The sequence below is a fragment of the Taudactylus pleione genome, unplaced genomic scaffold (assembly GCF_031769625.1).
Source record: "Taudactylus pleione unplaced genomic scaffold, aTauple2 ptg000571l, whole genome shotgun sequence".
Taxonomy (NCBI): Eukaryota; Metazoa; Chordata; class Amphibia; order Anura; family Myobatrachidae; genus Taudactylus; species Taudactylus pleione.
Window position 1 is genome coordinate 7,401,042 of NW_028284973.1, and position 144,179 is coordinate 7,545,220.

The following is a 144,179-nucleotide window of genomic DNA, read 5'->3' on the forward strand; positions in this document are numbered from 1 at the left end:
GGCCAGCTTTACTGTTTGAATGCAGCACAAAGAAAATCTGCACCTGAACATTCACCAGATCCCCAACTAGATGATGAATTGCCAGGTAATTGTGTTTGCAAACATTTAATGACTATTCAAAATCACATAACTCTCCTTTGTTATGAAGTTAAGATATTACCAATGTTTTAATTTACTATTATTAATTAATGAAACAGTGCCTGTCATTGTTTCGCATTATCAATATTTATTTGTCATGTTTTATTTTTAATCAGAAAAAGTTTAAAATTATTTTTACAATGTCAAAATTAAGTTTATGGGCCACACTTAATTTTGTCAAGTGTTGCTGTTTTTGCCAATATGTAGCCAAGTGTGTTTACATGAAAGTAACAAATTGTTTTCAAAATAAATGAAGGGCATCTTCAGAATGGACTCTACTGATGCTGTTCTTGAAAATTATCCAGCTGATGTTGTTCAGAGTCCCACACCTCTTTTGGAAACATCTGAGGATCCTGGCCTTGATTGTGGTATGGATCATTAAACCTATAAATGTTTAAAAAACAATTAGATTTTGTTTTGGTTTTTAGTTAATCACTGTTTTTTTTTGTTGGATAAAACAGTTTAATGTCGCATTTTCGCCAGTGTGTGGTTGATTTATTTTATTTTATATTTACTCTAAAGTTTGATCCTACACTTTTGAAAAAATGCCCCCGGGCCCAGCCAAGTGGCGAAGATCCAAATTTGGCGATGTTTACGCTTGCTTTGCAGGCAATATCACCCACTACACCATTTGCAGAATCCCAAATCTCACAACCCGAGCAACCAACACTACCCCTGGAAAACCAAATGGGCAGAGATTTCCTATCAGCCATTTCTGCATTTGAACAAACCCAAGTTGAATTTATGTCCACTCAAATGAGGCAAAATGCTGTAAATAAGCTCATTGCAAGGTAATGAATGCATTAACCAATATTAATGGTACTCTACAGAACATTAATTCGAATATGCACATTATAGCCTCATCCCTTCAAAATCTAAATGAAGCAAACATCACTCAACAATAAGCATTATTGAGTGGTTTACACACCACACAACAAACCATAATTAGTAATATTACTACCATACAACAGGCAGACACAAATGCTATTGTTGATTTAAGTAACAGTATAAGTACAGTAGCTGACCGAATGTTAGCTAGATTTGCAGAAACATTACCTGCCCCATGCAGCAGCATTACCCCAAACACAAGGCAAGAAACAATTGCAGAAACTCGATCAATCCGCAGAACCTGAGGAGGGTTAACTAGCAGGAATGAGGATATTCCACCAGCTGGGAAAAATCCTAAAAGAAAGCATTACATGTCATGGGGGGTATCCACTAAGTGATTTAAACAAGCGATTGCACGATAACTATATCGTTATCGTGCAATCGCTTACAAATCGCGCATGCATCGGGCATGTTTTGGACTGAAGCGACCCGTGGAGCGCGTGCCCGCGGGTCGCTTCCGACATCGCCCGTACATGCAGGTCAACCTGACGATCTTGTCAGGTTCTGCATGTGCGGGGATGAGGGATGTGTCGGGACTGAACGAGTGAACGTTCAGTCTAGCTATACAAACGACAGCATGATTGCAATGTCGCAATCGTGCTGTCTTTTGTATATAGCTAAGTGGATACCCCCCATTATTAGTTTTGGGGTTGTATGACTGTTTGTGTGTTCATTTGTGCTTTGTGGCAGGGTACAGTATTTGTGCATAAAGACTATGGTCCTCATTCAGACCCGGTCGCAAGCGCTGAGCGCTCGCAACCGGGTCGATGTTTAGACCCTGCGCACGTGCAGAGGCCGCACTGCACGTGCGCAAGCCCCTAAGTGAGAGAGACACTCTCTCGCTCCGGAGCTCACTACAAAAGGGCCTGCTGCCGATGTTGATCGACAGCTCGGCCCGGTTTGTAGGCGGGGTGGGAGGTGGTTTCGCAAACGGAGGCCTTCCTTGAGGAACGCCTGCCGTTTTGTGGGTGGCCACACTGACATCGATCAGAGCAGGAAGCTCCCTGGGGCTTGTGTTTGCCGAGACCCAACCTTAGGGTCTCGTCGCAAGGTCTTGACCATCGAGACCATCAACATGGTCGGTCACTAAAGCTGTGGGTTACCAGGGGGCCGCACTTAAAAATAGAAGCGGCCGCCCTCATTCAGAACGAGCGCTCGCTTCTTGCGAGCACCTCTGAATGAGGGCCTATATTTTTTGCATGGAGACATTTCATTTATTAGTAAATGCTGAATCAAAGATATTTGAAACATTTTTGAACAAAATCAGAACTGCAAAGTGTTAAAATCTGTTTGGGAAACCTATTATTGTGTAAGGAAGTTGTTTGTGTTTGTTTAATAAAGTTTAAATAAATTTGTTGCTCCTTTTTTCTTCCTAAAACTAACAATAAAGAATTAGTTTATTATATTGGTTTGAATTAGTATACAAATGGTATTGTGTGTATTGGTCAAATGTAAATATCAAAAAAACCTTAATGTGCTGTTACTTTAAGTGTAGGCGAAAAAGTATCGCGTGTTTACTCTTTTCGCCTAGGCGGAAACATGTGTAGTAAGTTTAATTGTAGGCGTAAAAGTATCGCAGCTTTACTGTTTTCACCTAGGCAGAAACATAAAACAAAGTAAGTGGATACAATGTTACAATGTCTTGTGTGCTTCTATTTTGCAAAACAAACAGTATCCACCACATGTCTGCAAGTTACATTTACATATGGTTCAACAAAAAACTAGAAAGTTTAAAGGTTTTGAGTGTACAAAAAAAATAAGTTTATAAGCTTAAGAAAAATAAACACAATAAGACTTGGTTAGTTAAGACAAGACATGTGATCATGTTAAATGTGGATAAGTGTCTACAAAGTAAGGAAATTAAAACCACAAATGAGTGATCCAAAACACTTATATTAATGATTATAGGCTATGTATCATTAGCTAAAAATTAAGCAGAAAAAAAAACCTACGCCTGAAATAGCTTGCAATTAGGGAAGCCCTAATCTGCCTTCCACTTCCTGAACTCACAGAGTCATTCGAGGGTAACAACACACCTGCTTGCTCACCTGTCTATTGCATAATCAGGGGGTAGTGGCTGATTTAAAGCCAAATCATGCAATAGGCAGCAGCAGAGCACGATATCTGACACCTTAACTGGATTATATAATAAAATGCCTCCAGATTTATCAAGACACCTGAACCTAGTTTTTACTAGTCCAAAGGTGCGTTCTATCACGGATGGAGTGGATATATGTGCCTCATTATACTTATGCTCAGCAGGAGTATGCGGATACAATTGTGGAGTCAGAAGCCATAAAGTACAGGAATAGCCTAAATCACCTGAAATTAAAATAAAAACAAAAAAGGTAAAAAACAAAACAAAACACAGTTTTGAAGAGTGTCTAAATTTTAAACAAAACAACATAACAACTTACCCAGCAACCATCCATCGGACATTTCACCATACTCAAATTTGGCATTGAGGGATGACATTCTGAGGATGTAGGCATCATGATAGGAACCAGGCTAGCCAGTTACAACACTCATGATTGCATCACAGACCACCTGCACATTCATAGAATAATTGTGATGGCGATTTATTTACAGGTGTGCAGTATTCCTGGGTGGTCTCAGCCCAATGTGTGTGCAATCTATAGCTCCAAGGACATTAGGCATGCCTGCAAGACTATAGAAGGATACCCTAAGTTCATGCCACTATGCTTCATGGCTAGGAAAACAGATGTAGGTGGAACAGAGGGGGGTCATTGCAGCCATGACTTGCCCAAGGTGCCTACTAAATGTAGGCTGCGAAATACCAAGAACTCGCCCAGACACTGACTGAAAGTAGCCAGTAGCAAAAAAAAAGCAGAGCACACAGCAGCTTGTGCAGGCCTGATACGGCACGAGACCGTGCAGTGTCTTGACGAGGTCATACAGCATCATAATGTTTGAACGTGTCAGGCGAAACATCTTTATAACCTCGCCAGCAGACAATGCATTGAGATTTAACCACCCATGGAAGAACCTAGGCCCGCGTAGGCTCTGCAATACCTCACTAAGCTGCTGTTGTTCTTCTACTTCAGGCTCCTGGGTCCTCTGAGTCAGGTGGTGATTGGCATACCGCAGGTAAGCTCCCAACATTGCATAGCCAGGATTCGCCATTATAAGAACTGGCACAGTGCAGCAGATGCTTGTGTACACTTTTATAATGAGACCAATTTGAAAACGACCAATACAATGAGGTTTGCAAACTCAAATCGACACTATGGAGTGAGACTATTATTTGGGTGGTTTGTAATTCGATTTCATATTCGATTTGGTGTGTGATTTGAAATCGAATCATAGTAAATAAGGTTGCTCAGTGTTGTTTAATGTAAAAGTACCAATGTTTTGTCGATGTTCGATCTAGAGTCGGTTTTGTGGTGAAATTCGGTTTGGGGTGCGAATTACCATTCGATTTAGGCTTTGGTAAATACTCAAATGCAAAATCGAATGTAAATCGCACCTCAAATCACTCAAAATGCCAAATCGACCGTTAGTAAATTTACCCCTATACCTGTTAACAGAATGGGGTCTCCAGGTCATATTGTAGTTCACTTGAGACAGCTCTTTAAAATATACATTTTTCATATACCTCATTGCCTGTAAAACCAGGCCAACATTGCACAAAGTGCACCCACACAGTTTGGCCTAGCTCAGTGGTTCCCAAACTGTGTGCCGTGGCACCCTGGGGTGCCTCAGTGCACTCACAAGGGTGCCTTGGGTTGGTGCTCCAGTACCAAATAAAATGATTTTTAGTCAGTGTGATAGGCAAAACCAGTGGTAATGGCTGCCAATCAAAGAATATATGGACAAAAAGAAACGCAGCCCTGTCAATCGGCCTGTAACTGAACCTAAGGGTGACATATAAGCACAATTTTCTTCATTTAATTTTTTTCAGAATTTCTCAATAAGAATCTTTGTTCCAGGGGTGCCATGGAAAAAATACTGATACTCTAGGGTGCCGTGATTTGAAAAAGTTTGGGAGCCACTGGCCTAGCTCATTTTCAAACACCCCACCCCCTTCCTTTTTTTTATTTTCTCGTGTCTGATCATTTCTCAAATTGAGATTTCTGATGGTAAATATAAAGACTTCAAAGGATGTTTTGTGCCCACATGAATTGTTAAAACAAAACAAAAAAATCCACCAAATGAAATATATTTTACTGTATCCTAATATTTAATTTTCTATTCATTGAGGAAAATCACTAGTGACAGTTTAATTTAATAATTACACTGTGATCCGTGCACACAAAGCAAAGATCGGAAACATCAAGCAATTAAAGAAAATATAAAACACTTAGGGCCTGATTCAGACTCGGTCGCAAGCGCTGAGCGCTCACAACCGGGTTGATGGTGGCCCACAGCGCATGCGCACAATGGAGCCGGCTCCGTCATGTGCATGAGCGAGACCCGGCTAGTGACGGGCACTCCGTTGCTCCGGGTCTCACACCAAAGGGGGCAAGCTGTCAATGTTGAGTGACAGCTCGCCCCCTTTGGTGGGTGGGCAGGGGGGGTGGCTGCCCAAACGGAGGCGTTCCCATGAGAACGCTTGCCGTTTGGGGACGGCCCCACTGACATCACAAGTGATGTCAGTGGAGAGCTTCCGGCTCTGCTAGAGCCAAAAGGTCTCTGGGGCTTGCAATGGGCGAGACCCTACCACAAGGGTCTCGTCGCAAGCCCGATGGTCGCGATGGTTGTGACCATCGCGACCATCATCCTGGCCGCTCGCAATAGCTGTGGGTGGTCACCAACAGCTATGCGAACAGCCAAGAGGCCGCACCAAAAAAAAAAAAGCCCGGCCCTGATTCAGAGCGAGCGCTCTGTCAGAGCGAGTGGCTCTGAATCAGGCCCACATTTCACACTTACAGACGATTGAGCCATTTGATGCGGACCCACATTTAACATATGTCCGACTACTAACAATGAACATTTAAATTAGCTGGTCATTTATAATTCTTACACAGCTCTCTCCCTAATTCGGGCGTCTCCTGACATTGAGGGAAAATCGGCACCATGGGCGTTTGTTTTTTTTGCCGCAGTCACGTCTGCGACTTTATGCAATTGTCACTACAAAGCCCTTCCCTGGTATACATCCGTGCGTCCGTATGTGCAAGGACTTTGAAAGGGAAGTGGTTAAAATGCAGACAGAGGGGATTCCGGCGGTCAGAATGCCGGTGCCGAAATCCCGACACCTGTCAGAATCCCGGCACCGAAATCCCAAAGGTAAGTAGCAGGGTTAGGGGGAGTGGGATAGTGTTAGGGTAAGGCACGAGGGGGAGGGTTAGGGGTAGGCACTAAGGGGGGTTAGGTTTAGGGTGCAGGGAGGGGGAGAGGTTAGGTTTAGTTTGCAGGGAGGGGGAGGTTAGGTTTAGGTACTAGGGGGAGAGGTTTGGTTTAGTTTGCAGGGAGGGGGAGGTCAGGTTTAGGTACTAGGGGAGGAGGTTAGGTTTAGTTTGCAGGGAGGGGGAGGTTAGATTTAGGTACTAGGGGGAGAGGTTAGATTTAGTTTGCAGGGAGGGGGAGGTTAGGTTTAGGTACTAGGGGGAGAGGTTAGGTTTAGTTTGCAGAGAGGGGGAGGTTAGGTTTAGGTACTAGGGGGAGAGGTTAGGGTTAGGCACTGGGGAGGGAGGGTCAGGGTAAGGAGAGGGGGAGGGTTAGGATACGACCGAGAAAGTGTCGGTATTCTAACTCTTTCGGCATGCTAGTGTCAGGATTCTGATCACCGGGATCCCAAATGCCGGCATCCCGTACCCATCCCCTATGAGATACCACTTGGTGTGTCAGTTTAGACACCACCACCGGTCGTACCATAGAAACCTGCATCAGTCCTAAGGCAGGTGCAGAACGAATCTGTGTCTCTGTATGGAACCACTATCAGCAACACACCCGCAGCACTCATCAAATCATAGCAACATCTCCCTGCACCATGGGCGTAACTACCATAGGGGCAGGGGGTGCAGCTGCTATGGGGCCCAGAGCTTTGTGGGGGCCCATCCTATTTGTCAAAGTTACATGTGTTATATACATTTTTCACCAGGTACATGGGGCCTTGAAATACCTAGTTACACCCCTGCCCCTGTACGTCTGGTTAGCCACCTCCGTGTTATCTCCCAGGCACCGCCCAGGAACGCCCCATTACATCTCCAATACACTTTTGCTACAGTGCTTCCTAACTCGTACTGCAACTCTTCACGTATAAAATCGGGACACATGCGCACATAGAAAAACATCCCTCAGCTGCATTTAATAGCGCCGCTGCGTCCGACTCAGAATCAAGCCCTTTTTTTTTTTTATCAACATACTGATTGGTTAAGCTTCATTTATATGCCTCCATACTGAGCCCAAAATTCCACCCTCCCAGTATTTATATTTGGGCATGGTGACAGTATTATACTTATAGCTGGTAACTCTCATGTAATATCCTTCATATCTGAGACGCGTTGTGATACTGCAAAACGCGTCACTGCCTAGAGATGGAGGACTGCACACTGTATAATCACACCCTATCCACTTACTCATTCACTCAAGGCTTTTAATGAGTCATTAGTCAATCAATTGGCCCAGAGATCAGACTGCAGCCACACCCCCAGTCGCCATGCGATTGATCAACTGTGTGACATTCACTTTGCAGATTTAAGCTCAGGACAGGTCATAGGGTAATTCGGCTTTCTGTTGTTTCAAACTGTAGGGAGTGCTAGTGTTTTATTATGACGATTCGTGACATATTGACCTTATAATCCGATCGCTCAGTCTGATCATTTTATACCTTATAGTCCGATCGCTCAGTCTGATCATTTTATACTGAATTGTTAAAGAATCGACACAATGGATCAAATAAATGTAAATGGGCAGACTGATGATCTGAGCATCTTGACAAAAGAGTCATCTAGGGCCTCATTTAGAGATGAACGTACAACCAACATTTAGCTGCAAAATGCGCTTTGTTTTACTGTGTGGGAAGATGGGGCATAGTTATTAAAGTTAAATTGTGGGAAATCCCCTACACAATCTAAGCTTCCGCAGGATGTTACAAGGTGAGACGACAGCAGATAGAGAGGTAAGTAATACTAGACATATGAAAAATGAGAGACAAAGGAAGGTGAAGAGGGAGGGGTAGAGTTAGATGTGGGTGTCATAAGTGTAAGGGTGATGCTGGAGACCAGAGATCTGACTGAGAGCCGCACGCAATCCGCATCCAATGCCGATGTTGTCGCAGTTGAGCAATTGTTTGCAACTGCTCATGCGCGAAAAGTTCTGAAGGCCCCTACAACGCATGCGTTACATTCACAGAATATACGCACAAACCTGCGATCGGTACAGACAGTAACAGAAATGTGGCGGGTAAGGGCTGGGTGGTGACTTGGAGGAGCCTAATAGCGCACACAAAATGGTCCATTCAGTGGGCGTGTTATGAGAGTGTCACCGACGTGACAATGAAACCGGCTGTGCACAGCGCAGGCACAGGAGGATGTGGCTAGACGATAAGAACGGCACCTGCCATAGGGCTGGTACAAGTTTCGATGTTCCTACCAATAGCGGTGTATACGGAAGCACCAATCGGTATTACAGCGTTCACGGGCGCTAAAAATGGGGGTCTCAGTCCAGAGCACATTTGCACATTCAGCCGCACATATGTCATACTTGCCTACCATTTCGATTCGTCCAGGAGCCTCCCAAATATCAAGTACCACTCCTGGCCCCTTGGAAAGGCAGGCAAGCCTCCCGGCGGCCGCCAACCCCTCCGGCCCTCCCCCCAACGCCATTATAGTGGGAAGATCAGAAGGCCAAGGAGAGAGCCTTTATAAATTCTTCATCGAGACATTTTACCATTCTGCATTGATATCCGGAGTTCCATCTCGGTCATCTTTTTTCCTATGGATTGATAGAGGAACCAGCATGTTCTTTTCCTTTGAACTAAAACTATTACAGTGATGCAGATGTATTATGGTCCTCCAAGTGTAGTAACTCCTTAACTCGCCCCGTTTCCAGAAAGCAATTATATCACTAGAAGTACAACTGTGTGTTTCATCCCAGGATCACAAAAATAAACACTCTTTTCATATGCATACATGACTGAGAACTGAGCCAATATCAATAAAAATAATTGCGCTTAAAAAACCCTGGAGGTGGAAACCCCCCACGCATTACTACATGGATATTTCTCTAGTTACCGGTAAACATAAAACAAAAAGCAATCAACTTCATTTATTAACTCCGAAGGCCAGCTGTACTAAGCTCTGGAAAGTGATAAATTGGAGAGCGATAAACCTCCAACCAATCAGCTCCTAACTGTCATTTTTCAAACACAGGGCCTGATTCAGGGCCGCTCGTAAGCGGCCGCTCGTTCGTTCCGAGCGATGTTTGCCCAACTGCACATGCGTACGGATTTTAATACGCATGCGCGAACCAGTCAGTGCGGCCGAAAATCGTTTGTTCGCTAAATAGCGAATGCCTGCTATTTTGAGTGACAGGAGGAGGTGTTTGTGGGTGGTAACAGGGGAAGGTGCTTGAAAACGGGGAGTGGAGATCCGAACGCAGGCGTGCTTAAAGGTCAAAACGGGCGTTTTATGGGTGTGCATAATTAATACAGCAGCGTCATTGACCACGTCATTGGGTTATTTTATAGTCAGAACTGCTCGCAAGATTGTGGTAGGAAAAACCAACCACAAGAATAGCGAGCAGTTCATACGCTGGTCGATGTACTCGATTAATCTAATAAATAGCGGACATGACGTAGGATGCGAGCGGCCAGGGGGCGTAGTTATCCAAAAAACGACCGCAAGTTTTGTTCGCTCGTTCAGACATGGATGCGTCAAAAGTCCGCAAAGAGCGAACGGTTCATTTGAATAGCCACCCCCTTTTCCTGAACGACCGTCCGCAAATAGCGTCCGGCTCTGAATCAGGTCCACAGTCTGTAACATGACAGTTAGGAGCTGAATGGCTGGTAGTTTATCACTCTCCAATTTATCACTTTCCAGAGCTTAGTGCTTCTCCCCCAGGGCCTGAATTCAGAGATGTATGTAAAATCGATGTTTACATACATGTCCGATGTTTTCAGATATGCGGATGTGCAGACCCGGGGTTCTGATGTCGCTCGCAGTGTCCCAAACGCCGCAGTGTGACTGACATGCTGCTGGCGTTTGGGGGCGACGAAGGCAGCGTTACAGAAAATGGGGGCATGTCGGCCCTCGTTTTCCGGGCTTGGTAAAGCCAGCGGCTGCCAGATGGTCATGCAGATGATCCAGTGCTGTGTCCTGGGATGCAGAAGCAGATCACAGAAGCCGGCAGAGGAGGCGACTATTTTCACCAGACGTCTCCTGCGACATTAGCATAGTATCGCACGGCCGCTGCGTACAAAGACGAATCAGGTCCTTAATCCTTCTTCATATTTGCTTTCCTGAACTGTAACTCTGAGCATGTGACTGGTTCATCTAACAATAACTAAGACATAATATTTTGTCATTTACTGATAAGACTTCCGCCACTACTAGAACTACGTGAAGAAGCTAATTAGATTATAACAAGTTACTCATTAATCTGGGTCATCTCATAAAACTGATCTCTACAGACAAGTCACCCAACAACTGCTCCTACATTACAGGGACCAACATGGGCAATTTTCATGTAAGCTTTCCAAGAATTGTATTTCAGTTATGTTATTTTAGTCATTTCCATTTTATGACTTATTCCGTTTATTACTTGATGATCATGAATATTGGAATATAAAACATTTGTTTTCACTACGTTAAACATTTGTATATCGTGTTTCTTATTTACAATATCCTGCATAGGGATTTTTTTTATACGTTGTATGTGTTTTGTACCTATTTTCAAATATCCGTAATATAGATGAGGTGATTACTTCTATGTGGTATTTATTTATCTATTGCATATAATAATTTTGTAACTCAGATAAAAGATTGTCTTTAAATGTAACAGGTTATTAATTATGCTGAATATAGATTCCAAATATATCTGGTGTTGAGGATTTGCTTAGACGGTAGTTGTTATATTTTGTATAAAGTAAACTATCACATAATAATTTATAATCGCTTTTCATAAAAGGCACAGCTCAGTAACTGTAATGGGCAATCATTAAAGCACTTTATAAATATGTAAATATTTTTTTAATTTGCAAAATATTATTCTCTGTTAGTCTCTGGTGCATTATCGGTAACAGGCAGTTTTATAGAGGGCGAAGCCTAATATAATGTTAGTTTGCACCATGAGCAGTATCGGAATCGTTGATTTGTGGAGTATCAGAAACTTTGAAAAATGGATTTTACGAAACCCAGAGACCCTAAGGAACAATTCTGAAATTAACTTCTTACAGGAGCTCTGGGCCTGATACATCAGTGGAAGCTAATGCAATCGCATAAAGACGCCCAGTGCTGCCTTCTCATATCTGTCCAATGTCGCTCTCCTGCGTAAACATCGGAAGCATTGACGCACATAGGGCAGTCACACAGCATATACGTAAGTCTGACCAGCCAGAAGCACTGAGGCTTACTCAGCTGCCCCTATGAGCCAGATAGGGCTGCCATTATAGCAGGGGAGTGACCTCCATGGGAAGCCTCCTCCGCTATTGCAGGGCGGACTGGCAGTCTCAGGGGGAGAACCCCGGTTGCAGTGCTGGGATCGCAGATGCAGCCGGGGGTGTCAGATGCCTCCTGCTGCATTCGCATATTTGCAAAGACAGAATCGCAGCTACCTGCGTACGGGCTTTGCAATTCCGTCCTCTGCTGAATCAGCCCGTGCTAAACGATTTTGTTATTTTAACGTAAATTAAATGGAAAAAAAATAGAGAAAAAGTAGAAGTTATACATAGTTGCCTACCTTTGCTGTCTCTTCCACGGGAGAAGCCCTGGGAGGAGAGGCAGGTGGGTGGCGACGGGGGCGGGGCCTGACATATCGCGTCGTTAAGCCATGCCACCCCACGGTAAAATGCCCGCGATTGGCTTAAATTTAAATAGGGGGTGGATCCAGATGGGGTATATCGCATATTTAAGCCCCGCCCCCTGCACCCGCATTCGCCGCGGAAATTCTCCTAATTCTGCCCACTTCACTAGGAAGTGGGCAGAATGCTGGAGAAATGCCTACCCTTCCGGGGGTGCGGGGGGGTTACCCGAAAATTCGGGAGCCTCCCGCTAAAACCGGGCGGGTAGGCATGTATGAGTTATAGAAATCTATTATTATATTACAGAATTCAAATTAAAATAAAACCATATCTCTATTCAGGGTGCCCGGCGCAGTACCTGCTTTATAGTGCTGATATGATAAGGGGGATTTCCATAATGCAATAAAAGGAAAAGAAACCATAACGATTACCACACATTATCTAATCATATATTATTGACATATATCACAGGTTAGAAATCAGGAATTTTGGGTATGGTTACAATAAAGTCTTATCAAACTTGCTTAAAGGCATAGAATGTAATTTCTAGCAGCTCTGATAGAAACTCAATGACTGAGAACAAGTTGGATGACTGAGTTTTGTTTAATGTAGTAAATGTGTATATGTGTATAATATTGATTATGTCAGTAGTGATGATGTCAATGTAATGTGATCACCTGCAAAATGTCAACATTGACAGAATGCCGACATTGAAATGTTGACATAATGACGATATTCCAATATCGTTAGGGTTAGGTTTAGGGACAAAATAGAAAACCAACTTGCGAACATTCTAACAATGTCGACATAACATCTGTGTTGACATATTGAATGTCGACATGGTAAATGTCAACATTGTGACATGTTGATTGTCTAGCATATAAACCAAACCCCAATTTTCTAGACTTTCGTCAACACTACTTTGTGTTTTTGGGGGACTTTGCTACTTCTAAATGGCCCGGGCCACTTCTGAGCTGCCTGGGGAGAGCTCATCGCTGCCCATGCCCACAGTTAACACTGACGATCCTCCCGGCAGCTGGCACTGTGGTTGCCACCAGACTAGCCAGTCTTGAATGGTCTCAGGCCGTGGAGTTGGCCACACTGCACCCCCTGTGGGGTGGCGCCCCCGTGCGGTCACTCTGCTGTAGCGGCCCTGGAGTCGGCCCCGTTCCCACGGCAAACCAGCCCCCTGGGGAGTAGCAATGAGGCTTGTCCTGGTAACCCAGGGATGTTAGGTGCTGAGATAATAATGGAAGACATAAAATCATTAAATAATTGTAAAATCCTTCGCTACAAGTCCAAGCAAGGCCTGTCAGTCATGAGTGCTTGGAGATGATGACATCTGTAGACCATCGAGGCCTTGCTCCTATTTTTTTTAGGATTGGTGCTGTATTAATTGTTGACCTTACAGGAATCTTTTTCAGAGGACTGGCAAGGAATCGCTCATCAAGGAGCAGATATGGATTCCATTACAATCCAAAACCTATCTGAGCGCTCGTTTTTCAGCTGCCCATAATTCTAGTCATATTTTGCTAAAAACTATGGGTGAGATTTAGCAAATCTAGGTGAAAGACAAAGTTGAGAGGTTGCCCATAGCAACCAATCAGCTCCTGGCTGTCATTTTATAGGCTGTTCTAGAAAAATGACAGTTAAGTTGGGTACACTACACACTGACAGATATAGTGGATGATCAACTGATCGGCCAATATATCTGGTGCCCGTTGGCCAGTGTGTACCAGTGATATGTCTGTGTCTGCTGCACAGCCGATGGACAGATATATCTGCAGATATATCTGTTCATCGGCAGCCAATCGCCCATATATATGCAGCGGCAGCCGTGGGGAGGGGGTCGCGGCGCGCCCCCCAGCCTGTGGGACTCGCGGTTGCCTTTAAGATGATGGTCATTCAGTGTATATGAACGACCATCATCTACAGATATATCTGCAGATCACTCGATCTGCAGATATATCTTTGCAGTGTGTACACATCTTTAGAAGCTGATTGGTTGATATAAGTAACTTCCCCTCTTAACCTCTATCCAATATTTCATTAATCTCCCCCTATATACACAGTTTATTTTGTGCTCCTGAGTGCATTTAGGACTATTTGCAATCCACCCACATAGAATACCAACACTGTGCACAGGGATTGATCTATGCACGAGTTTCCGTTGCTCCCGCCAATCGCTGAGTATCAATAGGTCATCAACCAGGTTCACTATCCGAGGATTTCTGGCACGCCTGGCTGGGCAAGGTCTAAGCATAGATTGATGATAATAGAGGAAAGCTACAAATTAATTTCCTGTACTATTAGATAGCCAAGCACAATATAATTAGGTGACTCCCCGATGGATAAAATCTGAGGAGATATGGTTTATGATTCATGTGATATATTTAGTAACTGGAGTTTGCCCTTTCTAGGATAAACTGAGGCAGCTGTCTTGGGCATTAGTTTTTAGGGAGCAACAAAATTAAGAGGACATATTTGAAAACATGAAAATTTTAAAGCGAATCCACCTAAACCTATACATTTAGTGGCCTAAAATAAAATTCCCTCCTGGACCTCAACAACTAAAAATGTAAAATTAATTGAAAAATGTAAAACTACAAATGTAGCTATATATGACAAATCACTGAAAGATGCCAATACTAATAAAGTTTGGACATTTGAAATTGATCATTTACTCTGTAAAAAATACATAAAACCACATATTGTAGCAAAATACTTTAAAAAATGGAATTGTGTTTGGAAGTAATAAATAGTAAAATAATTTAATTAAATAATAAAAAAAACAGATAAATATAAATTACTTCAAAATAGTAAATGTCAATAATATATGAAGAACAGTAATATATGTGCTACCAAAAGTTCATAAAGATCCAGTTAAGCCCCCTGGGAGATCCACTGTCTCTGGTGTAAATTCCGTACCAGCTAACCTGTGAGAATCTATTGATTGCTATCTGCAACTGCTGGTGACAAACAATGGGTCACATACAATGGATGTGTTTAATCTTCCAAACACTATAGAATTACAGCAAGAGTGCATTTTAGTTATTAGCTCATATTATACATGCAGGAGGCCTGCAAGCTGCTTCTTTTTTTTATTTATAATGACCTTGAGTCACATAGGAGAAAATTTATAATAAATGGCAGTATTTTTGTTCTCTTCCAAAAATATTTTTTATTTTAAGGAATTTTTTTATGTTTCGAAGGTTGGCCATGGGCACTAGGTGTGCCCCAATGTCCTGGTCCAGATATATCAAGAATATTAAATTTTTGTGGAAGAGTAGCCAGAAAGAGCTTAATTTATTTTGTTATTTTTTTAAAACAATAATGGTTTTAATGTCAAATTAGGTTTTCAAATTTGTGATCCAGTATATCTGTGATTTGTTTTTTTTGTTTGTTAAGTTCCGGTGACACTATCTGTCATCCAATCTAGACTGCTTCTGGTTCACAGATTTTAGTCACGTTTATTCTGTCAATGTAGTCTTGATATTTACCATTTCTTTCATAAGTTTGTTTCTTCAGGCTGCTATTAATATTTTATAATTTTGCATAGTGTAATTTCCATGGCAACCACAGTCACAAGGCATAAGGTATAGTGAGCAGAGAGACTTTGGAACATCCTTCTGCATTCTGTGTGCTCAACGTACTGTAAAATCCCCCAAGCTCTGCTTCTACCCCTTCTGCCATCACTTGAAATGCTGAAATCTGTGAATCTGTGTGTGATTGCCAGCCACATCATGTAACTTCCAGAGAGACTTTGAAAAGGAGATAATGTTTTGTAGAGTGACAGCTAAGAAAAATGACAATCAAGCTTAAAAGGTACCTAACTTGATATTTAATGGAAAGAAAACTTTTATGAGGGATTGCTGCATTAAACAGATAAGGATCCATACGGAGGGGAAACTTTATATTTGAAAATTTCATTTTGTTTCATCAAGTGATCTGCTTGTTTGCTTAGAATTCCCTCTGTGATTTCATTGGGCACTTTATTTTATATTTTTCTTGCCCTCTTAACAATTTGAGCAGGTCATCTCTTGCCACATTTGGATATAATATTTGTATCGCCCCCTCGGATGTCCAGATCTGGGCTCCTCTCTGTTTCAATGCCCAAAAGTCTTCAGAGTCCCTTTGAGGAAAATTTCTCCTGATTCCTCGTTATTTCCTATGTTTATTTAGAGAATTCAAATTGAAACTGATTCTCCAATATGAATTCCAATACTGATAAATAGAAATGTCAAAAACATCAGAACCCTTCATTCCACATGTACGGTAAGCCTTCTTGCTGGACTGTCCTAACTAAATCAGTTTTATCATTGAAACATATGGTTCTATTTTCAAAACAAGCTTCTAAAACAGACAAGTGGTGGTGTTGCCCAAACCAACCAATCAGATTCTGTTCAGTGGCGTCTTTAGGGTTGACGTCATCCATTCAGAAAATGGATCTCGCTTGCACAGAAGTCACATGTGGCTTCGTACGGAAGGGGGCATGGCCTCGGGGCACGCCCCTGTTTTCATCACTCTGGGAGCATGCCCGGTACTCCCGGAGATGCCAGGCTGCCCACAGAGACTCTCCCTGCGTTGCCAGCTCCTCCTCAGTGACCAGGAAGCAGCCCCTTTAGTGATGCCACTGATTCTGTCTATAATTTTCTAGAATACAATAGAGAAATTATAGCTACAATCTGATTGGTTGCTAAAGTTAACACCACCACTTGTCTGTTTTAGAAGCTTTAGTAAATCCACCCTTTAGATTTATCTCTACTTAATGGCAGAGAGGTATCCTTCAAAGTACACGGTTATAAACCTCAGGGCCGGCTTGGGGCATTTTTGACCAGTGCGGTCGTACAGGGGCGCCACCCCATAGAGGGCAGGAGTCCCATTTTTGAGGGCACTGCCCCGCTGTTCCTCCCACAGGCCGAAGGGTCCCGGCGGTGATTGTGAGGTTGAATACCCCCACCGCCGCAGCTGTGCGGTTGTGCCGGCCCGGAGAGGAATGGATACCGCGCGCATGCGTTTGGCATCCATTCATGCCGGGCAAGGGCTGGGGGCAGCCCAGCTACTGCAGGAGTGGGAGGGCGTCAGAGTCCCTCTCCACACAGGGCTCGGCAACACCTGGAGCCAGCCCTGATAAACCTGCTCAAAAATGACCTTTTCAAATTTCTTTATTTATTTTTGTTAGTAGCAATGTAAGTAATAGTGCGGTAATAGAAATATATCTAAGATATAAACATCATTATTTTATGTGAGGGAAATGAACCTTCTGGCGCTATCTAGTGATAGATTAATAATTATCTGCTGCTGGCCTCTGTAAGGTTCACATATAAAATTTAGACCAGAAATACCCGAGGCCACGCTGATCTCAATCATATTAATATTAAATAGAGTGAGATTAAGGATCATAGGGCCTGATTCAGAGCCGGACGCTATTTGCGGACGGTCGTTCCTAAAAAAGGGGCCGGCTATTTAAATTGAGCGCTCGCTCATTGCGGTTTGTTGACGCCTCTATGTCTGAGCGAGCGAACGAAAAATGCGCTCGCTATTATGTAAAGACGCCCCTTTGCCGTTCGCATCACACGTCATCTCTGGTATTTATTAGATTAATCGGGTACATCGAAAGGCATCTAAACTGCTCGCAGTGCTTGTGGTAGGTTTATCCTATCGCTATCACTGCGAGCAGTTCAGGCCAAAAGACAACCAAGTGACGTGGTCAGTGACGCTCCTTTACTAATTATGCACTCCCATGAAACGCCCTTTTTACCATTAGACACGCCTGCGTTCGGATCTCCATTCCCCCGTTTTCGAGCACCTTCCCGTTACCACCCACAAGCGGTACACTCTGTCAATCAAATTAGCAGCCCCTTGATGTTTTGTGAGCGCACGATTTCCGACCACAATGACTGGTTTACGCATGCGCATTACGACCCATACGCATGCGCAGTTGTGCGAACATCGCTCACAGCGAACGAGCGGCCACTTACGAGCGGCTCTGAATCAGGCCCATACTTTAATATCTATATAAAATCGGTTATTTGTTAATGTTTAAAACAACATTAATTCATATTACATTTTCATATATTAAGAGCAAACTGTTTATACATACACCTATCCCGCAACACTTTTACCTTTATAGTTACAGGAATAATAGTTGGTTAGTAGCAAAAATTAGATAAATAAAAATTAACTCTTTTTAGACACACACTTACCTGTTCCCTTTCAGATCAATACTTTCATAAATTAGTAATTTGGCTGTAACGTGGAGGATATTACTCATTCATGCCTGAGGACTGACACATACTATAAAAACTAATGTTAATTATTAATTATAGTGACCATCCCGTTTATGACTCTAGTTATCAGATGTTTGATAAGCCAATACTTTGATGAAGGAGGGACCAGCCCATAACTGAACAGACAGGCGATGTGCTTTTATCTGGAGTTTAGATAGTTGGCATACCTAATCTGACCGATTATTAATAGTATAATAGTAAGTGATGCAACTACAAGTTAGATGATATATAATATTCCCAAATTAGAGGGCCCCATTTAACAATGATTCTAAACACCAGTGGCATATTTTGTTTAGTATTTCAGTAACACAAACGAATATGCCACTGGTATTCATCATTACTTACCCCTCCGACGAGGTCCATCGACGTCCTCCTCAGACGCGGGGTCCTCCGATCACTTGTTGGCAACCTAACTCAGCAACAGGCTACTCAGTCATGCAGCGGGGACCCGGCAGTGCCTACAAGGGTTCGCTGAAGCCGGAATGGCTGCTGCTGGGTCCCCGCATCATTAGTTTTTAGTCTATATGTCAGTCTTCAGACATGAATGAGTAATGTTCTCCACGTTACAGCCAAATGACTAATTAGTGAAAGTATTGATCTGAAAAGGAACAGGTAAGTGTGTTTTTTATTTATCTAATATTTGCTACTAACCAACTATCTTTCCCTGTAACTATAAAGGGAAAAGTGGTGGCCACTATGTCTTGGCGTGCGATCACTTAGTGTATGCCGACGCCCACCAGCCATTCATAAGATACCCACTTGCGCACGTGATCTCCTGGAAGTGCATGAAACCATCGGTATATCGAGCACCATCGGATGCGATTGCAGCGCTTGAGGTTGACTATACCCTTCCGCAAGCACTGCAATCACTTCAGTATGAATTACAACCAGGTGACGTGTACTATGATGCTGCTGTTAATTATGTACGCGTCTGAAATGGCGTTAAGACGCTCAGGCACGCCTGCGTTCGCACCTCCACTCCCCCCTTTCTAGTGGCCAGCCCCTGTCACCACCCACAAACGGCTTCTCCTGTCACTCACACTACAGGGCTTTCTATGCTAGGCGAGTGAACGCTTCCCGATCTTTTGCAGTGGTTTGCGCACAATGCGAACCATCGGCAGCTACGAGCGAACGCTTCTTAGCGAGCGAGTCTGAATCAGCTCCACAATACAATACATACTGTACTGACACCTCCTATAGTATTAGGACAAAACCAACTTAAATGTGCAGCTATTTATACTGTATCCTACTGAAATCTTTTTTTTTTTTTAAATAACATTTTTGTTGGGTTTTGGTCATTATAATTTATTTTTATTTATTAACAGTTTCTTATATAGCGCAGCATATTCCATTGCGCTTTACAATTGGAAACATTTGTAGAACAAAACAGGGTAATAACAGACAGACATAGAGGTCAGAGGGCCCTGCTTGCAAGCTTACAATCTATAGGGAAATAGGCATTGATACACAAGGATAGGTGCTACAGTATATATTGCAATTTGGTCCAGCCAGAATGCAGAGTTTTTTAGTTGGCTGCATGAAGCATTCACACAGGAATGTCGGCCAAATGTCAGGAGTATGTGAAAGAAAGACAATGTGTGAGGTTATATGTGGACTGTGAGAGGGGATGTAATAAGACATGGAAGCTATGATGGTTATGTGGTCGGTTCTGGAATCTGATAAGCTTGTCCGAAGGGGTGAGTTTTCAGGGAACGCTTTAAGGATTGAAGACTAGAGGTAAGTCTTATTGTGCGTGGTAAGGCATTCCATAGAGTGGGTGCAGCCCGAAGAAGGTCCTCTAACCGTGAATGGGAGCAAGTTATGCGTGGGCATGAGAGACGCAGATCTTGTGCTGAGCGGAGAGGTCGGGTTGGGAGATATTTTGAGATGAGTGAAGAGATGTATGTTGGCGTGGTTTGGTTAATAGCCTTATGTGTAAGTAACAGTATTTTGTATCGAATACGGTAGAAAACCGGCAATCAATGGAGGGACTGACAGAGCAGGGCAGTAGACGATGAACGTTTGGCAAGGAAGATAAGCCTCGCAGCTGCATTCATAATGGATTGTAGTGGCGATAGCCTGTTTTTGGGAAGACCAGTAAGGAGACTATTGCAATAGTAAATGCGGGAAATAATAAGTGCATGGATTAGAGTTTTTACAGTGTCTTCTATTAGATACAGTCGAATTTTGGATATGTAAGGATATGATAAGTGTGAGCATGTCTACTCTTCTGGGTGTAACCAGCCCAGCATAGTATAGTGTAGTGGTGCCTGAGAGTAATTCCCAAGTGTGGCATGGATGTAATGCGTACTGTACCTATTGTGCTAAACTTACTGATTATTAGTTGTTGCATGAATTGCTGCATTAGAGGCAGGGCTGCCATCAGAAATTGTTGGGCCCAGGACTGACAAAACCGGCGCCCCACCCCCACCGGTGTTTCTACAACTCCAGTCCCGCAGCATCTCTCCAGTACCAGCCAGTCCCCCTTCTGTCTCCGCCAGCCAGCCCCCCCTTGTCTCTGCCAGCCAGCCCCCCAATTATGTCTCTGCCAGCCAGCCCCCCCCTTATGTCTCTGCCAGCCAGCCCCCCTTATGTCTCTGCCAGCCAGCCCCCCCTTATGTCTCTGCCAGCCAGCCCCCCCCTTATGTCTCTGCCAGCCAGCCCCCCCCTTATGTCTCTGCCAGCCAGCCCCCCCTTATGTCTCTGCCAGCCAGCCACCCTTATGTCTCTGACAGCCAGCCCCCCCTTATGTATCTGACAGCCAGCCCTCCCCCTTATGTCTCTGACAGCCAGCCCCCCCTTATATCTGACAGCCAGCCCTCCCCCTTATGTCTCTGCCAGCGAGAACCCCCCTCTCTATTGTCTCTGCCAGCCAGCCCCCCCTTACGTCTCTGACAGCCAGCCCCTGCAGGACATGACACTTACCTTGTCTTCTGGCTGGCATGGATGCTCCTCACACGCTGCGGGCCGCGGCTCCTCCTCTCCCTTTTAGCAGCATGATATGAGCGCGCCGACCAAGTTCGCAAAAAAAAACCTTTATTCCACAGCGGCGGCCATGGCAGTACCCTGTCACTGCAATTGCACGGGGGTACAAGTGGTTGGTGAGTGGGTGGTAGGGACAGGAAGGAGGGTGGGCATTAGGAACAGGCGGGCTCCTCTTCTCTGTCTGAGTGTCTGGGCCGGGTACTAGATGGCGGCCCTGATTTAAGGGATAGGGAGTCCCTTTGTCTGTATTTGGGTGGAGTCTGATGTTGTAGTTACTCTATATGCATGGACATGTCTGTACTGTACATAGAGCGGCCCGATAGAGCAAAGTTTCCAGCGGTACATACAGTATGTATATTTAATATTTGTTTTTCAGCTTTGAATTTTTAGATTTTGTTTATACCTACAGAGTATTTTCAGTGGTGTGTGTATAATACAAGGAATAACAGGGTGCATCCTATTAAGTGTGAGTAGGGTCCTGCGAGTCGTTCTCACATTGCATGATGGCCTCTGTAGTCCTAGGGTGAGGTTCAGTACTCTGTAGCGATAAGCTCCTAAGCCTATGCCAAGCTACAACTCCCGGCAGCACGCGGGTAACCGTCCTCCTCCTCTCCTGGTGCTGGTTGGATAAATTGTTTGTACAGGGAGGCACTTTTGGCTTCAGGTGCTCCTGGAGCTGTGAAGTAGCTCTGTGTCAGTATTGTGCTGGGAGTGAGGAGACTGGGAGAGAGCAGAGATGTCTGCATACAGAGGACACAACAGCAAAGACAAAGACCCCTCAGACCACCATATAGGTGGTATGCCGGGTTATTCCAGCTGCCACTGAGGGGGTGACATTCAGTGATTTAGGGGAACCAAAAATATCTTATATCTCGCCCCCCCCCAACCTAAATATGTTGTGGACCCCTGTTCTAGTCTATTATATAAGTGCAGGCCACTGGCAGGACAAGGACCAAAAGAAAGTTCAGGACCCAGTGTAGCAAATTCTTAGGCCCATCTACTGCCCCCAAGCTGTAGGCCTCACCTGCCCCAATTATAATCCACAACATGTGCGACACCAAGGAGCTTGTGGGCCCAGGTCCTGCCACCCAGAATCCTCCCTGACACACTGTAACTGGGAGTAAAATACGATCACATGACATATCTGATAATTGTTATATACTATACGCTTATATCACCTGCATCTTCTGTAATGTCATTTTCCTATTTAATAAAACTATATAGAAAACAACTCCCCAGAAATGGTGCAAAATACTCAGATAGCTCATAAGTCAATAATACATAATAAAGTTCTAATCTGTATGTTTTGTTTTTCCAGCCAACGATCCGGCATCACCATGACTTCGATGCGGACCGAGATGCAAAGAAGCTGCACAAGGCGTGTAAAGGGATGGGTAGGTGTACAATGCAAACATACATTTCGCTGATACTGTGGGGTATATTTACTAAAGTGCGGGTTTATAGAAGTGGAGGTTTTGAACATAGCAACCAATCTGAATTGGGCTATTATCTTCTAGAAGATGCTAGATAAATGAGAAGTAGAATCTGATTGGTTGCTATGGGTAAGGAGAGGAGAGGCGGCTTGGACCCAGGCCCCCGCTGGGCCTCTCCAACAAGCTTGGGCCTGGGTAATACCCAGTAGTAGTACCCGCTCACCCCCCTCAGGGCAACCCTGCCTGCACTTTAGTAAATATACCCCCTGGAGAGCAAAATACAATGGTTCAAATGTATTAATAATTGTGATATGCCCGCAAAAATATCATATCGCCACAATAAGGAATTGTTTTTCGGGGGATATGTATCATGTTTTAGTTGCCGGGACATGGACTCGGATAAGATCCTGTCCCAGCGATGAACAAGTAGTAAAGTGAACACTTACGCAACCACTTGATTTCCAGGTTCGGACCTTGCCGAGCATGTGTAATACTCAGGGCCGCCGATAGCCACGCCGTGACCAGGTGACGGGGCGTGGCCTAATCGCAGGAGGTGTGGTCACGCCCCCTTAGAAAAAAAGAAAGAGCTGGGGAGGGGGGAGCTGTGTGCCCCTCAGTGTGATCGCCCCCCCCATAGGCATAGTAGACTGCTCCGGCTGCTGCTTCAGCAGTCTCGAGCAGTCTCCCAGTGCAGCCCAGCACACAGCAGCATGACGTATGAGGGAGGGGGATCGGAGCCAGACCCGGGCCCCCCTATGATGAACACAATCAAAGGCAAGATGGAAGGAGGAGGTAATTGGATACAGGGGTACTTAAACCCCCTCTAGGCAAAGCAGGATATCCATTCCTGAAGAAGGTTTAACTACCGAAATGCGTTGTACGGGCATCCTGATGCTAGAAGCACAGAGGACAAGCTGCAGGAGGATTTTCCATTTGGTCTGACAAAACTTTTTGCGATGGTTCCTAGCTGGAAGGCCCGGGAGCTCATTGCTTTAGATAAGCTAGCCCACCGCAACACCTATATTCGGAGAGAAAGATATGGAGTATATGGTTTCTCCTTACAATCTTGCCTTTGGTTGTGTCCATCATTGTATATGCACTTTATATACACACCTCTTTTTATGTGTTTTTTATGTTTTATGTCCACAAATTTGTGGGGTTTTTTAACTAGTGGAATAAATATTTGTCCATTTTTACCAATACACCTTGAGAGATATGTGTATGAAGTTTATTGAAGTACACATGCAGGTATAACTTAGCGCCGTTCACTATACAGAATTTTGATGTATGCAATCAGAGCCGTAACTAGACTTTTTGGTACCCTGTGCCAGAAAGAGCATTGGCGCCCCTCTCATTTTTCAAAGGGACATAATGCCACCAAAAAAGGGGAATGGTCTTATGGGAAAGAGATAGGGTTGGCCAGGAGATGCTGGGGATGAAATAAGAGGAAGCTACAAGTGAGAATGATAATAAACAGAAATATGACAGGCCCAAACAGCACCCCCTGACCTGTGGTGCCCTGTGCGATGGCACCGGCCGCACTACCCTAGCTACGGCCCTGTATGCAATCATCTTGGCACCACCCTTTATGGTCCTGCGAATTGTGGCATTATGCCATGGGGGAATGGGGACTAATGACTAGAAGCACCCATCCGCATCCAACACAGTTATCAGCTGCATCACCCTTCCCGGAACTGCACTGTAGATATGAGCTACAACTGAGTGTTGCTCTTCAGCCCTGATTGCTGTTTTCAGCAGCTGTTTATGGTGTGTGCAGTGCGGCATTGGTTCCTTGCAGTGCAGTGCTGCCACCTACCAAGTATAGCTGGTACTGTATATACCTTTCAGAAACATGGAAATTAGTTTATTCTGAAATAAAAAAAAAAGTTAATAAACTACTTTTTTTTCTGTATAACAGTAAACTTTATTTTAGCTAGACATATCGGTATGTCCTAGCTGCAAACACACCTTTTTTTCCTTTAACCTACTCCCTGATGAGTCGAATATTAAATACTAAGTAAGTATAAGTACAGTGAACCAAAAGTTCCAAACTGAAATTTAATTTTAGCTTCTTCCAAGAGCATCCCACCATTTACTGTTGTCTGTCTTTTTCCATAGGGACCAATGAACAGGCAATCATTGAAATTCTGGCAAACAGGTCTTCTGACCAGCGGCAAGAAGTGAAGAAAAAGTTCAAGACACTGTATGGAAAGGTGCGTGTACAGTACTGGCCTCATCTACTGGTTGTTCTTCAACTGACATCTAGCAGGGAGTTATCATATATTAAAGTGCAAATGGCTTTTTACACACAGAAGAGGCAGAATCGATATCGTGAGCTGAATCAATATTCATAACAATGCAACATACGCTTCATTGGGAAATAAAGCTGATGACTCGCGGCAGCCAAACCCTGACACTGAGCCCAAGCTCGTACCGGCAGGAGACTAGTCAGAAGTCCCAAAATAGACGTGGGTGGCCTACACAGAAATGGGCATGGTGTGGGTATAATATGCTTGAAGTGTGTTCTTGAATATCCAAATAGAAAACGTTGACAGGTAGGCAGCAGGATCACCGTTCTTTTTGCCCACACGGATAGATGGCCAAAATGGACATGTATTTGCCTATTGGTGATTGCATACCTTGCAACTATCACGGTTTATCTCATCAGCGGCAAACACAGGATTTGCAAGGGGGGGGGTTCTCTCTTTCTCTCTCTCTCTCTATATATATTGTTGCAAGATCACGTTAAGGAGTGCTGTTTTGGGGGTTAATTGGCCACGGCAGCTTTCCTCCTATGCTATAGCCATCTCAGGAAAACAGAAGATAATACTTTATAATTTAAACATGAAAAAAAACAATTCTTGAATAATAATCATATACATTTATATTTATCAAGTTTATTTTGTATACATATTTTGATGAATCTGCATCTGTAAGCTAGAGACTGGCAATCCGGGAGCAGGCCCATGAGTGACCCACAATGCCAGCTCACACATGTGTCAGGAACGTTACCACCAGGTCCCGATGCAAAGCCCAGCCAGCTGCGCTACGTACCTCTGGTCTCTGGTTCATGGAGCTGAGTGGCCATCTGTCATCTTCGTGGCAATGCTCCAGGTGCTGGGCGCAGATCTCTCCTTCTCAGGTCTCTTCTAAGCTGGCTGGCGTTTCTCGTACAGTGTGAAGTCATCCTCCTATACTACCAGCAGGGTCTTCGGTTCATGGGCGTGGCCATCTTGCTTTAGCCACATGATTCAGGGTCCTCCAGTCAGATCAGGTTCTCAGGTCAGCTGGAAGTCAGTCGCCAATCAGCAACAGGCACTGCATATATAAACTCTTCATGGACGCTCATTCAGTGCCTGTACAACATCTCTTCAAGTCTAAGTATTTGGCTCCCGTTTCTTCTGAGTATTTGGATTTTCTACGCATTGCTCTTTGATTATACAACGCATCTCGGTGTACTACACCAAGAGTTACGACGCACCTTTGTGTACTTAACGCAACCATTTCAAGCCAGTATCATTGCACAGTCTATCTGGATACTCCACACTATCATTGACCAAGGCTCTCCATCTCGTTTAGCTGGGTATACCCCAGTGTTTATGACCCAGGATTCCTTCTCCTGTCTAACTGAGGATTATTCAGTGTCATCTGACTAGTGTTCTGCTTGTTGCTGAGTTCCTGCATCGGTACCACCACCTTCTGATCATAGTCTCTCAGGATTGGTGTGCAAAAGCCATTCTCTCTATCTGGACTTTAGTTTAGCTTCTACAACTCATCTTTCCAATCAGTCCTGTGTAACTCAATAAAGCCTCGTATTCTTTATCATCAAGTTTTGCAATCATTGTATACATCTATGAGGAAGAGCCAGCAGAGCCTGGTCCATCACACGAGGCCAGTTCCCATAGAATTCTGACAGTTTGTACAGGCCTGATGAATCCTGAACAGGATCAGGCTTCCGGGGCTCAAGCCTTGCATAACCTTGCGGCTCGACTAGAGCCACAGGAGAATACACAAGCACGAGTGCTTCAATGCTTACAGGAACTTTCAGTTCATCTAGATCTTTTCCAAGTTGCCGCACCATCTACAGTGACCATTCTATCAGTCACCCAAACAGGTACTATAAGGTCCACTGAGTCTCAGTTGCGCCTTCCAACCCCACGTCGCTTCGATGGTAACCCCAAGAATTGCCATGGGTTCCTTAACCAGTGTGAAGTGCACTTTGAACTCCTCCCACAGAACTTTCCTTCCCCCAGAGCTAAAGTAGCATATATTATTTCTCTTTTGTCAGAAACAGCATTAGATTGGGTATCTCCACTGTGGGAGAGGAATGACTCGCTGATTTCTAACTACCAAAATTTAATTCAGTCAAGATGATTTTCGATGAACCGGGTAGGTCGGTCGCAGCCTCAGTTGACATTCTTCATCTGAAACAAGGGTCTTGTCCTGTGGGGCAGTATGTTGTCCAGTTCCAGACAGTAGCGGTCGAGTTACAGTGGAATGACAAAGCCTTGAAAGCCGCCTAATGGAATGGCCACTGAGCTAGGCTCAAGGACGAATTAGTCACACGGGATCTACCAGACAAATTAGAAGATTTGATATCTCTTAGTATCAAAATTGATCTCTGAATGTGAGAACGTGGTATTGAAAAGAACCGTGGTGATCATCTCAGAAATCGTCCATTACCTCAGTCCCGCACTACTACCTTCATCAATGATGAACCAATGCAAGTGAATCATTCCAAATTAATGGAAGAAGAAAAACTCAAGGCTATTTAGGACTGGGTGTTACCCACCTCATTGAAAGCAATTCAAAGATTCCTGGGCTTTGCAAATTATTACAGAAAGTTTATCAAGTCTTTTTTCACCACTGTGGCACCCATCACGGCTATGACCTGGAAGGGAGCCAATCCTGCTGAATGGACTCCAGGGGCTCTTTCAGCTTTTTGTGTGCTCAAGCCAGCCTTCTCCTCTGCACCCATTCTCCTACAACCTGACCTTGAAAAGTCATTCATCCTGGAGGTAGATGCATCGATTCACGGAGTGGGGGCAGTCTTGTCTCAGACGTATTTGGATGGGAAGCTCGTATCCTCTGTTGTTTTTTTTTCCCATAGATTCTCTCCTGCCAAGAAAATGTACTCCATCGGAGATCAAGAACTATTGTTCATCAAGTTGACCCTAGAAGAATGGAGATATTTGTTGAAAGGCGTGAAACATACAATAACCATTTATACTGACCATAAGAGCCTCTTATACCTAAAATCAGCCCATTGATTAATTCCTTGCCAGGCTCACTGTGCACTCTTTTTTCCCATTTTGACTTTGTTTTAAAATATCGCCCAGGATCTTTAAATGTCAAAGCCGATGACCTTTCCAGGTCCATGTTGGAAAATGATGAACAAATCTCCATGCAGGAGTACCCTATTGTCAAACCTCTGGCCTTTTGAGACCACGGATGTGTCTTTTAGTCCTCCTTGGGGATAACTTTTGTTGCTCCAGAATTACGGAACAAGTTACTATCTTGGGCTCATGATTCTCGTTTTTCCGGCCACTCTTGTGTTCGTAAAACATACTCCTTTCTACAACTAAATTATTGGTGGCCTTCCATGAAAGTTGATGTGCAAGAATTTATACGATCCTGTTCTAAATGTCTGCAACATAAAACTTCATGATGGTCTCCTGCAGGGTTGCTCCATCCCCTATCGATTCCAGTCAGACCATGGTCACATCTGTCGATGGACTTTATTACCGATCTACTAGAGTCTAAAAGATATACTGTCATCTGGGTGGTAGTGGATCATTTTACTAAAATGGTCTGCCATGTCTACCTATAGCTCCCACTTTGGCACGGATATTCATTCAGTAAATTTTTTGTTTGCACGGACTGCCTGAAGAGATTGTGTCAAATCGTAGAATCTAGTTCATGACCCGGTTCTGGAAAGCTTTGTGTTCGGCTATGCAGATTAAATTGCACTTTTCTTCTGCTTACCACCCACAGTCGAATGGTCAAATTGAGAGGGTGAATCAAGATCTAGAAACATTCCTCAGGATTTCTTTATCCTCTTCTCAAGATGACTGGGCAGACTTGTTACTATGGGCAGAGTTCACTCACAACTTCCACTATCATTCATCTTCGGAAGTGAGTCCTTTCTTTGCCAACTATGGGTTACATCCACGCATTCCTGAGTTCCAGTCTTCACCTATAGTGGAGGTTCCCGCTGCCAGTTCTGCTTTACAACATTTTGCGCAAATTCGGAGACAAGTTCATCTGTCCCTTAAAAAGGCTTCACATAATTATAAAGTCTTCGCAGACAGGAAATGCTCTGCTGTGCCTAAGTTTATCCCAGGCGATCGTGTGTGGCTCTCTACGAAGAACTTGAGACTCAAGGTGCCTACCATGAAATTCGCTCCTCGGTTCATTGGCCCATTTCGGATCGAGCAGGTCATTAATCCTGTGGCATGTAAATTACATCCTCCTCCTAATCTCTGAATTCCTAACACGTTTCATCTCTCTTTGCTCAAACCATTAATACTTAATCGTTTTCATACCAAGATTTCCATGACTACACCTGTGCAGACTTCCCGAGGAGTGGAGTTTGAGATTGTGAAGATTTTAGATTCCCATGGGTAACAAGGTCAATTGCAGTATCTCGTGGATTGGAAGGGGTATGGTCCTGCAGAGAGGTCCTGGATCAAAGCGGCAGATGTACATGCTTCTAGACTGGTGCACAACTTCCATTTGAGATTTCCACAGAAGCCTAAGGGGCATTTGGAGGCCACCCATTAAAGGGGGGGTACTGTCAGGAATGTTACCACCAGGTCCCGATGCAAAGCCCAGCCAGCTGCGCTATGTACCTCTGGTATCTGGTTCATGGAGCTGAGTGGCCATCTGTCATCTTCGTGGCAATGCTCCAGGTGTTTTGTGCAGATCTCTCCTTCTCAGGTCTCTTTTACGCTGGCTGGCATGTCTCATACAGTGTGAAGTCATCCGCCTATACTACCAGCGGGGTCTTCGGTTCATGGGTGTGGCCATCTTGCTTTAGCCACATGATTCAGGATCCTCCAGTCAGATCAGGTTCTCAGGTCAGCTGGGAGTCAGTCGCCAATCAGCAACAGGCACTGCGTATATAAACTCTTCATGGACGCTCATTCAGTGCCTGTACAAGGTCTCTTCAAGTCTAAGTATTTGGCTCCTGTTTCTTCGGAGTATTTGGATTTTCTATGCATTGCTCTTTGATTATACAACGCATCTCGGTGTATTACACCAGGAGTTACGATGCACCTTTTGTGTACTTAAGTTCACGCAACCATTTTAAGCCAGTATCATCGCACAGTCTATCTGGATACTCCACAGTATCATTGACCAAGGATCTCCATCTTGTCTAGCTGGGTATACCCCAGTGTTTATGACCCAGGGTTCCTTCTCCTGTCTAACTCAGGTTTATTCAGTGTCATCTGACTAGTGTTCTGCTTTTTGCTGAGTTCGTGCATTGGTACCAGTCTTTCTACTCCATTTACAGTTCCACCTTCTGATCATAGTCTCTCAGGATTGGTGTGCAAAAGCCATTCTCTCTATCTGGACTTTAGTTTAGCTTCTACGACTCGTCATTCCAATCAGTCCTGTGTAACTCAATAAAGCCTCGTATTCTTTATCATCAAGTTTTGCCATCATTGTATTCTTCTATGAGGAAGAGCTATCTGAAACCTCCTAAGTTTCTGCTGCCAGTTTCCCAGCCAGCAGAGTCTGGTCCATCGCAGGAGGCCAGTTCCCCTAGAGTTCTGCATTAATTTTACTGCTGCCAGTATGGCCAAAGGGCCGAGTATCACTCAACTATCGCAGCCATTTCCTTTTTTGGCAAATAGACCCCAAAAAATATTTTATGGTGATAGAAAATTGAGCTTTTAAGGGCTCATTCTCTTTGATAAATAGACCCCCATGTGACCCATAGCAATCAATCAGAATAAGGCTGGATAGGTTAGTGAAAGCAAGCCTCTTATTATGCATGTCTGCAGCTGTACTAGTAAAGTTATACGATGTGTGTACCCAGCGACGGTGCGATGCGAAGTAACGATACATCGCACACGCCGTACACACTGCACGATCCGGTGTATGATGTTGCAATATATTGTTACAGCTGCATGTAGCAGCATGGCGTCCTTCATTGCATCGTCCCATCTGCCGTGCAGATCAGCAAGTGGGACAATGCGATGAATGACCATCGGGAACGATGGATCGGGTGTGCACATTGCCCCATCCATATGATAAATCGCTCCGATCCGCAACGGATCAATATGTCATGCAATGGATCATATACATTATATTATAGCTTAAGTAATGCTTTATAACCCTTTGTGTTATGCCCTGCATTTACAATGTTTTTTGTTTACTTAGGACCTAGAGGGAGTATTAAAAAGTGAACTGAGCGGTAACTTTGAGAAGACCGCCATTGCCTTGCTTTACCGGCCTTGTGAGTTTGACGCCCAAGAGCTCAGAAAAGCCATGAAGGGAGCGGGAACCAATGAATCTCTGCTTATACAAATCCTATGTACAAGGGCCAACCAGGTATGGCATGAACAGGGCTGTCTGACAAATTATCTACTGCCTTAAAAATATGTCATAGCTTATTCAGTTAGTAAGGGCTTATTCGGACTTCACTGATGCATAATATTGATGAGAATGCTCCTGAATAGTGGCATCAATGGGGTCAATTCAATTAGGTGCTAGTCGGCTTGTGCGAGCCGTTTTCAGGGCAAACTCGCACTGCGAAGTTCAGGCCAAACTCGCATTTATTTTTCTTAGAGAAAACTCACTTTTTTTTATGCGCACCCCCCTGAGAGTGTGAAATGGGAGGGAAAATCTTTAGTTTAAGGTAAAAATGTCGGGACACAGTCCGGAACCCCTTCGACAGCCCCCCTGATTACTCTTTAGGCATTAAGAAGTTTTCAATTAGCTTAACTGGCCTAATAATTACACGTAAAAAAAATGGCCTCAAATTACCACCAAATCAACTTTTTCGTTAGTTTAGGCACCCCAAATCTAATTACAGTATTATTACTTTAAAAAAAAAAAGTTAATGTGACCTCAAATTACCACAAAATCACTTTAAATTTTTTTTTTTCATTTAATGTGTTTCAGATTAAACAAAAAAGAGTTTGCTTTTTTATATTTTTTTTAGAAAGCACAAATCAGCCATTTGACACCATTTAAAAACCTCCAGTACTTTCCTTATGCCCACTAACAACCTTCTGTATGATTCTGCTAACTAAATTGGCATTTTTTTGTTGGACCAGGATGGTTTCCCACTTTTTCATGCCCTTCTCGCATGCTATAGAAAAATTCGCACATCCTCCCCACCAATAGCGCAAGATGGCATATCTAATTGTATTGAGCGTATCTCGGGAGCGAGCATTTGTGCGAAGTGTGGGAGTTTCATGAAACAAACACGCACCTAATTGGATTGACCCCAATGTCTCCAGTGAATTTAAAATCTGCATCCTTAAAATGTTTACCTAAACTGCGTTCAGGCAAACGATGAGCTACACACATCCCCACCAACTTGAAACTAATTATAATATATTGGTTGCTATGCCCACCCACTCTTTGCATATCTACATGATGACAAAGGACCCTTTAAAGCAGACTTTCACCTATACACAGTGAAAGTGAACTTTCACCTTTACTGAAGAAGGTGCTTGCTGTCGCAAGCAAACTCCGAAAACTTTTAGTTTTGGAAGTCTGTCTAATATCAGGGGGTCCATTTGGGACCCCTGATGACAAATAGCCCTGTAACCTAAATATGAGGAAACTAGAGTTTCTGCATGGTTACCAGGCCATTTATCAGTTGATGAATAGGCCCCTCAGTGACGTCACTAGCTCCCAATGAATTTAAAGGTCACAAAATGGCCGCCCCCATTTTGCGCACATGACGGCCTCCACTTTAAAGGTGTTCTTAAAATGTTTGACTGACTTTACATTCTTTCGAAAAGGAAAGAGGAGACAGCTGGCTTTCTAGTTAGTACCCATCACCACAGAGAGGCAGCCATGTTGAATGATGAACTAATATTTGCCAGAATGCAGACAGCTAATTTCTTCATGAGCTCAGCTATCGTTCCAACAAGGACAAGGGCTTTGATAAAAGGTTAATACATTCCCCTTCTTTCTTCTAAAGAAGCAAAATACTGTATCTGAAGGCAGCCACACACCTTGCAATATCACAGGTGGGTTTTGTCAGAGCTATGTGCCTGCTGCAAAAACTAGGGGGATCACTGATAATAATGATCCTCACAAAACTCTGCAAAACTTAGACAGAAAATATATGCTGATGACTTTTTTCAGGGTGTGTGCGGCCATCTTCTGACTGCACTAAAGTTCTATAATACAGCCAAAAACTGGCCAAACACCTATATCAGGGCCGATATAGCCTGACTGAACAATAGTCCTAATGATAAGCGCTTAAGTTAAACAGCGGGATTGGCCACTATGAGATCAGCTTAAATCATCGGTATCATCAACATTTCCAACTTTATTTATCTTTCAGCAAATACGAAACATAAAAGAGTCATACAAGAGACGTAAGTGCATTTAGAATTTTTCAACTTCATTAATATATACGTTCATTATAGTACGATGTGTTGGTTCACATTAATAGGTAAATATCTGTCCATTTTTCTCAGTGTTTGACAGAGATCTGGAGAAGGACGTGAGCAGTGAAATCAGTAGCAACTTCAAGAAGTTACTCATCTCTCTGCTACAGGTGAGTGGTGTCTGCACTAAGCCCCTGCTTTATGAAATCTGCAGACTTAAAGAAGAGTCACTATAGTCTACTCTGCACCACTTGTGTTTGATTCACCAGGTCCAGGTATAGGTCGCATTTCAAAAAACTTGCTTATCGCTGTAAAAGAGTAATTTATGAACGTGCAAAACATTTACCTTCCTCACTGAAATATATGCTGTCAGACGCCACTTAGATGCTCGTATTCGTAAAAAGCCACTCCCTCACATAAAATAGCTGCACTCCTTGGTGTAATAAATACACTCAAACACACAAATGTGACACAGTAAATAAAAACTTTCATTTTTTTATTAAATATTTTTATTGGAAATGGAGCAAATAGACATACGCATAGTTTCATTGAAGATTTAGGGCTACATTTACTAAGCGGCGGTTTTGGAGTCATTTGGAAACCGCCGTCAATTGACAGCATTTACTAAAGGTCGGTTTTGATGTGTAAACTGTTGATCCTCGGCGGTTTCGAAATGAGAATCCGCCACAGCGTGTTCTATTTCATGGCAGTTTCTATTGAAATCACGGTGTTTTAGATGGCATTCAATTGTGATTCACAGGGGCGTTTCTAGAGAGGAGGGGGCCCGTGTGCAGTCTCCGACACGGGCCCCCTCCTCTCCGCCAGGCGCCCGGCAGCGCACTGAGCTGTGTGCGGCCAGCGCCGGAGTTATAGACTCTGAGCACTAGAGTGTGCCCAGAGTCTATAATTAATGCACAGGTCACCGGGAAAATGGCCGCGGTGGCCATTTTCCCTGTACTGCGCATGTGCAAACAACAGGAAAATGGCCACCACGGCCATTTTCCCGTCGTTTTACAGTGCCGGACCCCGTGCCGACGTGGGACTCTGGAGAGCTAAGTAATACTATGGCTGCAGGGTGTGTGGTGCGGGGCCCCCCTGGACCCAGGAGCCCGTGTTCCCACACCCATTATATGGTGATTCATTTCCTGGGGCTTTTCAATTGATGTGTGGAAACCAATTAACATTAGCACAAAATGCATAAATAGACTATCCACTTCCACTTTGAGGTTTGTGAGGAGATTCAGAGGAGAGACAGTTTTTTTAACTATTAAAATATTTTTTCAAAAATGTTCCCAAAATTGTAAATTTTTTTAATCAAGTGTTTTTATTGTTTTTCTTGTACAAAAAATAGAAATTGTCCGAATATGTAACGTATTTGTTCAAAGAAAGAGTGACATGTTCCTTCAATGTCAAGATCTTGGCAATTTGGTTCTGCCTCTCTCTCTCAATAAAAATTCTGCTTTAAATATAGCAGCTACATCGTCCAGAGATTAGTAAGATTCCACTGTCCTTATACAGAACAATTTCTAGTATTCCCCACAGTTTAGTCATAATACCTCAAATAGCTGTGGCTTAGACTGACCCATGTGTCATTGCTTTTCTTAAGGGCCACGGACAATACGCAAAGCTGAATGTATGATCTTAGTGATTTACTGTAAATAGAATGGGAGTTTTTTCTGTCCTGGCAGTGGCTGGCACTAAAATTACAACGGACTCGCTGATCTCTCATACAGTTTCACACACCTGCAATATAAAGTGACTTCAGGCAGTATACAGTACCAGAGAACCATACACAGTGGGCAGAATGCAAAATCATAGAACTGTAGTGTATACCCTGACACTGGACACTATATAGTATCACAGAACTGTAGTGTATACCCTGACACTGGACACTATATAGTATCACAGAACTGTATACCCTGGCACTGGACACTATATAGTATCACAGAACTGTATACCCTGACACTGGAGACTATATAGTAGGGGCGTGCACCGGCCACTTTTCGTGTTTTGTGTTTGGATCTGGATCTTTCTTCGTGTTTTGGATCTGGATTGGTTTTGCCAAAACCACCCTTCGGTGTTTTGGGTTCTGGGTTTTGTGTTTTGGATCTGTATTTTTTTTTTAAAAAGCATAAAAACAGCTAAAATCACAGAATGTGTTGATTTTTCTACTCCTATGCTATTATTAACCTCAAAAACCTTAATTTCCACTCATTTCCAGTTTATTCTGAACACCTCACAATAGTGTTTTTATGTCCAAAAGGTTGCACCGAGGTAGATGGATGACTATGCTAAGCGACACGAGTGGGCGGCACAAACACGTGGCCCATCTAGGAGTGACACTGCAGTGGCAGACAGGATGGCAGTATGAAAAACTAGGCCCCAAACAGTGTATAATGCAAAGAAAAAAAAGAGGTGCAAGATGGAATTGTCCTTGGGCCCTCCCACCCACCCACCCTTATGTTGTATAAACAGGACATGCACACTTTAACAAACCAATCATTTCAGCACCAGAGTCTGCCACACGACTGTGGCTGAAATGATTGGTTCGTTTGGGCCCCCACAAAACAATCTGGCAATTAATCTGGCCCTGCACAAACTGGCTCTACGGAGGCAAGATGTCGTCCTCATCCTCCTCATTCACCGATTCCTCACCCTCTTCAGTGTTGTGTACATCCTCATCCTCACAGAGTATTAATTCATCCCCGCTGGAATCCACCACCACAGGTCCCTCTGTACGTTCTGGAGGCTGGTCTCCCTGGAAAAGTTGATAATTCATTTTTATGAACATCATCTTCTCCACATTTTGTGGAAGCAACCTCCTACGCCTTTTGCTGACAAGGTTCCCGGCTGCACTAAACACTCTTTCGGAGTGCACACTGGAGGGGGGCAACTCAGGTAAAATAGAGCCAGTTTGTACAGGGGCCTCCAAATTGCCTCTTTTTCCTGCCAGTACATGTACGGACTGTCTGACATGCCTATTTGGATGCTGTCACCGATGTAATCCTTTAACAGACAGACGCACGCTTGTCGCTGCTGCATTCAGAATGCAGGTGCGGCTACAGCCCACACATTTCACAAAGACAGGAAAAAAAAGAAGAATTTTTTTATTGTTTGTGGAGCGCACTTTGAGGGTTACACCACCCTTTAACAGACAGACGCACGCTTGTCGCTGCTGCTTTGAGGATGCAGGTGGAATCTAGACGGGATTTGGAACCGGGGACACACTACCTCCATCAATTGTCTAAATCCCACTGCACTAATGGCGGATACCGGACGCACGTCTAACACCAACATAGCAGTCAAGGCCTCAGTTATACGTTTTGCTTCAGGATGACTGCTGTCGTACTTCATCCTCCTCGCTAAGGACTGTTGGAGGGTTCGTTGTTTAGTAAAAGTAGTGGTGTTCCTACTTCCTCTCTGGGATGATGAACAACTCCCAGCAGCAGCAACAGCACTAGGAGGAAGTGGTTCTTGATCTTTCCCTATTTTATTTTTATTGGAGACAGTTTGGTCCTCCATTTATGTTATATTGATATATACGTGCGGCTAAGGCGCACACAAACACAGAAAATATTTTTTTATTTTTGCTGGAGAGTAGTGCACTTTGTGGGTTACACCACCCTTTAAGAAATGAGCCAGCCGGCTCTTTACTTATGGAACACAGCGCACGCTTGGTGCTGCTCCTTTGTTGATGCACGTGCGGCTACAGTGCACACAATTCACAAACACAGAAAATATTTTTTTTATTTTGTTTGGAGTGCCCTTTGGGGGTTACAGCACTCTTTAGCGGTCAATCCAGCCGGCCCTTTATTTATGGGACACGGGCGCACGCTTGGCACTACTTTGTTGATGCACGTGCGGCTACTGCGCACACAATTCACAAACACAGAAAATATTTTTTTATTTTGTTTGGAGTGTACTTTGGGGGTTACAGCACCCTTTAACGGTCAAGCCAGCCGGCCCTTTACTTATGACACAGGCGCACGCTTGGCACTACTTTGTTGATGCACGTGCGGCTACTGCGCACACAATTCACAAACAGGAAAAAATATATTTTTTTATTTTGTTTGGAGTGCCCTTTGAAGGGTTACAGCACCCTTTAACGGACAAGCCAGCCGGCCTTTTACTTATGGGACAAAGGCGCACGCTTGGCGCTGCTCCTTTCGTTGATGGACGTGCAGCCACAGTGCACACAATTCACAAACACAGAAAAAAAATTCTATTTTGTTTGGAGTGCCCTTTGGGGGTTACAGCACCCGTTAGCGGTCAATCCAGCCGGCCCTTCAGCTGGCACTGGGCCCTATATAGTATCATAGAACTGTATACCCTGGCACTGGACACTATATAGTATCATAGAACTGTGTACCCTGGCACTGGGAACTATATAGTATCATAGAACTGTATACCCTGGCACTGGACACTATATAGTATCATACAAATGTATACCCTGGCACTGGACACTGTATAGTATCATAGAACTGTAACCCTGACACTGGACAGTATATAGTATCATAGAACTGTATTCCCTGGCACTGGACACTATATAGTATCATAGAACGGTAACACTGGCACAGGACACTATATATAGTATCATAGAACTTTATACCCTGACACTGGACACTATATAGTATCACAGAACTGTATACACTGGCACTGGACACTATTATATAGTATCATACCCTGTCACTGGACACTATATAGTATCATACCCTGACACTGGAGACTATATAGTATCATACCCTGGCACTGGACACTATATAGTATCACAGAACTGTATACCCTGACACTGGACACTATATAGTATCATAGAACTGTATACCCTGACACTGGAGACTATATAGTATCATAGAACTGTATACCCTGGCACTGGGCACTATATGGTATCATAGAACTGTATTCCCTGGCACTGGGCACTATATAGTATCATAGAACTGTTTACCCTGGCACTGGACACTATATAGTATCATACAAATGTATACCCTGTCACTGGACACTATATAGTATCATAGAACTGTATACCCTGGCACTGGACACTATATAGTATCATAGAACTGTATACCCTGGCACTGGGCACTATGTGGTCTATTTACTAAGCAGTGTTAGGAGACAGAGTGAAAAGTGATAAGGTGCCAGCTAATCAGCTCCTAACTGTCATCTCACAGGCTGTGTTTGAAAAATGACAGTTAGGAGCTGATTGGCTTGCACCTTATCACTTTCTTATCACTTTTCACTGTCTCCTAACACTGCTTAGTAAATAGACTCCTATATAGTATCATAGAACTCTATACCCTGACACTGGACACTATATAGTATCATAGAACTGTATACCCTGGCACTGGGCACTATATAGTATCATAGAACTATGTACCATGACACTAGACACTATAAGGTATCGTAGAACTGTATACCCTGGCACTGGGCACTATATAGTTTCATAGAACTGTATACCCTGGTACTGGGCCCAATATAGTATCATAGAACTGTATACCCTGGCACTGGACACTATATAGTATCATAGAACTGTATACCCTGGCACTGGGCCCTATATAGTATCATAGAACTATATACCCTGGCACTGGACACTATATAGTATCATAGAACTGTGTACCCTGGCACTGGGAACTATATAGTATCTCAGAACTATAACCCTGGCACTGGACACTATATAGTATCATAGAACTGTATACCCTGGCACTGGACACTATATAGTATCATAGAACTGTAACCCTGGCACTGGACACTATATAGTATCATAGAACTGTATACCCTGACACTGGACAGTATATAGTATCACAGAACTGTATACCCTGGCACTGGACAGTATATAGTATCACAGAACTGTATACCCTGGCCATACTTGCCTACTTTTGAAAACTGGTTTCAGGGAGACATAAGATTGTAGTAGAATGTGCCACGTGTAGCACGGCATTGAGGTGGGGGGGCCATCTCTGCCCAAAAGGGCATGTCTATCCACCTGGGGGGATACCCATCTACACCCCTATTGTATGGTATACAATACATGTATTGGTATCTACACTGGACTGCATATATTTATATACATATATATATATATATATATATATATATATATGTGTGTATATACAGTATGTAGTTGGCTTGACCTTATTGAATAGCAGCTTGCCGTACTGAAATATATATATATATATATATATATATATATATATATATAGCAGACAGGGACACTAGTACTGACAATGTGGGCTCACCTTTTCCATGCTCCAGTCCTGGTGCAAACCGTCCTCAGCTCACTCCGCACTGCAAACACAGTGGGGGGAAGCAGGCTGGTCCAACGCTGATCAAAAGCCCCACACTGGTGTCCAAGGGACATTGGATGAGCTTGGGCCGGCAGCCTGGGGGAGAAGAGGATACAGCTGCTGCCGCCAGTCAATGCCATTGGGCGTGTAGGCAATGCAGTCAGTGCGACTGCGTGATGGGTAGGCGACCACCGCTATCCACAACCCCGCGGTGGCCGGCCTATAGTATTAACGGGATGTAGTCAGGACTTCCTCGAGCCCTGGCCCCGCACCTGCTACATCCGGTCTCGCGCATGCGCAGTCCATATTTCAATGGGACAGTGGGGAAACCGGGGGATTCTCTGTACTTTCCAGGGCAGCGGGAGCTCCCACCTTAAAGCGGGAGGCTCCCGCTGAATTCGGGAGGGTAGGCAGGTATGACCCTGGCACTGGACACTATATAGTATCATAGAACTGTATACCCTGACACTGGACAGTATATAGTATCATAGAACTGTATACCCTGGCACTGGGCACTATATAGTATCATAGAACTATATACCCTGGCACTGGACACTATATAGTATCATAGAACTGTATACCCTGGTACTGGGCCCTATATAGTATCATAGAACTGTATACCCTGGCACTGGGCACTATATAGTTTCATAGTACTGTATACCCTGGCACTGGGCCCTATGTAGTATCATAGAACTATATACCCTGGCACTGGACACTATATAGTATCATAGAACTGTGTACCCTGGCACAGGGAACTATTAAGATCTACATTGGTTTACTGCTTCAACATATCTTACCACCTTGATAGCTTACTTAACTTAGGCTATAAAATCAATAAAGACACGGACACCAGAGCTTGGCTAAAAGGTCACAGCTTTTATTTATAGATTAATCAATCAACCTAACCAGGGTGGCCAAGAGACGCTGCAAACTCAGTTCTAGCTTTCAACCTTGATCAAATACTCGGAGGACGACTTAAACGTCCTCCCTCTAGACGTACTAACGATGTGAGAGTCTCACTTCCCTCTTGGGCCAATCCGAGGTGCTTCCGTACAGCCAGCACCTGGGTCCCCCCGTACAGAGAAGGACAAATTCGCCAGGGGCAACGAGGGTCAGTGCCCCCACAAAGTTGTCTTACGCCACCTAAAGCCACTGAGTTGCAGCGTACTCCCGCCGTGCTGTGCCTACCCTAAACAGGGAAAAGAAAGGTTATTATACACAACGTAACAAAATGGGTGGGATGGTGGGTTAAGAAGATCCACTACAAAGAGACTGGGCTGAGCTCTAGCAGCCCTTTAAATAGTCCCAACCTAACTCCTCCTTTCAACAAATCCCATAGGATAATCCAACCATCTGACATACTCACTTTTACCCAGCAACAAGGCTGTCATAAACACCAACACCCAGCAGAAAACCAGCAATCTTATCTATCCTCAATTCTATACAAATTTCGTCTTCCTTAAGATCTACATTGGTTTACTGCTTCAACATATCTTACCACCTTGATAGCTTACTTAACTTAGGCTATAAAATCAATAAAGACAAGGACACCAGAGCTTGGCTAAAAGGTCACAGCTTTTATTTATAGATTAATCAATCAACCTAACCAGGGTGGCCAAGAGACGCTGCAAACTCAGTTCTAGCTTTCAACCTTGATCAAATACTCGGAGGACGACTTAAACGTCCTCCCTCTAGACGTACTAACGATGTGAGAGTCTCACTTCCCTCTTGGGCCAATCCGAGGTGCTTCCGTACAGCCAGCACCTCGTACAGAGAAGGACAAATTCGCCAGGGGCAACGAGGGTCAGTGCCCCCACAAAGTTGTCTTACGCCACCTAAAGCCACTGAGTTGCAGCGTACTCCCGCCAAAGCCAGGCCCTAAGAGAGACTGGCCCGCCACCCAAAACGAAAAACTAGCCTTTCACAAACAAAGCTGTACCCAAAGCATTCAGATGCACACCATCATTCCGAAATAAAACTTCCCAAGCTCACCCACCAGAAAAACCATGACTAAATCCCACTCCATCGATGGACTAAACATGCCTTGTAAACGCGCCATTCACTTTCTTACGAGCCCTCTCCAATGCACCATGCTTATGCACCTCACTCCACTTCAAATGAGTCATCATTTCAGACCACACCATCGGAACAGTCAGCCATCGCAAACGCATCTCATCCAAAACTTCACGAAGCCTCTCAATTAACTCGACACTTTTCAACTGACCCACATCGTTGCCTCCAACATGCAACACTAAAAATTTTGGGATTCCCCACTCCGACACTGATGACACAATCAAAGTCAACACCGACTCAACGCGCAATCCTATCAAACCAATCCATCGAATACTAAAACCACTAGGCCATCAGGCCTGACTCTGGGCCAACACATGTTTTTCCGCCCAAAAGATATAAGAGTGGCCCACAAGCCACACCTGTCCATCCTCCTTTCCAAAATCTGTGGAAAAGAGAAAACCTTAACCATGAGAACCACACCAAACCCAAGACCAACAACACAACTTAATCAAACACATAGCAACTGACTAGCAGGGATGCATGTAAGTGGGGAAAACAGGAACCCGAGTGAAGAAGAAAAACTAAAAAACCTACCCGTGAACCAAATTGGGCCAGATCATGGCTAACGGGAGGAAAAATTAAAAAATCCCTTCACACCCCCAGTTGTTGAACGCTAGCCGTTCAACGATTGGCGGGTAAGCAACGTTTTCGGGTTAAAGCAAGGTGCGCATCTATAACTTCCCGCAACACACTTATTCCTAAAAGCAGCCGATTTCCAGCGCCCTACCTGCTGAATAAACTCTGCAGACGCCCCGTATAGAGCAGCGCAAGTAGCAGCACCAATACGAAATGAATGGGTACCATAATCTGAAGGATTTACCCTTGACTCCATTAAACCCGTCCTAAAGCCCCCTGTGAAGTGGTACTCAGTGAGGGGTGTGTGGTATGCATGCAGTAACCATTGAGGCGGGCGTAACATGTACTGTGAAGCTAAATGAACCGGACAAATAATCACGTCCCGATGCTGATTTAAGTAACCCACTTACCCCTTCCGGTTTGATCGTTTCAGAGAATCGAAGCTTGCAAGGCACAGCCGAATCTCTAAAAGCGATATCCTAACAAAAACCCAAAGGAACTAAATGCGTTATTGAAAGCTAACAACTCACTAACCCTGAAAAAGCTCCAAAAAATGTAGCTGCAAAAGCAAGGCGAAACGGAGAAGCCTAAACCTATCAGAATAAATCTTCCCCATAACTGTAACAAATCGGACAAAAGCTGCAATTCAAACCGGTACACGGGAGTAGCGCGAGGGTGCCCCCTTCACCCAACCCCTCCCAGCCTTCACTAGTACAAAAGACCTGGTGGGATAGTGAAAAACCTTTAGCCTGCAACAGAAGGAGACCCCCGCAAGAGCAGACCCAGTAGAAGCCCTGGATCTACCTTGTTGATATCTAACCCAAACAAAGGAAGAAATCAAATCTTCCGGCTACTAACCCTCCATCTCCAGAAGTGCACAATGTGTGTGCACCAAGTACGCCAAGCGTCCGAGTAAGCCCTGAAAGTAAATGGGGTGAGCGATTGCAACGCCAAACCCTCTAAGCTGGCCTGATGATCTGCCACACAAACGAGGGGCACACCAAACCAACGTCAGAAGCCGATGGGACAAGCGCTCGGAAGCATGCAAATTGAAAATGAGACAAAGCATCAGCAATCTCATTAAATATACCTGGTACGTGCCTAGCTCTAAATCTGATATTAGCCTTGAGGCAGCGCAAAACTAAATGTCAAAGCAAACGAAAACACAAAAGGTGAGGATGAACGCTGGTTGCTGCTGGCGTGAACCACATCCAGATTGTCGCACCAAAATATTACATGACAGTTGCTAAGTCGCGCGGACCAGAGTTCAACTGAAATGACATTTGAGAACAGTTCCAACAGCAGCAAGTTACTTGTCCAGCCCTCCTCGCGACAATCAAACGGCCACGGGGCAGCACACCCTACACCATTGAAAAAGATCCCAAAAACCGGACGACCCAGCCGCATCAGTAAAAAGTTGCAATATGCTGTTCGCCACAGGAGGTGATGACCAAATACGTTTGCCATTAAATTGTAACAAAAACCTGTTTCGATGTAGAAGATCCTCCTTTATCTCAGCCGACAGGCAACATGCTGATGCGGCCATGCCGACCCGGCTATGGCCCTCTCCAATTTTCTGAAAAATACTCTACCCATGGGAATGATCTGGCAAGCAAAATTAAGGAACCTAGAAGTGATTGAACTCTACGTAACCTAACTGAGTTTGCTGCTGAGCAAACTGCCATAAGTTCCAGCAATTTTTCTACTTTGTCACGCGGTAGCCTACAACAACCCGCCGCTGTATCTATCTCGATTCCTAAAAATGATAAGCAAAACACCAGACCCTCCATCTTCTCCTGAGCCCTAGGAACCCCATAAACTTGGAACAACGCCTGCGCAGAAAAAAGGAGATCAGAACAAACGTCACTATCTCCTGGACTTATGAAGAGAAAATCATCCAGATAGTGTGCTATGCCCGACTGACCTGTACCGGCATGAAGACCCCATTGAAGAAAGGAGCTGAATTTCTCGAAATAAGCCCAGGAAACCCGCTAATCCATAGGCAAACATTTATCTACAAAATAACCAGAATCCAACCGAAAACCCCTGAATTGCATGGCTTCGGGATGCATAGGCAACAAACGAAATGCAGCTTCTATGTCTAACTTCGCCATCAAAGCGCCATGAGCAAAAATGCGCTCTAAGCCTAAAGTATCATCGAAAGATTGATACACAACCCTGAACAACTCTCAGGTATGGCATCGTTTACGGAACAGCCCTGAGGATATAAGATGTTGTATAAAACGGAAATTACCTGGCACTTACAGGGACCACACCCACAGGGGATATATAGAGGTTATGCAAAGGAGGACAGGGAAAGAAACCCTCCATCCTCCCCTTCAAAACCTCCGCACCCACTTTATCCCTCAACTCCCCCGGAAAATCCCTGGCGGAGCGAAAGTTCTGTGATGCCTAAATACCAACGGCCCTATTATAGGTAAACGAAAACCATATGAAAAAACCTTCTAACAAAACAAAGCATCTTCCCTACATGGATATAACCTTACCCATCTAGTAAGAGAAGCCAAACATATTAGATATCTAGCTTTGACCAATTCCCTTGTGGCCTATGCCCGCCATACCTCTACGTCCTTAAACCCAAACGGAATGACGAGAGCACCGTCATGTTTCTTCCTAAATTGAGAGTCATATTCGCGCCACGCCAAATCGCGAGACCGGACGAACATGCACAGCATCATAAATAAAAATCTGATAGTGTCTACATGCTCTTCCGCCCTGGTCTCTAAGTAACACGCCGCGAAATGAGCATGCCCTTAAACATGTGTTAAAGAAGCAAAAGGCATCCTACCAAAGCCCCCCGTCCTATTAGCCTTAGTGAAAACCTTTTTCATTACAACCGTGAGCGACCAAAGGTCCGCGAATGTTCCTCTACGAATCCTGCCTTTGACACTTTTACGCAAACCCCGGAGTACCGCAGTATTTGCACATTGGACTGTGACCGCACCTGCTTCCTGCGCCTTAGCCCCTGTCTCATCATCCTCCCTAGCACGCAACCTGACTTTTTAGCCAAAACGCCGCGCTACCATTCTAGCAATCTTACGGGGGCATGCAGGGGAACCAGAAGAGTGTAATAAGGATGAAGAAGAATCAGAAAAAGACATATCAGTTTCATAATCACCAGAACCGGATGGCCCAGGAACCGCCTCGCCAGCTTTACCTCTTGACGCCTCCCCTGTCTCGGTCACCGGGGTCGACTCGTCTTGACCTGGAACGTGCAACAAAGGACCAAACATACACCACTCCGGATAGACCGCTCACAACATCGGAACCTAAAACTGATGAAGACGGGTGAGGCACCGGCAACTTGGACAAAGTAGCAGTTACAGGTGGATGCGACAGGACCAAAACAGGAGGGGGAATGTGTGGGCCACGATTAGGAGATAACTGACTGGGCCTGTACATATACGGGGGGCAATGGCACTGTGTGTGGGATGGGAGGTGGAAGTGGTGGCTGAAGAGGTGGTGCGGCAGGGGGGGGGTAAAATTGCAGAGGAGGCAAGCAGAGGCAAAGAAATTGGGGTTGCTGCAAAGCTTAAGGATAGTATATGGAAGATGCCGCAAATTGTGACGCATAACGGGAGGTGGGAGGGGCTACTGCAGAGGAAGCTAAAATGAGAGGAGCTACGCCTGAGCTCCAGGATGCCTGACACCAAGAAGGGCTGGCCATGGTAATGGCCGTAGATGTAGTGAACACAGTTGCCTGACTACTCGCTGCAGTGTACCAAGGGGGCTGAAAAGGGAGCCTGTGACACAAAACTAAAAGGCACCCCAACACTATGCGTGGGGAGCCAATAGGCGGTGGTAAGTGCATGGGCACACCGCCGGGCACCTGACTGGCAGTGCCAGCAAAGTAGGGGGAGCTTCTACCTAAAATGGCCGCCGGCTGAAAGATGGCCGCCGGGCCCGCCGCATGAGCCAGACCGGAGGGACCACCTGTGAACAGCAATGCAAGGGATAAAATGCGGAGATTAAAACCCGGCACCCGCACCAGCATAGGGCCAAGTGAAGTTGCCGGCATGTGACTGATGAGAACTGAGGTAGAAGCAGGCGCCGGGTGGCGCGCATGAGCGGCCCCCGCGATGGAAGGGGAAATATGGTGGTGAACCGGAGGTGGCGCCTTGGCTGCGAACAGCGAAGCTGACGGAGGAGCGGCAGTGATAGCGGCGGGGGATGAGAAGGTAAGAGGCGCGAGGTTGGTACTGCGGGCAGGGGGGGACTGTTCTGGTGCCAAAATAATGGCATGGATTGGAGAAGGAGGGAGGGGTGAGGGGGAAGCCGGGCTTGCAGCAGGCCCGCTTGAAGAGGGAGAGTATGTCAGATGGTTGGATTATCCTATGGGATTTGTTGAAAGGAGGAGTTAGGTTGGGGCAGAGGCAGCGGCTGCTGGGGGATTGCCTGTGGGGATTGCCTGTGGAAATAGTGAATCCGTCCGGGGACGCCATGAGGAGGGCTGCCGATGAAATGGGCGTTGACACACGGGAGGGAGCCGCGCGCAGCGGGCATGAAAAATATGCAAACTGGATGGGAGGGGGAGCAGAGCGACGGGGCTGGGACCTGATGAAACTAACAGAGGGACAGCTGGCTAGCAGATGGGCTCACTGATGTAAAATAGGACAGATGAACATAGTACTATCAAATGCACCAAAATATACTCAGCTTTTAAGAAGATCCACTACAAAGAGACTGGGCTGAGCTCTAGCAGCCCTTTAAATAGTCCCAACCTAACTCCTCCTTTCAACAAATCCCATAGGATAATCCAACCATCTGACATACTCACTTTTACCCAGCAACAAGGCTGTCATAAACACCAACACCCAGCAGAAAACCAGCAATCTTATCTATCCTCAATTCTATACAAATTTCGTCTTCCTATAGTATCTCAGAACTGTATACCCTGACACTGGACACTATATAGTATCATAGAACTGTATACCCTGGCACTGGACACTATATAGTATCATAGAACTGTATACCCTGGCACAGGACAGTATATAGTATCATAGAACTGTATACCCTGACACTGGACAGTATATAGTATCATAGAACTGTATTCCCTGGCACTGGACACTATATAGTATCATAGAACTGTATACCCTGACACTGGACACTATATAGTATCATAGAACTGTATACCCTGGCACTGGACACTATATAGTTTCATAAAACGGTAACCCTGGCACTGGACACTATATATAGTATCATAGAACTGTATACCCTGACACTGGAGACTATATAGTATCATAGAACTGTATACCCTGGCACTGGACACTATATAGTATCATACAAATGTATACCCTGGCACTGGACACTATATAGTATCATAGAACTGTAACCCTGGCACTGGACACTATATAGTATCATAGAACTGTATACCCTGGCACTTGACACTATATAGTATCATAGAACTGTATACCCTGGCACTGGACACTATATAGTATCATAGAACTGTATACCCTGGCACTGGACACTATATAGTATCATAGAATGGTAACCCTGACACTGGACACTATATAGTATCATAGAACTGTATACCCTGGCACTGGACACTATATAGTATCATAGAACTGTATACCCTGGCACTGGACACTATATAGTATCATAGAACGGTAACCCTGGCACTGGACACTATATAGTATCATAGAACTGTATACCCTGGCCATGGACACTATATAGTATCATAGGGCCTGATTCAGAGCCGAACGCTCTGACCAGAGCGCTCGCTCTGAATCAGGGCCCTCCTCCATGAAAGTGGAGCGGCCACCTGGCTGCTCGCATAGCTGTGGGTGACCACCCACAGCATATGCGAGCGTCCATGATGATGGTCGCGATGGTCTTGACCATCGCAACCATCGGGCTTGCGACGGAGACCCTGCGGTAGGGTCTCGCTGCCGCAAGCCCTGGAGTGATTTTGGCTCTATCAGAGCCAAAATCACTCCCACTGACATCACTATTGATGTCAGTGGGGCCGGCTTCAGATGGTAGGCATTCCCATGGTAACGCCTCCGTCTGGCAGGCACGCCCCTGGCATGCCCACCAAAGGGGGAGTGCTGTCAATCAACATCAACAGCACGCCCCCTTTGGTGCGAGACCCGGACCGATGGAGAGCCCGTCGCTCGCCGAGTCTCACGCATGCGCACGACGGAGCTCCCTCCGTCGTGCGCATGCGCAGTGGGGGACCATCGACCTGCTTGCGAGCGTCCTGCGCTCGCAAGCGGGTCTGAATGACCCCCATAGAACGGTAACCCTGGCACTGGACACTATATAGTATCATAGAACGGTAACCCAGGCACTGGACACTATATAGTATCATAGAACTGTATATCCTGACACTGGACAGTGTATAGTATCATAGAACTGTATACCCTGGCACTGGACAGTATATAGTATCATAGAACTGTATTCCCTGACACTGGACACTATATAGTATCATAGAACTGTATTCCCTGGCACTGGATACTATATAGTATCATAGAACTGTATACCCTGGCACTGGACACTATATAGTATCATAGAACTGTATTCCCTGGCACTGGACACTATATAGTATCATAGAACTGTATACCCTGACACTGGACACTATATAGTATCATAGAACTGTATACCCTGGCACTGAACACTATATAGTATCATAAAACTGTATACCCTGGCACTGGACACTATATAGTATCATAAAACGGTAACCCTGGCACTGGACACTATATATAGTATCATAGAACTGTAACCCTGACACTGGAGACTATATAGTATCACAGAACTGTATACCCTGGCACTGGACAGTATATAGTATCATAGAACTGTATACCCTGGCACTGGACACTATATAGTATCATAGAACTGTATACCCTGACACTGGAGACTATATAGTATCATAGAACTGTATACCCTGGCACTGGACACTATATAGTATCATACAAATGTATACCCTGTCACTGGACACTATATAGTATCATAGAACTGTAACCCTGGCACTGGACACTATATAGTATCATAGAACTGTATACCCTGGCACTGGACACTATATAGTATCATAGAACGGTAACCCTGACACTGGACACTATATAGTATCATAGAACTGTATACCCTGGCACTGGACACTATATAGTATCATAGAACTGTATACCCTGGCACTGGACACTATATAGTATCATAGAACGGTAACCCAGACACTGGACACTATATAGTATCATAGAACTGTATACCCTGGCATTGGACACTATATAGTATCATACAAATGTATACCCTGGCACTGGACACTATATAGTATCATAGAACTGTAACCCAGGCACTGGACACTATATAGTATCATAGAACGGTAACCCAGGCACTGGACACTATATAGTATCATAGAACTGTATACCCTGGCACTGGACACTATATAGTATCATAGAACTGTATACCCTGGCACTGGACACTATATAGTATCATAGAACTGTATACCCTGGCACTGGGCACTATATAGTATCATAGAACGGTAACCCTGGCACTGGACACTATATAGTATCATAGAACTGTATACCCTGGCCGTGGACACTATATAGTATCATAGGGCCTGATTCAGAGCCGAACGCTCTGAATCAGGGCCCTCCTCCATGAAAGTGGAGCGGCCACCTGGCTGCTCGCATAGCTGTGGGTGACCACCCACAGCATATGCGAGCGTCCATGATGATGGTCGCGATGGTCTTGACCATCGCGACCATCGGGCTTGCGACGGAGACCCTGCGGTAGCAGAGACCCTGCTCGCTGCCGCAAGCCCTGGAGTGATTTTGGCTCTATCAGAGCCAAAATCACTCCCACTGACATCACTAGTGATGTCAGTGGGGCCAGCTTCAGACGGTAGGCGTTCCCATGGTAACGCCTCCGTCTGGCAGGCACGCCCCTGGCATGCCCACCAAAGGGGGCGTACTGTCAATCAACATCGACAGCACGCCCCCTTTGGTGCGAGACCCGGACCGATGGAGAGCCCGTCGCTCGCCGGGTCTCGCGCATTCGCACGACTGAGCTCCCTCCGTCATGCGCAGTGGGGGACCATCGACCTGCTTGCGAGCGTCCAGCGCTCGCAAGCGGGTCTGAATGACCCCCATAGAACGGTAACCCAGGCACTGGACACTATATAGTATCATAGAACGGTAACCCAGGCACTGGACACTATATAGTATCATAGAACTGTATACCCTGACACTGGACAGTATATAGTATCATAGAACTGTATTCCCTGGCACTGGACAGAGGGCCTGAGTCAGTATGGACTGCGATCGCAATAGCGATTATGCACGCAGTCTCACTGCGATAGTATGTTAATCCTCTGCAATCGCTATGCCGTCTCAGCACAACATAAAGATGCCCACCTTACCTTACACACTTCCGTAATACTAATACTGTAACTAAACCATCTGTAACATCGAGTAGCATCGCAGCCTCACGCACTCTTGCACAAGCTCTGACCTTACTCAGAACTTGTGCAAGTTACTTCATCGCACGCAGTGAGTACACAAACTGCATAGGGTATCGCAGTGGCTAATTTATGCACAACCTTGCAACGGCATCAAACACACTGGCACACCTGCGTTTCGCCGTCCACAACCCGTCACCTTCCACACACGACATTTCCTGTCAATCACTCTGGGTCTGCGTAGTCACTGTGATCGCAGTGGAGTGTTCGAACACGCGCATTGTGATCCATACACATGCACAGAACGCAACAATTGGCCAATTGCGTGCGTAATCGCAGTTGCGATCTCTGCTGAATCAGGCGCAGAGTGCAGTATCACAGTACAGTATCCCATGCAGGATTTGCAGTCCCGCGCACTTTTCAAACCCACAGGATTCCAGCGGGACTGAGATTGATCCTGCGTGGATCAGGCAAACAAAAGTGAAAAGACCATTTTTTTTCCTGCCGCTGTCCGTTGTTCATTGCTGGGGTGGAGCTACACAGGAGGGGTGGAGCTACACAGGAGGGGCGGAGCTACACAGGAGGCGAGGACAGGAAGACTATGCACTTCTCTGCTTTCCTCCATATTACTGTTATCCTGGGATGATGTTACAATATTTTTATAGACTGCGGCAAATTGAGTTTACCATAGGTTTATGGATTGCAGATGGATGCAGGGCCCGGGACTAGGGGTGTGCCAGTGGTGCCTACGCTCAGAGCCCTGTGGTCAGCACCGTCGCTGCCCAGCATCTGGGTAGTAGGGTGTTTTTTATAATGTAATCTAATTTTTTTTCTATGTGAATATACAGTATATGATAGATTAACATTATCTTTACCCTTCAATTATTATTTTTGTTTGAAACTGAGGAAAAAAAAATATTAATCTGTGCCTAACAGCTTACCAGGGGTGCAGAGAGTGGGGGAGCGGGTACTAATTACACCGGTTAGCTAGAGGGGCCCTGTGGTGCCTCAGGTCTTGTACCCCCCCCCCTCCCTCTTATCACACAGCCGCCCAGCACACGCATATTTAGGTTACCGGGCTACTCATCATCAGGGGTCTCAAAATGGATCCCCTGATATTCAGCAAACTTTGCTTCCGAGAACAAGCGTCCTATGGGAAGGAGTTCCGGGGATGCGAAGAGGGATCCGAGCAGATCCCTCCGCCGCCACCTCACTACCTCCCCGGCGGCTGTGTGGATGCGTGACCTCGGGTCACGCATGCGTAGCCGGGACAACGGGGAGGAGGTAAGTAACTCAGCTGCAGAAGTAGCTGCGATACTAACCGAGGGGACAGCTGCTTTTCAGAGCAGCTGTCCCCGCATCCGAGCAATGATGAATTGCTCTGGTGTCATGTTTCCTCCGCTGCAAATTGGATACTTCAGTATCCCTAAAGCGAGTTCAATACTTCATCAACGGAGGCCATACGGCCTCCGATGTTGAATAGGTCCCTCAAGCGTTACAACTACGCAATTAGACCACAAACTGTTCTTTGTTTAATTGGAAAAGTACTGTATGCAATTTCTGCTTTCTACTATTCTGAATTGCTTACTGCTTACTCGGAGAAGAACTGTATGCAATTCCTGCTTGTCCATTAATGCTATACTGAACTGCTTACTGTTTACTTGGAGATGAACTGTATGCAATTCCTGCTTGTCCATTAAATACTATTCTGAACTGCTTACTGCTTACTTGGAGAAGAACTGTATGCAATTCCTGCTTTTCCATTAATACTATTCTGAATTGCTTACTCGGAGAAGAACTGTATGCAATTCCTGCTTTCCCATTAATGCTATTCTGAATTGCTTACTGCTTACTTGGAGAAGAACTGTATGCAATTCCTGCTTTTCCATTAATACTATTCTGAATTGCTTACTTGGAGAAGAACTGTATGCAATTCCTGCTTGTCCATTAATGCTATTCTGAATTGCTTACTTGGAGAAGAACTGTATGCATTTCCTGCTTTCCCATTAATGTTATTCTGAATTGCTTACTAATTACTTGGAGAATAACTGTATGCAATTCCTGCTTTCCCATTAATGCTATACTGAACTGCTTACTGCTTACTTGGAGATGAACTGTATGCAATTCCTGCTTTCCCATTAATGCTATTCTGAACTGCTTACTGCTTACTTGGAGAAGAACTGTAAGCAATTCCTGCTTGTCCATTAATGCTATTCTGAATTGCTTACTTGGAGAAGAACTGTATGCATTTCCAGCTTTCCCATTAATGCTATTCTGAATTGCTTACTAATTACTTGGGAGAATAACTGTATGCAATTCCTGCTTTCCCATTAATGCTATACTGAACTGCTTACTGCTTACTTGGAGAAGAACTGTATGCAATTCCTGCTTTCCCATTAATGCTATTCTGAATTGCTTACTCGGAGAAGAACTGTATGCAATTCCTGCTTTTCCATTAATGCTATTCTGAATTGCTTACTGCTTACTTGGAGAAGAACTGTATGCATTTCCTGCTTTCCCATTAATGCTATTCTGAATTGCTTACTTTTTACTTGGAGAAGAACTGTATGCAATTCCTGCTTTTCCATTAATACTATTCTGAATTGCTTACTTGGAGAAGAACTGTATGCAATTCCTGCTGGTCCATTAATGCTATTCTGAATTGCTTACTTGGAGAAGAACTGTATGCATTTCCTGCTTTCCCATTAATGTTATTCTGAATTGCTTACTAATTACTTGGAGAATAACTGTATGCAATTCCTGCTTTCCCATTAATGCTATACTGAACTGCTTACTGCTTACTTGGAGATGAACTGTATGCAATTCCTGCTTTCCCATTAATGCTATTCTGAACTGCTTACTGCTTACTTGGAGAAGAACTGTAAGCAATTCCTGCTTGTCCATTAATGCTATTCTGAATTGCTTACTTGGAGAAGAACTGTATGCATTTCCAGCTTTCCCATTAATGCTATTCTGAATTGCTTACTAATTACTTGGGAGAATAACTGTATGCAATTCCTGCTTTCCCATTAATGCTATACTGAACTGCTTACTTGGAGAAGAACTGTATGCATTTCCTGCTTTCCAATTAATGCTATTCTGAATTGCTTACTAATTACTTGGAGAAGAACTGTATGCAATTCCTGCTTTCCCATTAATGCTATTCTGAACTGTTTACTGCTTACTTGGAGAAGAACTGTATGCAATTCCTGCTTGTCCATTAATGATATTCTGAATTGCTTACTTGGAGAAGAACTGTATGCATTTCCAGCTTTCCCATTAATGCTATTCTGAATTGCTTACTAATTACTTGGGAGAATAACTGTATGCAATTCCTGCTTTCCCATTAATGCTATACTGAACTGCTTACTTGGAGAAGAACTGTATGCATTTCCTGCTTTCCAATTAATGCTATTCTGAATTGCTTACTAATTACTTGGAGAAGAACTGTATGCAATTCCTGCTTTCCCATTAATGCTATTCTGAACTGCTTACTGCTTACTTGGAGAAGAACTGTATGCAATTCCTGCTTGTCCATTAATGCTATTCTGAATTGCTTACTAATTACTTGGAGAAGAACTGTATGCAATTCCTGCTTTCCCATTAATGCTATTCTGAATTGCTTACTAATTACTTGGGAGAATAACTGTATGCAATTCCTGCTTTCCCATTAATGCTATTCTGAACTGTTTACTGCTTACTTGGAGAAGAACTGTATGCAATTCCTGCTTGTCCATTAATGCTATTCTGAATTGCTTACTAATTACTTGGAGAAGAACTGTATGCAATTCCTGCTTTCCCATTAATGCTATTCTGAACTGTTTACTGCTTACTTGGAGAAGAACTGTATGCAATTCCTGCTTGTCCATTAATGCTATTCTGAATTGCTTACTAATTACTTGGAGAAGAACTGTATGCAATTCCTGCTTTCCCATTAATGCTATTCTGAATTGCTTACTAATTACTTGGGAGAATAACTGTATGCAATTCCTGCTTTCCCATTAATGCTATTCTGAACTGTTTACTGCTTACTTGGAGAAGAACTGTATGCAATTCCTGCTTGTCCATTAATGCTATTCTGAATTGCTTACTAATTACTTGGAGAAGAACTGTATGCAATTCCTGCTTTCCCATTAATGCTATTCTGAACTGTTTACTGCTTACTTGGAGAAGAACTGTATGCAATTCCTGCTTGTCCATTAATGCTATTCTGAATTGCTTACTAATTACTTGGAGAAGAACTGTATGCAATTCCTGCTTTCCCATTAATGCTATTCTGAATTGCTTACTAATTACTTGGGAGAATAACTGTATGCAATTCCTGCTTTCCCATTAATGCTATTCTGAACTGTTTACTGCTTACTTGGAGAAGAACTGTATGCAATTCCTGCTTGTCCATTAATGCTATTCTGAATTGCTTACTAATTACTTGGAGAAGAACTGTATGCAATTCCTGCTTTCCCATTAATGCTATTCTGAATTGCTTACTAATTACTTGGGAGAATAACTGTATGCAATTCCTGCTTTCCCATTAATGCTATTCTGAACTGTTTACTGCTTACTTGGAGAAGAACTGTATGCAATTCCTGCTTGTCCATTAATGCTATTCTGAATTGCTTACTAATTACTTGCATGCGATTATATAGGAAGTCTAAGCTATTTACTCATTTGTGTTTTGCTCAACTACTTTTTTGTAAAAGACATTTAGACGTCTCTGCAAAAGATCATTTGGCATTCTATAAACAGCATGCTGATCTGTTTATGCTTTCTTTCATTAGTTAATGCAGTATGTGTCCATAAAGAAAGTATATGCTATATTACCTCTAGGGTTAAACCTATAATCCTTTAATATAGCTTGGTATATTCCCTTAGGGAATCTTGTATTTTTTTTCACAACGCTATAAATTGTAAGCTAAGTTATTCTTTTGAAAGAAGAAGCTAAGGTGGGGAGAGAATTAACTGCATTTCTGGAAAATGATAGTATACTTTTGTGCTTTGTTCGGAAGAGAAATGTTTTACCTGCATCGCGGAACCCTGGGATGTGTAGCACCAGAGAGTTGGGTCATACAGACGTCCCAGAAGGTACATAAAAATTAGACTGATTCCAGCTCGGCCAGACTTCTTTCTAAATCATTTAGTTCCATTCTCCTTTGTGTTCATTTTCACTACTCTCTGGAAGCTTCTCTGGATTGCTCTGCTGAGTATTTTGAAAAGTATCATTCATTTGTTGCTTATGATATATTGCTTATCCTAAGACGTGCCTTGTGGGAAAAAGTTTCTTCCCATAATAAAAACTGAAGAGTCTTGTGAAACTAACTGGTTGCTCATTGGGTCTGTATGGAAGCACTATTTTGGCTTGCCTCTCTGATAAGGTGTGTGAGGAAATGGAGGTCAGGGAACCCAATACGATGCATTGAGCCATTACCACACCTTCAACCTGACTTATGCACAAACACCCACTAGTCACAAAGAAAATGGTAAAATAGTACCCGAGGTATTACAGGACAGTGTATTAGAATTTATAACTGGCATCAGGGACAACTTAATTTAATACACTGATACCATAATGTCCCTGGTTAATGAAGATTCACCACTGGTATCTGCTAGAGAAGTGGTATCAGTAGAGGTGATCAGGGTGATAGAGACAGAATGCAGATTATAGACCTGTACACAGTGGCACCAGACACCATACAGTATAATAGACTTGTACACAGTGGAACCAGACACCATACAGTATCATAAACCTATACATCATGGCACCAGACACTGCACAATATCATCTAGCTGCATACAGTGGCACCAGATACCATTGAGTATCATAGAACTGTGGGCCTAATTCAGACCCGCTGGCGAGCGCTGAGCGCTCGCAAGCGGGTCGATGTTGGCCCAGTGCGCATGCGCATGACGGAACCTGCTCCGTCATGCGCATGCGCGAGACCCGGATGGCGATGGGCAAGCTGTCGCTATGAGTCTCGCTACAAAGGGGGCGTGCTGTCGATGGTGACGTGGTGGGCGTGCCGGGGGCTTGGCTGCCCAGACGGAGGCGTTCCTATGGGAACGCCTACCGTCTGGGGCCGGCCCCACTGACATCACAAGTGATGTCAGTGGGAGTGCCTTTGGCTCTGATAGAGCAGAAAGCACTCCAGGGCTTGCGGCAACGAGACCCTACCACAAGGGTCTCATCGCAAGCCTGATGGTCGCGATGGTCTTGACCATCGCGACCATCTTTTTGGCCACTTGCTATAGCTGTGGGTGGTCACCCACAGCTATGCAAGCGGCCAGGAGGCCGCTCTAAAAAAAAGAGAAGGAGGGCACTGATTCAGAGCGAGCGCTCTGAAAGAGCGTCCGGCTCTGAATCAGGCCCTGTATACTGTGGCAACAGATACCATCGAGTATCATAGAGCTGTATACTGAATCACCAGATACCATAGAGTAGAATAGACCTGAACACAGGTGCACCAGACACGGTCCATACAGTATCATAGAGTTGTATACAGTGGAACCAGATACCATAGAGTGTCATAGAACTGTATACAGTGGCACCATATACCACAGAGTATCACAGAGCTGTATACCGAATCACCAGATAGCATAGAGTAGTGGTGGCGAACCCTGGCACTCCAGCTGCTGTGGGACTACATATCCCGGCATGCACTGCCCGAGTTTTGCTATTAGGGACTGCTAAACCTGAGGCATATGTAGTCCCACAGCAGCTATAGAGTATCATAGAGGTGATACAGAATGGGTATTTTTGAATAATAATATTAGTACAAAAATTAAACCACAAGTTTCTCCGTGAAGTGCTGTAAAACTGAGACCCGGACCTTGTTTTCATTTTATATCCCGTCCCCAGGGAGAGGAGAAGAGATAGGCAAAGGAGGTGGCTGCCATGGTGAAATAAAACGGGGGTGTGTGCTAGATTAATATTGAACACAATTATTGATCTGCCCTCAGCGGCGCTGGAAGATAAATGTGTCTTAAATGTTAGATCCGCACCAGATACCTGCCCTGTGTGCCTTCTTGCACTTAAGGATAACATTTCAGCAGCATAGTACATCTGTGCTCTATAAATGATATTAGGGCTTATGCCTGTGTCAAGGCTCAATACTAATGCACATTACAATACTTTGTACTACAAAAAAAACCTCAGATGTGATGAATTCTTTTTCATTTTTACTAGGCGAACCGCGATGAAGGACTCGACATAAATCAGGATCTGGCGGGCCAGGACGCCAAAAAGCTGTATGACGTGAGTAAACTTGCTGTCCCTGTTCCCACATGTTCCCATGATAAAGTTTTTGACGTAGATGGAGATACTTCCGTTGATGCTACATCATTGTAGTAGGCCTGTTAGCATCTGGGTTACGATGTATTGGAGGGGGTGGAGGAGTGACTCCACCCTCTCCCATACATCGTAACCCAGACCCAAAATAAACAGGTGGAGATATGTGCATGGAAAATAGAGGTCACCGCTCTTCTTAAATTAGAATATAATTATTAGTAATATTGCTATGGTAGCACGACAGGACACCAGCCCTTGCCACAACTCAAACACATGAAGCCAAAAGGGGGTGCCCTTCCACCCCTAGTGCATAGGGCTTGGAGATCTCTTCGTCCCTCTCCTGGAGATGCCGGGCTTCCCCAGAGACTCTCCCAGCTCTGCTGGCTCCTCCTCAGTGACTGGGAGCCGGGCGATGGACAATAACATCACAGTGCAGCGCCCGGGTTGCTGGTCACTGACATCGGGAACTTCATTTTGGTGTCACCCGCTTTGCTCCCATCTCAGAATCAGGACTGTTGTGTTTAACTTAATTACCATTTATTTTTGTACTATTCTATCTTTCATTTTTATGGTCCATTTTGCGGTTGGATATAATTCATTACCGGCAACACCTGAATATATTTTTTTCTCCAATCAATAAAATGAGACTGTCCTGGGGAACTCGGGAAGACTAATCATATTTTCGTAACCAATTTTAGGATTTCTGTCCCAAACCACACTAAAACACAAGTCAGAGGTCTGAGGGTTGTACAGGGGCTTCTTACAGGGCTAGTAGTAATTCTGAAATAGGCATCTTCATTTTTAAATGGTCATCTTGAGATTTTAATGATCTCCGTTAAATCATTGGGCTTGTTGTTTTCGTTTCCATGGCAACATTTTCTGCTTACAGTATGTGTTGTCTATGTCTTCAGGCTGGAGCAGGACGATGGGGCACAGATGAGTCGGAGTTCACTGTTGTCTTGGCAACAAGGAACTACATGCAGCTAAGGGCCACGTTTAAAGCCTATGAAATTGTAAGTATCAGGCAAGTAGGGAATCACTCCACAGCCAATATGCAGCCTGCAGGTGCCCAAACTGTGGTGCCCGAACACCTCAATCACTTTACTCACCAAACGTGTCTCATGGGAAACCTTTTAAAGAGGACAAGTGGAGCTGATGCCCATAGAAACCAGTCAGCTTCTAGCTATCATCTAGTACATTCTATAAAATGATAGGTTGAATCTGATTGGTTGTCCATTTGAGGGTGAGGGAGAGAGAGGGAAGGGGAAGAGAGATGTGGTGGAGGCGGGGCGAGTGACAACAGAAGAGAGATGGGGAGAGAGAGGGAAGGGGAAGAGAGATGTGTTGGAGACGGGGAGAGAAACAACAGAGGACAGATGAGGGGGAAAGAGTGAGGGACAGGGAAAGAGGGGGAGATACAGAGAGGGGGATTGAGAGAGAGAAGGGGAAGAGAGATGTGGAGGAGACGGGGAGAGAGACAACATAAGACAGATGACGGGGAGAGAGAGTGAGGGACAGGGAAAGAGTGGGAGATACAGAGAGGGGGAGGAAAGAGAAGGGGAAGAGAGATGTGATGGAGACGGGGAGAGAGACAACATAAGAGAGATGAGGGGGAGAGAGAGTGAGCGACAGGGAAAGAGGGGGAGATACAGAGAGGGGGAGGAAAGAGAAGGGGAAGAGATGTGGAGGAGACGGGGAGAGAGACAACATAAGAGAGAAGACGGGGAGAGAGAGTCAGGGACAGGGAAAGAGGGGGAGATATAGAAAGGGGGAGAGAGAGAAGAGGAAGAGAAATAAGGGGTAGAGAGAGTGATCGACAGGGAAAGAGGGGGAGATACAGAGAGGGGGAGGGAGAGATGGAAGGGGGTGAGAGAGAGACAGGATAAGGCAGGCGCAGAGAGAGAGAGAGATGTGGGCAGAGGAAGGAAAGAAAGCACTCACACCATTGGACACAACAGCTAGCAAACTGGGGAATGACGGTCCAAAAATACCAGTGTGTAGTGTATTAATGATTAAACTTAGTTTAATCATAGTACACATTGTAGTACTATCACAGTACATGTTGCATTTCCATTGTTTGTGGCGGGGTGTCAGTTTTTTAAATTAACTTTTTAGCAATTTTTTTTTCTTTTTAAACTCCATAAGGGGATTCTTTCCACCTTTACATACTAAACAGCATGCCCAAACATTACCTTGCTTGACAGTGACTTGCAGTATACTGTTGGAGGAAATGTAAACATGAACAATAGCCTCTCACTAGACCCAGGAGCTGATCCTCGTCTATGAACAATGCAGTGATATAGCCACTGAGGCAGACGGGGTGCAAATAACATCTTGTGACCCCAGTCACACAGTAACTAGCAGCTGCTAGTCAATGATTATACCACCATAGGAGCCAAAGGGTTAACCAACAGTTGTGTAAACAAATCAATATAAAATGACAATATTCTCAAGAAAGATTCAGCCGTTACTAAATGTGGCCGTCTTTCTCTTCTAGCTGCACGGGAAAAATATTGAAGACGTAATTAAAAGTGAATCATCCGGAGACCTGAAAAAAGCTTATCTAACAATAGGTAAACTTCAGTACAAACACTAGCCTGGTTTTCCCTATATTGTTAGTTTTGTTCTGATTTTTCTATTGTCTCTTACTGATCATTAAAGTTACCAGAGTTTCCTCATGCGGGTCTCATACTTAAGGAGACCCCTAAGTTAAGTTTAATATAAGAAAAATGTATTGCTGGCAAAATTGGGAGTAAAAGCTAGGATGTATTATGACCATACTTACATACTCTCCCGTACGTCCGGAAAACCACACAAGTCTTCCTGCAGCCCCTCAATGCCTCCCACATCTTGGGTGAAGTGGGCGGTCCGGATGGCTTGATGGCACAATACGCTCTGAATTACATCATTGTAGCGCCGCTCTACGCAAGGCAAAGCCGCAATTCCCAGCATTGCGAAGGGTTGCTGCTATTTCCTATGTGGCTAAAGGACCTCTGTGACGTATCCACCACGTGACCGCTGCAGGAGGCTGAACCGCTTCTGCGTTACCATCCACTAGGGCATAGAGGGGGAATATATATTTGTGGCGAGCGCAGCGAGCCACCGTGCCCGAAGCGTGGCGAGCACAGCAAGCCCGCGAGGGGACACTTTTGGTCCCCCGTTAGCAGCCCTGCCCCTCCCCCTTTCCGGCTGGGTCACGTGGGTGTGACGTCACAGGTCAATCAGCCTTATATAGTCTAGACCTAACCCATTGCGAAGTGTGGGGCGAGGCGACCATGATGTAATTAAGAGCAAATTGCCACAATGATGAACTCATATAGAGATCTGTCATCACCTCTATATTGCCTGTGCTATGCACCCCACACCTCCCACCTGGCAGCCTTAAAGTCAGCAACTATGTATTACATGCATGCCTACTCTCCCAGAGTTCATTTTTGTTTAACTCCACCTATTAGCTACAGACAGCTCTGAATAGGGAAACTTTAATCACAGCCACGTTGTACTTTGTGTGTTTCCATCATTATCGTGTCACATATATGTTCCGATTGCTGAGGGGCTATGTGTAGCTGCCCCTAATTACACTGTATGATATATTGCACAAGACTCCCACAAACTAATATCTCTATGAAGCAGCTTGGCTTGGATGTGCTATTCTTACTCATACCATACCTCCCAACATCTCAAAACCCCAAGGAGGGACAGGTCGCCCGCCAATGGCGCGTGCTGCCAAAAAGGGGTGAGGCTTATGGAAAAAAGGAGGATCCTTTGGAAAATGGGGCGGAGCCTCGCGGCTTCCCTGTTTTCTGCACTTTGGGGGCGTGCTTTGGGGGCGTGCCCAGCACTCTCTGAGATGCTGGGCAGCCCCCAGGCAGTACGTACGTACGCATGCGCACAGCATTCTCTCTCCTCCTGACCCCCGCTGCTCTGCTATGCAGAGCAGCGGTTTGTGCTCTCCCCAACTTGCCCCCCACCACGGGACACTGCAGCCCGCGGGTGGGACAGCGGGACAGTCCCAGAAAAACGTGACCGTCCCGTTGGATGCGGGACAGTTGGGAGGTATGCTCATACTATATGGTCCATCTATAAAATAAGGTTTTTTTACCCCTAAGTTTGGGATATAGCTATATTTGTTACATTTTGCAAGAAACATTATTTGGATGATTCTTAGGATTCCCTCATTGTATACAGCAGAACGTATTGGTCTATATATACTGTATATATTATATATATACTGTATATATATTATATAGATATTAGCAGCCCGTCAAAATGATGGGAAATTTGAACGATCAAACGGGTCACTTTTTGGTAATTTCTGCTCAACAGCTCGGGGGGCTGCGAGTAGAGATGTCAGCGCCGGCGGCTGTGCGTGCCCGAACGGAGCAACAATTGAATTGCTCCGTCGGGTGCCATCTAGCGGCTGCCGATGCATGACATGCGTGAATTCCCCCCCATAGAGGTGAAGAGCAGCGTTAGCCTTTTATATATTATATAGATACCATATCTCCCAACATATTGTGAGCCTAGATGAGGACAGAAGGGGCGGATCCAGGGGGCGTGGTTCATCAATGCAGTCTCACCTTCTACCCTGTAACTGTTCTCACTGCCCACTGCCGCTGGCCACTGTATAGTAGGTGTATAGCAGGGGGATAGAGGAGTCTAGCAGGGCCGTAGCCAGGGTGGTGCGGACGGTGCTGACGCACGGAGCGGAGCAGCCCTGAGGGCGGAACCGGCCGCCCATCACAATGTTCCAAGTGCCTCTGAACAAAGCCAGTGCAGGCTCAGTGTCTAACACTGGCCGCGCTCGCTGAGGGAAAGAGAGAAGGGCCGCAGGGAGGATGGTGCGTCTGGCTCAACAGCCGCCGCCCTCGCCCAGAGCCGGATTAAGGGGGAGCACAGGTGGTGAGTAACCCCGGGCCCCCTGGCCGTAGCTGCTCCCCCCAGCTCTAGCTGCTTCCCTCCCGTGAAAGGGCCAGTGCAGTGATTGTAACTGGTCATGGGCCTGTGTCTGCGCCACTGCAGTAACCAGAAGGATGCAGGCATTGACTACCGGGGCCGGAATCACGTTACACAACAGATGACTGAGGAGCCTGCTGTCACTGACGTAGCAATGAGGAGGACTCTGGAGGAGCAAGTAGAAGATCTATCATTCAGGTAAGTGAGGAAGGGGGAAAGCGTTTGAGGCTACAGAGACACAGGAGGGAGGGCTGAGGCTATTGGGAGACACAGGGGTTGAGCTGTGGGCTATAGACAGACATGGGGGCAGGGTTGAGGTTGCTGTAGAGACATGGGCCCTGATTCAGAGCCACTCGCAAAAAGCGAGCTCTCGCTCTGAATCAGGGTGGCCGTTTTTTAAAAGAAAAACGGCCTCCTGGCCGCTCGCTAAGCTGTAGGTGGCCAGGTGATGGTCGCGACCATCGGGCTTACGACGAGACCCTTGTGGTCTAATAGAGCAGGAAGCTCACTACTGACATCACGAGTGATGTCAGTAGGGCCACCCTACACAGCAGGCGTTCCTTCGGGAACACATCCATTTGGCCAGCCAGCCCCCCTCCCCGCCTACAAAATGGGGCGAGCTGTAGATCAACATCGACAGCCGCCCCATTTGTAGCGAGCCCCGGAGCGAGTGAATTTCGCACTCGTTCTGGAGCTTGCACACGCGTATTGCGTACGCCGCACATGCGCAGTGCCCCACCATAGCATAGCGCTAGCAAGCGGGTCTGAATCAGGCCCATGGTGTGAACTGAGGCTTAGGTCTAGAAGGAGATGCTTCACAGTGGGGGCTGTGTGAGGGGCCAGTGATAGCTATAAGTGGGGGCAGTGTGGGCTGTGATTGGGGCCAGTGATAGCTATAAGTGAGGGCAGTGTGGGCTGTGATTGGGGGCAGTGATAGCTATAAATAGGGGCAGTAAGACTGTGGGCTGTGATTGGGTGGTATAACATGTACAGTAGAAGGGGCACTCCTGTGTGGCGTAATATTTATAAGGGTCTTTATATGGCATAATGTGTAAAAGGGACACTACTGTGTGGCATAATGTGTATAAGGGGCGCTACTGTGTGGTTTAACATGTATAAGGGGTTCTACTGTGTGGCATGTGTATAAGGGGTTCTAGTGTGTGGTGTAACATGTATAAGGGGTACTACTGTGAGGCATAACATGTATAAAGGGGTTTGGGGTACTACTGTGCTGTGTATTGTGAATAACTAACACTAACGTGCGTTGTAATGTGACCTGGTATTTTTGTGTGGCCACATCCCATCCCGTGAGCCACGCCCTATCCCTGTTTAAAATATAGGGGGGGGGGGCACCATTGCTCTTTTTGGCACAGGGCACCAAAATGCCTAGCTACGGCTCTGGAGTCTAGTATTAGGGGACAGTGGCAGTAGGGAATTTGACTAGTGCTGTACACCTGTCACACCGTAATGCAGGTGTCCTAAGGTGAGCTCAGGGTGGAAAGAAACCTTCAGTGGAGCAGTAAGGCAATATTAATATCAGAGCAGCAAGTGAATAGATGCCATTTGCATGCACACAACATCTACACAGTAAAGGGGTGAGCCTGGGGCAGCCCAGCATCTTTGGGAGTGCTGGGCATTCCCCAAGTGTGATGGTAATGTGCCAAGAGACCACACCACCTTCCTGTGAGGGCATGTCTTCAGCGATCGCAAGTGGTCTCCATCGCAAATGCCCATCGAGAAAGTATGCATAAGCAATCACTTTACTTTTTACATTTCTTTTTTATTGGATCCCATGTTCCTTAATACATAATTAATTTGTTATTGCCACAATATGCGGCAATAAGAAATTTACTTATCAAGATTTTATTTAGGACATTGATAAATATGCACCCTAATCCAAACAGTCCCTACCCAGTGCCTAACTCTAACCCTCCCCCTAATGCCTAACCCCGCTACTTAACCCTATCCTCCCCCTAACACCCCGATACTTACCTTCAGGATACTGGTGGCGGGATCCCGACCTGTCGGGATTTCAGCGCCGTTATGCAGACCGTCAGCATCACGCATGCTGAGCTGCCGACTACATCCCCCAAATAATTGTTATAAAAGTGTATAGAGTTTTCGAAAGACGTTTGGTTTCAGATGTTATTTTTTCAACAAGTCATTCTGGGCATGTTTACAATTAAAAACACTTATAGCTATGGGGGCAGCAGTGCGAGCACTAGTTATACCCAGCGACGCATGACTCATAGACGGTACATGTGCCAGGAATTCTGTTTGGGAACTGACTTGCTAATGTGTCGGTGTGGTCTCACGCATGCCCTGCCCCGGTCCTGACCTGGTTCCTTCTGCGAAGGATCCCAGGGGAATTCCGATAATGTCTGGCTCTAATACTAATGTTGTCATTGTGTAGGACAGATACTGTAGTAGTTCAGTTTGATGAAGTGTTCTATGTTCACCCATCCACCCCAAATCCCTGACTTATGGTGTAAATCCGATTTGTTCAATCCGTGATTCTCCATCTGCTGTACAACTAAGTAGAACCCCTTTAACAAGCATGCTGGGAATTGTAGTTCTACAACAATGGGGAGCTATGGGTCAGGCAAGCTAGATGAACGTTATCACAAATGCAAAAAAGTGAGACCGCCGGTAACACGTAATAGTATAATAAAAATAATTTCTGCGCCACATTCTGAATATAATTTCTATAATAAGATTGTAAAATACCTTCTGATCCAAATGTCTAGGTTAGAGGACTCTCCCTGGATAATGGTTATCAGAATATAATGACTACACACTTTACTTTTAATATTTAGCATTTTTTTTTTAGAACAAATAATGGTTATTAATGGTTCCCAGTAAAGTTAAAATTTGAATCTACTCTTTCTTTATGTAAAGTGTCCTATAAAACTATACTTAGTACTGAATGATGTATTGGTGCAATGAAGAGTATGGAATCAGCAAAACGACGGTCGGGACGATCGAACATGTTTGATAATCAAATTAAACGAGCCCAACCGCTTTTCTGCGTTGAACGATAATCGTTCAGAACTGTTGTGCATCGTGCGGGTCTGAATGGCCGCTCGCATAGCTGTGGGTGACCATCCACAGCTATAGCGAGCGGCCAAAAAGATGGTCGCGATGGTCTTTGACCATCGCGACCATCGGGCTTGCGACGAGACCCTGCGGTAGGGTCTCACTGCCGCAAGCCCAGGAGTGATTTTGGCTCTATCAGAGCCAGTGGGGCCGGCTTTAGACGGTAGGCGTTCCCATGGGAACGCCTCCGTCTGGCAGCCACGCCCCCGGCACACCCACCAAAGGGGGCATGCTGTCAGTCACCATCGACAGCACGCCCCCTTTGGTGCGAGATCCGAAGCGACAGCTTGGCCGTCGCAGTCCGGGTCTCGCGCATGCGCACGACGGAGCTCCCTCCGTCGTGCGCATGCGCATTCAGCAAACATCGACCCGCTTGCGAGCGTCCTTTGCTCGCGAGCGGGTCTGAATGACCCCCTAAGTTTGCTCTGCATATTTAATGGTGAAAACATAAAGTGATAAGTAAGCACATAAATAGGTCATTGGTCTTTTGAATATAAGCACCTAATAAATCTATTTAGTACTACCACACATCACCTACTGTTGCAGGAAGGCTACGAAACAGGAAGGATCAAGGTAGCTATTGTAGTAAGTACGGCTCTGCACTTTCTCATAAACTGTTGCTTTATCACAGTTACATGTATCATAGGTAAATGCGAGGTGTGGGGGGGGGTTCCAGTTGGCCGGAAACCCCCACTTCCCAGACAGAAGTTAAAATCATGACCACAATTCATACATACCTACTCTCCTGAAAGTTGCGGGAGGCTCCCGATTTTTCAGGTACCATCCGCATCCCCAGAAGAGTAGGTACTTCTCCTGCATCCCACCCACTTCATAGTGAAGTGGGCAGGATGGAGAGATTTTTACGGGGAATATTCAGGTCTGCGAGTAGGGGGCGGGGCTAAAATGATGCAAATCGTTTCATTTAGCCCCTCTCTGGGCTTCTTCCGGGGAGGAGATTTATAAAGTCGGCAAGTATGCCACAATTGTTGTAGTATATAGTATGATTTTACTAGAGCCGCATCCAGAACATGTAGTATAAATAACGGAATGAAGTTGCAGTTTCTGCTACCAAGTCTGCTGTGTGTGTGTGGATCTGAGCGCTCATTCAGTGGGGGAGGGGCAGTGGCGTAACTAGGGCAGGCGGGGTTCGTGCCCTGGGCGCCGTTGGACTTCCAGCGCCGGTCCTGTGCTGCACGCCTGAGCCCGTTCCCTCCCCCTGAGCGCTTGCCCAATAGCGCCAGGAGGCGGGCTCAGGCTGTGCATAACACACGCATCGCCGCCAGCGCTGGCGGCGATGCGTGTGTTAAACATCAGCCAATAAGAGTCAGATAGACTCTCATTGACTGCTGCAGCACCCACTGCAAGAGCCGGACTTCCGTCCAGCTCCTGCAGTGGGTAATGGGACTGTCGTCATGACGTCTGTCCCAAAATGCTGAGCGCGCCCGCCCGGGCGGGAGCAGCGTCGCGACCAGGAGCAGAGATTCAGGTAAGTATATTTTTATAGATATATATATATATTAGGGGTGAGCGGGTTCGGATTTCTGAAATCCGAACCCCCCCGAGCCCCCCCGATCCGAGTCCGATCCGAGTCAGGCTCGACTTTTCCCGCCTGACTCGGATCTGAAATCGAGGCAAAACGTCATCATCCCGCCTTCCGAGTCTCGCGGGTTTTGGATCCTATATAAGGTACCCGCGTCGGCGCCATTTTCTCACTCGGCTGTGGACAGTGAAGAGGGAGGGTGGGAGTTAGGGCTGTGTAGTGTAGTGTAGTGTAGTGCTGCTGTTGTCCACTACTTCAAAGTCCATAGGGGCTGGCTGTGTTGTGCTGTGCTGCTGTTGTTAATAGGGGCTGTGTCCACTACTTCAAAGTCCATAGGGGCTGGCTGGACTGTGTTGTGCAGTCAGTTCTCCATAGGGGCTGTGTCCACTCCAAAGTCCTGTGCAGTGTCCCAGTCCTAAAGGAGTGCTGTAGTGTTGTCCAGGGGGTGCTCTGTCCATCAGGGGTGCTCCCCCCAAGTGCTAAAAAAATAATATATTTTCTGTGTTTGTGAATTGTGTGCGCAGTAGCCGCACGTGCATCAACAAAGTAGTGCCAAGCGTGCGCCTGTGTCATAAGTAAAGGGCCGGCTGGCTTGACCGTTAAAGGGTGCTGTAACCCCTGAAAGTACACTCCAGTCCAAACCAAAAAAAAAATATTTTCTGTGTTTGTGAATTGTGTGCGCAGTAGCCGCACGTGCATCAACAAAGTAGTGCCAAGCGTGCGCCTGTGTCATAAGTAAAGGGCCGGCTGGCTTGACCGTTAAGGGTGCTGTAACCCCCGAAAGTACACTCCAGTCCAAACCAAAAAAAAAAATATTTTCTGTGTTTGTGAATTGTGTGCGCAGTAGCCGCACGTGCATCAACAAAGTAGTGCCAAGCGTGCGCCTGTGTCATAAGTAAAGGGCCGGCTGGCTTGACCATTAAAGGGTGCTGTAACCCCCAAAGTACACTCCAGTCCAAACCAAAAAAAAAATTATTTTCTGTGTTTGTGAATTGTGTGCGCAGTAGCCGCACGTGCATCAACAAAGTAGTGCCAAACGTGCGCCTGTGTCATAAGTAAAGGGCCGGCTGGCTTGACCGTTAAGGGTGCTGTAACCCCCGAATGTACACTCCAGTCCAAACCAAAAAAAAAATTATTTTCTGTGTTTGTGAATTGTGTGCGCAGTAGCCGCACGTGCATCAACAAAGTAGTGCCAAGCGTGCGCCTGTGTCATAAGTAAAGGGCCGGCTGGCTTGACCGTTAAAGGGTGCTGTAACCCCCGAAAGTACACTCCAGTCCAAACCAAAAAAAAATTATTTTCTGTGTTTGTGAATTGTGTGCGCAGTAGCCGCACGTGCATCAACAAAGTAGTGCCAAGCGTGCGCCTGTGTCATAAGTAAAGGGCCGGCTGGCTTGACCGTTAAGGGTGCTGTAACCCCCGAAAGTACACTCCAGTCCAAACCTAAAAAAAAATTATTTTCTGTGTTTGTGAATTGTGTGCGCAGTAGCCGCACGTGCATCAACAAAGTAGTGCCAAGAGTGCGCCTGTGTCATAAGTAAAGGGCCGGCTGGCTTGACCGTTAAAGGGTGCTGTAACCCCCGAAAGTACACTCCAGTCCAAACCAAAAAAAAATTATTTTCTGTGTTTGTGAATTGTGTGCGCAGTAGCCGCACATGCATCAACAAAGAAGTGCCAAGCGTGCGCCTGTGTCATAAGTAAAGGGCCGGCTGGCTTGACCGTTAAAGGGTGCTGTAACCCCCGAAAGTACACTCCAGTCCAAACCAAAAAAAAATTATTTTCTGTGTTTGTGAATTGTGTGCGCAGTAGCCGCACGTCCATCAACAAAGTAGTGCCAAGCGTGCGCCTGTGTCATAAGTAAAGGGCCGGCTGGCTTGACCGTTAAAGGGTGCTGTAACCTCCAAAGTACACTCAGTCCAAACCAAAAAAAAATTATTTTCTGTGTTTGTGAATTGTGTGCGCAGTAGCCGCACGTGCATCAACAAAGTAGTGCCAAGAGTGCGCCTGTGTCATAAGTAAAGGGCCGGCTGGCTTGACCGTTAAAGGGTGCTGTAACCCACAAAGTACACTCCAGTCCAAACCAAAAAAAAAATTATTTTCTGTGTTTAGCCGCACGTATATATCAAATCGATATAACATAAATGGAGGACCAAACTTTCTCCGATAAAAATAAAATAGAGAAAGATCAAGAACCACTTCCTCCTAGTGCTGAAGCTGCTGCCACTAGTCATGACATAGACGATAACATGCCATCAACGTCGTCTGCCAAGGCCGATGCCCAATGTCATAGTAGAGGGCACATACAATCCCAAATGGCAAAGTTCAGGAAAATGACCTTGAAAAAGACATTTAAATCAGCTGAAGAGAAACGTAAACTTGCCAATATGCCATTTACGACACGGAGTGGCAAGGAACGGCTAAGGTCGATCCCTAGTATGTTCATGACTAGTGGTTCAGCTTCACATGACGATGGAAGCACTCCTCCCACTAAAAAAATCAAAAGAGTTAAGCTGGCAAAAGCACAGCGAAGAACTGTGCTTTCTAAGAAGATATCACAAATCCCCAAGGAGAGTCCAAGTGTGGTGGTGGTTGCGATGCCTGACCTTCCCAGCACTGGACGGGAAGAGGTGGCTCTTTCCACCATTTGCACGCCCCCTGCAAGTGCTGAAAGGAGCACCCACAGTCCACTTGCTGATATGCAAATTGAAGATGTCACTGTTGAAGTACAACAGGATGAGGATACTGGTGTAGCTGGCACTGAGGAGGAAGTTGGCGAGGAGGATTCTGATGGTGATGTGGTTTGTTTAAATCAGGCTCCGGGGGAGACAGTTGTTGTCCGTGGGATGAAAAAGCCCATCACGGTCATGCCTGGGCAGAAGACCAAACATTCCACCTCTTTGGTCTGGCAATATTTCTATCCAAATCCGGACAACAACTGTCTTGCCATATGTACCATATGTAAAGGTGAAATAAGTAGGGATAGGGACGTCAACCACCTAGGAACATCCTCCCTTATACGGCACCTGCAGCGCGTTCATAAAAAGTTACTGTCAAGTTCAGAAACTTTGGCTCAGACCGTAAGCAGTCCAGGGACACCTAAATCCCGTTGTCCTGTTGTATCCAAGCGCCTGCAAACCACACCGTCAACTCCCTCCTCGTCAATTTCCTCCTTAGTCAGGATCGGAAGTAGTCCTGCAGGCCATATCACTGGCATGACTGACTCTCCTATCCGGGATTCCTCCGGAGGATCCTGCATTGCTACGCCTACTGCTGCCGCTGCTGCTGTTGCTGCTGCTGGGAGTCGTTCATCATCCCAGAGAGGAAGTAGGAACACCACTACTTTTACTAAACAATTGACCCTCCAACAGTCCTTAGCGAGGAGGATGAAGTACGACAGCAGTCATCCTGAAGCAAAACGTATAACTGAGGCCTTGACTGCTATGTTGGTGTTAGACGTGCGTCCGGTATCCGCCATTAGTGCAGTGGGATTTAGACAATTGATGGAGGTAGTGTGTCCCCGGTTCCAAATCCCGTCTAGATTCCACTTCACTAGGCAGGCGATACCGAGACTGTACAGAAACGTCAGAAAAAGTGTCCTCAGTGTCCTGAAAAATGCCGTTGTACACAATGTCCACTTAACCACGGACATGTGGACAAGTGGAACAGGGCAGACTAAGGACTATATGACTGTGACAGCCCACTGGGTAGATGTATCACCTTACGCAGCAACAGAAGCAGCGTCACCAGTAGCAGCATCTCAGAAACGCCAGCTCGTTACAAGGCAGGCTACGCTGTGTATCACCGGTTTCAGTAAGAGGCACACCGCCGACAACCTCTTAGAGAAACTGAGGGAAATCATCGCCCAGTGGCTTACCCCACTTAGACTCTCCTGGGGATTTGTGATATCTGACAACGCCACCAATATTGTGCGGGCATTACATCTGGGCAAATTCCAGCACGTCCCATGTTTTGCTCACACAATAAACTTGGTGGTGCAGAATTTTCTGAAAAGCGACAGGGGCGTGCAGGAGACGCTTTGGGTGGCCCGAAAAATTTCTGGCCACTTTCGCCATTCAGCGACTGCGTGCCGAAGACTGGAGCGCCAGCAAACACTCTTGAACCTGCCCCGCCATCACCTGAAGCAAGAGGTTGTGACGCGGTGGAACTCAACCCTCTATATGCTTCAGAGGATGGAGGAGCAGCAAAAGGCCATACAAGCCTATACATCCACCTATGACATAGGCAAAGGAGGGGGTATGCACCTGACTCAAGCGCAGTGGAGAATGATTTCCGTGTTGTGCAAGGTTCTTCAGCCCTTCGAACTTGCCACACGTGAAGTCAGTTCAGACACTGCCAGCTTGAGTCAGGTCATTCCCCTCATCAGGCTTTTGCAGAAGCAGCTGGAGAAAGTGAAGGAGGAGCTAAGACGGAGCGATTCCGCTCGGCATGTGGGACTTGTGGATGAAGCCCTTCATTCGCTTTGCCAGGATTCCAGGGTGGTCAATCTGTTGAAATCAGACCACTACATTTTGGCCACCGTGCTCGATCCTAGGTTTAAAGCCTATGTGGTGTCTCTCTTTCCGGCCGACACAAGCCTGCAGAGGTGCAAAGACCTGCTGGTGAACACACTGTCAGCTGAAGCGGAACGTGACACGTCAACGGCTCCTTCTTCATTTTCTCCCGCAACTGGGGCTGCCAGGAAAAAACTTAGGTATCCTAAGCAACCCGCTGGCGGTGATGCAGGGCAGGCAGGACCAAGTTTGGACATCTGGTCCGGACTGAAGGACCTGGCAACAATTTCTGACATGTCTACTGTCACTGCATATGATACTGTCACCATTGACAGAATGGTGGAGGATTACATCGGTGACAGCATCCAAGTAGGCATGTCAGACAGTCCATACCTGTACTGGCAGGAAAAAGAGGCAATTTGGAGGCCCCTGTACAAACTGGCTCTATTTTACCTGAGTTGCCCCCCCTCCAGTGTGTACTCCGAAAGAGTGTTTAGTGCAGCCGGGAACCTTGTCAGCGAAAGGCGTAGGAGGTTGCTTCCACAGAATGTGGAGAAGATGATGTTCATCAAAATGAATTATCAGCTCTTCCAGGGAGACCAGCCTCCAGAAGGTACAGAGGGACCTGTGGTGGTGGATTCAAGTGGGGACGAGTTAATACTTTGTGAGGATGAGGATGTACACACTGAAGAGGGTGAGGAATCGGTGGATGAGGAGGATGAGGATGACATCTTGCCTCCGTAGAGCCAGTTTGTGCAGGGACACATTAATTGCCAGCTTGTTTTGTGGGGGCCCAAACGAACCAATCATTTCAGCCACAGTTGTGTGGCAGACCCTGGCGCTGAAATGATTGATTTGTTAAAGTGTGCATGTCCTGTTTATACAACATAAGGGTGGGTGGGAGGGCCCAAGGACAATTCCATCTTGCACCTCTTTTTTTCTTTGCATTATGTACAGTTTGGGGCCTAGTTTTTCTAACTGCCATCCTGTCTGCCACTGCAGTGTCACTCCTAGATGGGTCACGTGTTTGTGCCGCCCACTCGTGTCGCTTAGCATAGTCATCCAGCTACCTCGGTGCAACCTTTTGGACATAAAAACACTATTGTGAGGTGTGAGGTGTTCAGAATAGACTGGAAATGAGTGGAAATTAAGGTTATTGAGGTTAATAATAGCATAGGAGCAGAAAAACCTACAAATTCTGTGATTTTAGCTGTTTTTATGCTTTTTTTCAAAAAAATACAGATCCAAAACACAAAACCCAGAACCCAAAACACGGAAGGGTGGTTTTGGCAAAACCAATCCAGATCCAAAACACGAAGAAAGATCCAGATCCAAAACCAAAACACAAAACACGAAAAGTGGCCGGTGCACACCCCTAATATATATATATATTTTTTTAACCTATCTGCACAACGGGGGAGGGGGGTGGCTACTACTGGGGGGACCTCTACTGGGGGAGGGCTGGCTACTACTGGGGGGACCTCTACTGGGGGAGGGGTGGCTACTACTGGGGGCACCATTGGGAGGACCTACTCTACTGGGGACTACTACTTGGGGGGGAACTACCACTGGGGGCATTATAAAATGGGCCTACTAGAGGCACTGCACTCGGGGGACCACTACTGGGGGCAATAATAGGAAGGGCCACTACAGGGGGCACTGGATAGGGGGGATCACTACAGGGTGCCTGCATAAGGGGACCACTACTGGGAAAACTGCATGGGGGGGGACTACTGCTGGGGGGCACTATATAAAGGGCACTGCATAGGGGGGACTACTACTGGGGGCACCATATAAAGGGCACTGCATAAGGGGATACTGCTACTGGGCACCAGTGGCGTAACTAGGGCAGGGCGGGTGGGGTTCGTGCCCTGGGCGCCGTTGGACTGGTGGCGCGGGGGGGCGCCGCCGGCTACGGTACCAGCCCGCCCGCCCTAGTTAGCCAGTGTAGCGCCGACCGCAATGAGTGCGGTCAGCGCTACACATTTACACAGGACCGGCGCTAGGCTTCCAACGCCGGTCCTGTGCTGCACACCTGAGCCCGTTCCCTCCCCCTGAGCGCTTGCCCATTAGCGCCAGGAGGCTGGCTCAGGCTGTGCATAACACACGCATCGCCGCCAGTGCTGGCAGCGATGCGTGTGTTAAACAGCAGCCAATGAGAGTCAGATAGACTCTCATTGACTGCTGCAGCAACCACTGCAAGAGCCGGATTTCAGCGCGCGCACATATCGGTCTGTTGAGGGGGGGGGGGGGGGCTCCTTTTTCAAATTTGCCCTGGGCTCCAAATACCCTAGTTATGCCACTGGGGAGGGGTAAGAAGCAGTTTAAATGTATTAAAAAGTTGCTTGGGGTTAGAGGCTTGAGCAGAGATTAGAAATTGGAAATGTGTTTGTTTGGCAGTGTCCAGAGCAGCACGATAAGAGTTGTAGATAGTCTTATACAGTATCTGAGGAAGACACTTGGAGTACGAGACTTTCGCCACGGACGTTCTACTGAGAGTTTTTGTAGATGCCTTGTTCATTTAGAATGCCACAGTTGACGTCTAAGTCTACGTGGTGTGTGATGGGTAGCTGGAGCTACTTCATCAAGGGCTTTCTCTAGAATCTGGTTTAGGTGTGATGCAGCAGTCTCAGAAGAAGTGAATGCAGAAATTGGTGAGAGTCGTTGTTGTAGAGAGGTAGATAGTTGTTGAAAGTTAATAGCATTAATATTTCTGCGGGTTTTAGGAGGTTTGGTTGATTTCGATGACACTGAGGTTGATGTAATGGAGGAGAGCGTGCAGGTGATAAGATTGTGATCTGAGAGAGGGAAAGGAGCATTAGTGAAATCAGAAACTGAGCATAGTCTGGTGAATATAAGATCAAGGCATAATATACAATAGTGCTTCATCTCTCACAGCAAGCAGTCATTTTTATACTCGCAATCAGCTGAAGAAATTTGCTATGTACAATTACCCATTAATAAACCAGTTAATTGAATCTCTTCTTTCTGCAGTACAATGCACTAAGGATTGCCAAGGATATTTTGCCAAGAAACTTTACAAAGCCATGAAGGGGGCTGGGACAGATGAGGAAGTGTTAATCCGAATTCTCGTCACCAGGGCAGAGGTAAGCGTCTACGTTCTGAAAATGGAGATTGTGCTGAGAGGAGGAGCCAGACTATTTCCTAATCTGTTTTTCACTGTAAAGGTCACAAAATATGAGGATCCCATGCGGGTTATAAATACATTTGCACTGACTGCTGTGCTCATTTAAAATTCTGCTTTATATAGGACCTCCAATAGGGATGAGTGTATCAGTAGCTCTAGGGGTCCTGGCACTGGCATCATGACCATAGGGGCACCCTTGATCTGTCTCTCTGAGCCACGAATGACACAGCCAGTGGTGCAGATTGGAAGGGTGGTATTTTGGGCGAATCCTCTGCTGCATCACTCCCTGTTGCTAGGGCAGGAAGCCTTTCGGCTCAGTTGCTAGGGCCACCCAAAGTGGATATACTGAGGCCAGCAGGGGCGCCCAGAGGGGGGGGGGGAGCATGCACTGTTTACACGGGCCCGGGCTTCCTGATGGGCTTGGCGGGGGTCCGGCGCCGCGCCCCCCCCTTCTCTCACTCTCACAGCAGCCCAGCATACAGCGTGTGCTGAGCTGCAGTGGGAGACTGCTCGTGGCTGCTGAGCAGCAGCCACAGCAGTCTCCTAATGCCTGTGGGGGGGGAGCGATCACAGTGATCGCAGCGCCCCCCCTGCAGTACACAGGAACTTGCAACAAAAGCAAAACAGGAACCAGTGGAGCTCATGAACATAGGTCTAGCTAGGCGGAGAGCACTTTTGTACTGGCAGTGAGACAGAGTCAGGGAAGGGCTTTTATACCCCTGGTCGGCTGGTGATTGGCTGGAGCAACTGGAGAGCGCTGCTGACTGGATGGGTCTGGACCACCTGACTTGATCCAAGATGGCCGCACCCATGATCCGGAGGTCTGATACGCTGAAGTGCAGGAAGTGCATGGAAGTGTGGCTGGGACACCTAGGCAACAGCGGGGATGCAGGAAACCACCTTCAGGCATAGGCCCCACTCTGGATTCCACTGACAGGAGCAGCCGGTGGATTAGCAAGCCGCGATGACATAAGTGCATGGGGAGTTGCAGGGATCTCAGCCGGAGGTCTCTAGCACGGTTTGTGACAGTGACCCAGTAGTAGTGCCTCTTATGCAAGGCCCCCTGTTGTAGTGCACATTATGCAGTCCCCTCAGTAGTGCCCCTTATACAGTGGCCTCAGTAGTGTCCATTATACAGTGCCCTTTATGCAGTGCCCCAATAGTGCCCCTTATAAAGTGCCCCCAGTAGTTCCCCTTATAAAGTGCTTTCAGTAGTGTCCCTTATACAGTGCCCCAGGCCAGTAGTGCCCATTACACAGTGCCCCCAGCCAGTAGTACCCCTTATACAGTGCCACCAGCCAGTAGTGCCCCTTATACAGTGCCCCCAGCCAGTAGTGCCCTTCATACAGTGCCCCCGGCCAGTAGTGCCCATTATACAGTGCCCCCAGCCAGTAGTACCCCTTATACAGTGCCACCAGCCAGTAGTGCCCCTTATACAGTGCCCCCAGCCAGTAGTGCCCTTCATACAGTGCCCCCGGCCAGTAGTGCCCATTATAGAGTGCCCCAGCTATTAGCACCCCTTATACAGTGCCCCCAGCCAGTAGTGCCCCTTATACAGAGTCCCCAGCCAGTAGTACCCCTTATACAGTGCCACCAGCCAGTAGTGCCCCTTATACAGTGTCCCCAGCCAGTAGTGCCCATCATACAGTGCCCCCGGCTAGTAGTGCCCCTTACATATATAACACAAAGACACACACAAAACAAAATACTTACCTGAATCCTCGCTGCTGTCCGCTCCTCCGTCCTCCTGCTTGGCACTAAGGGAGAGACATCATGACGTCTCTAAGGGAGAGACATCATGACGTCTCTGCCTTCACCCACTGCGGAAGCCGGAAGGTGCAGCAGCCAATGAGTGTGAGTGTGCGCCAGCAGCGGTGTCTTATTTTTACTGTGTAGTGTGGACCGCACTACACTTACTGAAATCACTGACATGGATCTCGGCCGGCGGCGCCCCTCCACGCCGATGCCGCCCGGGGCACATGCCCTGCCCGACCCCCTAGTTAAGCCACTGGTGTCTATTGCTGTAGTTATGACTGCGACTTTATGTCCCCTGGTGTACAGCCGTGCGTCTGACTGTGCGAGGACTGAGATGCCCACATTGAGCGTCTTCAGATGCTGTAATATCTCTTGGTGAGTCTTTGTATGTCACCATCGGTGGCACCACTGAAACTTGCACCAGCCCCAATGCTAGTTACAGTTTCTCTGTCAGAATACGGCCTCCAATGTCAGCGATGGAGCATCTGAGCTCACAGACAGTTTAGCGACAGACTGGCGACACTCCCATAACGCACACATAAGACGGACCACCTCCCAGTCTCCCCCCCCAGGAACACTTAATACATGTCCAATACATTTCACACACTATGGGCCTCAATCGCAACTTTGCCTCTGGGCATACACACTGTATGATGCTTTTGCTCTACGTGGATTTTGGTGCAAGAGCAGTAGCAAAATATCACATTGGTGTTGCGATCGACTCAGGCACTCCGTAATTTCTGTTAAGTCTCATAGAAAATTCCTTTGTGAAACACAAGGGGGCGACAGATATTCTATATCACACAGTTCCATCCTTGTCCTCAGTCACCTTCTAGCACACAGTATATTACACATAACCTGCTGGGTTTTCTGCAAAATGTGTGAGGAACTATTGGCATAATTATATATTTTGTATATGCCTAGATTTTGTATGTGTTCTCTGCATACTTGACTTAGGTACAATGCTGGATAGGAAACCTCCATATAAGCAGTCCTAGCTTGTGTATAGAATAATGTATGATAATTGTATTAAGACAAGAAGATAAATTAAGCTTTTGAGTATTTTTTTTTAAACTAATCCTCTACCCCACTTATCCCCCAATTACCTGATTTGTGGGGTAAACACTGTTACATTCATCCTCTGCGTCCCTTATGAAATCAAATGTAAAATCTGATTTTAGAATAGGCCGAAGCTGAGCCCCAGTCTGCCCCCATCATCAGCCCAAAGTTGATCAATGTCCCAGTTAAGCTGCATACACACACACAACGATTTTGTTACCAATGATTTTATGAACGATTTTCTGTCAGATTATCTGTCAGATTTTTTAAAGTGTAATGAACGATTTTTTTGAACTACAAACGATTTTTGCATATTCCCTTAATGAAAATCGTTGAGTTGACAAGTCTGACTGAACTACAAATTACAAACTATAAACATGAACGTGCATGAACGATAATCGTTCATCATTAAATGATAATAGTTCAAAAAATCGTTGTGTGTGTGTATGCAGCTTTACTGTGCTGAGCTTACAAAATTTATTTGCATTGGCCAACTGCAACCCCAGCACAATAACCACGGCTGGGGCAAGAAGCACAGGTGACAGGGACCTCTTGTGGACCACTCTGGAATTAAGCCCTATGCTCAGATTTAATTGTTTTGGAATAATAATGCCACATGAGTTACATTCTTTCTGAGCTCCGCTGCAATGTAAATTAACAACTCTGACGCGCAGATATAAAGGTCTTGCTGAAAAACACAGAATGAGGTCAGAAGGTTAAAACAGTTTTATGTACATGCCTATCCATAAATATTTTCTGAAGGTAACATCTCCCTTTAAATATGCAGCTTGCATTGAAAGACGATGGGTCTTGCTGTAATAAACTCCGCCCCCTGCTTCACAATGTCTTTTTTCGGCATTGTGAAGAGGGGGCGGGGCCACGATGACGCGTTCGTGCGTCTCCGCCCCCGGCCACGCCCCCAAAACGACATCATAGCCCGGCCACGCCCCCCACACAATGCAGGCATTCAGCTCCCTCCCGGAAGGAGGGAGCTGAATGTCGGCAACTATGAACCTAACCCTACCAGGGTGGTGCCTAACCCTAACCTAACCCCGGGGGTGCCTAACCCTAAGTCCCCCTTCCCCTAGCCTAACCCTCCTGGGGGGTGCATAATCCTGTCCCCCCCAGGAGCCCCTAAACTAACCCTCCCCTCCCCCCACAGCTGTCCGCTGTGGGGGGGGGGAGGGTTGGGGGGGGAGGGTTAGAAATAGTTAATTTACTTACCTTGTCGGGATCTTCACTGCCAGTCTTCCGGCGTCGTGATTTGAAGTCCGTCGGGAAATCATACTGATCCCCCATTGAAGGCATCCTCCTAGCCAGCTGCTGTGCAGCTCATTGGTGACTGGTCCCAGGTTATAGGAAAACCATCAGGAAGCACCCAATGGCAGAGCTGGACCCCTTTAGGCCAAGGCCATCCCTGTTCATTCTGGACAGCCCACACCCCCATCTTTTTCTACATCTCTGCATCTGGAGCCCTACTAAGTGTGGGCATCAATGTTATTTGAAAAATAATATGGGCAGCAGGTAGGTGCCCCCAGAAGGGCCAGATTTACTTTTGTGGGGGGGGTCACAGGTCAACTAACCCTACCAATAACATTGTCAAGATGATATTCGTGGCAATGTTATTAAAAAAATATAATGTGTACTCCCAGCACCACATGTGTTAAACACACCGTAGTGCAACCAGCTCACATTATGCTACAGCGCCCCAACATGCTGGTGGTGTAGCTGTGTGTGGGGGGATGGGGGAGCTGGGCAACTGCCCCAGCCGCCCTGTTGTTAATCCGACTCTGTACCATACATGCCTACCCTCCCGGTTTTCGCGGGAGGCTCCCGATTTTTCGTGTAAGGGTAGGCTTTTCTCCCGCACTCTGCCCACTTCCTAGTGAAGTGGGCAAAATGAGGAGAATTCCCGCGGCGATCGCGGGTCTCCATGTAGGGAGTGGGGCTTAATGACGTGATTCTACATGTAAATTTTAGCCAATCGCGGCAATTTTACTGCAAGGGGTGGTGCTTAATGCAGTGAATCGTCAGGCCCCGCCCCTGTCGCCACCCTCCTGCTTCTCTTACCCGGGCTTCTCCCGGGAAGAGATATTAAAAGGTAGGCAAGTTTGCTCTGTACCCACAGGATCGCCTACGTTACCTAGCTTGTATCCAGCCCTGAGCACACTGAAGTCTTAATACTTCCAGGGGCTTTTAGGCTAATATATCTGAACCCTCACTTGTATGAAGCAGACATGGAAAATGTTATAAACAAGCCTTTTATCAAGTAAATCTAACAACATTATTCTTCCAAGCTTTTAAGTTAAACAGAACGGAGGGGATTAGCGCTCTGTAGTACAAAGGGAACACTCAGAGGCTGCTGAATACGGTCATAGGAATCTTACAACAAAGTTTTGGGAGCAGCGAGTTGTCCTTACTTTAAATGTAGCATTTGGCTAATTGATAAATACAGTAAACCTTTATATAAGAGGTAGAAAAGCTGTAGCACCTCTTCTATTGAGCAACTGCAAGTCCCAGCATGCACAGCCAGGCTATATGGTACTATGTACTAATGCTACTGCTTATCAATGTGGGCATTAAATATTGGTTTGTTGATTTGTTTTAAAAAAAATGCCTGTACAACTGTATATGGTGGTCTATTGCCATTTAGAAAGGTTATTATAGATGGCAGACCCGTCACTAGACTTTTTGGTGCCCTGTTCCAGAGAGAGCATTGGCGCCCCCACCCAGAGCCGGCCCTAGCCAATTCGGTGCCTTATGCAAAATTTTGGCTGGTGCCCCCTAGTAGATAATCCCACCACCAATCTTATGCCGGGTACATACTAGACAATATGACATCTGATTGGGGGGTTGTGGCAGGATTGCTGGCAACTAGGAGAAGGAGCAGAATCAGTAGGAGCAGGGGCGGATACGGGGAGGGACAAATGAATCGTATGAAATGGGGTACCGGAAGGGATTAAGGTAGAGGCTAGTGGAGAACGGCTTGGTTAGAAGGGGGTAGTAATGAACAGAAAGGTGTAGATCAGGCATGTCAAGCTCAAAATCCCAACCGGGGCAAATATTCAAGGTCTAAGAGTGTGTGTGCGCCGCAGGAAAATAAAAAGCTGTGTTATTCCCCCTTATATATCACTGTATGGTCCCCTCCTCCAGTCCAGCGGCAGCCGGAACTCATTGCACTTTCACTAGTATAGCTAAAGCGGGCCACAAAAATATGCAATAGGAGCTGCATGCGGCCCAGGAGTTTGACATGTCTGGTATAGATGAAACAAAGGGCCTGATTCAGACCCACTCGCGAGCGGCTGTCCGCTCGCAAGTGGGTCGATGTTCTGCACTGAGCATGCGCACGACGGAGGGAGCTCCGTCGTGCGCATGCGCCAGACGCGACGAGCGAAGGACTTTCCTTCGCTCGTTGTGTCTGATCAAAGGGGGCGTGCTGTCGATGTTGATTGACAGCACGCCCCCTTTGGTGGGCGTGCCGGGGGCGTGCCTCCCTGACGGGGGTGTTCCTAAGGGTACGCCTACCGTCAGGAGCCGGCCCACTGACATCACTAGTGATGTCAGTGGGAGTGATTTTGGCTCTGATAGAGCCAAAATCACTCCGGGCCTTGCGGTTGAAAACCTCAACCGCAGGCTCCGGCTCGCAGTTCCGATGGTCGCGATGGTCAAGACCATCGCGGCCATCAAACTGCACGCTCGTATAGGCTGTGGGTGGTGACCCACAGCTATACGAGCGTCCAGGAGGACGCTCCATAGTTATGGAGGACGGCCCTCATTCAGAGCGTGCGCTCTGCTCAGAGCGTACGGCTCTGAATGAGGGCCAATGTTCTCTTACTGGAATCCCTAATATAAATCTGTCAATATGTCCCCAAAATACAATACAAAGGATTAACAAAACACGCACAGACAGGTGCACATACAGGTAACCACATGCCCGCACAGACAAGGACACAGGTACACCAGTGCCAGATTAAGGTACACATAGGCCTGGAGCTGAAATTTAGGAAGGGCCTATTGTGTGCTGCCGCAGGAGGTATAATCAGCAACACTACCTTCCCACACTATTATATCACTGCACTACTTCTCCACACTACATCTCTGCATTACCTTCCATTTACTCTATATACTATGTCACTACGCTACCTCCCCACACTATGGGCCTCATTCAGAGGCGGTCGAAGGATGCAAGCGGTCGCTCAGAAACTGGGCGGCTGCTTGCATCCTGACCGCCCGCCTCTGTTGCGGTCGTTAGGCTGTGGGTTAACATCCACAGCTCTAACGACCGCTCCGGTGATGGTCGCGATGGTCACAGACCATCGCGACCATCGGGGCTTACGACGAGACCCTAGGGTAGGGTCTCCCTTGTCGTAAGCCCCTAGTGATGTCAGTGGGGCCTCCCCCAAATGGTAGGCGTTCCCATGGGAACGCCTCCGTTTGGGCTGCCACCCCCACGGCCCGCCTTCCAAACGGGGCGAGCTGTCAATCAACATCGACAGCTCGCCCCCTTTGGATCGAGACCCGCTACGACCGGCGCCGGCGCCATCGTGCGCATGCTTTGTGGGGGGCCATCGACCCGGTCCCAGCGCATCAGCGCTAATGACCGGGTCTGAATGACCACCTATATCACTGCGCTATATCACTACGCTACCTCCCCACACTACATTCCCTCATATCACTGTACTACATCTCCACACTATCATTACCACACTAGTTCTGGGGTCTAGTTACTAAGCGGTGTTAGGAGACAGAGTGAAAAGTGATAAGGTGCCAGCCAATCAGCTCCTGTCATTTTTGAAACACAGCCTGTGAGATGGCAGCTGGAAGCTGATTGGCTGGCACCTTATCACTCTGTCTCATAACACTGCTTAGTAACTAGACCCCTATATCTCTGCACCACCTTCCATATACTCTATATACTATATCACTCCGCTACCTCCCCACACTATTGAATGCGGATTATAGTGTGATATTACCGAGTGAATTCGCATTGCGAATTCAGGCTATATCACAGAGATTTACTATAAATCCCTTGCAGGGACAGAGCTTGTGATAAAGCTCTGTCCCTGCGGATCCCATCCGCACTCTAGTTGCGGTATTTTTGGAAAAAATACCGCGACTAAGAGCCCGCGCATGCGCCGACCCACCGTCGCTGCTACCCCCCACCGACTCTAAGCCCCGCCCCCCACGATCGCGGACCCCCGCGACCCCCACTCCCTTCAGTACACTTACCTGCATCCTCCTGGCCTCCGGTGATCTTCTCCGGGCTTCCCGATCAGGTGATCTCCCATACTGCACTGGGACCCGATCAGCTGATGACCGGGCCGCAGTGCACTATGGGAGACCAGCTGACCGGAGAGGAGCCATCACCGGGGGCCCGATCACCGGTCCCTGGATTCAGGTAAGTAAAAAAAAAATGTTTCAATTTTTTTTTTCTTTTTTTTACAGCAATCAGCTTGCTGTCTGTTTAGACCACATAGCTGATTACTGGTACCGGCTCCCGCCTCTGCTCTCCCCGTTAGAGCAGAGTGGGAGCCCGGTAACCGGGGGAGACCCTGGATAACGCCACCTCCAGGTGGCGTTATTATCACAGGGCTTCCCCCGGTATTTTTTTGCAATTTATTTTTAGTAACTCTGGTCGGATCACATTTCCCATTACAATTATGGGAAATGCGATCTGCTAGGGGTTGGAGTAGAATTTTACTAATTCTACTCCAAATGCCCTGCCCCCACCCCATTTTTTAAATAGGGACATAAGATAGTGCACCTGAAAAAGGGCCGTGGCCTCATAGAGAAGGGCCAGGGAAGAGAGAGGGGAGACCAGGAGATGCTGGGGATAAAAGAAGAGGAAGCTACAAGTGAGAATGATTATAAACAGGAAAATTGACAGGCCCAAAGAGCGCCCCCTGCCCTGCGGTGCCCTGTACCATGGCACAGGTCGCACCAACCTAGTTCATACTTGCCTACTTTTCAAAACTAGTTTCAGGGAGACTACAGCCAGGAGTACTAAACGCCGCATGGCGAGTCGTTGCCCCAGCCACCTCACCCTCACATATACCACAGCAATGTCCCAGCCACCTCACTCTTACATATACCCCAGCAATGCCCCAGCCACCTCACTCTCACATATACCCCAGCAATGCCCCAGCCACCTCACTCTCACATATACCCCAGCAATGCCCCAGCCACCTCACTCTCACATATACCCCAGTAATGCCCCAGCCACCTCACTCTCACATATACCCCAGCAATGCCCCAGCCACCTCACTCTCACATATAGCCCAGCAATGCCCCAGCCACCTCACTCTCACATATATACCCCAGCAATGTCTCAGCCACCTCACTCTCACATATACCCCAGCAATGTCCCAGCCACCTCACTCTCATATATACCCCAGCAATGCCCCAGCCACCTCACTCTCACATATATACCCCAGCAATGTCCCAGCCACCTCACCCTCACATATATACCCCAACAATGTCCCAGCCACCTCACTCTCACATATATACCCCAACAATGCCCCAGCCACCTCACTCTCATATATACCCCAGCAATGTCCCAGCCACCTCACTCTCACATATATACCCCAACAATGCCCCAGCCACCTCACTCTCATATATACCCCAGCAATGTCCCAGCCACCTCACTCTCACATATATACCCCAACAATGCCCCAGCCACCTCACACTCAAATATACCCCAGCAATGTCCCAGCCACCTCACTCTCACATATATACCCCAACAATGCCCCAGCCACCTCATTCTCACATATATACCCCAACAATGCCCCAGCCACCTCATTCTCACATATATACCCCAGCATTGTCCCAGCCACCTCATTCTCACATATATACCCCAGCAATGTCCCAGCCACCTCACTCTCACATATACCCCAGCAATGTCCCAGCCACCTTCTGCTCACCCACATATGCCCCAGTCACCTCCTGCTCACACACATATACCCCATCACTGCCCCATTCACTTACCCCACACACATATATGCTCCTGCCCCAGCCACCTCATTCTCACAAATATACCCTAGCTCTGCCTCATGCCTCATTCAACTACCTCTTACAAATATATGTCAAGTCACTCTCCCATGTACCACAGCCGCCCTGTCACCTCTCTCTCTTCGTCTCTCTGCCCTACTAGCGCTAAAGGAGGAAGTGCAGCGGCCGGAGGGGTCTATCCGGCTCCAGTTCTGTGTTGGAGGTGGAGGTACATGTGGGGCTGCCGGCTAGCGTGGGTCGGGAGGTGAGCAGCAACAAGATCAGGTGCATCGGAGCTTAAAGCACAGTAGCTGGCCCCGCTCTGGCACCCGGGGGAGGAGCTGTCACTTGCGGGGACACACCTCCTCCTTACAGTCACGATACATACTAGCTTGTGTTAGTACTGTAGGGACACTCTCCCCTCTTCCACTCCCAGCTGGCTGTTATTCTATGCCAGCTGCCGCCCCCATCTCATCCGGACTTGCGCATGCGCAGCCCAGATTCCTGATGGGGTACTGGGAAATCCGGGGGATTTATTTAAGTTTGCGGGATAGCGGGAGACTGCACAGCGACCCGGGAGTCTCCCGCAGTAATCGGGTGGGTAGGCAACTATGACCTAGTTACAGCCCTGATAGATGGTCTATGTTCACCCTTAAAAGGCTGTGCATCTTCAATCTACATGAAACTTTTTTTTATTGGCTTGCATGGGCCCTGCCTGTAACATTTGTAAGTTGATTTATCTTTATTTTTGCCTTTTTTATGTGCTTTTCAGTCATGCCATCATACATTAGGCTGAGTTTTATTTATTTTTGTTGCATGGGGGTAGGTTATGGCTGTGCTGTGCTTTCTGCATTGGAAGAAGTTTTATCCAGAGAAGTAACTTGTTTTTCCTATGCCGGAATAACAAAAATTAGGAAATCTCTCTGATGCTATAAAGACATGGCTGAACAGCATCATAAAGATTCTAATTTAAAAAACTTTATTTATATTTTTAGATTTAAATATATCTAGATAGTAAACATAGCAGTAGGACATATACAAGCCTATACATGAAAGAAACAGAAGGCAGTTTATATGCCTGGCGTAATTTAAACTACTAAGGTGTGTACATTTAGGAGCAAGGGCTGAAAATTTAAGGGGTGTCTGATATATGTAGTCCTGCAATAGTTGAGGGGTGGAGTTTTCGGGCTGAGTTGCTGGTTTATGTAAAAGTGATTTCTGGTTGGGAGGTCCAGTGGCTGTCTTGCTGTAGGTCTTGAGGTGCTCTCCTCACCAATACATGGGTTTAGGCTGGTTTTACCCTACTTGGTCAGTGATACCACTGGTCCCAGTACGTCTTTTTGTGTGTCATTGGCAGAGGAGTTTGGATACTTTGAGTTGTTGATGATGGGCTGGCAGTTGGTGCTCATCTAGGCATTGAGCTGTTGATGATGGGCTGGCAGTTGGTTCTCATCTAGGCATTGAGTTGTTGGTGATGGGCTGGCAGTTGGTTCTCATCTAGGCATTGAGTTGTTGGTGATGGGCTGGCAGTTGCCTCTCATCTAGGCATTGAGTTGTTGGTGAATGGCTGGCAGTTGGCCCCCATCTAATACTGGCCATACATCTTATTGGAAATATGTGTACAGCCATACTCTGTTATACAGACACTGGTTGGATGGAGTGGAGCTTGAGCGTCGTACAGTTCGCCAGTTGCTGAGTGTATGCAGTAACTGAGTAACGGTGCAGGGTAATTGGATGTAGTATATCGCAGGTCTCACAGAGCTACGTGGAAGACATCCGTCTTCCAAAGACACTCAAACAAAGTGATAAGATGGTGCAGTACATGCACAGTACTAGGTGCAGGAAATTAAGCCTCCCTCGAGGAGCAATATGGAGTCTGCGCAGTAGTGCTCTCCATCTTCAACAAATCTAACAGGCGAATCCCTGATTCGCCAATGCCGATCTGTTGATCAGCGATTTCTCGATGTATTGGCAAAATACATGTTAAATATCACCAACTCGCCGATTCTGATCAATTTTGGGTCAGAATTGGTGAATCGAGATTGTCCAACATGTTGGATTTTGGAAATCACCTGACCCAATAATCAGCAGAACAGGGAATTGCCCCAATTAATTTATGTATGTCCAGAATAAGCCTTGAGTTGTTGGTGATGAGCTGGCAGTTGGCCCCATCTAATCCTTGTGTTGTTGGTGATGGATTGGCAGTTGGCCTCCACCTAGGCATTGAGTTGTATGTGATGGACTGGCAGTTGGCCCCCATCTAGGCAGTGAGTTGTTGGTGATGAGCTGGCAGTTGGCCTCCATCTAGGCATTGATTTGCTTGTGATGATCTGGCAGTTGGCCCCCATCTAGGCATTGAGTTGTTGGTGATGGACTGGCAGTTGCCCCCCACCTAAGATTTTAGCTGTTGGTGATGGTCTGGCAGTTGGCCCCATCTAAGCGTTGAGATTTTAGCAATGTGCTGGCAGTTGGCACCACATCTACACCTTTTATTGAATTATTTGGGAAAGATGGCGAAACTGTGCGTAGGGTCGTTCTTTCTTCACCACTATTCCATTTTCTTCCTTTGAATCAATAGTTAAAGAAAGTTGACTCCTTTCCCCGCCAATATGTCTCAGTCTTTTTTACAGATATGTTTTTCCTCTATTTACCTGGTGTAGAAGAACAATCTTTTAGTGAGTTAGTGACCTTGTACTCTAGAAGTCACAGCCTACACTGTAGGATAATCTATGAATGCATGGCACAGTGTGCCCACCTAGTGACCAACCTATGTCACACTTAAGGGGCCTATCCATTAGCAGATGTTTATCTGAAAGATGAAAGACAAAAGATATCTATTGAAAATTCCCGTGGCTGTGCTGAACGATATCTGTCATGTACATGACAGATTTTGGTAAAAAAATTAACGATGAACGATATCGCATGACATCATTCAGGGAGTGGATTTTTTTCTCTGCAGATGCTGCTAATATCTTTCATCGTTCGTCGGTTACCGCATATATTTCTAATATCTGGCAGCGATATGCGATAATTGACCAACATGTTGGAGAGATGAAAGATTCAATTTATCGGCCGCGGGAGTGCGCATCTGTCATCGTTCAGGGCCTATCCATAGCAGATAAATTTAACGATTGAACGATATATCGTTCTATCGTTCAATTTATCTGCTAATGGATAGGCCCCTTTCCAGTAGCTGTTGCATGATTTACATTATGTGAATACACTGCATTCATGAAGGTTTGTACCTAGTGGTAATTGCTGTTGCACTTTGGACTTCTCGAATAAGCCTAGGCTGAGTGGCCCCTGTTGATTCAAAATTATGTTGGACACTACATTATAGTTCAATCTACTGTGCATAGTTTAACCAGTGCCAGATTAAGGTCCACGTGGGCCTGGAGCTGAAATTTATGAAGGGCCTGTTGTGTGTCACCGCAGGGGGTGTGTTCATTACTGCGGAGTTGTGACTAGTAGTGAGGGTGTTTGACTTGTGCCATAGCGTTCGTCTAGCGCACAGGTTCTCAAACTCAGTCCTCAGGACCCTAAACAGTGCATGTTTTCCATGTCTCCTCACAGAATCAAAAGTGAAATAATTAGCTCCATCTGTGGATCTTTTAAAATGTGTCAGTGAGTAATGACTACACCTGTGCACCAGCTGGGTGACCTGGAAAACGTGACCTGTGTGGTGTCCTGAGGACCGAGTTTGAGAACCACTGGTCTAGCACCATGGATGACATATCTACCATCTACCTACAAACACTTCAATATCCTTACCATCTTCATTCACATGAAGCATGCACCATCTGTTATTTTATATAAAACAAAAAGAGCAGAAGAGGGTACCTGCAAATATTAAATATCTCTCAATTGTATCTACAGGGATCTAGAGCAGGTATAAGAGATATCTGTTACAGTCTCCCATTTAAGATCACAAAAGCCTTGATAAGATACTATGGGGGCTGCTTTATTGTCAAAGTTACCAAGCTACATAAATACCTTCTGAAGATGGAGTTAGCTAATGCAGCCTATGGGCGGAATTCAATTGATTACGCGGTCCGGATCTCCCGTCTAAAGTGACAGGAGATTGCGGGCCGCCATTCAATTGTTGCCGTTCGCGAAAAGTGATGTTTGGGCACCCAAACACGTTACTTTTCGCACATTTCAGCTCTCACCCCCCTGGGGCTGCGAGCTGAAATGTAGCGCTGGCAACTGATCGCGCCCGACAGGAGCAAGAATTGAATAGCTCCGTCGGGCGCATTGGGGGCTGGAATCAATTAAATTCCGCCCTATATGCTACAGTCCACAAAAAGTACAGAGAGAGAGACCTCTAGGATCCCTCTCAAGCATTCTCCACTCATGCATGCGCGGTCAACAGAACACACATGTGGAGTAGCGAGTCCACCTCCAGAAATTGAAAGTAAAGAGATCGCTTAAGCAACCACTTTACTTTTACACATTTCAGGGATGGCTCCTCTTAGAACCCCTGTCCCTACATATGACTCATACTGGCTGTACATAATTTCTCATTGCCGTGGTAAGCGGCGATAAGAAATTATAATTATTGGTTCTAAAACCCAATGCATTATATCCACATGTATGTATGTATGTATATATAAATTAAATACTTCGTGTTCACTCTAGGTCCGGCAGCAGGCAGGGCACCGAACCTAGAGCTAGGCCTTCGGCGCGCGCGCAACAGAATAGGCGGCGTCTCCAAAGAAAAGGGGGCGTGTCTTTATGACGCGTCCCCTTTTCGTGACTTCTGGGGGCATGCCCGGCACTTACAGACATGCCGGGCAGCCCCCAAGCGCATGCTCCCGGCATCCATTCACCGGTGGTGACCGCTTCACCGCCGTATTGACCACCCGTGGGACACTGTGACCTGTGGGTGGAGACAGAACCCGCAGGCTGTCTCAGCGGGGCACTGCGCTGGGGGGCAGGGTGCTTTCTGCCCTTCAGAAATAGGGCAGGGCGCAGCGCCCCACTAAAACAGCCTAGCGGGAAAGCTAATACTGCATGTGAAACACAGGAAAAACAGTGTGCTGTCCCAAATGGCTCAACCCCAGATGCCCGCAACTACCTGCCATGTGTGAAGAAGTGAAAAACACTGATGTACCCAACCTCTATATATATATATATATATATATATATACACACATATATACACACACACACACACACAGTTTGTATTATATATGTATATATATATATATATATACACACACAGTATATAATATATATACATATATAGTGTATATGTTTGTATATTATACTGTATATACAGTGTGTGTGTGTATATATATATATATATATATATATATATATATATGTATATATATGCACACAGTTTGTATACATGGTCTTTTTATTTACCATATATACACATATTATATATATTTATAAACTTATATATAATTTTTAAATATTTCATAATTTAATATTATGTATAGATATTTATGATTGATATGCATTTACAGTATATCAATACATATCCTACTACACAGCAGCAGCCTGGCCAGAAGGACTGAACAGCAACTCACTTTTTGGGGGACTCAAAAGATCACATCCTACAGACAGTTGCTGCTGCTGTCACGGAGTCTCCAGCCTTCATGAAGGAGCTGTGAGCCTGTGACTGAGGTGGTGGTCGGTGCACAGCCTAGGACGGGCTGCATGAGGAGGACACGGTGCGGTGGTGGCGGCGGGCGGCACCTATGTAACGTCACACGCTGTGACGTCACATGACGCGGAGGCTCCTCCGCTGCCACTTCTCTGTAAGCAGCGCTGGGAGGGCAAGACAAGCCCAGCCCTCCATTGTGTTGCCTTTATGTTTATGCACCGGCGGTCCGGTGTCACAGCCTCGGCGGCGACGGGGTGGGGGGGTGTTATGTGCGGCTGGGGGGAGGGCATGGTCGGCCCTCAGGCTGCTGTAGAAGGATATAAAAATTCCTTTCTACAGCAGCACACACATCAAAAGGCCGTGGGCCTATTCAGATGGTGGGCCTGGAGCTGTAGCTCCATCAGCCCCATTATTAATCCGGCCCTGAGTTTAACTCTTACAAAGGTTCTTACTGTTGTTTTCTCTTGCAGATTGATCTTGAGACTATCAAGCAAAGATACCAGGAGCTGTACAAGAAGAGCCTAGCGGATGCTATCAAATCAGACACATCCGGCGACTTCTGCAAACTGCTTCTTGCTCTGCTGCATTAAAGAAAGAGGATTGGCTGAAGAGTTTATTCTTCATGCCCGGAAACGACACATTTCTGTGTAACCCAAAGTTAACTCCAAACTTTTTTTATGCAATGTTGAAACAAAAAGCTACAAACGCCTCTAAAAAAGGAAACGTGTCTGAGTTGTGTTTTGAAATAAGTGCTTTGAATAATTTTGTTGCTACAATAAATTCTGAGTAGTCTTTGTATTCTTTAGTGTTTAGTATTTTTACTTTCACAATTCCTGGGTTGTCTTCTTTTTGTGGAAAAGGAGAGATGGAAAAATAAAAATAGAATGTATACATGCTTTAATAAAAAAAAATTGTAATTAATTTCTTGTATCTAATGCATTTCTCTTATATATGAACTTAGTTTCGCACATGGGCACTTCATAAATATATTTTGTTGACGTTTCTGTAATAGTTTCTTAACTTATTTCTGGATGGCGTAATGCTTTAATTTAGTGGTTCCCATACACGGTCCTCAAGGCACCCTAACAGTCCAGGTTTTAAAGGTATCAATGATTGAGAACAGGTGACTTAATTAAAACCTTAGTCAGTTTGATTATACCATCTCTACACAAGCATGGATATTCTTAAAACCTGGACTGTTACAGTGCCTTTGAGGACTAATATGGGGGAGATGTATCAAGCCTTGGAGAGAAATAAAGTGGAGAGAGATAAAGTACCAACCAATCAGCTCCTAACTGAGATTTTTCAAACACAGCCTGTAAAGTGACAGGAGCTGATTAGTTAGTACTATCTCTCTCCAAGCTTTGATGCATCTCCCCCTGAGTTTGGGAAACTCTGCACTAATTGGTTACATGAAGTTCCAATTCTGAGAACCTTCGAATGCTCTTATTATTTTATTAACAATTATATAGCGCCCACATATTCACAGAGCTGTACAGAGAGTATTTCAGATATTCACATCAGCCCTTGCTCCAATGGAGTAGCCTGCTCCAATTTTTTTTTTAGAATCTTGTTATCCAGACGGTATGTTTTTGGACAGTGGGGGTAAACTGGAGTACCTAGATGAATCACCAGAGCCGTAACTAGACTTTTTGGTGCCCTGTGCCAGAAAGAGCATTGGAGCCCCCCTCATTTTTCAAAGGGACATAATGCACCCAAAAAAGGGCCATGGCTTCATGGGGAAGGGCCAGGGAAGAGATAGGAGAGGCCAGGAGATGCTGGTATGAAATAAGAGGAAGCTGCAAGAAAGAATGATAATAAACAGACACTTGACAGGCCCAAACAGCGCCCCCTGACCTCTGGTGCCCTGTGCAATGGCACCGGCCGCACTACCCTAGCTACGGCCCTGGGAATCACATTCAAACATGGGGGGCATACAAACTCCACACAGGGTCTTGGGGGCAGGTTGGGTTTGAGATCTCGGCGGTTGGGATGCCGCTGGTCAGAATACAGACAGCACCCTGACAGTCAGAATCCCGACACCCATAAAGACAGGAGATAAGTGTAACCCTTACCCCTACCTCCCCGGAGCCTAACCCTAACCTTCCCCCCCTCGTACCTAAACCTAACGTCCCCCTCCCCGCACCCTAAACCTAACCCTCCCCCCTAGTGCCTAACCCTCCTCCTAATGCCTAACCCTAACCTCGCACCCTAACGCCCGATACTTACCTTTGGGATGCCGACGGTCGGGATTCTGGTGCCGGGATCCCGACGCTGTTGGGATTTTTACGCCGGAATTTCACCCGTCGGCATCCCACACGGCGGAATGCTGACTACATCCCCTTGGGGGCATATGGACCCAAGACCTCCGAGCTGTGAGGCAGTAATGCTAACCACTACACCAGCATTGCTGCTAATGCTCTTATTGCGCGTGTGTTTGATTAGTCTTTTGATTGTTCTAAGGCTGTGATTGGTTAGTTTGGTATAGCTTTGCCGAGGTGTGTCTGATCAGCTTCTACTGGTTGTTAGTATCCCTGTCCTATTTATTGGCGTTATAGGGCCATACACCCGCCTCTGCTGCTCTACCAAAGGGTCACGTGAGTGATGGCGAGATGGCGAGAGCGATGCTGTACAAACATCGGTAATCTAAGATTACCGCTGTTTACTAAATACAGCAAAACGGTATAACCCCTTTAGCGAGCTTTAAAGGGGTTATAATTTGTTTGTAAATGGGGCCCATAGTGTGGCGGCTTGCAAGACACCAATCCGCACACGGTTTAGGCCAAACCAAACGAAACCTGGATCAGCCATTGCGGGGAAGCCTGAAAAAATGATCAGGCCTCCTAACTGGTGAGTATCAGACCAATGCCGACTAGCCCAGTGTCCCTGTAATAAGCATGCTATGCTGGGAGTTGTAGTGCACGTTGATAGATGCACTTGATCAGCAGCAAGGTCCCTGGGAATCACTCCAAAATACTGGCAACCATGACAGGGTCTTTCAGAAACAGTCTTGCGGCCGTTGACAGAAATATTACTGACTGTTTACATACATCTCCGATTCCAGTTATTGTAGGACAAGGAGTACGAAAAGGCTTCTCTAGTAGCACTAAATGTTCATCTCCGTCTACGGTTTATATATAAACACTTGCTGGAAAAACAAGGCTGGAGCATGCTCCGTTACATCCCTCGTCTCGCTGCCAATGCAAAGTCACATGTGACAACAGCACTGAGCATACCACGCACAGCTAATATTAGCAGCGGCTCTGCTCTCATGGTTTTGAAAATTTGCCTTCAGAGTAAGTGAAGTTAGAAATCGGTACCTGAAAGACCAAGTCTCTCTCTACAGGCGTCCCCACCTGATGTACGGAAGGCGATAAGACTGAAAGAGGAAACACTCAATGAGGTAAGTTAGAGACGTTTTGCAGAAATGCTCTTACTGACTTGTAACCACAGTTGTATCTTATTGTAGAGTATATTGAGGAGATTTAGCAAACCTTCTAACGAGGACAAGTACTGTAGAGAAGTTTCACATAACAAGCAAACAGCTTCTAGCTATCATTTATCTAGTACAGTACTACATTCTATAAAATGATAGCTCGGATCTGATTGGTTGATGTGGGTAACACCTCCACTTGTCACTTTAGAAGCCTTCAGATGTCGCCAAAGTTTCCTGTGTTCCAGGTCTCCAATAAGTTTTGCCCAGGTTCATCTGAGTTAAATGTTTTTAAGTGTTCCCTGTAGTACAGTAATTGTAAGAAAAAATAACTTTGCTTTGGTTTTTTTTAAAAAATATGCAGAGTCTGGTGCCGAGAGAACAGTACGCTTGTTTGCGTAGTGCAGGTTTGCGTGAATTTGCGCTGCACATATGCTGAAAATGAAAACAAATGCACACACTTTGCACATATTAAAGCAAGGTGGTCCGCGGCTACGGGGGGGAGGCGTATATCTTTTGCACCTGCTGTATGGCAATACAAGCACATATGCTGCCCATGTATACGGCTCAGCATAATGCGCGGAAACTCGCTATTTCATCGTTATTTATGTTAATCACATCCTTTGTATAAATTCAAAGCCGATGAAAGGTGAGAGCATTTTTGGTGAAATCTGCGTTAAACTTTGTAAAGATTGGAGAAGTTGTCACGTATCACCCAATCAGCTTCTAGCTTGCATTTATCAAGTACATTCTATAAAATGTAGCATTGATGGTGGACAGCTCCCGGGGGGCATGGATCAATCAGTGTCAGGGGTGGTGCTTAGTGGGCCATCAAGGGGTAAAGGGGGAAGCTCTGCGACGAAGGGGGGGGAAACATTGGCACCCAGTTTGCCATCAATGCCAGATAGCCATCAGATCTCCACCATCAATAGCAAAACCATTGACCATCGGTGGCAAATCTTTGTCGCTGACCATCCATCTGCAAACTATCAGGATAGAAGATAGTGAATCTGCCCAACCAATAAGCCTCTGTACCTTGAAAGCTTTCAATAGCGGCAATATTTACATCACTTTTGTGGTTTCTATTTTTTTTATATATATATATATATATATATGTGGAGGTCTATTTTGGTGATAAGGCTGATTTCTTATTGGCAGCGATAGGAAATTGTTTATCACCATAATTAATTATTACAATGTCACGGAAGCAATTGAGTTGTACTAAGCTTCCTCTGTGTTACTTTACTGGAGCGGAAAGGTTTAATTTACCTCTCTGTTGGTACAGCCTGAAAGAAATGTGCCTATGCATGGCCCTGTCTAGCGGAGCTGATGGACTGGATGTGGGAATTCGCCAGACGAGAGGCGTCTAAGCTGAGACCTGCCATCACCGGTGATGACCCCCTGGGTATAGGGCTAAACACTATCTCAGTAGAAAACACCAGCGTTTTCCAGATACAGGGGTATATATAATAGGTTACAATTTCCCAGATTTGGCATGATTTAATTGATATAGCCGGGTTTTCTTTAAAACAAATTGGCACTTTAAATTTAGCAGCTATATCGCCGAAATCATGCCGGTTCCGGGAAATTGGAACCTATTACACCCCATAGGGCTTTTCATACTTTAATAAATACACCCCAAAGTGTACTGTAGACAATAAATACAACTGGCAGGGGATATGGCAAAAATACTTTAATAACAGAAACATAAAATTTGACAGTATAAAGAGCATTCTGGTCCACTTTTAAGTCTGCCCTTTTTTGTGTCTTAGTTTTTGGTGTTTTTTTTTAGTTTTCTTTTATTATTATATTTATTATTTATTCTAAATCTCAACAGAAAATTGTTCGTCCCATGCTTTCATGAATTTTTGATTCTTTTATTATATGTTTTCCTGCCGTGACTGTTGGGAGATTATTATATGATGTTAGATCTGACACAACAAAAATATGAAAAAGAAAATGTTTCTTAAAAATGTCAGAGCGCAAGGATCGGTGGGCGACAAATTTGCTGCCCTACGGCCATGCTTCTGGCTAGCCGGGTAACTGGAACGGTGTGCTGCGGCCTGTATCACTGCAGCAGGTACTCTGCCGTTTGAAGACGCTCTGGGCCCTGCCACACTTCTTGGTGCTGGTGGCCCCGCCCCCTATGCACAACATAGTGGTGTCATTCGCAGATGGGGCAAGGGAGGCACAGGGCGCTGTTAAGCCCTGTTACGGCTCTGGCTGCCACTAATTAATATTGTAACTGCCGGTGTTAGGGAGCACAGGGACAGCTGCCATCTCTGCTCCAGAACAATCTTTTTGTTAATTTGGTATCCGATGCATCAACTTGTGGCATTTCGGAATAAGTCCAAAACTCCTATTTTGTCCCCTCCATAGGACAGTCCTGATTTTTAACATAGTGTATGGCATCGTCTGGTGTAGTTTTGTTACATCATGGATTTGACGTAATTTATTCCGATATTCTAATCGAGAATTTTGATTTCTAAGAACTGATTGTATATAAAAAAAATTAATTCTGTCATCAAGAAAAGTGCTTCTCATACTGAGGTACTTTTAAATTACTTGCCGACATTCTGGCAGTCCCCTCCAGGGGGCCGGGAGCACCACACGATTTTTGGGAGGCTCCCGGCCAAATCGGGAGAGTAGCTAAGTATGACTTGTAATGACATTTAGGGGTCTGTGAAAAATGTCTGTAATGGTTGAGCATCCAGGTGATCATTTGACACATAGGAAAAGCAGTGTCGCAGGGGTCTAGACACACAGGCATCACAGTAGGATCCTGATAACAGGCAGGTAACAATTACCAAGATATTTAGTGAAATCCACAGATTTAGTTTCTGCTACAGCCCCCATTCAGCCATGTATTAAATCCGGGAAACGACGTTGGAAACTGTAGGCAACCGCGCAGTGACAGAAAAATATGATGGACCAAAGGGTAGGAGTAACCATAGCAAATAAAAAAAATAAAAAACCCCATAAAAATAGGTTAATATGATACTTGCCGCTCCGTGCCTACTGATCCGGATGTGATCATAACAAGGCCAGCTGACCGTGAAAGCTGAAGTTCAGCCACAGTTATAGTGCCTAGGATTACATACACTACTTCATTTAATTGCCTTGTAAAAATCTTAACACACTTATAAAGCCAAGCGAACAGAAACATACCAACCTTTAGGCAGAGAATTGGATATTTGTCTAACTAGGAAAATATTAGTAAATTGTAATAATTTTGTAATGAGTGAGATGCTTTTAATGTGACCTCTCTGTGCTTAGTTTAAGGTCATAAAACACAAATCATTGCATAAAACGAGCATGGACTGCTAATTTGTCTGTTTTTTGATAGGGTGGCAGAAGACGCCAGGGCTACTACTCTACTATGGCTTTTTGTTCTTCCTTCATTCCATATAAATCCTTCTGTGCTGGGATTTACCTATTAGTGTATTAAACGTAATAATCCAGGAGGCTCAACATGGATGGTGAAACGCGTGAGGACTTACTGTTCCATGATGAAGATCTCTCCTGTGACTTGCTCAGGCAGCTGAACCAGCTGAGAGAAGCCCACCTGCTGACTGATATTATCATTAGCACAAGTGACTGTGAATTTCCTTGTCACCGGAATGTCCTGGCCTCTAGTAGCCCTTACTTCAAGGCAATGTTCTGCAACAATTTTAGAGAGAGTGGCCAGGGTAGAGTGACTTTGTTGGGCATTGATTCAGACACACTTCACCAGATAATTATCTATGTTTACACCGGAGAGATCCTCATAACGCTGCACAATGTCTTTCAGCTCATTCAAGGTGCGTCACTGCTACAGTATGAAAAATTACTGGGAACCTGCTTTAAGTTTCTCCAGGACCAAATGACTCCTCAAAACTGCTTAAGTATGATCCGTCTCTCTGATTTTTTTAGCTGTGAAAATCTCAAGGACAAAGCTAGGCAAATTGCCTTGCGATGTTTCAAAGAAGTGTCCATTTCTGAAGACCTGAAGGACCTTTGCGTCTCTGAGTTGCTGGACTATCTAGGAGATGATGAACTTTGTGGTGAGGAGGAACAAGTATTTGAGACTCTGATGACGTGGATCCGACATGATATTAAAGGGAGAAAGTGTTATATGCAGGAACTATTTGAAAAAGTCAGGCTTCAGTATGTTCACCCAACTTTCCTCTTCCATTTTATAGCCAATGACCCTCTTATCCAGTCTTCCATGTCTTGCCGAATCATGCTGGAACATGCATGCACAGTATTATTCTCTCTCAATCTCAACACAATCATTTCTCCAAGTATTAAGCCCATGTTGCATGTCCCACGTCGCTTTTCTCACCAGGAGTTTCTCATTCATGTTGGAGGCCGGAAAGACAGTCAACAGACCACCAGGGATGTTTTGTTGTACAACGAGAAAGCCAACCAGTGGTTGAGGTTTGCCAAGCTCCCATTACGTCTACACAAAGCTTCCACTGTCGGATTACATGGTAATGTGTATGTCCTGGGGGGGTTGTCCATTTGCAACAAGGGAAACACAGTAACCTCGAGTGTATACATTCTGTCTCTCAAATTAAATCAGTGGCTCAAAGGAGAATCCATGCTGGTTCCGAGGTATTCTCACAGAAGTATAGGATACAGAAACTATATATTCTCCATAGGAGGAATTGGTGAAAAACAGGAGATTCTGAGCTCGGTGGAGAGGTTTGATAGCATTTATAATGCCTGGGAGACCATGTCTAGTATGCCGGTTGCCGTCCTTCACCCGGCAGTAGCTGCCAAAGACCAAAGACTTTACCTTTTTGGTGGAGAGGATGCGATGCAGAATCCTGTCCGGCTTATACAGGTAAATTATTATCAAAGTCAAACAAAAGATCATATATAGTCAGAACAAGATAAGGGGTATATTTACTAAAGGTCGATTTTAATCGATTTTGAGCCTGATTCAGAGATGGATGGAATTGTAGAGCCGCACACAAGCGTCTGCGCAATTCTGTGCATCTAACATGCAAATGCAGCAGGAAGTGTCTGTAGAAAACAGACGTCTCCTTGCTGCATCGGCGATCCCAGCGCTGCGACCGAGGTGGCAGCCTGGGATCACCATCACAACCATCGTGGTTGCTCCTTTGGCCAGGCTGCGGAATCTGAAGCTTACCGCAGCCTGACTGAGTCCTGGTCACTTGTGAGGCCAGGAAATCTGCATCCACCGATGCAGACCCTGGCCTCGTCCCTCATGGAAAACGAGGACAACGTGGCCCCTCTCTGCCCCTAAACGCTGCAGCATGTCAATCATGCTGCGGCTTGGGGGGGGGGTCTGCGTGCGAGATCGTCGGACTGTTCAGCACATGAGCAAAATGAGCCATGCGCATGCGCAGACCTAAGCCTTTGGAGATATGCGCTAACTATCGGGCTCTTTGGTTGATTTAAAATCATTTGAAGCCTTTCAAAATCGATCAATATCGATGTTGTGTTTCTGGGGCTAAACCACACATATACTAACAGACAGTTTTTTATTTGTTATTTTAAGTGTTAGTAAATGTGTGATTTAGCCCCAGAAACACAACATCGATGTTTATCGATTTTAAATCAATGAAAATCGATGTAAATCGACCTTTTGTAAATATACCACTAAGTCTCTCTTTTGGTTATTTGTTTACTAAACATACTATGGGGTATATTTACTAAAGTGTGGGTTTATAGAAGTGGAGATTTTGCCCATAGGAACCAATCAGATTCTAGCTATTATCTGGTGCAATCTGATTGGTTGCTATTGGTAACATCTCCACTTCTATAAACCCGCACTCTAGTGAATATACCCCTTATCATCAGGAGGAGATGTCCTAAAGGGAACAAATGAGATGTTTCCCGAAGCAACCAATCAGATCCTAGCTATAATTTGTCTAACATTCCTGACCATCTACATAGGATATACTGTATTAGAGTGCATATTTATCTTGCATTACACCTCACCATCCTCATTATACTATGCGAAAAGATTTGAAGTAGAGATGACAGTTTGGTTTTGGCTCGGTTAAGTCCGTATCTGAATACCGAATCTTATTGGCTATACGGCTATCACGTGTTTTGGATATCCAATATGATAAATCCGAACTTGCGCTAATTTGGAGTAAAGCCGAACCGCTCATCTCTAATTTGAAGTCACTTGCCATAGACAGCAATGGCATCAGTAAGTAACAGTGAGATACTGGTAATACAAAGCAATTACAGATTTCTGCATGACACGTACGATTTTTCCATGCTAGAACTGTCTCACTTTGGCAGAAATAATCGCTAATGAATCGTGCACACAAAATGTTTTACACTTTGTGGAGTTCTATCTTCACCAAGCCCCGGATTTATATTTCTGTGTGGGAGTTGGGCCTCAAGCAATACAGTATTAGAACAATGTGTACATGGGTGTTTGGTCTCTCCTTGGCAAATAAAACAGCTTTTTAAAATTCTTGGAAATAAATAGCTTTTTGTCTTCTTGTTGAGGCAAGATCCAAATGCTTATCCAGCTGCTACCTGCTTCGTCTTTTAATGAAATAGATCAAATTATTGCAAGTGAAATAGAGGAGAACCCCAGTTATGTGCTGGGGGTGGGGGTGGGGTGTAGTATGTAATACTGCCGGCCACCGGTTCAAATCCCGACAGTGGAAGCCCGGCAGGGGTGAAGATCCCGATCGCTAATAAGGTAAGTATAACTAACCCTATTTTCCCCCCTAACCCTAACCGTCCCTTAGGGGTACCTAACCCTAACCTCGCCCCCCAGTGCTTAACCCTAACCCCCATCTAAGTGCCTAAACCTAACCCCCCCATCTCCGCAGCCGAACCCTAAGTCTCCCGAGGGGGGTGTCTGACCCTAACCTCCCCCCAGGGGTGCCTAACCCTAAACCCCCTTCCCCTAGCCTGAACCTAACCCTTCCAGTGTGGTGCCTAACCCTAAGTTCCCCCGGGAGCCCTAAAACCTAACCTTCCCCCCCATGTGGCTGTCCTCGCCCAGCGCCCGGCTTACCGTCGATCGGTATGCCGGGCGTCGGGCTCCCGGCGTAGGTCTAATGACAGGCGTCAGGTTTTTGACGCCTGTAATTAGTACCGTGCCAAGATTTGACAGTCAGGAAGCCGGCAGTCGGCATGTAGACCGTCTTCCTGACTACATCCCATGGGGGTGTTAAGGAGTAAACCAGAAGTGGGGGGGGGGCACTTATGCCTCTGACCCTGAGAGCTGGGAAATACTGACCTCTGCTGGCTGGTGATTGTAATGCTCTTCCAAACTACCATTCAGGAGTCGTAGTTCGGCCAATGGGGGAAATGGGCTAAACCATGGAGAGTGATAAAACGTAGAGAGATAAAGTACGAGCCAATCCGCTCCTAACTGTCATGTTACAGGCTGTGTTTGAAAAAATGACACTTAGGAGCTGATTGGTTGGTACTTTATTTCCATCCACTTTATCTCTCTCTGAGGCTTAGTACATAGACCCCCATATTTTTTGGATAACCCCCAAGAACACCAGTTCCTTTTGATGTAAGTATACAGTACAGTGATAGATACTGGCGTTATCTATCAGAGCCCCTGTCCCTTCCTGCTTTTGCTCTTTCATACATTCTGGAGATTCTAAATGCCCTGAAAATGAATAAATAAATATGCCCCTAAGAATCTATACTAAGAATTACACGCAGCCCTAATGTAAGAACTGAGCTACTCAGGGCACAGTGCCACTTTATAAAAAGGAGGAATACAGGGCATTTACCTCTGGCCCATCCACAGATATTCTAAGCTTGGGGTATAGCTGCAAATTATCCCTTATTGTTTTTTCCTGAGAAGAGTGTTTGTCCTCTTATATAATCTTTGCCTTGTATCCGCCAGTAAATTAGACCTCGAGCTGGGTCCCTTAACTAGGGTCAGAAACTTAAGTGTTGCAACTACAATGCAGAATAGGAGAAGTTGTACTGTGCAGCTATAACAAAGAAAATCTTGGCAAACTATTTATGTCTATGGCACAACATATACTGTACACAACGAATTAACATGAAAATATAAACTTTTGTACTTTACACCCCAGGTTTACCACATTGGCCGGAACATGTGGTTTAGGATGGAGACCAGGATGGTAAAAAATGTGTGCGCCCCGGCCGTGGTCATTGGAGACAAGATTATCATAATCGGAGGTGAGTTTCTGCAATAACTTACATACAGTATTTACGATGGTCCAAGCATTGGCTATATGATAATCGTATTTCCTAAAACGCGTTAGTGCTAAAGTTTAACAATTGGGTTTGGGCTCAGTAGGATAAATACATTTTCAAACTGCTCAAATAAAAAATAAAAAAAAGTTAATTTATCCTCTAAGCCAGTGGTCCAGAAACTTTTTTGAATCACAGCACCCTGGAGTATCATCATTTTTTCCACGGCACCCCTAAGCCAAAAGTTTGTTTTTGAGAAATTCAAAAAATAATTTAGTAAAGTGAAGAAAATTGTGCTGACCTGTCATCCTTAGCTTCAGTTATGTGGTGGGGGACAGGTTTGTGCTTCTGTTTGTCCACATATCTACATTACATTGACCATTAATAATTTGATTTGGTGCTGGACCATCAACCTGAGGCACCCCTGCAAGTGTCCCGAGGCTCCCCAGGGTGCCACGGCGCACAGTTTGGGAACCACTGCTCTAAGCAATCACATTTACAAAACTGGAGTAAGTGATGGTTGTATATGAAAGAAATATTAATGCATATAGTCACTCGCAACTCTTATGTTACAGGTTACACAAGAAGAATAATTGCATATGATCTGACACAGAATACCTTTGTCAAATGCGCCGACATGAAGGATAGAAGGATGCACCATGGGGCCACGGTTCTGCAAAATAAAATTTATGTGACGGGTGGCCGATGCCTAAACGTGGACAATACCATCGAAGACTCCGATTCCTTTGATTGCTACGACCTTAGTACAGACACATGGACCTCGAAAGGGAAACTGCCTAATAGATTGTTTGACCACGGGTGTATTACTCTGCAATGTATTCCAACACATTTACACTGAGATGTACTGTTGTCTAAGGTGGACGGTGAGGTATGGACAGAAGAGGTGGGCGTAACTTGATTTTGGCATTTACATGTGTAGGGCACGGGTGTGTGAAAATGATAATTTCATCTTTATGTATATGATCACTTAGGAGCTGATGCAGAGTAGGGGTGGCCATCGACCATCGATGTTTTCAAAACATCAATGCTTCCCAGTCAATGTCAACTAGTTTTGCCATCGATGTCAAAGAACCAATGGTTCTCCGCCATCGATGGATAAGTGTGAGCTGATGTGTTGCTTTCTTATGTGGCTGTACACTGATTAGTGCTTCCTTCATCTTCTGGGCATAGAATATGCTCCTGTGAGCTTTTTTGGGTGTGTTTCAGAGTTTTTACGTTGGTAGTGTACCTGGAAGTGATGTGGAGTGAGGGCAGAAGTGCGGTTTCATGTCCATAAAGGCTACCAAAAGAGGAAGTTTGTCCCCTTGCGGGCACGCTTTGCTCGCCATAGGTTTATATTCCCCCTGTATATCCACGTGGATAGTAACTATCGACATTGGACAGTAACTGATGACATCAGGGTACATCTATTGAAGGGGATCTATCCACGAACCTTTTAAAGAAAAATAAAATTTTGTTTGCCTTGCGTACACAATATAGGGGGTTGTTTCTGCTGTTTTAGCATTTAGAATGGGGCAGAATTGCATATGTATTTGAAACATGCAAGGGAAGGGGTTTGAAACATGGGGGCAATTCTGGTATATGGGTCTGTAACCCGTTTCTGCCGTAACGCAGAGGTCGCAGAGAGTAATCGCATCTAGGTAGTTAGTAGCTGTAATAAAATATACCCCTTTTTGCATGCGCCTTGGTCCTTTTTGCCCCTCACTCTGCATCAGGCCAACAGCACATACCGGGGTGCCGCAATCTGCATACTTCACAATTTCCTCATTCTGATGGTCCTGCCATCTTTTTCCCTTCTGTCCTAGATCCGCCCCCTTTCTGTCCTGATGGATAACTTCATGCAATCATGTAAAAGAAATAATAATACAGTAGAAACTTTTTATCTGTAATAAACAATAAATTTATTTTTGTTATACTTATGTATGTGTTGCTTAACTTTCTGTGGGTGCATGTGTTCATTAGAGTGCCCCCATTAGAGCAGAGGCAGCCATTGGTTCAGGGTTGGACTGGCCCACAAGGGTACAGGGGAAATCCCCGGTGGGCCCCACTGCCTGAGGGCCCACCCCTGTCCTCTAGGTGTCAGGTTCCAGACCTCAAATCATACATTGTTACTCTAATAGATGGTCAGTTACCTGGTGGAGTTATACCACTGATCAACATGGGTGCTTGGCTCCTTTCTATAGAAACTACACAAAGATTTCCCTATTGGTTAGCCAAGTGTCTGTGGTGGCTAGCCACACCCCCTATGGTGGCTGGCCACACCCCTTAAGCATGGGCCCCTACACTGTATTTTCCCCTTGGGCCCTTCATGCCCCAGTCTGACACTGCATTGGTTAGTACTCTCAGTAAATGAAAAGACCTCATGGGGCCTGTTTATCAATAATCGCCTCTCAATGCGATCTGGGTGCGATATTAGCACCCATGCTGGGAGGGAAGTGACCACGTCAGCAGTCCTAAAACTGGCTTCCCATGTCCTAATTACTCTCCCTGGCAAATTTAGTGACATCCTGGTAGTTAGATCGCGCTGCCGACGTCTCTGCATAGAGAAAGTTAGATTATGCCCTCCCTGCACATCAGGGGTATTCAACGTGCGGCCCTTCAGCTTTTGTGGAACTGCACACCCCAGCAGCTCCTGCCAGAGTTTTGCTATTAGGGCATGCTGGGATGTGTAGTTCCACAACAGCGGGAGGGCTTCATGTTGAATACCCCTGCTGTACATTAAGACACTCTGCATTAATACACAATTACATCACAAGGTTGACACATGGTTTTAGGCTAACCCTAAACCTAACGGGAAGGGGCCAGTAAATGTAGGGCATGAGGAGACTAGTTGACGTATTTCGAAAGCCAGAATTGCTTAGAAGGTTAACTTAGCGTATGTACTGTATGTCAGAAATCAGACATCACTCAGTCTGAGGACTTCCGTCTGATAACCCAGTTTCCTTTCTGAGCATAAATCCATAAATTGTTTGTAAATACATGAAGATGTTGGAATTTAAAAAGAGGTTATTCCTGCATTTAGTAGGACTTTTGATTATGCAGATAATTCCTGGCTGTAGTGTTTGGGAAGGGCTCGGTAGTATAGGGATGACTTCCTCTGAGTGACATCACAGAAGGAGGTCTGAAGGAAAAAGTGATTTTAAAAAATGCATTTGAAAAAGGTCTCACGCATCAGTTTTGTTGGGGATCAATCTAATTGAGAGCTGTTCCACCCCTCCCGTTATGGACTCATAAATGTACTGTTTTCTGTAGTTGTATCCTGTTCATTTTTTATAAATGTTTTGCATTTATTTCATGTGCCATTTTGGTTTGTATAACAGTACTGTACCATTTTATATTAAATCTAAAATTTAATAAGTTTGGCCATTTTTACTGTAACGCACTCATGAGCTTTCTATGAAGAGAAGTGTTGCTTAGCTGTGTTCATTCTTTGAATGCTATGTTGTAATACGTTAATCCATTGAATGACGGGTGTTAAATGTCTTCCTCCTGACTACCAGAGTACATAGAGTGTGCCAGTGTGTAGTGTACATTTGTGTATTAGAATCTTAGGGTTGATTGACCCAATACAATAGTGCATGAAAGTGTGTACATTTGTGTGGCAGAGATTAGTGTCCCATTGTCCTAACAATATTGTGTGGCAATGTGCACACTTCTGTAACAGAGTTTAGAAGGTTTGAGATGGTCAACAGTAACTTGTTACATCTGTGTGAGTTTGGTCCTGGATTCTGGGGTTGGAGTTGGAGAAGCGGCTGTGTGAATGAAGCTTGGTGGCTTGATAAAATTCCTCAGCATTGACTAGAATTTGAGCGAGAACTGCAGGACTGTTGATAGATGTCCAACAGTAGGAACAGTTAGACTGGGCTGAATTAGAATCGGGGTAAGTCTGGGACAGGTAGAATGCTAGATTGAGAAGAGCCTTAAGCTTTTGAACTGGAAGCACTGGAGTTGGATAGGAAACTGGTGCCTGTGAAGCGAGATTATGGTCTGGAAGCAGATGTCTTTGATATGAACTTCAGATTGAAGCTGGTGGTGGATACAGGGCTGGATCTGCTAGTGCTAGGAACCGGGCTATGGTGGGTATGGAGTGGAACCGGGCTGGAGAGAAACTGTTGAAATCCGAGAATCCGGATTAGTTTTAGAAGACTTCTGATAAATCTGTAGAAGTTCACAGGCCTGCCCGAAATCAATTTTAAGATTTTCAAAGTTAATCAAAATGGTAAAGTCCACTGTTTTCCCTATGCCACAATTATTTTTCTAATTCACATTCCTGATGTGCTTTGGTCCAGAAGGGGATTACTGGCAACAGACTTGCATTGTTGTTACATGGAGTTTGGCACCCAAAAGTAAGCACTGTATGTTTTCTATGGACTAAGAAATACTACATGTTCCAGAGCCCTATAATGATCCAGTTTGACCAGTGTTTGGCATGTGTTTTGAATCTTTGCAGCTGAATAAAAATTAGTTAGCCATATTATGTAATTAATTAAAGCTATTCACTCTGTATTTAATCATAAGAAAGGAACAGGTAGGCCGTCCAATGTTGGCTGATGGGGTCTTCTCACCAGTGAGCAGCAAGATCAACCACTCACTGGGGCTCATTTGTGAAGTTGCCAAGTACGCAACTACTGCGCAAATGTTTTCTTGAGACATATCGCAGCCACTTTTTCACATATATGCACCCGGGTGATAGGCGCTAAGCCGCTAACAAAGTCCAAATATGCAGAAACCCCTAGCAACCTATCTCACCGCTTACCTTGTGCGATTACCCACTGGCAAATGCTGTAAGAATCTCCTTTCTGTTATGTTCAAATCTGTCAAACAGGTGAAAATGAATGTGAGCTATTATCTCTCGTTACGTAACCGGTGAGTCATGTGACATGTCCCAGTAAAAGGCGCAGGGTAATTCCTCTATCTAGTTTTACAAGGTCATTAATAACACCAAAATATTTTAAAGCCTTGTTCAGACATAAGTACACTGAGAAATAGGTCCGCGTGCCCTTGAATCACATATGTTTTACGGCTGTACTGCTAATGTACGTCTTTTATCTGTACATAGTGTACCATAAAAGAGTCATAAAGACACAGTATCATTAGACAGAATGACTTCAGAACACTGAGTTTATGTTCTGAATTGAGCATAAAATAGCACATAATACTGTATTACATTTCAGCTGTCACCAATAGGCGTTGTTTTCCAGTTCTGGGTTCTATGAAGAGCGACCAATACATGAAGCATGATAAGGGGAAATCAAACGCACACATGTTACTGAAATTGTCTTCTTCCCACACTGCTGCATCTCCAGCCAAATATTAGTTCTATTCACTGCAGCCAGGAGACAGATTCAGCAGCACACAAACGGCTTACAAAGGACAATATGCAAATAAATTGTTTCAAACAACAAAGAGCGCAATAATTTAAAAAAATGTATTACAATTTTAATTATATGCAATATGTAAGTTTCATTCAAAAACACATAATACACACACAAAAAAAACCAATATAGAACATACTAAGTATGCATACTCGTTGATCCAACATCAAAAAAAGAAAAATATATATATATATAAAAAAAAGGAAATCCTCCTACAACTGATGAATAGTTCCAATTAGGAGATATCCTTATAGTAAAACATCATAAAGTCCATTAATAAATGAATTGCAGTGTTTTATATAGCACTGAATTCCGCCTTGCATAAATCCACTGTTGGAAGTAAGTGCAGGTGAGTATCCTTTATATAATGGCAAATTTGGTTATTGCAGCGATACCACTTCAACCTCCCTCTATTAAAGTCTTTGTTTTATTGAATATCAACCCCTACTGGGTACAGCGATATTGTGCTTAATTATTAGGAGGAATGTGCTTCTCACTCCAAGATCTTACCGCTCCCAGTTTTCCGCTGTTTGGGATGGTCAAACCATCCGGTGAGGGAGGGAGTGCGCTCTTATCAAGGTATGATATTGTCCATTCAAAGGATAAATTAAGTGCACAGCAAGCAGGTAGAGTCCCCGGTCCTTGACGCGTTTCTCCACTGTTGGGGTTTAGCGGTTTCTTCAGAAGGACAAGATGTAGATACACAGGTGTCTGCTTGTTGATATTTATAGGGCTCTCAGCCAATGGTAAGTTCTCAGTCATCAGCACACCTGTGTTGAGAGTTCATTAACTTCATTGATTACAACTTTGTACTTTGATGTTGGATACATATAAATAAATATATAGATAAAATAACTACCATTCATTATGCATTAACATGTATGAATACACTCAATGCATACTATTCACAGAAATAAACAATATACAAATACAAATTACAAAGGAAGATGTTCTACACAGAGGTGCTTGAAGTAATTAGCACAACAGTTCATTCCCTTCTAATTTTGTCAATGTGTGAGTGTAAAATGTTTCCAGTGAGCAAACAATTGTCCAAGGATTAGTTGTTGATGGCAAACGGGACACATTTATACAAAACAGTGACTGCGACATTTTCTTGGGTGTATCTTTATTTTTATAAAATGTCCTTCAAAGTAAATATATCTGACAATGACCCCATAGTTCTACATACCAGCTGACCATTATCCCCCTATACAATAAAATACTACTATTCTTCTACAGAGCAGATGACCCCCATTTACCTCCATGGCAGATGGCCACCAGTCACCTACAGAGCAGATGGCTACCATTCTCCTTCATGGCAGATGGCCACCAGTCATCTACAGAGCAGATGGCTACCATTCTCCTCCATGGCAGATGGCCACCAGTCATTTACAGAGCAGATGGCTACCATTCTCCTACATGGCAGATGACTACTATTTTCCTACGTGGCTGATGACCACTATTCTCATGTGTGTCAAATGACCACAATTCTCCACTGAACAGATGCCCATCATTATCCTATACAGTAGATGACCACTATTCGCCTACAGAGAGGATGACCACAAATCACCTACAGAGCAGATGCCCATCATTTTCCTATACAGTAGATGGCCATAATTATCCTACAGGACAGATGACCATCTTCTCCTTACAAAGCAGGGGTACACCATTTTTCTACAAAGCAAATGACTATCAATGTCCAATAAAGATGAATGTCATTTGCCTATAGAGCAAAGCCTTCACATTTTCCTACAGAGTAGATGATCATCATTATCCTACATAGTAGATGCTATAATTCTTCTACAAAACAGAAGGCCATCATTCTCCTACAGAGCAAATGGCTGTCATTCTCATACAGAGTAGATGACCCTCATTCTCCTACACAGTAGATGACCACCATTTTCTTACAGAGTAGATGGCCACAATTTTCCTACAGAGAAGATGACCATAATACTCCTACTGTACAGATGACCATCATTCTTCTATAGAGAGGTGACAATCTTCTTCCTACAGAGCAGATGATCATCATTCTCCTACATGACAGGTGACCACCTATCTCCTAAAGAGCAGATCACCATCACAGCAGTTTACCACAATTCTATAGAGCATGTGGCCACCATCTCCTATAGCGCAAATGATCATCAATTATCCTACAGAGCAGATGGTGGTCATTTTCCTACAGGGTAACTGACTATTATTATCCTACAGATGACTGCACTTTTTCTACACAGCAGATGACCATCATTTTTTCTGCAAAGCGGTTGACCATCAATCTCTTATAGAGCAGATGGCCATCATTTTCCTACAGAGCATGTGACCACCATTCTCATATAGAATAGATGATCACCTATCTCCCACAGAGCAGATAACCACCATTTTCCTACATGGCAGATGACCATCTATCTCCTAAAGAGCAGATGACCATCATACCCCTACAGTACTGTTGACCATCCTACAGAACAGATAACCACCATTCTCCTACAGAGTAGATGGCCATCATTCTCCTACAGTGCAGAGGACTATCATTATCCTCTAGAGCAAATGTCCAACAATCACCTACAGAGTAAATGACCACCGCCGTCCGCATGGACTCTGCTGAAAACGGCCATCCAAAAATGGCCGCCGCCAAGGAGGAGACAGACACTAGAGATCCTACTGGATCTCTAGTGTCTGTTAGGCCAGCGCAAGTGCCGGGAGAAGATGCTGAAAGCTGCATCTTCTCCCGTGAAACCCCCTGGCAACGAGCATAAACCCCATAGCAACAAGCATGAAACCCCCTGGCAACGAGCATGTAACGCCCTGGCAAAGAGCATAAACCCCATGGCAATGAGCATGAATCCCCCTGGCAACCAGCATGAAACCCCCTGGCAACGAGCATGAAACCCCCTGGCAACGAGCATAAACCCCTGACAATGAGCAGGTAATTTTAAAGTAATTAGAAGCCTTACTGTGGGGCATAAAATGGTGTCGTGCAAATATGTAAGTGGCACTTTGGTAATAGGCATTACAGTGTGTGGCATAATGTGTAATGGGCATTATGGTGTGTGGAAGTCAATATAATATGTAAGTCAATATACCAGGGACGTTTGACTAGTGCACTGCCTTATGGAGGAGCAAGGACAAAATCCAGGTACGGGAAGGGAGGGGGCGCAAAATTGCTGCCTTGCCCCAGGTGACAGATATCCTATTTTCGGCCCTGACCATTTTCCTACAGAGCAAATATCTATTATTCTCCTAGAGAGCATATGATCACCATTTTCCTACAGAGCAAATGACTATAATTCTACAAAGCAGTTGACCGATTTTCTCCTACAGAGCAGATGACCATAATTTTCCTACAATGATGAGGATGTGAGAATGATGAGAAAATTAATATGGATGCCCACTCTGAGCCTGCATATTTATCCAGAACCCATAATCCATCATTTATAATCTTTTATATTGTGGGTGCCCAAACAAAGTACCTGGTTTGCTAAACAATGTGCATGTTCTGTTTAATCTACAGATAAGGGAGGCTGGGGGGGCTCAAAGCGCCACTTTATTGTACAGTAACAATACTAAGGGGCCTATTCATCATTACTAAACTTTCCCAGGAGGTAATTAGGTTTAGAACTCGCATGGAGTTCTACCTAATTACCAGAGGAATTCATCATTCCTCCTCTCCATGACTATCTATTCCGAAAAGCTGTCATTTTTGCGATGACAGCTTTTCAGGAAATAGATAGTTATCCCTCTCTACACTAACTTACCGCAGCTGGAAACAGTGCTGCGCATGCACTGTTAAATTAGTTAACCCAGCGCATGCGCAGCACTGCCTACACATGCGGTAAGTTTGTGTCCCCCCCTCCGCTCACCTGCCTCCCCTCCCCCCTCCGCTCACTACCCCCCTGTCCCGCACTTACTTGTCCGCGCAGCAGCCTCCGGCTCCGTCCTGCTGGTCTGTCACATGGTCTCCCAGCAGACCACAGTACAGATTACAAAAAAAAAAAAAAGTTTTTTTTTTTTTCTAATCTTTATTGTGTTCTGCTGGGAGAACACAGTGTCCGACCAGCCTCCGGAGCCAGAGGACGCACCAGAGCGCCGGAGGGAGATGCCGGGGGACCTGCCCAGCTGTAAGCAGGTAAGTTTCACCTGCTATTCGCCACCTCACAGTGGCGGATAGTACCTCCATCAAATTCCGAAAATTCATAATTTTCGGAATTTGATGAATACCATAATTTCCACATCCCCATACTAATGTACTAATGTATGGGGAGTGTGGAAATTAACGCAGGGGGACTTAGCAAGGAGATATCAGTGATATCTCCTGTGCTAAGTGGCTTCATGAATAGTAAAATAACGTTATTTAAGGAAAATGTCCTTAAAAACGTTAATTTAGTGTTGATGAATAGGCCCCTAAATACTGAACTGTGCCCATATATTTATGTATCTTTTATTAAACTGTCCTTTTACTACATAATTGAGGCTGCTGCTTCCATCTGTTTCATTTGCTTTCAATGCCATCCAATGTGAAAGTGGGGTATGTTGGGTTTTAACTTTTGTCCACCTGCTTTTTTTTTTTATTAAATTGCCACCCTACTAGCTATTTGAGATTGATCTTTTTATCTGTATCTAACACCACTGCTTGCATTGTTAAGAAATTTTATTAAACGGAGGCAGCTGTTTCTGTCAAATCCATTTACTTCAGTGGGAAATGCTGGGCTTTGTACGTCACTTTGGCCCCCCATTTACTAACGAGTTTTATCACCAAAACGAGTGATAAATTTCACTGTGGAGGAGATGTACTAAGCTCTGAAAAGTGATAAACTGTAGAGTGATAAACCACCAGCCAATCAGCTCCCAACTGTCATGTTACAGGCTGTGGGCCTGATTCAGAGCCGGACGCTCTGACCAGAGCGCTCGCTCTGAATCAGTGCCCTCCTCCCTAAAAATGGAGCGGCCTCTTGGACGCTCGCATAGCTGTGGGTTACCACCCACAGCTTATGCGAGCGTCCATGATGATGGTCGCGATGGTCAAGACCATCGCGACCATCGGGCTTGCGATGAGACCCTGCGGTAGGGTCTCGGTGACCGCAAGCCCTGGAGTGATTTTGGCTCTATCAGAGCCAAAATCACTCCCACTGACATCACTAGTGATGTCAGTGGAGCCGGATCCAGACGGTAGGTGTTCCCATGGGAATGCCTCCGTCTGGCAGCCACGCCCCCTGCACGCCCACCAAAGGTGGCGTGCTGTCAGTCACCATTGACAGCACGCCCCCTTTGGTGCGAGACCCCGAGCAACGTATTTCTCGTCGCTCGCCGGGTCTCGCGCATGCGCACGACGGAGCTCTCTCCGTCGTGCGCATGCGCATTCGCCCAACATCGACCCGCTTGCGAGTGACCTTCGCTCGCGAGCGGGTCTGAATGACCCCGTGTTTGAAAAATGACAGTTAAGAGCCGATTGGCTGGTGGTTTATCACTCTACAGTTTATCACTTTTCAGAGCTTAGTACATCTGGCCCTGTGTATGATAAATGATGCTCCAGCCAATCACCTCCCAACTGTCATTTTTCTAACAGATGACAGTTGGTAGCTGATTGGCTGGAGCACCATTTATCATACACAGTGACATTTATCACTCGTTTTGGTGATAAAACTCGTTAGTAAATGAGGCCCTTTGTTTTATATATAGAATTGATAACCTACTAGTTATGGAAAACTGCTTTCTGCTTGGATGCACCCCATGCTCCCGGGACCCTGCCACGGCCCCAAGGGCTGCCTATCTACACTGTACCACCACTGCTTAGGTGCCCAAGAACCCTGCTAACCGCACAGTGAGTGGACAGCCTGATGGTGCACCAGAAGTACTACAATGCCCTGCTTTCTCCAGGCTGCCACTGCTGTGCATGTACCAGCTTTTTAACCCTTGCATTACCACCACTGTGCTACTACTTCTACCACTGTTAACCCTGTACCTGCTGACACCAATAAACCCAGTCCCACAGTCACATCCGCTGTGCCCTCTACTGTGACTGCCATCTCAATAGGCTTTGTAGTATATCAATATATCTTTCATTAAGGTGCCATCTCGGAACCTATCTGGGGCTGCACTTTATGTCTGTTTCATTTATGTCCAATGCCATCTCATTGTACTAGTGGGATATTATTGGCTTTTCCCACTTGTATATTTTATTAATTGCCATCTTACTATCTATCTGAGGCTGACACATTGGGGCCTATGTACTAAGGAGCTCGTTCAGACCCGCTCACTAAGATCCATACTCTCGCTGCTGCCGATGGTATGCAGTGTGTATGCATTGAGCGCATGCGTATACTTTAGCGAAAGTTCACAATGCATTCGCTCGCTGCGCATAGACAGCCAAGCTGAGTGAGTGACAGGGGAAGCCGTTTGTAGCTAGTAACAGGGGCTGGCCATTAAAAACGGGGGAGTGGAGGTGCAATCGCAGGCGTGACTGAGCGTCTCATCGGCGTTTTAGAGATGTGTATAATTATAAGACAGCATCATAGTACACGTCACCTGGCTTGTTTTTACACTGAAGTGCTCGCGGCAGGGTATGGTCACCTCAAGCGCTGTGATAGCATCCGATGTTACTCGTTGTACCGATGGTTGCATACACTTCATGGATATGACGTGCACAAGTTGGCGTCTTAAAACAGGCTGGTGGGTGCATACACTATGTGATCGCTCTCTAAGAAATACTGGGTGTGCTCATGCATTGCTGTGCGGTAGCACTGCCTACGCAATTTGCATACACGTGCGAGCGATCGCATTTAGCGAGCGGCTCTGAATCAGGCCCTAAGCCTTGAAGAGAGACAAAGTGGAGGGAGATAAAGTACCAGCCAATCAGCTCCTAACTGTCATGTTACAGACTGTGTTTTTAAAAATGATAGTTAGGAGCTGATTGGTTGGTACTTTATCTCTCTCCACTTTATTTCTCTCCAAGGCTTGGTACAGCCAGCTTTTGAAAATTTTACTTTACCTTCAAGGAATGTTAATTAAGGGATGGCGAGTGGTTCTTATCCCGACAGCGGCATCCCAGCAGCAGTGAAAATCCAGATCGTCGAAAGGTAAGTACTCACCAACCTATTCTACCCCCTAACTCTAACCCTCCCTTAGGGGTGCCTAACCCTAACCTCCCCCCCAAGTGCCTAACCCTAACCCCCCCTGTTAGTGCCTAAACCTAAAACCCCCTTCCCCGCTGCCTAAACCTAAGGCTCCCGGGGGGGTGCCTAACCCTAACCTCCACCCGGGGATGCCTAACCCTAACCTCCACCCGGGGATGCCTAACCCTAACCTCCCTTCCCCTAGCCTAACCCTAACCTCCCGGGGGGGTGCTTGACCCTAAGTCCCCCCGGGAACCCTAAAGCTAACCCTCCTCCCTCCGCGGCTGTCCGCGGCCGTCGCTCGGCTTACCTTCGATCGGTAAGCCGGGTGTCGGGCTCCCGGCGTAGGGAAAATTATAGGCATCGGGATTTTGACGCCTGTCATTTAACCTTTGCCGGGATTATACAGTCGGGAAGCCGGCGGTCAGGTTCCGTCCATCGGCTTCCCGACTGTTTCCCTAATTAAGCTCCACGTAGCCAGGTCACTTTGAAATGTTATGGAATTAAATTGCAATTTATCTACCAGTCTACAGTATTTCAGGATTAGTTGTTTTATATTTTAAAGCAACCAATGATAATGTTTTGGATATCAGTTCTTATCTAGTCTGATTTTCGTAACATAGGATTGCATGGTGCGAATGTAGCCGCGGCATGGCATACTGTGGTGCACGTGTGCTCGGCAAGTCGTATGGCGCGATACATATGCACGTTTGCCACACAAGCGGCAAAGATACTAGTGGACACATCTGTAACTATTACTAGCTGGCAATCCTCATTCCCTTCAATAAATAATGTTTGCAGACTATAAATGCCTACAATTTGAGCTATCATACTGAGAAATTTGTGGTCAAGACTTGATCCAACCAAATCACAGCAGGATTGCTCATTGCTGCATTTAGGAATAGGCAAATACTTTTATACAAACAAATCATGGTAAAGTAAATGTGGCTGCATGACTGTGTAGAATCTACGGACAGCTGGAAATACACACAGCTCATTGATGCATGAGCAGGAAAGGTAAAATGAGGCTAATATATACATTACATTACTCAGCAGTAGCAAAGTAGATATTAATGGCCTGTGTACAGTATGTAAAATATTCACCTATGTAAATACAATAAATAGGTTGTAAATCATAATATTCCTACAGCTTTAGAGATTGACCTGACCTCCATAAATTCCTACTTGGGTCACCTGCATGTAAATAATATATATATATATATATATATATATATATATATATATACTTTTTTTTTTAACAAAAACACTGGAAAGGTTGTCAAGGGGAGATACAGTGCATCCGGAAAGTATTCACAACTCTTCACTTTTTCCGCATTTTGTTATGTTACTGTCACGACCAGGGTTTCTCGGCATGGTGGTCGATGGGTAATACCTGTGAGGTCACTGTGGCGGGGGGTGTCTGGCGGTGGCGCTGGTGCTTGGCGAGGGGCATTGGCTGCGCGTGGTTCTGTGCGGGCACATTGTCACTCTGGCTGGTGAGGCCTGGCGGTGCTTCCGTTCCGCTCAGCATGGGCTGCCGCCATCTTGCCTCCGGCCATGAGATTTAGTTGTCCAATCCTGGTGGGGCATGTGCTCTCTCCAGCCAGTCATGGCGCGGCACTTGGTATTTAGGAAGGTCCAGAGCCTTCCTTCTTTGCCAGTGCAACGTGTTTCTCAGCAGCAGCTGAGAGAGAGTTCCTGAGCTCGTTACCTGCCTCATTGGAAACGCTACCTAGCCTGTTACCCTGCCTGGTCCAACCGCTGGACTTTCTCTGCACCCTCCATTTACCTTTCTCCTGCCTGATTACCTGAGTCTGCTGTCACCCTGCACCTTGCCTCCACTTACACTCTGCTGGACTCACTTCAGCCTGCAATCCACTTCAGCCTGCAATTCATTTCAGCCTCACCACACCTGCATACTGGACTGTTCCTGCCTGTCACTATCTGGACATTCTGCCATTTGCTTCACTACAGTTCTCAAGTGCACTTCAGTGCTATACCTGGACTATTTCTTTTGCCATTTCCATGTCTACTAAGTCACTCATTAAAAGTTCCACATTTTCATTTAAATCTGCTTCTGTGTCTGCTCCTTTCACCACCCCGGGTCCACAACAAAACCAGAAACTCACAGTTTGCACTGGCTCCATGGATCCGGCCACGGACCAGGAGTCAGGAGTGGATTTATTCTGATGCATCGCAGGTCGTTTAGAAAACCTGGAAGCTATGCAGCACAAGATGACTCAGTTTCTACAGGAGATGTCTAAAAGACAAGATAATCTGCAAACCTCGTTATCCACCCCTGGGGTATCAGCAACTACACTTACTCCTGTGCTTGGTAATAAAGGAAACAGGGTATCTCACCGTTTACATCTTCCTATGCCAAGCAAATTTGACGGCGATCCTAAGCTCTGTCGTGGCTTACTGATTCAGTGTGATATACACTTCACTCTACAGCCTGATAACTTTCCCAGTGCAGGAACTAAAGTGGCATACATTGTGTCTTTGTTGTCCAGCTTTGGATTGGGCCTCTCCACTCTGGGAGCGTTCAGACTCGCTGCTGGATAACTATGCAGGCTTTGTGTCATCATTCAGGAGGATTTTCGACGAACTTGGACGCACTGTGTCAGCATCGTCCAGTATCATGACCCTGAGACAAGGAATCCGTCCTGTCAGCCAATATGCTGTACAGTTTCAAATTTTGGCATCAGAGCTCAAGTGGAATGAGGAAGCCCTTACCTCAGCCTTTTGGCATGGACTTTCGGACCAACTAAAAGATGACTTGGTCACCCGTGAGCTTCCCACTAATTGAAACGACATGATCTCACTCTGTAACAAGATTGACCTGCGCTTCAGGGAACGTCAGGCTGAAAAGCACAGAACTGACCAACAAAGGTCATTTACTCCTCCCTTACCTACCCATCCACCCCCTTCCCCTATGGAAGAAGAGCCTATGCAGGTGAACCAAACCCATCTCTCTAAAGAGGAACATCAGAGAAGGATACTAAAAAACCTCTGCCTATACTGTGGAGATTCTGGTCACCTGGTGGCCTCCTGTTCCCATAAATCTGGAAACGCCCGTTCCTAACTGACCCTGGGGACATCAAGTTAGGAGTGAACCCGTCCCCAAATACAAAAAATTTCAAAATTACCTTAGCTATAGATCTCAAGACTAAACCTGTCTTCGCTACTGCTCTACTAGATTCTGGAGCAGCGGGAAATTTCATGACTTCCAGCTTAGTTGATAAACTACAGATCCCTTTTTCATCTCTCAATCACGCAATTTCCCTGATCTCTGTAGATGGATGGCCTCTAGCTAATGGAGTGGTCACCAAAGAAACTCAACCAGTATTAGTCCGTATTGGAGCCCTCCTCTCCGAGTCTTTAAAGTTCTTTATGATACCTGAGGCTTCTCAAGAAATCATTTTAGGATTACCCTGGTTACGCCAGCATAATCCCAGGATAGACTGGTGTTCAATGCAAATTCTTTCATGGGGGACTGACTGTCAGAAATCCTGTCTTCCCAAGATACGACCTGTAAGGAAAACAGTTTCATTAATATCGCCAGTTATTCCTAAGGAGTACCAGATGTTCACTGATGTTTTTTCCGAACAACAGGCGAATGTCTTACCTCCTCACAGAGTATGGGATTGTCCAATCGATCTGATGCCTGACAAGATGCCACCTCGTGGTCGCACCTATCCTCTATCCTTGCCTGAGACTCAAGCTATGTCTGAATACATCCAGGGCAACCTAGCGAAAGGATTTATTCGTCCCTCCACCTCTCCTGCCAGAGCTGGGTTCTTTTTCGTCGGCAAGAAGGATGGTGGTTTAAGGCCTTGTATAGATTACCGGGGCCTTAATGATATAACAGTCAAGAATCGGTATCCGCTTCCACTGATCACAGAGTTGTTCGACAGGGTCCATCATATTCTCAAAGTTAGATCTGAGAGGGGCCTATAATCTCATCTGTATTCGCGCTGGTGATGAATGGAAGACCGCCTTTAATACCAGAGATGGACATTGTGAATACCTTGTGATGCCCTTTGGGTTATGCAATGCCCCTGCTGTGTTTCAGGGCTTTGTTAATGAAATTTTCCGGGACTTGTTATATGTCTCGGTTGTTGTCTATCTGAAAGATATACTGATTTTTTCGTCTTCTGTAGTGGAACATCATGAACATGTGAAGGAAGTAATATCCCGTCTGAGGAGGAATCACCTTTACTGCAAATTGGAGAAATGTGTCTTTGGTGTGCCCAGTGTGTCATTCCTTGGTTACGTCATCTCTGGCTCCAGTCTAGAAATGGACCCCAAGAAGGTACAGGCGATTTTGGATTGGTCCCGACCTCAAACTTTGAAAGCCATCCAAAGACTGCTTGGGTTCGCCAACTAGTATAGATGCTTTATTAAGGGATTTTCGGCATTATTGGCTCCCATTACAGTCCTGACCCGCAAAGGCGCTAAACCTGCCCTATGGTCACCTGAGGCAGAAACAGCCTTCCAGCTCATAAAACAAGCCTTTATTTTGGCTCCAGTCCTACGACAACCAGATCTGGATAGGCCTTTTCTTTTGGAAGTGGATGCGTCATCAGAAGCTGTGGGAGCAGTCCTATCCCAATGTTATGAGGACAATCGAGTTCATCCCTGTGGGTTTTTCTCCAAAAAGTTTTCTCCTGCCAAAAGAAATTATGCTATCGGTGAACAAGAACTCTTGGCAGTGAAATTGGCATTAAAAGAATGGAGATACCTGCTGGAAGGAGCGAAGTTTCCCTTCACTGTCTACCCTGACCATAGGAACCTCCTCTTCCTCAAGAATATCCAGTGTGTGAGCCCTCGTCAGGCCCGATGGGCAATATTTTTTGCTCTGTTCCAGTTCACTCTGACCTTCCGGTCAGGAGCTCTTAATCAAAAAGCAGACGCGTTGTCCAGATCCCTCCTCTGTGATGACAATTCAGAGACCCAACGTAATGCCCCTGTCTTGGAGTTAAGAGTTTTCACCACCATACAGTTACAGCCTCCTACTGGGAAGACTTTTGTGGCCCCGGAGTTAAGGAAGCAGCTCCTCACCTGGGCTCATTCCTTTTGCTTTGCAGGCCACTCAGGTACTCGAAAGACTCTGGAATTTTTAAAGAGAGGCTATTGGTGGCCATCCATGAAGGCGGACGTATTGGAGTTCATTTCTTCATGTAACTCTTGTGCTCAGCATAAATCTTCACATCAAGCTCCGGCTGGCGAGTTGTTGCCATTACCTATTTCATCACGTCCATGGACGCATCTCTCCATGGACTTCGTAACGGATCTACAGAACTCTCAGGGTTACACTACCATCTGGGTCGTAGTAGACCGATTTTCTAAAATGGTCCATTATATACCCTAAAGAAACTGCCTACGGCTCCTGACTTGGCTCACCTGTTCATTCAACACATATTCCGTCTCCATGGTCTTCCTGCTGAAATAGTCTCTGACCGTGGTGTTCCATTTGTAGCCAGATTTTGGAGAGCCTTATGTTCTGTTCTTCAAGTAAAACTAAATTTTTACAAGGCTTATCACCCACAAAGCAATGGATCTACTGAGAGGGTTAATCAAGACCTTGAGACCTTCCTGAGGATTTTTATGTCATCTTCCCAAGACAACTGGTCTGAATTGCTGACATGGGCTGAATTTGCACATAACGCCTCCTACCACTCTTCTACAAACCAAACTCCATTCCAAGTTGTCTACGGTCTTCATCCTCGGGTTCCTGAATTTCAAAGCCTGCCTGTCTTCAATGTACCAGCCGTAGAGGACACTGTACGGAAATTGCTTATATTTGGACTCAAGTACGTGCTGACTTGGAGAAAGCGTCCTCCCGCTACAAACATCAGGCAGATAAAAGGCGTAGGAAGGTGCCACGCATGCAAGTTGGAGACCAAGTCTAGTTGTCCACCCGGAACCTACGGCTTAGAGTACCTTCAATGAAGTTTGCCCCACGTTTCATCGGGCCCTTCTCCATCATAGAAATCATCAACCCAGTGGCTTATCGCCTTCAGTTGCCTCCTTATCTGAAAGTACCCAACTCTTTTCATATTTCCCTACTTAAACCCCTGGTACTGAATAAGTTCCACAGAGTCCTTCCTGTTCCCCCTCATATCCAGACTGAAAGGGGAATGGAGTTTGAGATCTCCCAGGTGCTGGATTCTCGGCTTCGCAGAGGACGTTTGCAGTACCTGTTAGACTGGAGGGGTTACGGTCCAGAAGAGCACTGTTGGACCGATGCCCGAGACATCCATGCTCCCACACTCATCAAGAAGTTCCATGCTGCCCATCCAGAGAAGCCTGGTGAGTGTCCTGAGGCCACCCATAAGGGGGGGGGGTACTGTCATGACCAGGGTTTCTCGGCATGGTGGTTTACGGGTAATACCTGTGAGGTCACTGTGGCGGGGGGTGTCTGGTGGCGGTGCTGGTGCTTGGCGAGGGGCATTGGCTGCACGTGGTTCTGTGCGGGCACATTGTCACTCTGGCTGGTGAGGCCTGGCGGTGCTTCTGTTCTGCTCGGCATGTGATTTAGTTGTCCAATCCTGGTGGGTCATGTGCTCTCTCCAGCCAGTCATGGTGTGGCACTTGGTATTTAAGAAGGTCCAGAGCCTTCCTTCTTTGCCAGTGCAACGTGTTTCTCAGCAGCAGCTGAGAGAGAGTTCCTGAGCTCGTTACCTGCATCCTTGGAAAGGCTACCTAGCCTGTTACCCTGCCTGCTCCAACCACTGGACTTTCCCTGCACCCTCCATTTACCTTCCCCCTGGCTGAGTACCTGAGTCTGCTGTCAACCTGCACCTTGCCTCCACTTACACTCTGCTGGACTCACTTCAGTCTGCAATCCACTTCAGCTTGCAAATTAACTTCAGCCTGCAAATTCACTTCAGTCTGCAATTAATTTCAGCCTCACCACACCTGCATACTGGACTGTTCCTGCCTGTCACTATCTGGACATTCTCCCATTTGCTTCACTACAGTTCTCAAGTGCACTTCAGTGCTATACCTGGACTATTTCTTTTGCCATATCCATGTCTACTAAGTCACTCATTAAAAGTTCCACATTTTCATTAAATCTGCTTCTGTGTCTGCTCCTGTCACCACCCCGGGTCCACAACAAATCCAGAACCTCACAGTTACAGCCTTATTCCAAAATGGAATAAATTCATTTTTGTCCTCAAAATTCTACACACAATACCCCATAAAAAAAAAACTAAGAAATCACATGTACATAAGTATTCACAATCTTTGCTCAATACTTTGTTGATGCACCTTTGGCAGCAATTACATCCTCAAGTCTTTTTGAATATGATGCCACAAGCTTGGCACACCTATCTTTTGCCAGTTTCGCCCATTCCTCTTTGCAGCACCTCTCAAGCTCCATCAGGTTGGATGGGAAGCGTCGGTGCACAGCCATTTTCAGATCTCTCCAGAGATGTTCAATTGGATTCAAGTCTGGGCTCTAGCTGGGCCACTCAAGGACATTCACAGAGTTGTCCTGAAGCCACTCCTTTGATATCTTGGCTGTGTGCTTAGGATCGTTGTCCTGCTGAAAGATGAACCGTTGCCCCAGTCTGAGGTCAAGAGCGCTCTGAAGCAGGTTTTCATCCAGGATGTCTCTGTACATTGATGCATTCATCTTTCCCTCTATCCTGACTAGTCTCCCAGTTCCTGCCACTAAAAACCATCCCCACAGCATGATGCTGCCACCACCATGCTTCACTGTAGGGATGGTATTGGCCTGGTGATGAGCGCTGCCTGGTTTCCTCCAAACATAACGCCTGGCATTCACGCGAGATCAAGAGTTCAATCTTTGTCTCTCTTGGTTTGAGAGTGCTTCAGGTGCATTTTGGCAAACTCCAGGCAGGCGGCCATGTGCTTTTTACTAAGGAGTGGCTTCCGTCTGGCCACTCTACCATACAGGTCTGATTGGTGGATTGCTGCAGAGATTGTTGTCCTTCTGGAAGGTTCTCCTCTCTACACAGAGGAATGCTGTAGCTCTGACAGAGTGGCCATTGGGTTCTTGGTCACCTCCCTGACTAGGGCCCTTCTCTCCCGATCACTCAGTTTAGACGGCCGGCCAACTCTATGAAGAGTCCTGGTGGTTCCGAACTTCTTCCATTTACAGATGATGGAGGCCACGGTGCTCATTGGGACCTTCAAAGCAGCAGATATTTTTCTGTACCGTTCCCCAGATTTGTGCCTCAAGACAATCCTGTCTCGGAGGTCTACAAACAATTCCTTGGACTTCATGCTTGGTTTGTGCTCTGACATGCACTGTCAAGTGTGGAACCTAATATAGGCAGATGTATGCTTTTCAAAATCATGTCCAATCAACTGAATTTACCACAGGTGGACTCCAATTAAGCCGTAGGAACATCTCAAGGATGATCAGTGGAAGCAGGATGCACCTGAGCTCAACTTTGAGCTTCATGGCAAAGGCCGTGAATACTTATGTACATGTGATTTCTTAGTGTTTTTTGTTTTGTTAAATGTGCAAAAATCTAAAAAACACTTTTTACACATTGTCATTACGGAGTATTGTGTGTAGAATTTTGAGGACAAAAATGAATTTATTCCATTTTGGAATAAGGCTGTAACATAACAAAATGTTGAAAAAGTGAAGTGTTGTAAATACTTTCCAGATGCACTGTACATACTGTATGTCCCAGGTTTTTAGCTGCAGTCTGGTGGACAGAAGCTGATTACCAGCTTCGATTGCCAGACCATGTGTGAGAGACTGATAAAGGGTGTGTCAGTCTATGTAGTCAGTCTCTCAGTGCCTGTGGAGTACGGGCCTGATTCAGACCCGGACGCAAGCATCCGCTCGCTCGCTCACTCTGAGCGACGTTTTTCCGTCTGCGCATGTGTACGGTTCTAAATATGCATGTGTCAACCAGTCTGTGCGATGTGAATTCATACGCTCGTAAAACAATGATTGAGCGCTACTTTGAGTGACAGATAGTGCCGTTTGTGGGTGGTAACAGGGGAAGGTGCTTGTGAACAGGGGAGTGGTGCTGCGAATGCAGGCGTGCCCGACCGTCAGAACGGAGTTTAATGGGTGTGCATAATTAGCAAAGTAGCGTCATTGAACATGTGACTTGGATGATTTTTCCATGAACTGCTCGCACTGCTTGCGGGAGCCTAGGTCTACCTGAAGTGCTGCGAGCAGCTCCGATGGCTCTCGATGGTCCCGATTAATCCTACATTTCCCGGAGATGACGTTTGTTGCGAGCTGCAAGGGGGCATCTTTAAACACTTGCGAGCGCAATAAGCCTTCACCCGCTAAGACATAGAGGCGTCCTTACACCGCAAAGAGCGAGCGCATGTTTTGTATAGACGGCCCCTTTTTGAGAGCGAGCGGCCGCAAATAGCGCCCGGGTCTGAATCAGGCCCTAAGTCAGATGCCTTTTGAGAGACACTGTGATTACTGAATGTAAGTGCTGTGCTAAACACTTCTGTTTTGTGAGAGGGGCGTTAGGTCCTTTCACTCGGGGAGTGAGAATCATTTTTGTTTAGTTAGAGCCAGGATTTACTTTTATGTTTTGTTTATTATCCGTCATTCTCCTACAGAGCAGATGACCACCATTTTTCTACAGAGCAGATGACCATAATTTTCTTCCAAAGCAGATGCCCATCATTCTTCTATAGATCAAATTACCATGTCACAATAGCGTCATCAAGCCACCCAGACCTGCCCACCTCCACCGAGCACAGTCCAATATTCAAATAAGGGAACCACACCAACTGCCAGTGATGTTTGGCAGCATTTCGGGTGACAGTTGGTGTGGCTCCCCTATTTGAATAAAGGACTGCGCTGCAGCCCGACCTCTGGAGCCGCCCCTGCTAAGGACTTAATACTTTGACTAGGATTTTTATTTTAAAAAAATTAACCTGATTTGTAATTGGATATTGAAAACTTACCTTAATTTGGATTGCAATACGGTAATTCACTTGATTTGCATTTGGATTTCGAACATGGCAATTGAGTGTCCCCATCATAGGAGACGGAGCCTGCCTGTTCTGTTCCCTCTCTTATCTCATGTATGGCACTCAGCTAATGGCTACCCAGGCACATCAGCTAGTTATATATATTATAAACACACAAAATGGTGGTTGCTGAAATCTATTTATAAACCCATTACAGGTGCGTGTAAGGGAGGGGTTAATCTAGACAAGAAAAAAACATCCAAATTTCCCCAGCACTCTGCATTAGAGATGGACATCGACCATCACTGATTCAAAATCATTGATGGTTTATGGCCAATGTTGAATATTTTTACCAACGCTGGCTAAGAGCCAATGGTTCTTAGCCATCCATGACGAGTGGGAGCCAATGTTTTTTTTATGGACTGAACGGAGCTTTGCCCCGCCCTAGGCGCTGCTAAGCTCCGCCCCTGTTTTTATTATTTCCCCACTGCCCGCTTTTCACCCCCACAGCGGTGGCCAATTGAAGGGTGCAAACCATAGATGGTTTGTGTGCCATTGATGGTAACCACCGATGGACCCATCGATGGTAACCATCGATGTACACCCCACCGTTGGCCATCCCTACTCTGCATATAGGCCAGAATAGAGTTTTGCATCCTATATTAATAATAGTAATTGCAGAGGTCTCAGTACATGCATTTGTAAACATGTTGTTAAGCCACCAGCCATACTAAGGTGTCTCTGCTTTTGGTGGTTCTAACATTACATGATAATAGCACCCACTTTGGTTCATACATTTATGCCTTTTTCTATATTTCTAAATTGAGCGCTAACTCACTTGGAGGCACCCCAGGATCCTCCAACATGGCACTACAAGGACCAGCACACCCTCCAGCTACTGATCTCATCTATGCATCTCAGAACATTAACACACAAAATGCCGCTTTCCTAAATGAAATTATAAGCCCATTACAGGTGCGTGTAAGGTAAGGGTTGATCCAGACAAGAGAAAACAAACAAAAAAAAATTCCCCAGCACTCTGCATGTAGGCCAGTAAAGAAATTTGGGCCCGATATAATATAAATGATTTGTAAAACAGATTAGCAAAAAACATTGACTTCAGTCCTGTCCCACCTCCTATGCTCAAATATTGGGAAATATTTAAGTCATTTTTAACCTCAGCGTATTGTGGAGACAGTAACCATGGAGATGAGTCTGTCATGGAGATAGCAAACAGGATTAAGCTATTAGCCCTGTGAGATAGTCACTGTAGGACCACACGTATAATGTGGTCCTGACAAATCAATGGTGCATAAACTGTCACAATCTCAAGCTACGGAACTACCACCTACAGTAGCTATAAAGAGCTGCTATAATGGGCCTCCATCTACAGCAACAAATATGTCGGTTTCAATATCACTCGAGTGGAATTTTAATGAGCTACAGTACACAAATCGCAGGGCCCAAAATTATTATCTGGCAAGTGATCCCGAACATATGATTGCTGTGTTGTAAAGGACACGATTTAATATATTATCCTGTAGATACCCTTATGCAATTTTACTAAATACATTGGAGGTCATTTACAAAATCCACTGGACGCAAACTGCAAAATAACATATTGGGCGGTATTCAACTGTTTTCACGGTCCGGAACTCCCATCTAAAGTGACAGGAGATCGCGGGGCGCTACTCAATTGATGCCCATTTTCGCGCTGATCGCGATGCACACTAAGCTGTTTTATTACGATTTGTATCAGAAATGATTACTTCTCTATGGGGTCTATTTACTAAGCAGTGTTAGGAGAAGTGAAAAGTGAAGAGTGAAAAGTGATAAGGTGCCAGCCAATCAGCTCCCAACTGTCATTTTTCAGACACCAGACGCGACGAGCGAAGGACTTTCCTTCGCTCGTTGTGTCTGATCAAAGGGGGCGTGCTGTCGATGTTGACTGACAGCACGTCCCCTTTGGTGGGCGTGCCGGGGGCGTGCCTGACAGACGGAGGCGTTCCCAAGGCAACGCCTACCGTCAGAAGCCGGCCCCACTGACATCACTAGTGATGTCAGTGGGAGTGATTTTGGCTCTGATAGAACCAAAATCACTCCAGGGCTTGTGGTCGAAAACCCCGACCACAGGCTTCTGGTCGCACTGGCGATGGTCGCGATGGTCAAGACCATCGCGACCATCATCCTGCACGCTCGTATGTGCTGTGGGTGGTGACCCACAGCTATACGAGCGTCCAGAAGGACGCTCCATTTTTATGGAGGACGGCCCTCATTCAGAGTGAGCGCTCTGCTCAGAGCGTCCGGCTCTGAATGAGGGCCAATGACTTTACAACATTCATGCCTTGAATGTAAGCCAGAATAATGATCATCTATGTGGTCTATATTTTAAAAAGTACTTGGTAGTTGGGGAATCCAGCTGGTAAATCTCATTTTTGTTTCCTCGATGATATTCTCTAATACCCAACAAATTTCTCCACCTACGCTATATAAACATATAGACGATTATGTTAAAGTCTAGTCTACTAAATCAGAGGCTATGTTACCATCCATCCCTGAGACAGACAATATCATCTCACTAGTGCATTTAATCTTAGATGGCAACCTAAAGATTGTTCTAATACTATCATACTTCAACAATGGCGGTCTTGGGCACAGGAGTGGCTGCGCAATCCCGTTCATGTAAAATGCTAATGCAGCAGGAGGTGTATGTAGGAAACAGACACCTCCTTGCAGCATCTGCGATCCCAGCGATGCAACCGAGGTCGCAGCCTGGGATCACCATCGCAACCATCACGACCATCAGCCGCGATGGTTGCTCCTTTGGTCAGGCTGCAGAAGCTGAAGCTTACCGGAGCCTGACCGGGTCCTGGTTACTACGAGGCCAGGAAATCTGCCTCCACGGGTGCAGACCCTGGGCTCATCCCTTTTGAAAAATGGGGATGAGACGCACCCCCGTTTCCAGAAAAGTTGAACAGCCACGACCCCACTTCACCCCCCCAAAACACTGCAGCATGTCAACCATGCTGCGGCTTGGGGGGTCTACGAATGAGATTGCAGAACCCATTACAGAACGGGACCTGTGCATGCGCAGACCCCAAAACATCAGACCCTTTACTTGGTCTTTACTGGTAACTAAAACGCATTTTGCACAGTGCCATATAAAGGGACACCTCTAAGGGTCAGCGAGGCTGCTCTTCAGAAGTCCGTTAAAAATTTACTTTTCCCGGAATTGTTTCACTCTATAGCAGCGACGTTTGCCACTTCCAACAAGATCTATTGGTTGGACATCATTTCTGGTTCTCACTACTATCTCTTCTACTATCCGCCTCTCTCGTTCCCATCCAACGTTATTTCCTTACAACACCTGGAATTGCCCTAAGCTTTGGGATTCCCGTGCTCTCAAGTATAACTTCTCATCCCATGACTCCTCTATTGCTCCCATTTGGGCTAATTTCATCCTCCATAACTGACCTTACCCCAAATCTTTTAACTAATGGATACAGAGGGGGGTACTTTATATCGCTCACCTTACAGAAGGTTCCCACCTTTCCTTATTTTATATGATCCAAGAAAATTACCCTACTCTGACTCCAAAACACTTTACTCCAAGATTAGACACTTTGGGGGAGATGTATCAAACCTTCTAAAGAGGACAAGTGGGCGTTTTGCCTCTAGAAACCAATCAGATCACAGCTATCATTTAACTAGAACATTCTAAAAAATGAGGGCTATACTCTGATTGGTTGCTATGGGTGACACTCCACTTGCCTGTCACAGCGCTGCCGAATCCAGGTCCCTCTTACCTGGTCCGGCGACGCTGTGGTCCGGGCTGGCATGAGACAGCGGGCGGGAGAACCCCGGCACCCGCTGTCAGCTGTTTCCCTTCTTCTCCGGCGACTGTGTGCAGGTGGCCGCGGCTTCCATAAGAGCGTGCGCGCCACTCTGCTAAAAGATTTAAAGAGACAGGCGCAGATATAGGAAGTGCTGACTGGGGACTAAATTGAACTCTGACCTATATAAGGAAGTTCCTGGGAGCACTCCAGTGCCAGAGCAAAGGCTCCATTACCATACTCCAGCGTTCTTGTGCATATCCTGATTATCAGTTCTGACCTTGGCATTGTTCGTGACTCTGATTCTGTTTGACCGCTGGTTCCATATTTATATCTGGTTCTGACCTCAGCTTTTCCCTGTGACCCATTTCTGCCTGCTCCCTGGTACCATCTCCTCTGTTTGGCTTTGACCCGGCTTGTTGACTATGTTAAGTCTCCTGCACTCCAACCAAAGTTCACCAGCACCTATAGGGAAACCTAACCTGGGGGCTACGATCTGTGTGTTGGATGCAGCCAAGTCCATACCTTCTTGCGAGGGTCCTGGTGGCACATTAGACTCCGCATCCACAATCCGTCCGAGAGTTTGTGACATTGCCTTCTTTGGAAAGTTTGATAAATCTCCCCTCGTTACATTTACACTTGACATTTGAAATAATATGCCTCTGTTCTCCCTTACATAGAGATATGAGCTCCTTCACATATATCTCATTACTGGATATCAGCACAGATGTTCACAACAGGCTGGGTATGGGATCCCGGAGGTTGGGATGCCGGCAGTCAGAATATCGACAGCAGAATCTAGATAGTCAGTATCCCAACACCTTGAAGGTAAGTATGCTAACCCTAATCCTCCCCGTAACCCTCCCCTCCCCCAGGCTAACCTTTACCCAGCCTAACCCTTACCCTCTCTCCACAGCCTAACCCTAACCCTCCCCATAGTGCCTACCCCTAACTCAGGGCCAGTTCTAGGGGTGTTCAACCAGTGTGGTCGAACAGAGGCGCCAACCCTCCCCAACATCCAGGTTTCAGTGGGACACCTGTGGGTCGAAGTGGCCCGTGGGAGGTCAAATAGGGAGGCTGGGGACCCCACCGCTGCAGCTATGCAGCTGTGCCGGACCCCGGAGTCTGAATGGATGCTGCGCGCATGCACGCGGCATCCATTCAGTGACGGGAGAGGGCTAGGGGAAGCCCAGCTAGTGAGGCTCCCCCCAGCCTGACGTTAATTTTACGCCTGCCATGCAGGCACGCCTCAAAATAAGGTCACATAGGGGGCTGGGCCTATGGTAACTACATCCCATTCAAAACAAGTATTAACGTGAATGGGAACCAGATCTTGCCCATCCCCCACTTCTGAGGAAAACTGCTGGGATAGAATAAGAGATAGGGCAGCTCAAGACTCATTCTCAACCTCAATTAAATAGACAGTTTAAAAGCTGTATACCACTATACACCTGATAAGCTCAACAACTTATGGGCACAAGTGAACCCTATACAATGTTGTGGATTTGCCCAAAGATATCTCACTTTTAAGAGAAGGGTCCGGATTCAGATTTGTGACTAGAGTAAGACAGAGCAAGTAACTCTGTACCTGGACACACCATGCTGCAATGGAAGGGGTGCAAATACATAAAACAAATTAGCATATGAGGTAAATACTGGCTGCCTTTGCAAGTCGCCCACAAATGCTGGACAGCTTTATTTTTACGCTGCAATTTAGGTTTCAGTTTAGCCACACCCCTCCCAAGTCTAACACTGGGTACACACACTACATGATATTTTGAACGATGTGGCCGATTCTGTCGCATCGGAACGACAAATCGTTCAAAACAGGTTGTATGTACCAACTATCACGATCCCGATGCATGCTCCCGCCGGTCGTCCGTCGCATCCTCAGATCTTTTGTATATGCAGAAATATCTGAAGATGTCGTTAGCAATACCATGCTGCCCAAACCCCCCCCCCCCCTCTCCCGGCGGGTCCATCGCTAATGAGGTCAGTGCACACTAGATATCTCTCTGCACATTTTACATCTGCCGCTCCTGCAGTGCAACATGGTCTCACAAAGGTGCACAGTTACTTGCTATATCTTACTGTAATCCCAAATCTGAATCAAGCCCAAAATACACAACCCCCTAATTTGCACTAGAAGCATCAATCTCTTGGATTTTCCTCTTAGGTTAATAAAAAATACCCCAGAAATATGGGTATTTAAAATTGTTACTGGCTTCCCTGACTTTACTTTTTGGAATTTTTTTTTTTTTTCTTGTTAGGTTGATCATTTGTAGTCTGAACATGCAGACGTGATTCAGCATTGTGTACTAGTATTCGGCTGTGAGCAGGACTAACTGTGGTAGGGCTCACTCACCAGAGGCCCAGGCTTTGCTGAGAATGAAGGCCACACTTGGGTTCTTCAGATTGTATAGGGTCTAATGTGCTAAAAAAGTCTTCTCTGCAAGGAAGAAGGTGAAGTAGGAGGGGATGGGCAGCACAGCTTTAATGAGCGGGATTCACCCCTTGTGTGCCAATCAATATAGAATTGCATAGAAAAATGTAATACTATCTATATGACAAATTGGAACTTTTTACCCATTATGAAACACAGGGCTGACACCCCTCCACCCCTTCCTGTCCACTCCCTAACCATCTACCATCACATTAATGCCAGAAATGTTCTATCATCTGTAATGGACCTGGGTCCAAGATCCTCCAACCTCTATCCGCTGTCCATAATTGTGTCAAGTTCAGCACTCACTCGAGCCTGTGGGTCTGAGATTAATCAATATACAGCCACCTGCTTCATCTAGAGAAATTATTACACTCCCCAGTATCTCTAACAATGAATTGCTCTGTCACCACTTTTAGGATATACTCTCTCCAAATAGGAAGCATTGAGTCCTCCCTACAACTACAATTAAGTACCAGTTCTCATTACCCAAATAATAACCTGTAATACAGATATGTGGCATGGATTAACCAAAACCACAGGCAAACTGAATCCGATAAGAATCACAGAGACCAATCTTAATAAATTAAGTTTAATATGAGAAAGATACAATACTTACAGTATATACAAAAACAATGACAATGACATACAAAGATAGTCTTAGGCACATAATGTTCTCATGAACAAAAAGGGAAAACATGAACAGAATAGTCTCACTTACATGAATCTGTTTGCAGGGAGACCAATTTATTATACATGACATTGATAATGTTTATTTTCTATAGTCTTGTTATGTTTTGTGGAGATAATAGTCTGTTGAAATGTAAAAAAAAGTTTAATAAAAGCCTATGGGGCATATTCATCATCGAAGGCCGTATGGCCATATGGCCTCCGATGATGACGTTTTGAACTCGCCGTGAGGGATACTTAAGTATCCAACTGGAAGTGGGGCAAGCGGAGGAAAAGCAGTTGTCCCCGTGGAAAATATCGCAGCTACTTCTGTAGCTGCGTTACTTACCTGCTCCCCATCATCCCGGCTACGCATGCATGACCTCGGGTCATGCATGCACAAAGCTGCCGGAGAGGGAGTGAGGAGGCGGCGGAGGGATCCGCTCGGATAGGAAGGAGCGGGGATCCGAGAACAAGGGCCGTCTGAAGATGGCGCTTGTTCTCGGAAGCAAACTCCGAAAGCTTTCAGTTTTTGGAGTTTGCTGAATACGGGGGGGCCCATCGGACCCCTAATGATGAATAACCCGGTAACCTAAATATGCATTTCCGCATGGTTACCGGGCCATTTATCGTATTATGAATAGGCTCCTATGTCTTCTCCATTAAAACAATATTGCCACAGTGAGCAAGGGCTCAAAAGCATAATTCTGCCATAATCCATCTTTATTTCTGTGTACTCTAAAACAAGAACATTAAAAATAATGATCCTTGAGAAGAAGTTGTTTACTACCCAGTATTATGTGATCCAATTCTTCTTGCAGAATAACCTTTAGAAAGGCAGGGGGTGTATAAATCTCTCACTGACGGGTCTGTTCAATGCAATTTTGACTGATTGTAAACATTTCCTCTGTTGCACCACACACAATACAATCCTTATTAGTACAGAATACGCCAGCTCCAAATATTACACTGATAGATCTGTATACAGTGGAACTAACTCACAAATATGAAAATATTAAAACAACCTATAAATTTGTCCATATTAAATGTCATGTATCTATGTAGAATGTCATATAGGCATACATCCATGTAGAACAACATGTATATAATATATATATATATATATATAAATATTACAGTCAGGTCCATAACTATTGGGACATTGACAGATTTTTCAGATTTTGGCCTCTATTCACCACAACAATTGCTTTGAAATTAAACAAACATGATGTGATTTAACTGCAGACTTTCAGATTTAATTTGAGGGTAATTACATCCAAATCAGGTGAACGGTGTAGGAATTACAATGGTTTCTATATGTGTCTCCCACTTTTTAAGGGGCCAAAAGTAATGGGACAAACGAAACAATCCTAAATCTAACATTCACTTTTTAATACTTTGTTGCAAATCCTTTGCAGGCAATTACAGCCTGAAGTCTGGAACGCATAGACATCACCAGACGCTGGGTTTCATCCCTGGTGATGCTCTGCCAGGCCTCTACTGCAAATGTCTTCAGTTCCTGCTTGTTCTTGGGGCATTTTCCCTTCAGTTTTGTCTTCATCAAGTGAAATGCATGCTCAATCGGATTCAGGTCAGGGGATTGACTTGGCCATTGCATAACATTCCACTTTTTAGCCTTAATAAACTCTTTGGTTGCTTTTGCAGTATGCTTCGGGTCATTGTCCATCTGCACTGTGAAGCACCGTCCAATGAGTTCTGAAGCATTTGACTGAATATGAGCATATAATATTGCCCGAAACACTTCAGAATTCATTCTGATGCTTTTGTCAGCAGTCACATCATCAATAAATACAAGGGAACCAGTTCCATTGGCAGCCATACATGCCCACGCCATGACACTACCACCACCATGCTTCACTGATGAGGTGGTATGTTTTGGATCATGAGCAGTTCCTTTCCTTCTCTTCTGTTCCCATCACTCTGGTACAAGTTGATCTTTGTCTCATCTGTCCATAGGATGTTGTTCCAGAACTGTAATGGCTTTTTTAGATGTTGTTTGGCAAACTCTAATCTGGTCTTCCTGTTTTTGTGGCTCACCAATGGTTTGCATCTTGTGGTGAACCCTCTATATTCACTCTTGTGAACTCTTCTCTTCATTGTTGACTTTGACACATATACATCTACCTCCTGGAGAGTGTTCTTGAATTGGCCAACTGTTGTGAAGGGGTTTTTCTTCACCAGAGAAATAATTCTATTGTCATCCACTACAGTTGTTTTCCATGGTCTTCCGGGTCTTTTGGTGTTGCTGAGCTCTCCGATGCGTTCTTTCTTTTTAAGAATGTTCCAAACAGTTGATTTGGCCACACCTAATGTTTTTGCTATCTCTCTGATGGGTTTGTTTTGATTTTTCAGCCTAATGATGGCTTTCTTCACTGATAGTGACAGCTCTTTGGATCTCATATTGAGAGTCGACAGCAACTGATTCCAAATGCAAATGTCACACCTAGAATCAACTCCAGACCTTTTACCTGCTTAATTGATAATGAAATAACGAGGGAATAGCCCACACCTGTCCATGAAATAGCTTTTGAGTTGATAGTCCCATTACTTTTGGCCCCTTAAAAAGTGGGAGGCACATATTGAAACTGTTGTAATTCCTACACCGTTCACCCAATTTGGATGTAATTACCCTCAAATTAAATCTGAAAGTCTGCAGTTAAAGCACATCTTGTTTGTTTCATTTCAAAACCATTGTGGTGGTGAATAGAGGCCAAAATCTGAAAATTCTGTCAATGTCCCAATATTTATGGACCTGACTGTATATATATATATATATATATATATATACACTATATAGGCATCTATGTACAATTCCATGTATATAACACATTGACTGAGAACGTGGCATGTTAGTACATACATATATATATAGAACACAATTTAAACATGCTTCCATTTAGAACACCATGTATATATACATCCATGTAGAATGTCCTGTACACATGCATTCATGTTGACCATGTGTATATGCATCCATATAGAATGCCCTGTTCTCATCAGGGGCGTAGAGAGCCGGCCCGTGCCCGGGGGAAGGGAGCATGGCCTAATTGCAGAAGGAGTGGCCCATGCTGGGGAGGGAGGAGCAGTGAGCCCCTCAGCCCAGCTTAAATACTGGCGGGGGTGCGATCAGTGTGATCGCTTCCCTAATAGGCAGAGGAGACTACTATTGCTGTCAGCAGCAAGGAGCAGTCTCCTACTGCTGCTCAGCACCCAGCAGCGTGTGCTGGGCTGCCATGAGGTAAGAGAGAGGGGTGTGGGTGACGTCAGACCCGGGCCCCCACCAGGCCCCTTCAGCCAGCTCGGGCCTGGGTAATTAATACTCGCCCCCAGAGTCGCATTCAGAGAGGAGTTGGCCTCTGTGCAGGCTCCAATCCTGTCCCCTTCTCTCTGGTGGCATTGTGCCAGTCTACTGCCCATGTACAGGTCTTTGGGAGCATGACGCCCATGCCGCGTTCCTGGTACATCTCTACTGCACATGCGTGAATCTTTGGAAAATGGCCGCGGTGGCCATTTTCCTGGTGATTTCTGTAGCTCTGCAGCTAGCGATGGGCCGACGGAGAGGTAAGTTTATATTAAATTGGTGCAGGGTGTGCGGTGTGTGGGCCCTCCTGGACCCAGGAGCCTGTGTGCACTGCACACCTTGCACCCATTATACATACGGCCCTGCCCGACCCCCCCTCTCAGCGCTCTTGGTTCTCATGCATCCATGCAGAACACCATGTATATATTATACACATCCATATAGAATGCACTGTACACATGCACTCATGTAGAACACCATGTATATATGCATCCATGTAGAATGTCCTGCATACATGCACTCATGTAGAACACCATGTATATATGCATCGATGCAGAACACCATGTATATATGCAGTGAATATTAAAGCTTGCACTATGCCGTTCTGATTACTTGCTATGAATTGTTGTATATTTACTTTCTTAATATTGAAGATCCCTTGGGGAGAACCCAATTCTGACATAGAGCCCTGCAGGAAAATGAGCAAAAGATGTCTACCGTAATTTCTACCATGATCAGGATTGCCCAGAGGGGGATGGGCTGGGTACTAATTATCCAGGCCCTGGTTTGTCTGGAAGGCCTGGACCAGCCATAGAGGAGGGGGAATGTTCCCCTCTTCGGCCTATGCCACTGAGTATAGTATTTGTAGTCTAATGCCGCATACACACTAGACGATAAGTTGGACGATATGAATGATAACGATATCGTTATTGTTTATCGCGTTCAATATCGTCCATTGTGTATGCAAGACATCGTTAACGATACACGCTCCTGTGGATTGTTAATGATGTCTTTCTTCGCCTGTACCTGCAGAGCAACCTGACGATATCGTCAGGTTCTGCAAGTTCGGGGATGAGGCTAAGGATATTGAATTTAAACCTCTACACGCTCCTGCCTATAACCTCTACAGAATCCTGCCTATAAACCTCTACTGAATCCTGCCTATAAACCTTCTAGGTTTTGACGCTATTTGCGTACGCAGTCATACAGTAAATAAATGCCTTCAGACCTTGAACATGTGTTTCCAAAGCACAAAGTATTATTCAACTACAGTTAGTTACACGCTGTGATCTAAGTACAATTTAGTGCAAAGAAATTATACAGACCCAAGATACAGTTATACATACGCACGTGCACTGGGGACGAGTTACCGGCATCCATAAGAAACCTCCATCAACAGCATCAGCATGAAGACTCCAGATTGGGGTCAGAACCCACATATATATACCCTTACAGAAATAGACTATACAATAGAAAAGTTTGGCATGGTTTCATTGGTTCCCAGTGCGGGTGCATCTGTTACAGGATATTTAACAGGTTGATTCAAATGGACACAGACCAGCCTCCAACAGCCTTTGTCTCCATTTTCCCCTTGCATGCAAATCTAGGCTGTTAATTTTACAAAGTACATTTTGGTGCTTTAATTTTCTATGGTCCATAAGTTGAGAATGCATGTTGCGATCTTCACACCGATGATACCGGGAAGCTGTTGAGAAAGTGCAGATCAGTATAACACCAAACACAGTTTACTTATCATGTATTAAGCCTAAGATACCAAATAACCTTTGTTCATAGCATTTGTAACAAATGAATAAAACTTGAATCTCATGCTTTAAAGCAATGGAACCTTTTATGTGAATGTGCAGTGTGTAAGTATTCGGGGTTTGAGAAAAGACGCTAGTTAACTTGGGGCAGATGCGTGCGCACTACGCTAATAAACAGTGTTCGCATGCAGGGTATTATGCATTCGCTAATGTGCGACATGTTAACAGCGCAACTGTGCATAATGTGCGGTGTTTATGCATGTGATTCTATTTATGATGTATTTAATATATCTATATTTACATATATACATATATATATATATATATAATATATATACATACATATATATATATATATATATATATATATATATAGTTATGAGGGTCCCGAACAAAACAAGTCCCAACACGGCACTACTAGTACAAAGTTATTGTATTAAAGGTAGTTAGTACATGTCAATACATGCATCACATCTTCAACATGATAAACGGTGCATCCACAGCAGAATGTGCAACGTGACGTTTCGGGATCAGCAGACCCCGTCCTCAAGCTGATGTGGTCTGTGAGTAGCAAATGACTAATAAACAAGAAGAGAATGTGTCTACAACACTTACCTATATCCTCTACTGGCTGCGTATGTGCCAAACCCGGAGACCGGCCACGCTGCTTCGTCCGTCGGGTCTCACACCGATGACGTGAGCGTGATGCGTCAAGTAGTTGCTAAGCAACCTGGACGCTGTCTCCGGCTCCGGGATGTGGCTACTGAATAACAACAGTGGTGTAATGGCAGTGTGTATGGATGCGCTGGTAATTCCTGATGCCTTATTTTTAGCACTATATATAAAGGGAATAGCGGCATTATGCCGGGATAAAGGCTAGAGGAAAAGGAAATATATTTTGTAAATGCCAAATAAGAACCAAATAGAAGCTACCACAATACATGGGTCATGATAAATCGATATACTAATCGAGCAGGGATATGAAACTGGAAAGTGCGGCATAAATAAACTAAAAGGATGTTAATAATGAAGCCTGACTAGTCAGGCTATAAACTATGTGTCTGACTACTGAATGCTGTGATAGTGAAATCAACAGTTGGCAAAAAAACAAAAACAAAAAAAATCGGGATGTGCAATGGGGTCCAGTGTGGCCCCTTCTTACGCGAACGTATATATGTTCCAACAAGAACAACAACTCTTTTTTGAGAGACAGGATTTTTCACAACATATTGTTTGGTACACCCGCTTCATAGATGACTTATTCATCTTATGGAAGGGAGGGCCGGAACTCTTTCAGCTCATGATGGAAAGCATTAATAAATTACCATCTCCTATAAAATTCACTTATACATATAGCAAAACATCTATACATTTTTTAGATGTGACAGTACAGTTGAATGGAGGCAAATTATCCACGAGGGTGCATTATAAAACAACGGACCGCAATTCCCTTTTGGAAGCAAGCAGTCATCACCCCCAAGCGCTCAAAAAGGGACTACCATTGTCACAGATGTTACGAGTGGCTAGAATAACTAGCGACCCCAAAGAACTACCGGGAGCCCTAGATGTGGTGGTCAATACATTTTTACAACGTGGATACAGCTTATCCTTACTGCGTGAAAATCAAGCCAAAGTATTACAGATGGATAGGCATAGTCTCTTACAAAAATCTAATCAAGTACAGCAGCAGGAAAGATTTATTTGGAGCACTCGGTTTTCCACAGCCAGTCCAATCATCCCACGGGCAACCAAGGCACTGTGGCCTATTATTTCTACGGATTCTTCACTGCGTAGCTTACAGCACACTCGACCTATGACCTGTTATAAAAGGGGCAAAAACCTAAGGGATTTCTTAGTCAAACCAGATGTCACACAGTATGTCCAACCTACAGGCATTTTTAGCCAAGTGAAAAAACCGGGATGCTACCGGTGCCCATCATGTGTTACATGTAACCATCTGATCACTGGTTCTAGCTTTAATCATCCCCACACGGGGGTTTCCATCAACATTAAACATGTTCTCAATTGTACATCTAAGTATGTCATTTATTACATTACTTGCCCGTGCGGCTTGTTTTATGTGGGGATGACCAGCAGATCTTTTAGAGAACGAATGGCCCTCCATCACTCACCTATCAATAAAGCCATTACGGGCGGACAAATGGACCAACCGGTGGCCAAACATTTCCAACAGAAACAACATCCTCTCTCATCGATCAGGTATCAAATAATCGATCAAGTATCCCCCTTGAAGAGAGGAGGCGACAGAAATACCATCCTTTTAAGATTGGAATCGCGGTGGATTTATAGACTCAACACTCTGCAACCTGCTGGACTGAACGAAAAAATAAATTGGAACGCTTTTTAGTGACATTTGTATAATAGTGTTCCTTACATAGTTCGCATCTTTTTTGAGGATTTTTCGTTTTTTTGCAATTTCTTGATTTTATATGTATTTTGTTTTTGTTTTTTTGCCAACTGTTGATTTCACTATCACAACATTCAGTAGTCAGACACATAGTTTATAGCCTGACTAGTCAGGCTTCATTATTAACATCCTTTTAGTTTATTTATGCCGCACTTTCCAGTTTCATATCCCTGCTCGATTAGTATATCGATTTATCATGACCCATGTATTGTGGTAGCTTCTATTTGGTTCTTATTTGGCATTTACAAAATATATTTCCTTTTCCTCTAGCCTTTATCCCGGCATAATGCCGCTATTCCCTTTATATATAGTGCTAAAAATAAGGCATCAGGAATTACCAGCGCATCCATACACACTGCCATTACACCACTGTTGTTATTCAGTAGCCACATCCCGGAGCCGGAGACAGCGTCCAGGTTGCTTAGCAACTACTTGACGCATCACGCTCACGTCATCGGTGTGAGACCCGACGGATGAAGCAGCGTGGCCGGTCTCCGGGTTTGGCACATACGCAGCCAGTAGAGGATATAGGTAAGTGTTGTAGACACATTCTCTTCTTGTTTATTAGTCATTTGCTACTCACAGACCACAGCAGCTTGAGGACGGGGTCTGCTGATCCCGAAACGTCACGTTGCACATTCTGCTGTGGATGCACCGTTTATCATGTTGAAGATGTGATGCATGTATTGACATGTACTAACTACCTTTAATACAATAACTTTGTACTAGTAGTGCCGTGTTGGGACTTGTTTTGTTCGGGACCCTCATAACTACATGTTAACAATCACACGAGCACACTCAGCTGCACTAGCCCTACCGAGTGCCGGATTTTAGGAAATTGTATATATATATATATATATATATATATATACATATATAAAAATAATTAGTACGCTTAATTCAGAGTTTGGAACAATACCAATGTCCAGGGAATGAGTCCCACAAGTGATTGCACAAACAGTGTCTTGTAACCAATTCCTCACATATGAAAGTGGGATTGTGAAGCAGAGATCCTGTATATGAAATGGATCAGCGTCTTCCCCAATATAAGAACCCCCGAATCCAGCCGGGAACAACACTAGAAAAAAAACATAGAAAGGGGGCGCCACATCGTGCTTAAAAGTATAACAATATTTTATTGCAATCTTTAAAAATGACAATGCTCGTACCATAACAAGCGGTCAGAGCCACCGCTAGCGTAAACAGCACAATAATGGCGTGGCTTGGCATTTTGGATTGTGCAGAGGAACCAGTTCCCAGAGAAGTCCTTGGAGATGTCCAGGTTACAGACCGGGTGACTGCCTCTGCTTATTATTGTGCTGTTTACGCTAGCGGTGGCTCTGACAGCTTGTTATGGTACGAGCGTTGTCATTTTTAAAGATTGCAATAAAAAATTTTATACTTTTAAGCACGATGTGGCGCCCCCTTTCTATGTTTTTTTTCTAATATATATATATATATATACTAGAGATGAGCGGTTCGGATTCTGTGGAATCCGAACCGCTCCGAACATTGGGGATCCGAGTCCACCTGAACCCTGTTCGGGTGTTCACCGCCTGAGTCGGATCCCCGTTCGGGGCCGAACGGCGGCCGTCTGATGTCGGATTCTCACTAGAGAATCTAACATCAGGGCTCCTATTGTGTAGGGCAGACCGCTGTGATAGCGCTCTGCCCTACACAGACACAAACACACAGCCGCCAGCGGCAGCTGTGTGTTTGTTACAGCAGCCAATGAGAGTCACACAGACTCTCATTGGCTGCTGCACGGAGGGAGCCGGCTGGAGCTCACACATGAGCTCCGTCTTCCGGCTCCCTCCTCAGCGCGTGGATGCAGAGCGGACGGCGCGGGAGCGGGGATTCAGGTAAGTTTTTATTTTTATTTTTTTTACTTGTGCAAGGGCCGGGGGCGCTACTGGGGGGGCTATACTACTGGGGGCTCTGCTACTGGGGGGGGGCTATACCACTGGGGGGGGCTATACTACTGGGGGGGTCTGCTACTGGGGGGGGTCTGCTACTGGGGGGCCATACTACTGGGGGGGGCCATACTACTGGGGGGGCTTACTACTACTGGGGGGGCCTACTACTGGGGGGGCTGCTACTGGGGCAGCCTTCTATGGGGGGCCATTCTACAGGGGGGGCCATACTACAGGGGGGCTACTACTGGGCAGCCTACTACTGGGGGGGGCCTGCTACTGGGGCAGCCTACTACTGGGGAGGGCATACTACTGGGGGGGCTGCTAATGGGGGGCATACTACTGGGGGGGCCTGCTAATGGGGGGCATACTACTGGGTGGCATGCTAATGGGGGGCATACTACTGGGGGGCCTCCTAATGGGGGGCATACTACTGGGGGGCATTCTACTGGGGGCACTGCATAGGGGACCCTACTACTAAGGGGACTGCATAGGGGGCACCACTGCTGGGGGCATTGTGTAAGGGACACCGCTACTGTGGGCATTGTGTAAAAGAGGCACTACTGTGGGCATTGTGTAAAAGGGGCACTACTGTGGGCATTGTGTAAAAGAGGCACTACTGTGGGCATTGTGTAAAAGGGGCACTACTGTGGGCATTGTGTAAAAGGGGCACTACTGTGTGTCGTAACATAAATAAGAGACACTACTTTATGGTGTAATATGATATACTGGGTGGGTGCACTACTTTTCATTTCTGCCACTGCTGTGTGGCAATGTGTCATAGATGTGCTTTATACTGTGGTGTCTGTGTCGTTGTGCCGCTGCTTTGTCGCTTAGTAACCAGTCAGCTCACTGCAACCTTTGGCCAATAATGTTGAAAACAATATTATAAGCTGTGATATGGTCTGAATTGACTGGAAATTAATGTTATTGAGGTTAATAATACTCTGGGAAGAAAAAAAAAGACCAAATTATGTGATTTTAGCTTTTTTTGTCAATTTTTGTAAAAAAATCCAAATCCAAAGCCAGTCACCGCAGTTTGGCAAATCCAAATCCAAATCCAAAGCCGGACGACGAATTGGAAACAAATCCAAATCCGGCAAAAATGGTCTGGCGCACATCCCTAATATATACATATATGTAATACCTTACTAACATTTTTAATCTGCAATGCAATGTGTTATTATTAATGAGATTCACTCTCAAACAGGGTGGAGACCCACAGCTGATTGCTGGTGCCATATTGTCTGACAGTGAGTTTAAATAGTTCTTTTCATGCAGATTTCTTATCATTGTTCATTCAGTCAAATTCAAGTGTCTGGGCCATATTACAATTGCCACAGCTACACCTGTCCACATGTGGGGTCATAGGCAAACGCAGGGGGGGTTTCCGGTTGGCTGGAAACCCCCCTCCCCAGCCCACACATGACAACAATAGAAATAGTAATATAATATAATGTTACTAGTGCTGCATGTTCTTCTCAGTATCACAAATGAAATAATTAGCACCACCTGTGGATCTTTTAACATGTGTCAGCCAGTAATAAATACACCTGTGCATCAACTAGGAGATCTAGAAAACATGCACTGTTAGGGGTGCACTGCTGTAGACCATCAATAGGTTTAATTATTAATACTGTATAATAATACACTATCCAGTGCATAACAAGACCAATATGTTAAGTCCAGGGCAGTGCTAAGTTCTTCTGCTGCTCCCCCAGACTCCCGGACATGCTCCAATGCTCTGGAATGGTGCCCACATCTGAAATAAATTCAGCTCAGACAGAATGGCCCTAGTTCCACATATAATGGGTTACTGTGATTGCAGGTCTTGTATACGCTGGAATTATGACACCAAATACACTTTGTATGACGCATATTAAAGCTGCTTAAGTGATAGTTATGCCCTCTTCATGGACTGGAACTCACTCTAAAATTAAGCATTTGGAAACCCCCCTTTAGAAATCCTGTGTTTGCCACTGGGGGTCTCTCCAATTACATGCAAAAACACCCACAGTTCCTAGTGTATTGTTTTTTTCTAATTACTTTTCTCAGGAAGCTGTTTTTCTAGTTGTTTTGGTATTTTTTCTATGCAAGGTTGTCCCCAGTACCAAAAACATTGCCATCTGTACTTAGCTCGTGAGTTGTAACTTAAAATGGTGCTGGGAGATCAGTCACAAAATGGCATCTTGCAGATTCTTATTTTTAAGATGGAGTCTGGTTGCCGTTCGCAAGATGGCGTCGCTCCGAGCTAATTTTACACTGATTCTGTCTAAGCCACTAAACCAGCTTCAATAAGGGAGAGTGCCGTCAATGAACGATATCGTTCAGTGTATATGCTCAATGTCTTTAACGACATTGAGCCCGGCAAGTGCAGGGGAAACACTTTACGATATCGCTCATGGAACATATCGTTAAGTGTGTATGAGCCTTAAGTTTTAACAAATAGACGTGGCCACTCCCCCTCTACCACCCAGGGCCACCATATGTCTCGGGTGGCCTCAGCTGTAATAAACAGCAATGTGTGCAGCAGGTTACCGCAGTGATGTAGTGAGGAATTTAATAACCCCCCCTTTGTTTTAATTGCCTCTCTTGTTTTAAAGTTTTAATTAGCACAGCATTCATTTACATCATCAAATCTGTGTGTTGAATAATATTATTAACATTTACTTATATAGCGCCAGAATAATCTGCCGCACTTTATTTTAGTGCTATAGAAATGAAAACAAAAATGTTTGTTGAAACATGGATCCTGTTTATCAGCGCTGTAACAAGGTGGTATGGCGACGTGTGCCAGCCACACCCCCCAAGCGCATGATGCCATGTAGAGGGGGGTGGGGCCACAAGCACCTGGAAGAACAGCAGTACCTGGAGAGGCACTGCTTGCACAGCCCTAGTTAGAGCCCTGCTGTTTATGTACTTACACAGGCATAGTTCATGTAGCATGCAGGAATACAGATCATACACACAGTGGGCCTGATTCTCGCGAGCGGGTCGCTGGTGTGCCCTGTGCATGCGCAGCGGCCGCACTGCGCGTGCACAAGTCCCGAAGCGAGAGAGAAAATCTCTTGCTCCGTGGCTCACTATAAAAGGGGCGGCTGTCGATGTTGATCGACAGCTCGCCCCATTTTGTAGGCGTGGCGGGGGGGTGGCTTCATAAACAGAGGCGTTCCCAAGCGAACGCCTGCCGTTTGTGGGCGGCCCCACTGACATCACCAGTGATGCCAGTGGGAGAGCTTCCAGCTCTATTAGAACC

General features: G+C 45.5%; 2 protein-coding genes across 3 annotated transcripts; both read left to right on the forward strand.

Moving 5' to 3' along the window:
• Positions 1-21,725: 21,725 nt before the first annotated feature.
• Positions 21,726-91,108, forward strand: ANXA13 (annexin A13). Its single transcript, XM_088453130.1, has 11 exons — positions 21,726-21,745; positions 22,513-22,616; positions 24,774-24,868; positions 31,044-31,214; positions 33,190-33,223; positions 33,326-33,405; positions 57,753-57,821; positions 58,766-58,867; positions 60,352-60,427; positions 74,950-75,062; positions 90,989-91,108. Exons 1-11 carry the CDS (start codon positions 21,726-21,728, stop codon positions 91,106-91,108), a joined length of 984 nt encoding a protein of 327 aa, XP_088309256.1.
• Positions 91,109-93,704: 2,596 nt separating this feature from the next.
• KLHL38 (kelch like family member 38) lies at positions 93,705-104,057 on the forward strand. 2 transcript variants are annotated; one of them, XM_088453111.1, is made up of 5 exons: positions 93,705-93,921; positions 95,237-95,341; positions 97,298-98,779; positions 101,997-102,102; positions 102,693-104,057. In XM_088453111.1, the coding sequence occupies exons 3-5, from the start codon at positions 97,424-97,426 to the stop codon at positions 102,974-102,976; spliced, it is 1,746 nt and encodes a 581-aa protein (XP_088309237.1). In that variant the 5' UTR covers positions 93,705-93,921; positions 95,237-95,341; positions 97,298-97,423; the 3' UTR covers positions 102,977-104,057. The 2 variants fall into 2 exon arrangements, with proteins under 2 accessions (XP_088309237.1, XP_088309236.1); XM_088453110.1 differs by lacking the exon at positions 95,237-95,341.
• The last annotated feature ends 40,122 nt before the right edge of the window (positions 104,058-144,179 follow it).

Bases quoted from the DNA above. Each gene is read 5' to 3' on its own strand.
- KLHL38 (XM_088453111.1), top strand. From the start codon at position 97,424: ATGGATGGTGAAACGCGTGAGGACTTACTGTTCCATGATGAAGATCTC. The intron at 98,780-101,996 runs GTAAATTATTAT...TTTACACCCCAG, and splicing joins ATCCTGTCCGGCTTATACAG to GTTTACCACATTGGCCGGAA. The intron at 102,103-102,692 runs GTGAGTTTCTGC...CTTATGTTACAG, and splicing joins CAAGATTATCATAATCGGAG to GTTACACAAGAAGAATAATT.
- ANXA13 (XM_088453130.1), top strand. From the start codon at position 21,726: ATGGCCTCTGTAGTCCTAGG. The intron at 21,746-22,512 runs GTGAGGTTCAGT...TACATAATAAAG, and splicing joins ATGGCCTCTGTAGTCCTAGG to TTCTAATCTGTATGTTTTGT. The intron at 58,868-60,351 runs GTAAGTATCAGG...TTTCTCTTCTAG, and splicing joins CGTTTAAAGCCTATGAAATT to CTGCACGGGAAAAATATTGA.